General features: G+C 44.6%; 7 protein-coding genes and 1 pseudogene across 13 annotated transcripts; 6 read left to right on the top strand and 2 right to left on the bottom strand.

Annotated features, from left to right (window-relative positions):
* Nucleotides 1-9,302: 9,302 nt before the first annotated feature.
* sri (sorcin) lies at nt 9,303-14,469 on the top strand. 2 transcript variants are annotated; one of them, XM_076736577.1, is made up of 8 exons: nt 9,303-9,656; nt 10,703-10,744; nt 10,857-10,926; nt 11,975-12,018; nt 12,490-12,637; nt 12,869-12,982; nt 13,189-13,247; nt 14,158-14,469. In XM_076736577.1, the coding sequence occupies exons 1-8, from the start codon at nt 9,609-9,611 to the stop codon at nt 14,182-14,184; spliced, it is 552 nt and encodes a 183-aa protein (XP_076592692.1). In that variant the 5' UTR covers nt 9,303-9,608; the 3' UTR covers nt 14,185-14,469. The 2 variants fall into 2 exon arrangements, with proteins under 2 accessions (XP_076592692.1, XP_076592693.1); XM_076736578.1 differs by having other exon boundaries at nt 9,471-9,656; nt 10,706-10,744.
* A 7,442-nt stretch (nt 14,470-21,911) lies between these two features.
* On the top strand, nt 21,912-32,633 carry LOC143324235 (protein NLRC3-like). Of its 2 annotated transcripts, none has more exons than XM_076736565.1 (13): nt 21,912-22,135; nt 23,890-23,992; nt 24,129-24,322; nt 24,659-24,766; nt 25,157-25,258; nt 25,908-26,015; nt 26,209-26,272; nt 27,374-27,602; nt 28,068-29,865; nt 29,967-30,140; nt 30,315-30,488; nt 30,726-30,772; nt 31,245-32,633. In XM_076736565.1, the coding sequence occupies exons 3-13, from the start codon at nt 24,312-24,314 to the stop codon at nt 31,781-31,783; spliced, it is 3,354 nt and encodes a 1,117-aa protein (XP_076592680.1). In that variant the 5' UTR covers nt 21,912-22,135; nt 23,890-23,992; nt 24,129-24,311; the 3' UTR covers nt 31,784-32,633. The 2 variants fall into 2 exon arrangements, with proteins under 2 accessions (XP_076592680.1, XP_076592679.1); XM_076736564.1 differs by having other exon boundaries at nt 22,007-22,135; nt 24,129-24,236.
* A 94-nt stretch (nt 32,634-32,727) lies between these two features.
* On the bottom strand, nt 32,728-50,283 carry mettl25b (methyltransferase like 25B). 3 transcript variants are annotated; one of them, XM_076736567.1, is made up of 17 exons: nt 49,907-50,283; nt 49,386-49,504; nt 48,786-49,002; nt 48,637-48,699; nt 48,238-48,375; nt 47,033-47,847; nt 46,045-46,229; nt 45,829-45,957; nt 40,246-40,390; nt 39,241-39,606; nt 38,741-39,106; nt 37,427-37,792; nt 36,398-36,751; nt 36,272-36,289; nt 35,933-35,996; nt 35,795-35,838; nt 35,432-35,582 (listed from the first exon to the last, which is right to left on the bottom strand). In XM_076736567.1, exons 1-8 carry the CDS (start codon nt 50,042-50,044, stop codon nt 45,845-45,847), a joined length of 1,788 nt encoding a protein of 595 aa, XP_076592682.1. In that variant the 5' UTR covers nt 50,045-50,283; the 3' UTR covers nt 35,432-35,582; nt 35,795-35,838; nt 35,933-35,996; nt 36,272-36,289; nt 36,398-36,751; nt 37,427-37,792; nt 38,741-39,106; nt 39,241-39,606; nt 40,246-40,390; nt 45,829-45,844. The 3 variants fall into 3 exon arrangements, with proteins under 3 accessions (XP_076592681.1, XP_076592682.1, XP_076592683.1); XM_076736568.1 differs by having other exon boundaries at nt 47,033-47,844; nt 49,907-50,271; XM_076736566.1 differs by lacking the exons at nt 45,829-45,957; nt 46,045-46,229; nt 47,033-47,847; ... (3 more) ...; nt 49,386-49,504; nt 49,907-50,283 and adding exons at nt 32,728-33,645; nt 34,759-34,826; nt 35,184-35,297 and having other exon boundaries at nt 40,246-40,694.
* LOC143324278 (protein S100-A1 pseudogene) lies at nt 43,230-43,995 on the top strand (annotated as a pseudogene). Its single transcript, XR_013077453.1, has 3 exons — nt 43,230-43,355; nt 43,534-43,690; nt 43,801-43,995. The product of XR_013077453.1 is annotated as a protein S100-A1 pseudogene (transcript).
* Nucleotides 50,284-50,522: 239 nt separating the features above from the next.
* isg20l2 (interferon stimulated exonuclease gene 20-like 2) lies at nt 50,523-55,336 on the top strand. Its single transcript, XM_076738296.1, has 4 exons — nt 50,523-50,567; nt 51,430-52,222; nt 52,404-52,604; nt 53,136-55,336. The coding sequence occupies exons 2-4, from the start codon at nt 51,578-51,580 to the stop codon at nt 53,247-53,249; spliced, it is 960 nt and encodes a 319-aa protein (XP_076594411.1). The 5' UTR covers nt 50,523-50,567; nt 51,430-51,577; the 3' UTR covers nt 53,250-55,336.
* A 2,539-nt stretch (nt 55,337-57,875) lies between these two features.
* Nucleotides 57,876-79,753, top strand: bcan (brevican). 2 transcript variants are annotated; one of them, XM_076737301.1, is made up of 15 exons: nt 57,876-58,131; nt 65,990-66,072; nt 66,665-67,057; nt 68,445-68,619; nt 69,108-69,235; nt 69,465-69,758; nt 70,741-71,712; nt 72,234-73,019; nt 73,208-73,450; nt 74,424-74,534; nt 74,621-74,779; nt 75,992-76,074; nt 76,184-76,328; nt 76,437-76,619; nt 77,443-79,753. In XM_076737301.1, exons 1-15 carry the CDS (start codon nt 58,115-58,117, stop codon nt 77,583-77,585), a joined length of 3,915 nt encoding a protein of 1,304 aa, XP_076593416.1. In that variant the 5' UTR covers nt 57,876-58,114; the 3' UTR covers nt 77,586-79,753. The 2 variants fall into 2 exon arrangements, with proteins under 2 accessions (XP_076593416.1, XP_076593415.1); XM_076737300.1 differs by having other exon boundaries at nt 57,994-58,131; nt 66,650-67,057.
* Nucleotides 79,754-80,350: 597 nt separating this feature from the next.
* On the bottom strand, nt 80,351-84,934 carry hapln2 (hyaluronan and proteoglycan link protein 2). Its single transcript, XM_076736288.1, has 6 exons — nt 84,597-84,934; nt 84,287-84,391; nt 82,985-83,341; nt 82,699-82,815; nt 82,428-82,610; nt 80,351-81,422 (listed from the first exon to the last, which is right to left on the bottom strand). Exons 2-6 carry the CDS (start codon nt 84,363-84,365, stop codon nt 81,145-81,147), a joined length of 1,014 nt encoding a protein of 337 aa, XP_076592403.1. The 5' UTR covers nt 84,366-84,391; nt 84,597-84,934; the 3' UTR covers nt 80,351-81,144.
* A 10,616-nt stretch (nt 84,935-95,550) lies between these two features.
* rhbg (Rh family B glycoprotein) lies at nt 95,551-108,547 on the top strand. The gene is made up of 10 exons (XM_076737439.1): nt 95,551-95,963; nt 100,608-100,794; nt 101,083-101,233; nt 101,354-101,501; nt 101,965-102,131; nt 103,678-103,815; nt 104,233-104,366; nt 104,908-105,029; nt 106,178-106,251; nt 107,690-108,547. The coding sequence occupies exons 1-10, from the start codon at nt 95,786-95,788 to the stop codon at nt 107,765-107,767; spliced, it is 1,377 nt and encodes a 458-aa protein (XP_076593554.1). The 5' UTR covers nt 95,551-95,785; the 3' UTR covers nt 107,768-108,547.
* The last annotated feature ends 10,979 nt before the right edge of the window (nt 108,548-119,526 follow it).

Here is a 119,526-nt window from a genome sequence, read left to right as displayed (position 1 = left end):
CTTTGCATAAGCATTCATCGTTAGGTGAAGCATTACCATGAAACAGCAGCACAGCTTTGCTGTCACTTACTGTGTGTTCACAAAAATGAAAAATGTAGTACTGGACTGCACTTTATTGAAAAGGTGTCTCCAATGTGTCCTCAACCTAATTTAAATAGAGTATGCGGAGGAGCAAAATAATACCGAAGTTAAGTCAGCAACTCTCAAAAACTATTCAAAGTTTCCAGAGTTAGGATTCAATATATTGTGCAACTTCTGTAAAATAATTAGATGAATAAAAAGCCAACCAATCACGATTTAATGATACTGATGCACAGGTGGTGTAAAACAATTGTTCCTTCGTCCTTTTGTTTTCACTTTCACTTGTCATTCTCTCTGCTGTGATTCAGTTTCTGTGAAGTTTCAAATGTTTGTGTGACGTGTCTCACACACCTCTGTTGGCTAACATGTCCTATAACCTGCACAGTGTTCCATATGGAGGCTGTTACAGTAAATCTGAAGCTACAGTGAAGCTTCGATACAACACTGAAGCTCCTGGCGGACGCTGTCCGTGGGGCTGATGTCTCTTTCTACCCCTCCTGGTGACATCATATTCTGCATACACCCCTGTCCTCTGGGTCAGAAGGACCCGCCTTCACTAAACCCCCAAAATGAAGCAGCTTCATTGAATTTTAAACACCAAATCTATTTTGCCTGAAGAAGCAACTTGTCATTCATCTCAAATTGTGTGAATACCTGAGTTTTACCTCTTCACATGGCAGAAGGACTGCATGGTTCTTATTGTTCTTCTCATCCTAGACTGCGGCTGCACGTTGCAGCTGCAGTCTAGGATGATGGCCGGCTTCCTGTCCTCACCATCGCTAATGTCAGCCAATAAAAACAATAAATAATAAAATCAATAAAACAAACAAAAAAAAAACCCTGGGAACGTCTATGACAAAAACAAAAAATGCTTTGGACGCTGTGACGTCACTCCATGACGCAGCATGCCTGTGACCTGTGCGTCGGGAACATCAAAGGCATCAAAGGCAGGCGCGCGCAGCCAGCAACTCTCAGTCCACACTGTGATGTATTTAAGGACTGATCGAAGGACTTCACGCATTCACAGTATTTTGGACTCGAGGAAGAATTTGACAAACGATATTTGCATTATTGTCACTTTGTTGACAAACGATATTTGCATTATTGTCACTTTATTGAACTCCAACAACAAAAGCAATGTCAATGTTTACTCTTGCTTGGACTCGGGCCCGTTTGGTCTCCAAAGGTGCGACTCACCTGCTCAAATTTGAACCGGGACCTGATCACACTCGTTCACCGAGTGCTCACCCGGCAGAAAGCCACGAACCATCTCCAGATGTGCCGTCACCAGTCCGGACAGACTACAGTCAGCTCCGCTTGCTGCATCAGAATAACGGCACTCGCTCTCTAACCATGGGACCTCTGGCTAATGAACAAAGGGAGGAATACACCCCTGCATCCATTGACTTTGGTGTCTGGAGCTCAATGGATGACGAAGCGTTGGAAAACAACGCAACACCTGAGTCACAGACACCACCTACACCTGAGCCACCGACACTACAGACACCTGAGCCACAGACACCACCTACACCTGAGCCACCGACACTACAGACACCTGAGCCACCGACACTACAGACACCTGAGCCACAGACACCACCTACACCTGAGCCGCAGACACCACTGACACCTGAGCCACAGACACCACCTACACCTGAGCCACAGACACCACCTACACCTGAGCCGCAGGCACCGCCTACACCTGAGCCACAGACACCACCTACACCTGAGCTGCAGACACCACCGACACTACAGACACCTGAGCCACAGACACCACCTACACCTGAGCCACCGACACTACAGACACCTGAGCCACCGACACTACAGACACCTGAGCCACAGACACCACCTACACCTGAGCCGCAGACACCACCTACACCTGAGCCACAGACACCACCTGCACCTGAGCCACAGACACCACCACCTGTTGGCAATGAGACCGCAGTGTTTTCCAGAGCACGTGCGAAGATTGCAGCCTGTAGTTGTGGCACCAGAGCAGCAGTTTCAGCAGCTCTAACCAGGCTCAGCAGAGTGACTTCCACCGTTAGATCGGCAGGAAATACGGGCTGGCGTGTCGTGTCTCAGTCAAGAATCGCAAACTTTGCCATCATGCTTCGAAACAGGACAGCAGCAATTGTGCGTCCAGTTTTATCGCAGCCTGGTATGGTTGGGTTGCTTTCCGTCCTGCTCTTCACTCTTTCCGTTAACTGCCTTGTGTATTCGTGGCGGACCATGTGCAGTTCACCCTGCCCGTTGATCCAAGTTACAGTACATGTACATGGACATGGACATGGACTGGGAGACGTTTGAGTGGTGGATTTTGAACACGTCGGGTCATACAGAGCCACCGACACCTGAGCCACAGACACTTTCTGACCCTGACCCTCGGAATAATTGCTGCTTTTACTTCAACTGTAGATGAGCAGCTTGACGATGTTATCCACTGGCTTTTTTTTTCCAGCCAAAACACCCCCCAGCTCTGCACTGACATCGTGATAGGGGTTTACTCCGGGTGCTCCGGTTTTTCCCGCGTATTAAATTTGGCAAAACCCAGCCAAAAAACAAACAAAAAAAAAAAAAAATCACCCCCCATGTTAAATAAAAAAAAAAATCTACACACACACACACACACACACACACACACACACACACACACATCTACTACTACTACTACTACTACTACTACTACTAATAATAATAATAATAATAATAATAAAATAGTAAAAAAGAAAAAAAAAATTAAAAAAACATTTTTTTTTTTATTTTACTCATGTCTCAATAAGACCAGCTCGAGCTCGGTCTTCAGCGCCCTCCTCGTCTCCCTTTCAGCTCTGCCGCTGAAACCAAAGATGGAGCATCAGATGGGTTTTCTCTGGACCGGAGGTGGACGCAGCAGGACCGCAGGAGTCACTCAATCTGATTGGCCAGCTCGTGTCCGCTACTGATGTAACGCATTCCTTTACCAGATCATGCCTGTGTTTTGCATGCATTCAAGTCTTTACAGCACACAATGAATGTGTCTCATGATATTTCAGAACAGGCTCGACTGTTACAGGTTTATGAATGTGGTGTGCTCGCTTCATTTTATAGCTGCATCGTTATCTTAAGGGAAGGACGTGTTTCACTCACAAAATACGTCTGGGTTTCTATATTATTGTCTAAAGCTTGAAATCTGGAATAAGTAAGTTTTTGCGCTGGTTTCATTCTGCTGTTATGGTTTTAAACTTATTTGAAAACTACTATCTATAACATTTATGAAGCAGTACAGTACAGTACAGTTTCACAACGTTATGGCAATTGTTGGAACAACAACGGAGACTAAAAAAATGAAATTTGCTCGTATTTCTCATCTACTGGAACTGGGAAAATATCCGACTTTTTCAACAGTCCGTCAAATTATTGTAAACAAACTCGTAGCAGCATCACGTTATTAATAATTTGTGTGAAAGAATTGTTTACCCTCACATTTACATTCGCGTCATACATTGTGCAATATTGTGTGATTTGTATTCTGTGTGTGAGTCATTAATAGCCAGACATGCATTTGGTGAGTCACTCAGTCTGACAGCTGATTTTGAGAGCCACAGGCTGCTGGCATCAGCAGGGCTTTCCCTGATCGCCACACCTGGAGACGCAGAGATGTCTCCGTCAAGAATCGCAGACTTTTCCAGCATGCTGGGAAACACTATTGCGAGTATTGGGGACTCCTTTTTACATTTGAGAGCATTTGTTATCAGAAGGACAGCAGCGATAGTACATCCAGTTTTACTGTATCTTTATTTTGCTCGGTTTATTTGTGTTTCTGACCCTGATCCTCGGAATAACTGCGGCTGCTTTTACTTCAGCTTCAGATGAGCAGTTTGAGGACGTTATCCACTGGACTTCTTCCCTTGAGTCGGAGACGAGGCCGCCTCTAGTACAGGTGTTTGGCTTAATAAAAAAATAAAAGAAAATTAAAAAAAATAAATAAAAAAGCTGAAAAATACAAGTGTTTATTTACATGTCATTTTAAAAATATTTCAGATGTGAAACGAGCGTGTTTTGGACCCAAATGCAGTACAACGGAGTGCAGGTATAGTTGGTAATGACCTTTATTTATTACCACAGGAAGCAAGGTATGGATCAGAGTAAGTAACTCGGAATAAAGTTCGTTCTCCGGGCTGAGCGTTCTCACAATGTCTCTTGGGCTCAAGCGAGGGAAAGAGAAGTGGCTTACCAAAGCCGCTGATGACGAGGAGGAAGCTCCGCAGCCGAAGAAACAGCTGATCGTGCAGCGGTGCCGGCGGGCAGCGGAGTAGTCGGAGGCAGGCAGGGGGGTCGAAGCCAGGTGAGCAGTCCACGGGGGCAGAAGTACCGATGGGGAGCAGGCAAGAGGAACGCCGAAGCCAGGCGGATGAATCGTCTCCAGCAGAGCAGTCAGACACCAGAAACGCTGAGGCAGAGCACGAGGTCAGGGACGGAAGGCAGGTAAGTTTACCGGGAGGCAGACGAGGAGAGCAAGTCGGGAACAGGCAAAGTCGGCAACGGGTGATCAGTGTCGGCAGGTGAGCAGAGCAGCACTGATGAGGTGGGCGCGGCTGGCAGGTAGAGTGGAGCAGAGGGAGTGAGAGACCGAGATTGTGACAAGATGAATTGTTGATTAGCGCCACACACACTTAGGCTTTGCATAAGCATTCATCGTTAGGTGAAGCATTACCATTAAACAGCAGCACAGCTTTGCTGTCACTTACTGTGTGTTCACAAAAATGAAAAATGTAGTACTGGACTGCACTTTATTGAAAAGGTGTCTCCAATGTGTCCTCAACCTAATTTAAATAGAGTATGCGGAGGAGCAAAATAATACCGAAGTTAAGTCAGCAACTCTCAAAAACTATTCAAAGTTTCCAGAGTTAGGATTCAATATATTGTGCAACTTCTGTAAAACAATTAGATGAATAAAAAGCCAACCAATGACGATTTAATGATACTGATGCACAGGTGGTGTAAAACAATTGTTCCTTCGTCCTTTTGTTTTCACTTTCACTTGTCATTCTCTCTGCTGTGATTCAGTTTCTGTGAAGTTTCAAATGTTTGTGTGACGTGTCTCACACACCTCTGTTGGCTAACATGTCCTATAACCTGCACAGTGTTCCATATGGAGGCTGTTACAGTAAATCTGAAGCTACAGTGAAGCTTCGATACAACACTGAAGCTCCTGGCGGACGCTGTCCGTGGGGCTGATGTCTCTTTCTACCCCTCCTGGTGACATCATATTCTGCATACACCCCTGTCCTCTGGGTCAGAAGGACCCGCCTTCACTAAACCCCCAAAATGAAGCAGCTTCATTGAATTTTAAACACCAAATCTATTTTGCCTGAAGAAGCAACTTGTCATTCAACTCAAATTGTGTGAATACCTGAGTTTTACCTCTTCACATGGCAGAAGGACTGCATGGTTCTTATTGTTCTTCTCATCCTAGACTGCGGCTGCAACGTGGTCCTGTCCTCACCATCGCTAATGTCAGCCAATAAAAACAATAAACAATAAAACAAACAAACAAAACCACTGGGAACGTCTATGACAAAAACAAAAAATGCTTTGGACGCTGTGACGTCACTCCATGACGCAGCATGCCTGTGATCTGTGCGTCGGGAACATCAAAGGCATCAAAGGCAGGCGCGCGCAGCCAGCAACTCTCAGTCCACACTGTGATGTATTTAAGGACTGATCGAAGGACTTCACGCATTCACAGTATTTTGGACTCGAGGAAGAATTTGACAAACGATATTTGCATTATTGTCACTTTGTTGACAAACGATATTTGCATTATTGTCACTTTATTGAACTCCAACAACAGAAGCAATGCCGATCTTTACTCTTGGTTTGGTTGTGGTCCCCTGGGTCGCCAAAGCTGCGACTCACCTGTTCAAATCTGAACCGGGACCTGATCACACTCGTTCACCGAGTGCTCACCCGGCAGGAAGCCACGAACCATCTCCAGATGTGCCGTCACCAGTCCGGACAGACTACAGTCAGCTCCGCTTGCTGCATCAGAATAACGGCACTCGCTCTCTAGTCATGGGACCTCTGGCTAACGAACAGGGGGAGGACAGCACATCTGTGATTCACAGAGTTCAAAGTGACAGGGGTCTTAGTCCTCTGCCTCCCCCTTCCCATCCGTCTCCACCTGTGTCCCCTGGTGTCTCGAGCTCAATGGACGACGCAGCGTTGGAAAACAACGCAACACCTGAGCCACAGACACCACCTACACCTGAGCCACAGACACCACCTACACCTGAGCCACAGACACAGCCTACACCTGAGCCACAGACACAGCCTACACCTGAGCCACAGACACCACCTACACCTGAGCCACAGACACAGCCTACACCTGAGCCACAGACACCACCTACACCTGAGCCACAGACACAGCCTACACCTGAGCCACAGACACCACCTACACCTGAGCCACAGACACCACCTACACCTGAGCCACAGACACCGCCACCTGTTGGCAATGAGACCGCAGTGTTTTCCAGAGCACGTGCGGAGATTTCAGCCTTTAATTGTGGCACCAGCGCAGCAGTTTCAGCAGCTCTAACCAGGCTCAGCAGAGTGACTTCCACCGTTAGATCGGCAGGAAATACGGGCTGGCGTGTCGTGTCTCAGTCAAGAATCGCAGTTTGTGTCATCATGCTTCGAAACAGGACAGCAGCAATTGTGCGTCCAGTTTTATCGCAGCCTGGTATGGTTGGGTTGCTTTCCGTCCTGCTCTTCACTCTTTCCGTTAACTGCCTTGTGTATTCGTGGCGGACCATGTGCAGTTCACCCTGCCCGTTGATCCAAGTTACAGTACATGTACATGGACATGGACATGGACTGGGAGACGTTTGAGTGGTGGATTTTGAACACATTGGGTCATACAGAGCCACCGACACCTGAGCCACAGACACTTTCTGACCCTGACCCTCGGAATAATTGCTGCTTTTACTTCAACTGTAGATGAGCAGCTTGACGATGTTATCCACTGGCTTTTTTTTTCCAGCCAAAACACCCCCCAGCTCTGCACTGACATCGTGATAGGGGTTTACTCCGGGTGCTCCGGTTTTTTTCCCGTGTATTAAATTTGGCAAAACCCAGCCAAAAAACAAAACAAAAAAAAAAGCACCCCCCCATGTTAAATAAAAAAAAATACACACGCACACACACACACACACACACACACACACACACACATACTACAACTACTACTCATAATAATAATAATAAAAAAATAAAATAATAATAATTTAAAAAACTGTTGTTTTTTTTATTTCACTCATGTCTCAATAAAGAGGAAAATGTTTCCATTCCAGCTTTTGATGTCTTTTTAGACATTAACAAAGGGCTATGTGGGAACATAGGCATGCTCCTGCGCTAACAGGCCATCCGAGAACTTACTGTTTGATTTCACGTTTACAGCCATTACACACGTTTGAAAGCTAATATTGACGAAAATGGATTGACGGTAACCATTTCAAGATATTATCACAACAACAGGCACAATAAACACCAACAGCTGACACAACTGTTTTTACTGCTGCAAAAGTATTTAGTTCAAAACATGAAAATAATCCACAGAAAAATCAGATATCCTCCTCTTCGTTTGTCTCTTGGACACATAAAGTGAAGGGCGCCATTTTGTCTGCAGGTGCTCTGTTGATTCTCATATTTCAAATGGACCAATCACGATCACCACTAGAGGCCGAGCAAGCAGTAACCAATAACAATCTGAGTTGAACAGAAGGGCCTCTATGCCAATATGAAGGTTATTTGTGTTGTAGAATAATTACTATTGGCTCCATCAATGTACTGTATGACTGTATCAGTCTGTCAATCCCAGTGCTGGTCAGGTTGTATATACGCTCGCAGTTTTCCCCTGTTTCCCGTCATTATTCTAAGCTATGATAAGCACCTGCGTGCACTAGTTAACATAAAAGTGAGTGGTATCAAGGTTGTCCTCCTGCAAGAAAGCAAATAAGTGTATTTACACAAATTCCCACCTGATCCTTTAAAACTGAAAGGTCTCTAGTCAGTTACAGGTACAGCCATTTGGAGGACATGAGTAAACTCAGCAAAGAAATCAAATGATCAACTTTGATTCCTGCTTCAGTATGCTTTCATTCTGCTGGAGTGACGTTTTAAAACAAGAGGAACTCTGTAGAATATTTAAAGGTTGAGATCTTTTGAAGCAATTTGTTTTCCTGCGTTACTTAAAATGAACAGCGCAGATGTCCTCTACTGTCAATAATTTGACAGCTGATGAACCATGAACCTGAAAGATGAAGCTGCCTGGAGTGGAGCATCAGGGATGGAAGCATTCAGAGGTGATGGTTGCTCAAGTCTGAGCCTGCAGAACGTCTTGTTGTTTTCCTTCATATTTTTCTTTTTACTTTAAGGAAAACTCTGCATCTAGTGTGTGTGCCAGCGTGCCAGCACATAAAATCTTCACTGAACCATCTCATCTCAAAAAACTCAGTTTTTCTTCCTGCGCTCCAGTTGATGGAGGCAGCTGGTCCTCTGCATACAGATGTGAGTCACACTCATTCACAGATCTGATCTTAGCTGTAGAGTCGTGAATCTCAGTGACTAATGGGGACAACAATTTTTGGAACAGGTCCAATCTGGAGCGAGAAGCTGCAGCCCTGAAAATGGCCACAGTGTAATTCCTGCAGACAGTTGTGTACCATCAATAGTACTTCCACTAAAATTGCTTGTTAGAGTTCTTAGAGCCTCAGAGACAATAATAATAATATATTCCCTCAAAGACAATATGTTTATGCACTTCACTGCACAGTTCCTCAGTTATTTAAGAACACCAGTGGTAAAACACTCACATTCAAGTTTCTTACGTACACTTAGCCAAGCCTGATGCAGTGTAATACAACAGCAATAAATCTCACGTCATGAAGTTTTATGATGTTCAGTTTTTATTAAAACTGTTGCTGCAACACTACAAATTGCTTTCAGCAAAAACGTAGTATTACCATGATGAAGGCATGTTTTACTGCAGATATGTTGGACTGTACTAGTTTCTGAGTGTGTGTGTGTGTGTGTGTTATTGTACTGTTTGTTACTGTTGCTAAAAGCTTTTAGCCTGACTGCCTGCGCTGTGATCCAATTGGTCGATTCGAGGCCATGTGGTCACTCGCGGCCAATCAGGACGCAGCAGGGTGAGGCAACAGGAGGTGGAGCAACCATCTCAAAGGTTAAACTGGCTGTCTGGAGCATACTGAGGAGGGCGGGCCGTGAAGGCGCTGAGAGTCCGCGGATAGTCAGACATTCCTGCCTCCTCCTGGCATCTTGTCCGTCCGCTCCGGCATCCGTTTACGTTTAGACCCGCCTCGGTGCTTCAGGCTAATTCACAATACTTTACATTCTAACTTTCCGTCGTCTGTTAGCTTTCGTGGAGCTATACCGACAGACATCCTCTGGAGCTCAGGAGGCAGAACCGCGGTGTAAATTTCGACCAAAATTCCTCGTTTCATTGATTTTACAATAGATTTTTAGAAATGGCATATCCAGGATACGGCGCCGCCCCCGGTGGATACCCAGGAGCGGTAAGAAAAACGTTAAAATGTGATGAAACATCGAGTCCGCCCACCGCCGTCCCAGGACGGGCATCCCGGGCGGAGACAGTGCGGAAGTGACCGCAAGAAGGACAATTACCAAAAAAACCCGAAATACACAAGGCTGGAACGTTTTGTGTATTCTCTGTTAAATGTGTAGAACATTTGATGACTTCAGCTCATCATGGGGATCTTCAGATGCTTCCGCACACACGCTAACGCGCTTTAAAGGAGAAGAAGTTCTTTAGTCTTTACTACAATAAACTCAAAACAGCAGCACAACAGTGTAGCTCAGAGTATCCTCGTCCATTACAGGAAGTGGTGGAAAGTAACTAATTACAAGGAATGTACGGTTTTGAGGTACTTGTACTTGAGTATTGTACTTTTTACCGCACGACAGATGTGTTTCGTAACCAGATTTTTAAGCACTGAGGCAATCTATGCTGTGTGTGTGTGTGTGTGTGTGTGTGTGTGTGTGTGTGTGTGTGTGTGTTCCTCGAGTGTTGTAAAGGGAAAAGCCCACCCTTCCTCACACACGCGCACACACACGGCGCTCCCATTGTTCCTGAATGTGCCTGAGTGGGAGTTTTGTGCTGCTGAGACGTTCCTCAGGTTTATTTGAGATCAGTGAAATGACTCGATTGCTGCACAGAGACCCGGTTGAGACACGCATGCTCGTCACCTGCTTCCAGTTAGTGAACAGGGAAGATGTGGAAACCTGAGGGCAGCAAGGCGTCCTGAACGCGGTCTCGTCCGAGTGTCCTCTGAAAACCTGTTGGACGCTTTGCACCGAGCCTGAAGGCACGACTGATTTCCCGTCCTGTTTTGTCTGTTCTGACTGCCTTTTGGTGACCTTTAAGTAGTGCACCTTCACCGCTACGGCAGCTGATTTAATGTGACATTCTCACTGGCTGCAAAGTAAACTGTACGTCTAATCTGCATTTAGGTGTGTCGTCTTTGCAGCTCAGATCGTTATCTGCTGGACAAAAGAAACCAACTCATGTGGACTTTCTTGTTCTCTGTTTGTGTGTCTGCAGCAGGATCCTCTGTACGGATATTTTTCAGCTGTAGCTGGACAGGTAACCCCGCCCCACAAAGGTTAAAGCAGCCCTCGCCTCAGTCTGAGCTTCTGGTGTTTCTCAGGTGTTTGTGCTGAATTTCCCTTCCCTGTGTTTTTGTGAACTCTGACAGGATGGACAGATCTCAGCAGACGAGCTGCAGCGCTGCCTCACACAGTCCGGCATCGCTGGCTCGTACAAACGTAAGAGCACATTCGCTGTGAGAGGGAGACACATTTTCACCTGATGCTGCTGTGTGCAGCGTCAGTGTTTTTCCTCAACCCGATTTGAAACGACACTTCTCGTGCATAGTCTCTTATTAAACTTAACTTTTAATGATGACTATCCCGATTAGACACCTGCAGACTTCCAGCTCTTAATGACATCCACAACCCCAGTTCCAAAGAAGTCGTGACTCTGTGTAAAACGTAAATAAACCATAAATTAAACAACTTCCTGTCCGACTGATTACATTGTCTCCAAGATAAGACAGGGCTTCGCTTTTTCAGGGTCTGCACATGCTCCATGTCGTGGGGTCACTTGTTCCGTCATGCCTGACTGTGCAGTCATGTGGTCAAAATATCTGAACAGCTTCAAAGTGTATGGAAGAGAACAACCAGATTAGCTCTTCATAATAATATACTTCAGAATCAGTAATAAAGAATAAATCAGCTCAAAGTCAACATACTTCATGTTTGTCCTTATCAGCCTCATTGATTTCTGTAAATATCTGACACAGCAACACATTTCACAGACTGAAAGATGTGGAACGCTCCAAAAACACCTGTTTGAACATTCCACAGGTAAACAGGCTGATTGGTGACAGGTGAGAGGATCATGGTTGGGTATGAAAGGGGCGTCCTGGAAAGACTCAGTCGATCACAGACGATGGAGCGAGTTCACCACTTTGTGAACACATGAAGGATGAAGCAGATGAACACATGAACTCAGAGACAGAGATGACAGAGATGACATTTACATTTGACGCAGAGTCTCGACTTTTTTGGATTTGGGGTTTTAAGAGAAAAGCACCGCTTCAGTCGGTTTGCAAGATAATTTCTAAGTAGACTCATAAATGCAGCCATGGAAAACACAGAGACATAAAAAACCCAGTTTGTGGATCCTGCAGTCAGCAGCTGAAAGTTTATCAGCACTGAGAAAGTTAAAAAGTCTCCAGGAGAAAAAACAGTTACACATTAAACACAGCGTGACATCGTGGCTTCACTCTTTTCTTTTGTTTCCCTTGTCCAGCGTTCAACCTGGAGACCTGCAGACTGATGATCAGCATGCTGGATGTATCCTTGACCCGTCAGCCAATCAGAGAGCTTTAGTGGTTTTACTGACAGGTGGAAGGTGTTAGTAACAGGACAAAGACCAGTGTTACTGCTCTGTGGTTGTTTCTGCATTTTCTCACCAGCAGAACTTCAAGCATGATGATTGTTATTGGAACAAAGGAGCCTAAAACACCTAAACACATAAAACCATCCGTCCATATACTTTTGGCCATATGTTGTAATTCTGGCAGCCTGCACATTAAGTGCTCAGAAGGGTTTAGTATCCAAGCTGTTGATGGTCAAAACAGTAAAATAAAGTCATTTCTTCAGTACTAAATACCTACAGAAACTGTGTACTATGAAGTTTTGGGGTGTGGTGTAGCTGCAGAGTGTTTTCACATCACTCCCATCTGGACTTGCAGTGAGTATAAAGACACTCTCAAAAAGTACAAAGCTAAAGAATGTGGTGGCTCCTTGACTGACGTGTCTCAGAGGGACATGTCCGGCACCATGGGCTTCAATGAGTTCAAGGAGCTGTGGCAAATTCTGAACGGCTGGAAGACCACCTTCGCATCCTACGACCGCGACCGCAGTGGAACCATAGAGGGCCCTGAGCTGCAGCAGGCCATCTCCGCCATGGGTACGAGCAAAGTGACGGGACGAGCTGTCGGACATCTCTGCTGTCTGCAGTTCTGTGTTTATTTAAGCGTGTCCTCTTAAATCTGACAGGAAACACGTTTCATTTGAACAAACTGAGCTGGTTTCCAGAGTGAATTTGGCTCTTCGGCAGGCTGGACGTCACTCTGGAGCACCTGTGAGATGCAGTCATTTCATTTGATTTAAATGAAATAATGATTGTGTGTCTTTGCAGGTTTTAATCTGAGCCCTCAGACCATGAACGTCATCATGAAGCGCAGCAGCACGAACGGCAGAATCGCCTTCGATGACTTCATGAGCTGCTGCATGAGACTCCGTGGCCTGACTGGTGAGCTGAGGGTCACCGGACGCTCACTGAGAGCTTTGTTCTGCACACTAATCAGCTGATTCAGCTTGTTTGAGCTCCGCGCTGCCGTCACCAAGCCGAAGATCTGCATTTTCATCAAAGTTTATCTCACAGGCTGTTTTAACGTGTGTGTGTGTGTGTGTGTGTGTGTGTGTGTGTGTGTGTGTGTTTGTTTGTTTGTTTTCCAGATCATTTCCGAAGGAGAGACGCAAGCCAAACTGGACAAGCCATGTTTCAGTACGATGATGTAAGTTTCCGCCTCGTGATGTCACTTCTGTCATTTCCTGAAGCTGCTGCTGCTGTCGGGCTCGTCTGAGCCGTCATCATACCTGCACAGGAGAGCAGTTTGAGCTCCAGACTCAGCAAATGTTCAGCCAGGTTACCGTCAGCAGGCTCAGTCAGCAGGCGCCAATCTGCCATCATCAGGCCGCGATGTGTCCAAAATATGGACGTCTGTGTGGGTATATTTAAACCACAGTGATGTCTCTAACGCAGTATGGCCACATAGTATAAAAACACTCTATTTTATGATCCATATCTCAGTCATGAGGGTGAAACTGAGCCATCCGTCTCAAGGCAGCACTAGTTTTATACTCCTTTTGTATATCATGTACACATATGGAGTTGGTTTTAACTGGATCCTTTTTTATTGGCTTTTTTTGTCTTCATTCTTGCTGACTGTGGGATCAATAAAGTTTTATCTTATCTTATAGAGTGCAGCATCCATCAGTGCACTGTTGACTGTGGAAACATGAACTGGCAGACGTGGCCGCCGAGGTCAAATATGCAAACTCCCTGCGGTCACATATATCTGCACAATGACTGACTAACAGGTTTAACTGTTGGTCTTTCTCCATCTCATGCAATGAATCCTTGAAATCTGCAGTTTCTGATTTTTTTGGCCACTCTTGGGCAGCAGAAGCGCGCTGTGCACACAGCCCTGACACAGTATCGTCCTTGAAGCTGATTTGTTAAACCTTACAGATATGGATAAAGAAATCTCTTGGTGCAGCTTTAAGCAGCACAGCAGCACCTTTGACCTGGTGGTGAATTCCCTCCTCTCATAAACGTTGTGACAGATGACTTGATGAGGCTGAAAGAGGTCTGCTGAACGGCTGAGCTGTGCGATAACACTGGAAATGTTTCTCTGTGTCTAGTTCATCCAGGTCACCATGAGTTTATGAAGAGGAGCAGAGGAGACGCTCCGGCCTTTTACGACCTTCTCTGACTAACAGCGTGTACCTTCACTGTGTTTAGTACTAATCATTGTTGTAGAAACAGTTAAATGTCGCTGCCACATTCCATTTTACCAGGAACTTTTTAATGACTTTAAAAAGGAATAGAGTGTAACAAACTATTAAGACCTAATTAACCTCAAGCTGCACCAATGACAAGCCTCTGTGTCCGACGTTCGCCGGCGTGAGTGTGAACGTGTATGAAATGAATAAACCTGCGAAGAACAAACACAAGCTGCTGTTTGGCTCCTGTTTGCTTCCTTTCATGAGGTTTGCTCCATTGTTGTTGTTGTTTCTTCTCTTTTTATTCTCTGAAAAAAATTCACTTTTGGCTTGTACAGACACTGAACGTTTGACAGAACAGGTGTGTTATTTCTCGGTTAGTTTTTGGGTGAATTCATCTTGTGAATATGCTTGTTGATTTAATTTCTTTTTATTTTAACTGTTTTTGCTATTCACTGCTAATGGTTGACTGATCTGGGTTTTTCAATAACCAGTGCTGATATTTAGAGAGCAGGACAGTCCATGACAGTAATACATACGACGAAAGACTCACAGTTGTAACTCATTGGTTTTTATTTCAAACAAGACCTCATGTCATGTGAGGAGAGCCCAAAGACGAGACAGAGGGACAGGACGGGCTGGCAGGAGACTACTGGTGATAGATTTCACACTGACATCCAGCATCCTTCATTTCTTCCAGTTTGCTTGAATCTCCCTCCCTGACCTTTGCAAATTTGGCCTGTATTTCTTTAAGTTTACTTGAATCCAGACTTCTCTTGAAAATACATCCAGCAGCTGTACCTTTCTGTGAAAACAAAGCAAAATGATCAACACATTAAACTCTGACGGGTGAACAGAAACCTCACACTTCTCATCATTATCTGAAATATGAAAATTTCTTTTCCAACAGTTATAATTGACCAAGTGCATCAACGCATCCTTCAGTGTTCAGCGTTGTACCAGCTCCAGAAAGCACTGGGGGTCACAGCAGGTGCAGATTCATTCATTCCGCATCCACACAATGTGCATGTCTCTGTCACACACTGAATGTGGTTTGGACTGTATGTATGTGCAACCTTGTGCACATGGATAAAACAAATTGCTCTCACTAGTAATGAAGAAAGTGCACAGGTTACCTTTAAGCTTTGGATATAAGACCTAAAACCAGTGAAGTGATTGTAATGATGGGCTGTAGACCGTTGAATCTGCCACATACCTGCAGTGTCAGGCTTACTCCATATCGCACATAGGTGGCAAGATGTTCACAGTTGTTGGAGAAGACTTTATATTTTCCACAGTTTTTGATGACATCTTTGATCCGTTGAATTACGTTGGCTGGGGTTCTCTCTGCTGATGCTATATACTCATCGAGGTAATTCTCCTTCTGGGGGCTGATTTTTTTTTGTGTGTCCTTCAGTTTTCCAAATACACAGTCAGACTCCTTCCCTTTTCTCTTACCTGTTTATGAGAATAAACATTTAGAAATGCTGCATATAAACTTGTTTTATATGTTTTCCTGTTGCACAAACAGGATATTGTAACAGAACAACAGTTAGAGCAGCCTGCAACTACAGAAAAGATGAAGGAAGGCTTTCATCAGCTCTAAATAACTGATTAACAGGATCAGGAGTCCTGGAACCCAGACACTAGTTTTTGTCTTTCGGCTGTCGCTCACAGACTCATCTGTATGTACACATAATGAAGGAATATCTTTCATTTTGTACGGTGGCCGTGTGAGCTCAATGCAGCACATGCAAACAGACAAAACACAAGCAAAGATCAATTTGACAGCACGTGCTGCAAATACTCAGGACACAAACAAACAGCTGTAAACTGCGTTGACACATTCATTCATTCATTCATTCATTCATCTTCTATACCGACTGTCCCTTTCGGGGTTGCGGGGGGCTGGAGCCTATCCCAGCTAGCAATGGGCGAGAGGCGGGGTACACCTGAACCGGTCGCCAGCCGATAGCAGGGCAACATAGACAGACAGACAACCACTCACAGTCACACCTACGGACAATTTAGAGTCACCAATTAACCTAATGAGCATGTTTTTGGTCTGTGGGAGGAAGCCGGAGTGTCTTTCCTGAAGCTGCAGTGCTCTGAGCTCTCATGGCCATCGTACCTGTGCCATCCTGCTGCTGCCCTGTTTCACTAATAATTTCAGGTTTTGTAGTTTTTATTAACTTAGAGTAATGATATATTTAATGCTGCATACTTTCATTTTTCAGTTTACTGCACGTACCCACACGGTGAAATATGTCATTGTCGCCTTGGTTTACGTCTCCTCCTGACTTTGGGACATAAACAGCATAGTGCTTGTAGGCAGGAAGGCAGGAACATACCCTTGGAAACGCAATTATATCTCCAAATTGGTACTGTAAACAGAGGAAATCAGGGATGCATTTTTATAGCAAAGAGGATATCCCGTGGAAAACCAAAAAATTCTCTACGATGAAAATCAAAATTCTCTTCTAAAACACACACAACAGTTTCAAAACAGATTCATATGTCTGTATTCTCAATGATCATCTTCAGGTTTACTTTAAGCACAAAAACTCCCTGGTGAAGTTTGAGGAGCAAACTATTTTTCTCTTGTCAAAGTCACACATTTATCTGCAGCAGCAGTGGGAGCTCAGCCATTACTGGGTGTTTATTAGGAGAATACTTGCAATAATGGTAGTAACAGCATAACTCATGATAATTAAGCAATAATGTTGTATATTAAAGCAACTTACATCTCCATTGATCTCTTTAATTGTGATCAGCAGCTGAAGGAGCGCAGCAAGCAAGATCAGGGTCTTCATGTTTCCAGCAGTGGAGAGCTGACGTGGTGAAAATAGACGCATATGACAATTAATCGTGCTGACATTTTGCAAAATTGAATGAATAAGAACATTACATCTGTTTTTAAACAGATGCAATGTGCAATGAAGAAAACAGAAGGACGAAAAGCAGGACAACTCTGGTCATGACTTACCACTGATGTGCTTAGAAGAGAGAGACTGTGTCGCAGAAATTCGCCTCTTTGCACCCTGAAATACAAACACACACAGAGAGGAGGTTACCAATAAACTCTAGGTGTTTGGTTTATTATTGGATTTAGCATCATTACCTCACACAGAAGACAAAGGCAGCTTTTTCTTCTAACATTTTTAAAGTGATTTTTAATCATTTCAGAGGTCAAGAGCAAGCAAATACCTTCCAGTCGTATATGTTATACCTACAGCAGTATTATATTTGTGACAGTCGCTGGAAAAGATAATAGTTGCAGAGGTCTTACCTTCTCCAGAGAAACGGTGGAAGCCTGTGGAGGCAGATGAAGAGTTCCCTTTTTATACAGTAAAGAACAGTACATCTCATATCTCCGTGGCCTGTTGTCAGACTCATTTGAATGCTTCATCTCACAGCAAAACGATATCAGCTATCAAAACATTTACATGTAGAGTACACGTGTTTTACCTTGTTTCACATTTAGACAGTTCCACACTCATATCCATATATTTGTATGTTAGTGGCTCGTATAAGGGTGCTAAATAAGCATTAGGTCAGTGACATGAAACTTTGAGGTAAAGATCTCCCCAAACGGCTCAGTGATCCTGAGGTCAGCACACTGTGACGGCCACTCCAGAAGCTTCATTTGTTTCTCCTGTAGCCAATGAAGGTGCCGCTTGGCCTTGTGTTTTGGATCACTGTCATGTTGAAAAGGCAAAGTGTGCCCTCCTGGGCTTATGAATACAAACTGAAGCATGTTATCAGAAGATCATGAAGGACATTCATCTTTCCATCAGTTCTGAATAAAGTCCCTGTGCTGCTGTAGCTCACTCACTCCAGATACATCAGAGATCCACCTCACGCCTCACAGCAGGGGTGCTTAACTGTTCATCATGAGCCTTGTTGACTTGAGGCTCGTCCGGCTGCTGGTTCACATACCGTCAGCAGCCTGTTTTGTGTGGTTGGTGCAGAAATGGCTTCTTTCTGGCAGCTCGACTGTGCAGCCCATTTTTGTTCGAGTGCCTCTTTATTGTGCATCTTGAAGCAGCCGCAGCACTCTTCTGCTGAGGAGCCTGTACTTCAGCTGAGGTGGTTTCTGGGGGTTTCTTTGCATGCTGATCAGTTTTCCTGACAGTTGTGGCTGAAATCTTTTGCTGACCATGTCTCGGTATCAACAGAACCCCTAATTTTCCACTTCTGTATCAGAGTTTGAACAGGACTGGTTGGTATCTTCAAATCTCTGGATCTTTTCCCGATTAATTCATTTGAAGTAGCTTTTCTCGCAGGTCTTTGGCAGTTCTGTTTCTTTCCTCACGGCTCAGTATTCAGACAGTCAGTGCGGCTCTGGATGAAGTCTGCAGGAGCCTGAAGAGCTCAGAAACTCCACGACTTTTTACACACAGACACTGATTACAATCAAACAAGTCACAGGTGTGGAAACTTACCTTGACGACCATTTACACCTGTGTGTGTCAACAGGTGTGTGTTCAGGCAAAACATTCGAATGTAAACTTTTGATCAGGGCCATGATTATGATCATGTGACACAATTATGTAGTAATAAATGGCTTCATCTGACCACTATCCCTCAATTAAAGAAGATTTCTGCATGATCAGACATATTTTCCAGAAACATGGCCAGAGTTATGTAAATTTCTGGGTGAAATATATATCACGTATTACACACACACACACATGCACACACGCGCGCACACACACGCGCACACACGCACACACACACACACACACACACACACACACACACACAGACGTGCATATTGTATCAACAATTAAGAACAATCAAACCAAAACTCACTGCCATTTTTAGCCGTCTTTGAAATGATGCTGAAGTTGGAGCAGATATCATGCAGACTGGCAGAAGCTACTGTACATTTTATTTTAGCCCTTGGAACAACTGGAGGGCCTGTGACGTCCGATGGTTTCATATCTGTTGATCATCAAAGAAAACCCATTGAGGCCTTTATAGATAAGATTTTTATTTTTTAATTTAATTTAATTCAATTCTAAAAACAACAGGAAGCCAAGGGAAGACTCGGATGATCATTCACTATGAATACATGTGAAAGAAAAAGCTTTCTAAAGGACACGACAGCGTTCACCCTGATCACAGTGTAATGGTCAGTTATAGCTGGTAGACATTTTACTGAGGCCTGTTTTAAATGTCTTTGATATGGAAGTTTTAATAAGAACTGAGAGGACAAAAGCAGGCTTCTCTTTAGAGAGCAGTTAAAAGATAAGAGGCTAATTTGTATTAGCTATCCGTTGAAAAAGAACTCGTTGGAATAAAGCTATACAAAAGCCTTGTTCTCTGCCAAGCAGGTACACTGGCACACCACTCAGATAAAGCCTTTTGTTCTTTTAGTGCTAAAATGAGAACTGCAGATATGGAGAGCTGCTCTGTCCTTTGGTACCATTCACGCCCAGCAATCAAACTGTGAAGAACTTCAATAAAAATATAACGACAGTGCTGCAGATGAGCTCAGCAAACGCTGTAAAAAAGATGGAACCATGGGAAATTCACCTGTACTACATTAACTGAGCTCTGCAAGACTGTCACTGAGTTCAACTCGCCCGCCTGATGTGTTGACTCTGCACATGCTGCATGTTTAAAGCAGGTCTTTGACAGGTTCAAGTCAGTTTCTGAAGATTAGAAATACATCTCTGCAAACAGGCTCCTTCCCCGATGACAGACGGCTGCAGTGCAAATTAACACCTTTCTTAATGAAAACAACATTCTGGACAGCACTGAAACTGCTCTGACTAAAATAATCAGCGCCCTCTGATGAATTGTGATGAAAACAAACTCTCACTTCTTGTCCTCTTGGACCAGTTAAGAGGTCAGGCTGGTCAGCTTTGGCTTGGCTGTAAATCAGCTCAACCGGCAGACTTAAACATGCCTGCAGTGCAGCTCTGATCACAGATTTTGGACAGAAGGGAGAAGAGGATCCAGACGATGAGGACAACCTGAGGACAAAAAAGTGCTGATCATCAGTGAAATGACAGAACAAGAATAAGTCACAACAACCCCTGGATGATCAACAACCAGTGAAAGTGTCTGTCTGGAGCTGAAAGGTAGGGCTGCTCGTTTAGAGCTCAGTGTGTGATTAACATCAGTCATGTTATGACCTTCACTGACAGATATCAGGTATTTCCTGCACAAACACACGATGCATGACCTGAATAACTCTGTGCATCACAAACTTCAGCGAGGCTGAGCGAGAACCTACAGGTCGAGCCGCATGTCCTGACTACATGGGTGAAAATGAGCCAATCCATACCAAGCACTGCAAAACCTAAACGTTTGTTTAAAATGTTGTGTTTCACTTGATTTCACGCATTCTATCTGATCTACTTTAAACTAAATTTCAATACTAGTATTCAGTGGTTTATTTCCATCTCATGATCTGCATTGTCAGTATTTTTACACTTATTCTACCTTATTTTTATTATTATTATCAGGTGTGTTTTCTTCTTCTTCTTCTTCTTCTTCTTCTTCTTCTTCTTCTTGTCTCATGTTGTTTTCCCCCAAATTGTGAATTATATCGCAATTGTAATATCTGTCAAAATTGCAATATGATTTTTTTTTCTTTTTTTTTTTTTATTTACTATATCAACCATCTCTAGCTGCCTGCACATCCACCTGAGCACCCTTTGATTCCGCAGCAGCCTGCAGTGCATCGATTCCAGCCTACAGCTCATCGTCTGAGGCTGGAGTTGATCTGCACGCTGCAGATGAAGACATGCTAAATGTGATCAGTTAAGAATATGTAGGTGTATTATATATATTATGATATGTGATGAATTTCCACATTTTAAGTATTTGTTGTGCTTTCGTCATTTAAACAGTTTCCCCTCAGGGATCAATAAAGTTTTTCTGATTCTGATTCTGATTTGTTCTAATGAAATCTTTCATTGTTTCAGTGCTATGAACAAACCAACCTGTGTGCAGTAAATGTGAAGTGGGTGTTTTTAGTGACAGTCTGGGTAAAATAGCACAGCAATAATAATAGTAGCAGTAATAATGATATTGACTACATTCACTAACAGTAAAAACATGTTTAATGGAGTCATTTTCAGTTCTGCTAAATGCTGGAAGTGGTTTCAGGAAGAGGAGCAGAGTTGTTATTCAGGTCACGTGATGAACTCTTCAGCGGACATTACAGTTTTGAGGACAGTTTTCATTCTCTTAAATGAGAAGTATATGTATATCACACTGTTTTTCAAAGAGGAAAATATTTGCATTGGTACCAGATGTCCGACAATTGTGGCGTGCAGCTTAAAGCCTTCTGAAAGGTGAAGGGAAGAACAGGTAATTACTAGGTCGCATCTCTCATTATTAACAGTCCAAGCTTTGGCCGTGACAGTAGCCCAGCTTTATAACTGCGGAACTCAAACTGCGACATCTACGTCCCAATAAGGACGTTACACAGCACGTAGACAGACGTGACTCCCCTCGACGGGGATCTGCGAAGAGACCGAGCAAATTGTTCTGGTAGCCGGTTCGAAACCCGCCCTCGGCGAGTCCAGAGCGTTTCAAAACATCAGAAGTTTCCTGTTTGTGGCTGAGACAGCTAGAAGCCACAGATCCCCCCTTTCCTGTCCGCCCCCCCTTTCTTTTCCGCTTCCTCCTTCTTTCCCAGACAGATGTTCCCCAGTTTGAGCGCCTGTTGTTGAGCCTTTAACCCACCATGACCTGCTTCTTGTGTGGTTTTTGGTCCTTTTTGGTCAGTTTCAATGATGTTCCTGAAGCAACACTAATTACGGCGTAGGGACAAACCGACGGGCTCCACCCTGTGAGCACCACCATTTCCTGATCAACTGCATACCTACTTTCACTTTCTTCGTTGTTGTCGAGGCGTCGTACTTTTGCAGGAAAGGTAAAGTAACAAACGCGTGACAGTGTTTCATACTTTAATGTTTCAGTGTTGATGATGTTACCGGTGCTGAACCACATCTGGTACCGAGTCTCTGACGGGTCTCTCAGTCCGGCACTAATTGAGCTGCGCTGCTGCGCCACGTTCAGCAGATGTGGAAAGCTGATGTGGAAGCGCTTTGGTTCAGATAATGGGCCTCTGAGCGCGCTCTGACCGCTCTTTGTTTTAAATCTTTGTCTGTTAAATGTTGTGTTTAACGCTTCCTTTGTCGGACACAACATCTGCAGAAGAAACATGAATTGAAAGTTGGTGACGAAGCCAGCGTTCATGTAGAAGCGATGATGAAGGATGGTCTTTGTTACGCGCTGAAAGACTCATTTTCCACCATTGTTGCGTCGTTTGGCAGAGTGACACATGTGTGCAGGGATAATAATGATGATAATTACGGTTAACTGCAATCCCGGATTTATTATGATTATGATATGATAAAGTCAACACGGTACATGAGGCAGATATCACATTCATGTGGGAAGTAAACAAGGTCATAAAAACAATTATAGTGTCAGGAGGCGGAACAGGAAGGATACTGTAAGAAACGATGAGTCAGACAGACCAACAGAGAGGACAGCAATGAAGAGGAACATCGTGGGGAGAGCTGAGGAGGGTCAGCAGTCCTGAGACAAATCTGACATTGATGGAGATGGTTCACTCCAGCACGTGGGGACGGCGGAGGTTTAACGCCTGCAGCAGGGAGACCCCACGCAGAGCACAACGTGAAGGCGGAGCTCCCTCTGCTGGATCAGATCGGACTGTTAGCCGACACGCTGATCTGTCGACGTGTGGTGAAATGACTCGTGTGATTTACAGGAATAAGTGAACCATGTTTCCTGATGGAGGCAGCACTTCTTGAAGTCAGTGAAGTCACCACCAGCTCTTAGTTTTGAGTGAAATCTGAATAAAAGGTGTTTTCTGTTTATCAACTTGATTTGTCAATGGGGCGAGAATAAACGGCAGTAAAAAGAAAGCGCAGCAGTTGAAGCAAAGTCCAGTTTTGATTTTATTTAAAGTCATAAAATCAGCTCGACCAGCTCAAACATTGACCTCCTAGGACCTGCCGTCCACATATGTGGACATCACATTTTGGGTTGTCTAGACCTAGTATTGTGGTCCAGAAAACAATTACAGTTTTGCTCTACAAGGGCCTGGTGTCCACATACGAGGACATTATACTGCTAATATATCCAGCCAAATGTCCAGAAGTCAAAGGTGTTGAATTTACAATCACACAAAACACTTAAAAGCAACAAACCCTCTTTGGAGAAGCTGAAGCAAGAACATTTTTGGCCTTCTGTCACTATTTTTGAAGTCATTGTTCGAATATTTCTGCCTTAAAATTTAGTTTTACACTCAGATGATGCAAACTTTAAGACTTGTGTGCATTGGTGGAACAGTGACTAATATAGCTGCCTCCACACAGCTGACCTGGGATCAGCTGCTGAATGATGACAAAGTTAACATCCTTCAATTTGGACTCATCAGTAGCAGGAAGAGTGAGTGGTGCCGTCAGTTTACAGCAGAATGACAGTGATCAGATTTTACACTGCAACTGAAAATGAGTTTTTCCAGTAATCTTTGTATGTAACATCACAAATCTTTGTTTGAAACTTTATCCACAAGTTTCACCACAGTCCTAAATACAACCGTGATTTAATGAAGAAGCCCATTGAACGTGGCATGCTGGCTGTGTTTGTGTGAAGGTGTATCTTCTACCATGAGTCAGCCTGAGGAGGAAGATGAGGGAGTCCCGCCCTCTAGCATCCCTCTGACTGCAGAACATGACGACCAGAGCGAGCCTGAGAGGTAAGATGAAGACCTGTGTACAGGTACTGAGTACAGTGTCGAGAGGAAGTAACTGGTAATATACAACGTCTGAGTTCTCCGTCACTGAGCTCGTATCCTTCCACCTGTCTGCTGTCATTGCACTGCTTTCTTTCAGGACAAAGCAGGAAAGAGAAGATTCCCCTTCACCAAGCTTAATATCCATGAGGAGCGACAGGTCCAAGGGCTTCCCTCTTAATTTCAGTGAGGAAGAATCAGATTCTAAGTAAGTCAGCAGACCTTTTCGAGAACAGATTCTCTTCATCATGTTTAACACGTCATCACAATGTAACCAAGACTGATGGTGCAAAAGTAGAAAACAATGCAACTGAAAATGATCAGAATTGGTTTGTTAAGTCTTGTAACTTGAGCCCCATCACTGAGCTCCTCATATTTGGATATGTATGGCCAAAAACCTGGAGCAGGACCAGCTGCCAGAAATGGATGCATGGATGTGTAACACACCTGTCTTATCCGGTCTGAACTAGCTGGGCTCCAGCTCATCCAGAGCTCAGCAGCATCACAGGACGTAGCTTCTCTTTTCATTGGCTGCTTATCACCTTCAGGCGTGTTTTCAAACATTTTATTTAACAGAGAAGGCATTAAACTGCAAAGCTCCTCTGCTGTCATTGCACTGCTTTCTTTCAGGACAAAGCAGGAAAGAGCCGATCCCTCTTCACCAAGCATAATATCCATGAAGAGCGACAGGTCCAAGGGCTTTCCTCTTAATTTCAAAGAGGAAGAATCAGATTCTAAGTAAGTCAGCAGACCTTTTCAAGAACAGATTCTCTGTAAATTCTCTGTCTTTTAATCCCGTCGTCATCATGAATGTCTTAACGCGTCATCACAAAGTACAGCAAAGTCAAACAGCCATAAAGCTAATTTTCAGTGTGTGTCCAGATACGTTTGCACTGCAGTGTAACTGTGAACTAAGACTCTGAAGACCTTTGGTCCAAAGATGGTGCAGAGATAGAAAACGATGCAAGTGAAGATGATCAGATTTGCTTTGTTAAGTCTTGTAGCTTCTTTTCCATCACCAACCTCAATCACACTCATTATGTGGTGACTTGTAACACAGAACAGCTTTGTTCTGTATCACTGAGCTCATGTCCTTCCACCTGTCCTCTGTCTTTTGTTTTCTTTCAGGACAAAGCAGGAAAGAGCCGATCCCTCTTCACCAAGCATAATATCCATGAAGAGCGACAGGTCCAAGGGCTTTCCTCTTAATTTCAAAGGGGGAGATTCAAAGTAAGTCAAGAGAACTTTTCGAACACAAAGCACGTTTATTTACATCTGCCTGTGTCATTTTTTGTGATAATCACAGCTCTACCTCGTCCTTCTGTTGTCCTGGTTTGGGACAATCTTGAATCATTCCTAAATGTGATGCACCAGGTAACTTTTTTTTTCAGATGAAGTTTCTTTCTTTCTTCTACCTGATGGACGGCAAACACTATAAGGCCACCTCTTTTTATTATTGTTAATCTGTAATATCTGCCAGTCTTTCTAATCATGAACATCTGTCCTGTCATCTCAAAGTACAGTTCAGCCAAACAGCCGTGAAGCTTTCTGTGGTGGAGCTGAGCGTCAAAACACAACAAACATTTCATGTTACGGAAAGGGAAGGGCGTCACCTTGTCTGGTCCCTGGTGACGGTTCAAAGCGGTTTCCTGTTTCGAATGTGGACCACTCCCAGCAGCTTCTATCGTTTTCACAACCCAGATGAAACCACACCCATTTTTTATATGGTGGCTGCGTTCTGATTGAAACTGCTCTCACACCAAATAGTGGCAGCTTTATTTTCTTTTGTTTTCCTATATGTGCTAACACATAGTAGCTTTGTTCTCCGTCACTGAGCTCATGTCCTTCCACCTGTCCTCTGTCTTTTGTTTTCTTTCAGGACAAAGCAGGAAAGAGCCGATCCCCCTTCACCAAGCATAATATCCATGAAGAGCGACAGGTCCAAGGGCTTTCCTCTTAATTTCAAAGGGGAAGATTCAGATCCTAAGTAAGTCAACAGACCTTTTCAAGAACAGATTCTCAATCAATCATGCTTTAATCAATCAAAATATTTACTGCACTGTACTTCCAATTTCTACATGGGATTCCATCTTTGTCAAAGCCTCAGTTATGTGCATGAGGTGTTATGTTTCTACTTCCATTATCCAGTGTTTCACTGATGGATCACTCTTCCTCCACAGAGTTCACCAGAAGGGGCCAGATGTTTCCACTGATTTGCAGACAGACTTGGACACAATATTTATGGTGTGTACTGTACGAGCCCACCTTCTGACTGCAGCAGCCACAAATGAAAGCAAGACTGGTGCTGTTAGCCTAGTTTCTTCAAAGTCACCTTCCAATGTCTCCAAAGCTGATGTGTTCACATATTGTATCTTGTGCATTGAACACACTTAGAAACAGGAAAACTGCAGTTTGTGTAGCAGTTAGCTTCCACATTAGAGCTTTCAGGTGGGCTGCTGACAGGTCTGAGAGAACGTTTATGAGTGGGCCAGGAAATATAGTCTTGCTCATTTCTGCCATTTGCAGCTTTAAATTAGGGAAAACAACTCTTTTTTGTCATATTAAGTGCTCTAAATATTGTGAACACAGTAGCATCTCACTGTTTGTTTCAAGTTTGCACGAGGACAGCATTTTTCCTTCATTGCAAATGTGGAATGTGACAACCACTTAATACTTTATGAGGGGAGAGTGGGTGTGTGGGCTTGAACTATTGGTCTTGGGTGCAGCTGTCTGCATAACCCAAGTCTCTTAACACAGATACAGAGTATAATGAAGCAGGGATGACAGAATGTTCAGCACAGGTCTGTTAAAACTGGATTGATACCTTTGAACCATCCCAACACTGAGGACCTCGGAAAGCTCCTCACCAGCCTGATCCCCCCTCTATGTCGTCATCCTCAGAGAAACCATCTGGAGAACCAAGAGATATGTCTGTGTCTGTCGTCAGGCAGCACACCTGGCTGTGCACTGTCGATAAATGCATCTTGAAACCTTCCTCTGTACTTAAACATTCTGCAGTAAGGAGCATATCATCCACCTTTTGGCCAGCAGGTGCAGCTTAGCAGTTCTGTTAGTATCCATCAGTATCCATCACCCTGGTAAAAAGGGAATGCACCTAATTAGCAAGATAAGCAAGTGCAGTGCAGAAAGAAGCCTTGATAGCGACACTTTGGAGAGAGACCTACATCTCCTCCAGTCATACAGTTAAATCAGTAGTAAGGACTGTAGAGGAGTCAGGCCATAGAGGCGAGGTACAACCAGGCTGAGGAGAAGACACTGTGCAGGGTCTCTTTGTAGCTCTGCCTGTTACAGCCACAAAAGTTTAGTGAATGTTGTTTGTTCCAGCTTCTTCAGGAGAACATCTTTACGTTTGTGAAGACCGAGCTTAAGGCGTTCCAGAAGATTCTGAGTCAAAATTACCCAGAATGCACAGGGGACCAATGTGAGATGAAGCAGGTGGTTGATGGTGAAGAGGAAGAGCAGAGGAAGAGCAACAGAGAGGCATTTCTGAAACTCACACTGCAGTTCATGAGGGGAATGAAGCAGGAGGACCTGGCCGACTGTCTGCAGAACAGTAAGAGGCTCTTCATAGACGTAGCAGATAAAAGTTGTTAAAATTGTACATGTGCATGTGAAAAGTCTGCTGTAAACATGCTGTGCGATACCTGCATCAGATTTAAGTTGTCTACGCTGAGCTCACCATCCAAAAATAAGTATGTAACGCTAACCATCTCTTTCCCATGATATAAAACCAACCTTGACGATCATGAGTAGCTATTCTGGCAGATACGTGTTTGGACCTCAGCTGGCAAAAGCTTTGTTTCCATTTCCAAACAACGTGGTTGAGTAATTTATTCATTTTGCCCTCATCCCCCAGCCTCTAACAACACATGAAAAGGAAGTGTGGGTGGACGCCAAGAGTCCTCTCCAGCTCCGAATCTCGTAACATCTTTACATTGCAATGATTGTATTAGACTCGTAAGATAGACCTGTCCAGTCTAGAGTAATCCAATGGAGAATTTGTCATTTTTCCTTGTAGGAGCTCTTGCTCCAGTGTGCCGCTGTACACTCAAATCTAATCTGAGGGAGAAGTACCAGTGCTTGTTTGAAGGGGTTTCTAAAACAGGAAGTCCAACCCTTCTGAATCAGATCTACACAGAGCTCCGCATCACAGAGGAGGGGGCTGCAGAGGACAATGATGAACATGAGGTCAGACAGATTGAAACAGCATCCAGGAAACCAGACAGACCAGAAACAACAATCAGATATGAAGACATCTTTAAGGCCTCATATGAAACAGATCAACCAATCAGAACAGTGATGACAAAGGGAGTGGCTGGCATCGGGAAAACCGTCCTAACACAGAAGTTCACTCTGGACTGGGCTGAGGACAAAGGCGCCCAAGACATACAGTTCACATTCCCATTCACTTTCAGAGAGCTGAATGTGCTGAAAGAGAAAAGGTTTAGTTTGGTGGAACTTGTTCAGCACTTCTTTACTGAAACCAAAGACACAGGAATCTGCAGGTTTGAAGAGTTCAGGGTTTTGTTCATCTTTGACGGTCTGGACGAGTGTCGACTTCCTCTGGACTTCCATGGGAATGAGACCCTGACTGATGTTACAGAGACCACCTCAGTGGATGTGCTGCTGACGAACCTCATCCGGGGGACACTGCTGCCCTCTGCTCGCATCTGGATAACCACACGACCTGCAGCAGCCAATCAGATCCCTCGTGAGTATGTTGACATGGTGACTGAGATCAGAGGGTTCACGGACCCACAGAAGGAGGAGTACTTCAGGAAGAGGTTCACAGATGAGGAGCAGGCCAAAAGAATCATCTCCCACATCAAGACATCACGAAGCCTCCACATCATGTGCCACATTCCAGTCTTCTGCTGGATCACTGCCACAGTCCTGGAGGATGTGATGAAGACCAGAGCCGGAGGAGAGCTGCCCAAGACCCTGACTGAGATGTACATCCACTTCCTGGTGGTTCAGTCTAAACTGAAGAACATCAAGTACGATGGAGGAGCTGACTCAGATCCACACTGGACTCCAGAGAGCAGGAAGATGATTGAGTCTCTGGGCAAACTGGGTTTTGAGCAACTGCAGAAAGGACACCTGATCTTCTACGAATCAGACCTGACAGATAGTGGCATCGATATCAGAGCAGCCTCAGTGTGCTCAGGTGTGTTCACACAGATCTTTAAAGAGGAAAGAGGACTGTACCAGGACAAGGTGTTCTGCTTCGTCCACCTGAGCCTTCAGGAGTTTCTGGCTGCTCTTCATGTCCATCTGACCTTCATCAAGTCTGGAGTCAATCTGTTGTCAGAAAAAAGATCATCTTCTGTGTGGTCTAGATTTTTTGGAATCAAATCTGAAGACTTCTACCAGAGTGCTGTGGACACAGCCTTACAGAGTCCAAATGGACACCTGGACTTGTTCCTTCGCTTCCTTGTGGGTCTTTCACTGCCAACCAATCAGAGTCTCTTACAAGGCCTGGTGACACAGACAGGACACAGCTCACTTACCAATGAGAGAACAGTCCAGCACATCAAGAAAAAGATCAGTGAGAGTCTGTCTGTGGAGAGAAGCATCAATCTGTTCCACTGCCTGAATGAACTGAAGGACGCCTCTCTGGTGGAGGACATCCAACAGTCCCTGAGTTCCGGAAGACTCTCCACAGGTGAACTGTCTCCTGCTCAGTGGTTAGCTCTGGTCTTCATCATACTCTCATCAGAAAAAGATCTGGATGTGTTTGACCTGAAGGAATACTGTGCTTCAGAGGAGGCTCTTCTGCGGCTGCTGCCAGTGGTCAAAGCCTCCAACAAAGCTGTGTAGGTTCACAAATAACTACATCACAAATATTTAACTACATAAAATCTATAAGGATTGAGACTATCCTTACAGTCTCTTTGTTGCTTTGTCGCTCCTTCAGGCTGAGTTGCTGTAATCTGTCAGAGAGAAGCTGTGAAGCTCTGGCTGCAGTTCTCAGCTCCCCGTCCTCCAGTCTGAGAGAGCTGGACCTGAGTAACAACGACCTGGGGGATGCAGGAGTGAAGCTGCTCTGTGCTGGACTGGAGAGTCCACATTGTGCACTGGAGGTTCTCAGGTCAGGATTCATTAGTGGGGTTGACAGATGATGGACAGCAAACACCTGCTGGAACACATGTTACATGTCCAGACAATAGTTTGCTAATAGTTAGACTTCAGTATTAAAAGATTCAGTCACCAAAACGACTCTAAACAGCTTCTCTCTCACTTGTGTGTGTGTGTTTGTTTGCAGGCTGGCAGGCTGTCTGATCACAAAGAAAGGCTGTGCCTCTCTGGCCACAGCTCTGAAATCCAACCCCTCCCATCTGAGAGAGCTGGACCTGGACTACAATCATCCAGGAGAATCAGGAGTGAATCTGCTTTCTCGTGGGCGGCATGTTCCAGGCTGGAGACTGGACACTCTCAGGTTTGGACGAACAGGAGGTTGAGTTTGTTTGATTCAGGGGGTCAAATAAGCATTAAATCAAAAATGTCTTCCCACCTACTTCTAGTTCAGTTCTAGCCTTGCAGAAAGTGAGATCTTCATCTTGTTTGTGATGATCACAGCTTAAAAAAGCACACAGTAAATTTTCAAAGGCAGCGTCTGCAGCTTCCAGACACTTAGCAGTTTCCATTGAAGTTGATCTGACTGTTTTTGCACCAGGGTGGACCATGGTGGATCACGGTGGATGAAATCTGGTCTGAGGAAGTGTAAGTGTGTGTTTTTTCTTTAGCTAATGACAAGTTTTGATTGACAGATTGTTTAGGGCACAGGTGGCCAATCATTCACCACAGAGAGCCAATGATCTGCAGGTTTTTATTCCATACGTTTACCTCAGCAGTTTTACCTTAAAGAGGGCTGAACCCCTCAAACATCAGGAAAACCCTCTAAGTTATCAGTTTTGTTTTTTTGCTGAAATATCTTGACAGCTGTTGAATGTGTTATCATGAAATTTGGGAAATATATTTTGGACAAACCCTAATGACTCTGGTGATCATGTGACTTCATCTAGCAGCATCATAATGTCATCGTTCTAATTTGTCTGATACCTTTATTTATGACCAGCTACCTGAAAAACTAACGCCACCCCCCTCAGCCTCAAAATCTAAACTATGTACTAAATGTGAAAGTCGTAAATCAATAAACATGACAAACTTATGTTAAAAATGTCGTCTCCATCAGACGCCCGTGAACTCTCAGTGGACCTAAACACGGCACACAAGAAGCTCGTACTGTTGGACCACAACAGAAAGGTGATTGCAGCGAAAGAGACGCAGCCATACCCTGATGATCCAGACAGATTTGACTACTGGAAACAGCTGCTGTGCTCAGATGGTTTGTCTGGTCATTGTTACTGGGAGGTTGAGTGGAATGGGCATGTTTATATAGCGGTGGCTTACAGAGGAATCAGACGGCGAGGAGAAAGCGACGACTGCTGTCTTGGAAGGAATGACCAGTCCTGGAGTCTGAGCTGCTCTGATGAAGGTTACTCAGTCCTACACGATAACAACAGAGTGCCCATCCAGAGCCCCTCACCCACAAACAGAGTGGGAGTGTACCTGGACTGGCCTGCTGGCACTCTGTCCTTCTACAGAGTGTCCTCTGACAAGCTGACCCACATCTATACCTTCCACACCAGGTTCACAGAGGAGGTCTACCCTGCATTCAGGATCAGGATGGACCCATGTAACTCATCAGTGTCTTTCTGTGATATAGTATAGATCAGTCTCTGGGTAGACAAGAAAAAAATTATTGGAAAATTATATATGTCCCCTCAGCTGATTCATCAGATCATCACATGTCCAGAAACAAAAAGGACTTTGCTGTGAGAGGCAGCTACATCCCCACAGTTCAGGCCAGGGGCCACCTGAATGACATGGAAGATTTATTTTCCAGTCTCTGAACTCGGTGGCTTTTTCTCTTATATTTGTACAGACTGAGTGCAGCAGTACAAAAAAGTCAGACCCAAAGTAAAATGAGAGCTGTTCTTGAACCATTTGGAGCACATTCACGGTTTTGGTTTCTTTTGGAATGTAAAACATTGATTATTTTCTTATATACCTGAATATTTTTTTGTTAATAGATGCCTGCAGATGACTATATCTGGGCCTTATTAGCTGGAAAACACAATGGGACCACAGCATGTTTTCTCTATACCTATATTTTTGACTATATATATTTTTACTGAGGCCAGTTACTATGTCTGGAACTGTAAACAATTCACTGAAGTGGCAGATTGGCGTGTTCAGAATTTCAATGGCTATTCAAAATGTCAGTCATCTGCAAAATTAGCTGTGGCTAGATTTTCACACGGAAGAATGGGCGGAGGCCCTTCTGTTCAGCTCAGGCTATTATTGGCTTATCTGGTCACCAGGCTTCATATGGCAGTTTATGATGGTGAAGTGAAACCTGAGACTCGACAGAGTAACTGAAGACAAGATGGTGCCTTGTCTGTTTATGTTTCTGGAAGTTTCTACTGGGAAAACGCAAAAGAGAAGCAGAAGACGAACATGTCGCCTGCTAATTTAAAAGGAGAGAGCATCTTTCTGTGGAATATTATTATTATTATTTGGACGAAATATTTTTACTGCAGTGGATATTCTGGACCTTTGTGGATGTTTCCAGTGTGTTTTTGTTGGAGTGTTATCGATCTGTGGATTATTAAGCAACATTATCAGTGAGTTGCCTTAATGTTGCCTTTTTTAAGATATTTGTTTGTCTGCTGTCGCCGTTTATGATGCCTCCTGTTGTGATCATATTTTAAAGTGCTTTCCATTAATTGATACATGAGCTTTCTAATGGTTTATAATGAGTGTAAATGTGTCAATCGACAGGAAGAAAAATAAGGAATGCTCGTAGGGCCACCGGTGGTCCGTTGGAACGGTAAAGTGATTAGGGGCTGGATGTGCAAATATACAATATGTTTTTATGTATTTGTGATTAACCTACCAAAACTACACTACTTTCCAGTCAGTCATCTGTTGACATGAGGTTTCTTGGAACTTTTCCTGTTTTCTGTGCTCGATTTACTGAAAAAAACTGAAAAACTGAAAAAAAAATGCAAAAAAATAAAATAAAATAAATAAAAATAGCTAATGCAGTACACTGGCTTATTTTTAATGAAATCTACCATCATGTTCACATTTTAGCAGATGTTTATTGGCCAAAGAAAAAGAAATAGAAATGTGTAGAGAAAGCTGAATGATTACTGCAGCTGAGTATTTTTAATGTAATTAACAATTTTACAAAATGACGGTTGAAATGTGATCTGACAACGCAAACACGTGAGAAACACTCTGCATCGGAAAGGCTGGCAACAGTCAGAAAGACATAGCTCAGAGTCACAATTGCTTATTTTCAGGGGTGAAAGTTCTTGAAATGTTTCTGTACTTTTAAGATGGAAAATGTGTTAATGAAGCTGGTGAATGGATTCAGACCCACATGTATGTATGTATGTATGTATGTATATATATATACTGTATATATGGACCCTACAGCCCCGTGCTACAGCTCTCGAAAAGATGCTCCTCCTGTGGTTCATTCAGCTCCTGTTTGGTCCTCAGATTATGGCTGATTTCATGAACTGAAAAGAGAGAAAAGAGGAAAAAAAGTGGTGTAACAACACAATGAGCTGTTTACATGCAGCAATAAGATAAGAAATCAATAATTAACTGTGTCATTGTCTTTATAATATAACAGAATGAATGTTATATCAAGGGCTGACCAGCTGATAGAGATGTTTTTAAGATTTTAAGTGATACTGTTGTGTACACCAGACATATTATAGTATTAGAATAGTATAATATCAATATGGTGAATACCATATTCATAGTATTTTTATTATATATTATAGTATGCTCATTCTATGCTTACTATTATACATACACACACACATGCACACATATATATATTTTATATTATACACTGTAATACTTTCTATATTTTCTATTCTATGATACATAGCTGTGTTATACTATATATTAGGTTATATATACAGCTATATGATGATGATAATGATGATTATTATTTATTATGTTATAATCTTGTATTACATAATTTGCCAAATCATATGTCTATGTTAATACACATAATGCTCAGTGTATAATGTATATAATGTGTGTATTATACATATGATCTACATCTGCTGACACCTTCAAAGGACAGCTTAAGACGCATCATTTTATATCACTGTCTCTCTTTACCTGACGGGTGTTTTATCTTGTGTTATCCTGCCGTTTTTATGCTTTTAGTGATTTATCACGTCGTTATTTACTTTTATGTTAAGCACATTGTGCATTTTATGCTTGTGCTATCTGTGTGCTATACATGATTATGATATTATTCTCATGAATGCTGATATATATATGATGATATTAATCACACTGCTCTTGATTGATGTATTATTGATTGACTTGTGGATTATCAGTTGTCACTATGTCACTTTTCTTGAGACTGTGCTGCAGTATGACTTTAAACACTGGCCATGGCTACTATGTGTACTTATTGCCTTGTAATTTTGAGTTTAGTTATGCTCATATTGTTTTTATTTTTACTTATAGAGTTCCTCTCTGACGCTTTACTCACCTTGTTCTGCTGCAGCACCTGAATTAGCCCTCTGAACATCAACAAAGGATTAGCTTCCTGCTACATTAAGTCTGTTACTTTTTACAGTATCAATCAAAACATTTAAACTCACCTGCTTGAAAGAGAAGCTGGCGACTTGGCAGTCACACGGCAAACTCAGCAGATGGGCCTGGAAACGATCTGAGACAGGAAGCAGAGATTCAGAACCTAAACTGATTTTACCCAAAATATACTAGAATGGAAAAAAAAAAAAAAAGTCTGTATATGTGCAAAATCTGTTGCACAGCAATTCCTGAACGATTGAGTGCGTCATTACTTATTAAGGAGTCTCAATGTCTTAAACTGTCTGTTATTATAATGGAATTTATGATGGAATGAAATAAAATACATGTATGCCAAAAACAGTAATAAACACATGAAAGCCTCCTGTTTTCTGTGCTAATATGAATAAATTCATCATGTTTGATAAAGAGAAAAAACAGTAAAAGTATTTGGTATGTGTGTAGTGTGGAACTGGTGCACGGTGGTTTCCGTTACTGCTGAGGATCTGAAGTTTTGTCACGAGCGCCACAAACTGGTCGTAGTCGATCCCGCCTGCTGAGTGGTACTCGTGCCACAGAGTTCTGAACGTTTCATCGTCTAAATGCAGCTCTGTGTGATAAAGACAGTCGTGGGTGAGACGCAGCACACAAAGAACGTTAGACTGCTTGACTTGACACTCGGTCAGTTCATGTTTTCTTCCATCTGTGTGTCGCTCCTGCGCTGGTAAAGATGAAATGTTTTACCTCGGGCAGACAGAGTCTTTTTCATTTGGGTTTGAGTGATGGCGGGTGGATTCCTCCTCTCGTAGCTCTCCACATACTCCCTCCTGGCTACAGCCACGTAGTGCTCCAGTTTGAAGACCTCCACCACGTCCAGGTCTCCAGACTTGTCTGCCTGAAAAAGCTGGTTAAAGAAAATCAATTGAAAGCATACAACCCAACACCTTATTACATAATGCCTGCAGCCAAATCAGTGATACTTGAAACTTCGTACCCCCTGTTGAGACCCCATTGATCCTGGCACAAGCAGATTTGATGACTAACTTTGTCTGTAATTAGTGAACTGATTAACCGAACCAGCGGTGAAGTGCGAGTCACGAAGGATACATCCATGAGAACCAGCAGGAGACGGGCTGTCCTGAGGCTCAGGGCTACATCGCAGAGAAGAAATTCATTCATGAGTGTGAACACTTCTCATTCAGATGATTAGATAGTGTTGTTAAAGTTAGTGGAAAAAAAACGAACATTTGCCACGAACAGAATAACCGCCGGCAATCAGCTTAGCCAGAAGACCTTCAGCATTCAGCATCTGTTTGAAAAAAAAAAAAAAAGATGTAGATGAATGCAGTTTCATGCTTCACACAACATGTAATAACCTGAAAACTATCTTTGAGGTCAAATACAGTAAGTACAATATATATGTGTTCAGCTTCCTGTACATCCTTACACTGATCCTGAGTACTGAAGCAATGCACATTTTTACAATTTTGATCAACACAAATATAAACTCGAAATACTGAACAATTACAAAACTTAAAAGACTGAAAAGATCATTAAATGTTTGGAAACATTCAGCTGAAATACCTCCGGCCTGCTGTCTTCCTGTGAAGGAGAAGGAAAAGGAAGAAGTCAGAAAATGTTCTGAATCATTAACAATCCCAAACTGAACTCTTCACGTTCCCTGTTCGTCCGCTTTGCAGTGTTACTTACTGATACACACATTTCTTCTGGGAATCGGTCACACTGCAGCTCATTTGGCCAGGAAACTCCAAAACTGGTCATCAAACCCTCACAGCCCTTTTTGGCTCTCTCGCAGAATGACCTGCAGGGCCGCTGCACTTCCCCAGCCACACACTGGGGGGCGTACACCATACACACAAAGAGGCGTATGTCCACCGAACACACGGTTTGCACGATCGAGTTGAAAAAGGACATCTGCACCACCGCTTCTCTCTGACTTGTGTGCCCCAGAAGATTCGGAGTGATGGTCTGGTTGTAGGACAGGCCCTGGCACATCGGGATGGTGATCGGCTCACAGATGCCGCCGCCGCTGCCCACGCCGTACTGGAACAAGACACAAGAGCGCACTTTTTTCACTGTGGCGACCCCTTCGGAGACATACTGTCATTGCACGAAGTTTGAACTCATAGCCACTGGCCTTCAGTAGAGCAGAGTGAGTCCTTGAGCACATTTCTGACTTTGTGCTCAAGGACCTTTGATGGTTGTGATGTTTCAGGGTTTTTGAAAAACTTATTATTTTAGCTGCTCCGTCTCCACCGTTGACTGCTGGCTCCTCCTAACCTGCCGGAAGGAGGAGCCACAAGTGATCAGCAGCTGTTTCATCCACATGGCCCAGAGACACCTGGAGGACATCCACACTCCGCTGAGTGCACTCTTCTAGCTTCTTCTCTGTCTTGTGTTCTGCACTTGGCTGGATAATATTATGAGAGAAGTTTGTTCCACAGTGTTGGAGGTTAAACAGTGAAACTGTTGTCTTAAGCCTGGCTTATGGAATCTGATCTTAATGTGTCCTTTTGGCTGCTTCAGAAGCTTTTCTGGTGTGACCGTTGGCCTTTTGCTATTCCTGGTTTTTATTACAGTGTGCAGGACTCTCTTGAAATGTACTTTACAAGCGTAGATATTGTTATTAAAAACTCTGCACCTAGTGGTTTCTGAGACACAAACATCCTTGAAAACATCTGATCATCTTGATGTTGGAGTCAAAAAGAGCAGACTTACGTGTTCACAGGACTCCGTGGTAAATGCTTCACACCTGAGGGATTCTGGCCACTGGAAGCCAAACTTGTTCATCAGAGACTCACAGCCGGACTTTGCATGCTCACAGAGCGTTCTGCAGGGAGGTCGAGGTCTTCCTGACACACACTCTGGAGTGTAGACGGAGCACAAGAAAGGCTTCAGATGAGTGGAGCACTCCACTTTGACGAGTGGATAAAACTGATGTACTTCCAGGGCTGCATCTTCCTGAGTTTTGTGGCCTAAAACGTTGGGCATGACGGTCTCAGTGTAACGCAGGTCGTTGCAGAGAGGGACAGTGATAGCCTGACATGCTGCAGGGGGTGTTTGAGTTACACTGAAGTCTTGAACCTAGAAGAGCAGAAACATTAATCAGTGAATTCTTCTCTTTATGTATTTTCACTCTTGTAGTTTTCATCATCAGCTCATCTGCACCTGTCCTGTTTACTCATCGTATCAAAGTGCCTTTTAAAAAAAAGTCCCTTTATTTCAGTGATGTTCAGGATTTGTTTGTGGGAATCTTGAAATTAATTTTTGTCTGACCTAATGTCACATGAGTGGGCATGAGAGGCAATCAGGTGCTTGTAGGTTGACCTAAGTGCCTGCAAGTGTCACCATGGATTCCAGCCGACTGGTGGGGAGTCCAGGTATTTAACGTCTGGGGATTCATTATCAAAGTCATTGAAAGCACCTGTCAGTGTCTTTAATGGCAGTCATTAGAGTGGTTGGAATCACCTGATGTCAGGTGTAAATAACAGTCATTGAAGTTGTCTGAAGGCCATTTGTGAAAAGTTGTTAAATCCCTGTGAAGGGATGAAGGGACAGTATTGTCGGTGGGAGATAAGTGGTGTCGTAGACCTCCTCCTCCTCTGTTGACAGATTGTTTCTCTGTTTTTAGATAAACATCCTCCTTCACTCCTCTTTCAAACCATCTGTCCTCTCTGTCCTCCAGTGAGTGTCCCTTATCTATCAGGTGCAGGTAAACTGCTGAGTCTTGACCCGAGGGCTTGGCCCTCCTGTGTCGAGCATCACTACATCCCTACTGTTTGACTGTTCAACAAGCAGTTGTGATGGAGTATATTGGTGCTTTAATGTGTCAGAAGTGTTTCTCATGTGACCAATTGGCTTTTTGCTGTCTGTTTTTTATTGCCTTGTTCAAGACACTTTGTAAATTGGTGCTTGAAATGTAAAAATATGGATATTGTTATTAAAAACTCTGCACCCTGCAGCTTCTGAGACATAAAAATCCTCGTAAACATCTGATCATCTTAATGTTGGGGTCAAAAAGAGCAGACGTACGCGTTCACAGGACTCCGTGGTAAATGCTTCACACCTGAGGGATTCTGGCCACTGGAAGCCAAACTTGTTCATCAGAGACTCACAGCCGGACCTCGCTTGCTCACAGAGCGTTCTGCAGGGAGGTCGAGGTCTTCCCGACACACACTCAGGAGTGTAGACGGAGCACAAGAAAGGCTTCAGATGAGGGGAGCACTCCACTTTGACCAGTGGATAAAACTGATGTACTTCCAGGCCTGCATCTTCCTGAGTACTGTGGCCTAAGATGTTGGGCATGACGGTCTCAGTGTAACGCAGGTTGTTGCAGAGAGGGACAGTGATAGCCTGACATGCTGCAGTGGATGTTTGAGTTGAACTGAAGTCTTGGCCCTGGAAGAGCAGAAACATAAATCAGTGAATTCTTCTCTCTGAATAGTTTTGCTCTGGTAGTTTTCATCAGGCACATCTGCAACGGGCCGATTTGCTCATAGTGGCAATGTTGAAGTCAAAAAGAGCAGACTTACCTGTTCACAGGACTCTGTGGTAAAAGCTTCACACCTGAGGGCTTCTGGCCACGGGAAGCCAAATCTGGTCAGAACTGATTCGCAGCTGGACCTTACATGCTCACAGAGTGCTCTGCAGGGAGGTTGAGGTTTTCCTGACACACACTTGGGGGTGTAGACGGAGCACAAGAAAGACTTCAGATGAGGGGAGCACTGCGCTTGTAAAAGTGGTGTAAACGTACTCAAGGTCAGAGCTGCATCGCTCTGAGTTGTGTGGCCTACAGCGTTGGGCAGGGCAGTCTCAGTGTAAGGCAGGCCTTTGCAGAGAGGGACAGTGATTGTCTGACATGTTGCAGGGGATGCTGGAGCAGCAGGACTGCCTGGACCCTGAACGAACAGAAAAATAAATCAGTGTTTTCTTTAACAACCAATACTCTTGCTATTGTAGATTTCACCAACCACACCTGCACCTGTCCCCTTTTGGCCTGTGGTTAGCCCAGATATCCACAGGACCACTTCAGATGCTTCTGTGGTGCAACCTTACACCAAAAATGAACCCAAACTGTGACCCTGTGCACTGCGGTGATGGTGCCCCTTTTAGCATTTTCACCCCCGTCTTGTAAAGGAACAGTGTGACATTTTAGGTAAGACAGTGGAAAAGCAGTCAAAACAGCTGGTCTGGCTCTTTCCAAAGGTAACAGAATCAGGTATCGGCACCTCTAAAACTCAGTGATTAACATCTGGAAAGTGTAAAAACAACATTTGTGGTTTTATGGAGTTTTATGTGCTGGACTTTTTCCCGGCCGGGTGCAGTGACTTCCTGCAGTCAGTCGTTTTGGCACTAATCCAAACAAACCATCGTTTTGCTGTAGCTTCATATTTAATGTACAGAAATGGGAGTGGAATCCATCTCAGGTAGAAAGTTAGTAAATGTTGAACTAGTTCTTGAAGGCCACTGATTCAATTCTGTATTGTGGAAACAACAATTTCAGAAAGGACAGCTGATCCTCATCATTGCATACTAACCTGCACACAGTTAGACTCCGGTAGAGATTCACATCGGAGCCTCGATGGCCAGAAGAGCCGCTTCGCTCTGAGGGCGGACTCGCAGTCCGTCTTGACCTTCTCGCACAGAGCTCGGCACGGCTTCAACCGGCTGTCGTCCTCTGAACTACATTCAGGCACAACAACACGACACATGAGCGTGGCGACGTTTGGTGAACAAGCGGTCTCCACAATCTGACCAATCTGCTGCAGGCTGTAGCCTAGAACTCCAGTTGGATTGAGGGTAGTGGTGTATCCCAAACCTTGACAAAAGCTGGCCGTTACTGGCTTGCAGTTGGCCCTGTCATCTCTCCTGCTGTGGGCCTGCTGAAGAGACAGCAGCAACCCCAAAACCACCAAGACCAAACCCTTCATGGCTCTCAGTAATCTCCAAAACTGCTCCGTGCTGTTTAACAAAGCTTCTGGAGGTTTGAGACCAGTGTGTCTCTGCACTGTTCAGGAGGTGGAGCAGGAGTCCACGAATGGAGTTTCTACAAACAGAGCACTGATTTAGGACCACTGCAAAGGTCACATATCAATAAGATGCTCAACATAAAATGAGAGCCAAACTGGTCCCAGAGCAGCAGTCCTGCTCGGAGAAATTCAATTCCAAGTGCGTTGTGAGAAACACATCTGGTTGTGATTGTGTGTATTCTGCGTAACCTGGGGGGTCAGAATTTGTTGCATAAAAGCTGGCACCATAAAGCCGACTTCTGGATGGAAAGTATTTCACCACTGATGGGAGTGACAGAACAAAGTGTTAACATGTCGGGATTTTCCAAAACAACTGTGTCTCTGGAGCTTCGAGTTCTGTAAATAAAGACTTGAGTTCCAGGATTACACATCCACCATGTGGTGTGTTGTTTGTGGAGGATTAATTGGTTCTCTTACGCAGGCTGACCTAAAAAGACCGCAGTGAAAGAGTGCCGACTGTCCTCCTGAAGCTTTATTGTCTCCCTTTGTAAAGACCCTTGAAGGTCGACGCTTAGAGTCCTCTGTCAGGACGCCTGATGTCGAACATCAGTTCTCAGTTGAAGCATGTTTTTCGAATTTGAAGTAAACCACTAATTGGTACGCACCAGATTTTATGACAAACATGAAACTTTGTCACTGTACTCCCATTGAAGTACCAGCAGGTACCGGTGAGTATTTCATTGGTACCTGATTCATACAGTGAAAGACACCATGGGCTATTTTATGACGTGGTTATCAAAGCAAACTCTGACAAATGATGTCTTCCTGTTCGTGATCTGATGGCATCAGGTCAGGTCAATGAGTGTGTTCACATGCGCTCTAGTATCCTGGTTTTGAGTCTTATCCTGTGTTTGCACATATTTGGGACATGACGTTTACACAGAACATGAAAAACCCAGTCATTCATATTCCCATGTACTTCATATCTCAGTCAGTATGTTCTGCCAACAACGTTCACAGTTAGGTCAAGGTGTTTACATGCTGTGGTAACCTGCTTTCTGCTCCAGGTTTCTCAAAACCGGGTGAAGGCCTTATTTGTATTTTTCTATATATGTTTAATCTGGAAGATGTTGAAAAGTTGTGGCGTCTCTGTCTGTGAGTTTTTCCACTACATGGAGTAAAATCCTCAATCATCATTTTAAGGCAAATGAAAGCGACTGAAGTGAAGTTATATTCCACTGATTATCTTTATGATCGTGTGGAAGAAGGTGAACTTATTCCAGCTTTAACCTCCGGCTGCGGCAGATGATGATGAAAACAGGAATTAACATGAATCAAATCATAAACGCATTAATATGTGAACTGTGAGCACTGTTTGCATGTCATGCTGACGTTCCAGCATGTTTCAGATTATCTGTAATACAGATTACGGTCAACACTGCGTCTTAAACTGATTTAGAGGATATTTTGTCGTAACCCTCTCACGCCATGTCTCCCTGTCACCTCAGATATCGCAGGTAGATGAACATCAGCAGCCTGAGAATGTGATCGGGCTGCTGATGTTCATCTCTGTGTGTCATCTGAAGTGACAACGAGGCATTTTGTGAGAATTACATGGACGTACACCTGAAACTCAGAAAGTTCCATAACAGAGTGAAAGTGTGTGGAAAAGGAAAAGGAGCTCGCTGGCTGTGTCACATGTGTGTCTGTTCCCAGCTGACCTCCATTGTTTACGCTATTTTCATTTCAGTCCATCATGCTTCTCCCTTTGCTGTGCAGTTCTCTGCTCTTTGAATTTAGTTGTGGGAATTTGATGAAATGGAAATTTGTTTCATCATATTTCCACAGTATCAGCTGAAGCTGTAGCTTTAAAAGGAAAAGTTTGACATTTTGGGAAATATTTGCTTTCTTACTCATGTCTGTCTGTTGAATATGAAGCTAGAGTTAGCTTAGCATAAAGACTGGACAGCTAGCCTTGTGCTATCCGAAAGTAATAACAAAAACTTATCAGTAACTCCAAAACTCACAAATTAACACATCGTTTGCTCAATATGCACAAAAACCAAAGAATGAAAATAACTGTGGTTTTTGTTTTTTTTAAGCCAAAATGATGAATTATGTCTGAAAGAGAGGTCCAGCATTGGCTCTGAGGCCTTTAGTCTGGGCTCTGGGTTCTGGTGTCGGTGGATACATGTAATTCTGTGAATATCTTGGAATATGACGGGTTGACAGGATCATTTTCCACACTCATATTAATCAAGTTTTCATGCAAATGTTTTAATCCGATTTTCAGAACATCAGCAGATAAAATTGCAGATGAGTGTGTTTCCATCTGTGACAGGTGAGTATTAGGAGTTTCTGCTCCTTAAGCAAAGAAATTCAGCAAAATCAAACTGCAAGTTCAGGCTGTCAGCATTAAGAAGCACCCGTCAATCAGATTCCTCCAGTCTTGGAATGATCATGTGATACAGATAAAAAAAAACAGTATCTATCAAACATTGAAATCAGACCCTCAGGTGCACCGATGTGATCTTTCAGTTCATAGCTGCTGCAACACCTGGAGGGAGGGACCTGATTTTATCTCCACAGGCGGCTGATAAATGTGAGGAGACGGAGGCGAGACTCGTCAGATCGTCAGATCGTCAGATCGTCAGATTCTCCTCGACAGCTTCGTGCAGGTGAGTAGATCCTTCGCAGGTAAAAGTTTGAATAATGGTCAGCAATGCAAGACTTTTACTTCTATTACTTTTAAGTATTTTTACATTGTGGTATTAGTACACTTACTGCTCAGCTTTTCTATTGATTATTAATAACATTCAGTCTGATCTGACCTTCTTTGGCCTTTTACTCCCTCAGACGCTCAGCAGACACAAAAATGAGCAAACTGGAGTCAGCCATGAACACCCTGATCGATGTGTTTCAATACTATTCTTCAAAAGAGGGCGACAAGTACAAGCTGAACCGAGCCGAGCTGAAGAATCTGCTGCAGGGAGAGCTGCGCCAGTACCTGGAGGTACGACTGCACTGCGTCTGCGATCAGTCTGTCACTGTGAATTCAGATCTGAGTGGATGTAAAATCACACCATCTCTTCCCGTGTTCACTCCTCCGTGTTTGTCTTCCAGGACAGCTGGGACCGTAGGAGGGTGGAGGAGATCATGTTCGACCTGGACACGAACATGGACGGCAGCGTGAGCTTCAAGGAGTTTGTTGCTTTGGTGACCCAGCTGACTGTGTGCAGCACCTCCTTCTTCCAGGGCTACACCCCAGTGATCATCAAGTGTGGTCAAATGAGCGACGGGCAATTTTACGCTCTGTGAATGTGGAGGAGTCCCAGCTTTGAGCTTCAGTTAATCTGAGTAGCTGTGCTTTTAATTCACTCCTCTGCACTTATTCATACCTGTTTTACACTGAATATTAAAGATGAAGATATCGCATCATTTTTGCTTCATTTGTTATCAATACACCTGCACGTGTCTGATCTCCAGCAGTGCTTGCCTACAGGAGGTTAACAAACACCTCTGAAGCATTGAACACAGAGCAACGAGAGGGTTCAAGTCCAACGTTCACCCTCTGTTCAGCTCTTCGATGAGAGTGCTGAGATTGAACGTTATATAGACACAGGCATGCAAAAACTTGGTCAAGATTTGTGATACTTGCTCACTAAGCAAGTGAAAGATCCAAACAGTACTTAGTAACACCCTCTTTGAAGCCAGCTCAGAGTCTTTCAGTTCTTGTTTAGGGGATTTTTGCTCATTCTTCCTGAAAAAAGCTTCTTCTTCTGTGAGACTGTTGTGCTGTCTTGCATGCGTTGCTCTTTTGAAGCCCATCCACAGATTTTTGATTAGGTCAGGGGCTGTGAAGGCCATGGCCAAACGTCTACTGTGGATTTTGAGGTGTGTTTAAGGTGATTGGTCTGTTGTAGAAGCCATCCAGACAGGTGGTGTAATGTCTGCCTCCACAATTTGCTGATATTTAATCTTTTTCTCTACCAGCTGAATGTTCTGTGACACAAGCTGAAAGCAGCTTCTGCTTTCCGAGCTCAGCTTGACCTCCACTGTTCCTGCTAACTGTCACTTCTTAACTGCAGGACAAACCTTCTCCTGCTTTGTGGACATCAGTTACTTTGACTTTCAGAGTGCAGGCAGCTGCTCAGAGGAGCTCATGGCTGCTCTCAGAGTATTTCTTTCTCTCTATCTTAATTTGCATCACCTGTCCTTCCTAATGAGGCCTGTGAACAAGCCAGAGCACATCAAGCTGATTAAAGTCTGGTAAAAGTTACCTGAGAGCTCAAATCTGTCAGGATGCACAAACTTCTGTTCGTCACTCCTGATGTTTTTACCACAGAACAAAAAAAAAAAAAACCCCATTAATCTCACTTAAAACGAAGATGTTTCATCTTTAACTTTAATCTTCTACTCACTGAACTACTGACAGTAACAGAAAGTTTGACCAAACCTTTCCGCTGTATGTCTGTGTGTATTTATACTTGTACTCTACTACATTTGGGACTTAGTGTACTTTTTACTGCATTATGTTTTGCAGTCTGCAAGTTACTTTGCAGATTAAGAGAAACCTATGATAAAACATAAGATATAATATTATTAAAATCGCCTTTAACTACCAATATATAAAACCACCATATTAAATACGATCCACAGGAGAAGGTGTGAGTACGTGTTTGTCTGTCGGCTTTCTGTGGAGCTCTGCTGCCCTCAAGCGCCATCATCAAATATTACAACTCCAATCTTCTGGGATATTGACATAAGAACATAATCTTTGCTCTTCATCAGTCCTGCTGTGCTGAAAAACATGACAACCTTTGGACAGTTTTACAGTTAAACAAAATAAGTTGGCATGCTTCTGCAGCTTAAATGAAACTGTTTTTATTTATTAACAGATGCAGTAAAGCTGAGAACACGAGTGCTTAAAAGACTAAATAACTTTAAAAACATGCAAAACCACAAACGCACACTGTGTGATACACAGAAACCAGCGTGTGCCATGAAAGCAAAAGAAGAACACGACTGCAGCTGGAGATCAGACTGCAGGACGGACGTGTCCTCCGTCTGGCTGAAACGCGTCCAGCAAAAGACTTTTCTCTTAAAGTTCATAACTTAATATCTTTAAAAACAGGCTAAGATCAAAATAACCTGAAGACTTTGGGTTCTAGCGTAGCTCCACTTCTCCTCCTCCCTGTCCACGAGCCTTCACAGCCACCAGCACAAAGTTTCTTGGGGACAGGTTTGGGTCGAAGAGAGGGACGAGTTGACTGTCCACACCTGCAGAAACACGAGGCTTTAGCACAGACGGTGGAAATGCAGGTTATTAAAGTTATTAAAGTGTCTCAGCAGCCTCCAGCGGCTCACCGTTCTCCTGCAGGTAGATCATCCTGTCCAGCAGCACCAGCGTCTCCACCACAGGGGCCAGCAGCAGGGCCAGGCTGAAGTACACCACCACCCTGACCTGCTGCTTCAACATGGCCTCCACCTGCTCAGGGTCCAGAGGCAAGCCGGGAGGCAGGCCGACCCGAGCCAGACCCAGACGAGCGTACCTGGGAGGGAACAGTAACACTAATTCAAATGGTGGCCTGTAGCTCATCTGAGGAGAAAACCACGTGCATTTATTAGAAACAGGCCTTTATTCTGAATTTCTCCTGTTTCATAAGGAGTATAAAGTCCTCCAGTGGCTCAGGGGGCTTCATTTCTGCCAATCCTCTGAAATATTTTCACATTTTCAGAAGCAGAGCAGCACACTGGGATCACATAACTCTGGTATAGTACTGAATTACTGCTGTAGGAATATACATAATACAGGAGTATTTTAGAGTATCTCCAGGTAATCTCACCTGTCTTTGATGTTTTTTACTTTATTAGGAACTGCCTTTTTTGTTCATCACGCCCTGATCTGACAGTTGACCATTATTCAAATACCATATTAATTTTTGAGAATTTACAGTTTCTGCTGACCCAAAATCCAACATTTGAATTCAGCGCCCCCCAGTGGTAATATCAAAAAAGGCATCGTGCTGTGCAGTGAGATGGATGGAAGACACCGGTCTTCACCAGGACTGTCTCATTCTTCTAAAAACACACACAATCACCACCAGAAAACTTTTTCAGATGCTGAAAACTGACACACGGCGGCTTTAAATGTTCAACCAGGCCTTTTCTTTCATCAGCTGCTTCAACAGGATTTAAGAGTCGCCCAGTCGACCAAACGTTTCCAGTTTGATTCAAATAAATTAATCAATGCGTCAACGTGAAAGTGCATTTAAATACAAACATTTCATCTTTAACTACATCCACTAATCAATTAATAAATATCAGTTACCTAATTGTTTCATTGGTCACTCACTCTGTAAACGGCAGTAAGTGGGCTTTCTTTATGGTCTGGATTCCGGCCCTGCGCAGATCCGGTCTTGTATCCCTGATGAAGGTCTCCAGCATCGCCCGGTAACAGTGTGTCCTCAGCAGCTCGCTCTCCTCCCGAAGCCTCCGGATGTAGTCCTCCACAGCGTGACACGCCCCCTCCCGCGCCTTATAGGACAGCCGATGTCCCGGCAACCCCCGCACCCAGGTGCTCATGGGGTAGCCGAACTCTGAGGGAAGCGATTCCTGGTCTGGCGTCGGAGGGGCGGGACGCTCCACCAGTCCTGGAGGGGTGGGATTTTCTCTGGTGGTGATTTTCATGTAGCAGCACGCCACAGACGTGATGCCGCGTACATGCGGGCAGTTGACAAAGTGGCGGAGGAGCGTGGCACTGAGGTCGCCGCAGGCGTGGAGACCAGTCAGGACGAAGTCTGGACAGCCTCGCTGGGTGGTCTCCTCAGGACGGACCCCCTCCTGGACACGCGAGCAGCAGGCGTCCGATGACTCCTCCTCAGACTCGTTCTTGTTTGACGGGGGTCGTGATGTCAAATCAAAGTCCTGTGAGAGAGGGTCTGTGGAACCAGGAGATGATGAGGTCTGGACCTCGTGAGAGCGATCCTCATGAGCAGACCCCCGCAGCCTCTTTTTGCTGGGTCCAGATGGAGTTGGGGGAGCCTCGGTGAGATGACAATCTGCAGTCCTCAGCTGCTCTATGAAGGCCTCCCACGGTGCCTTGGGGTTCACCCAACCGGCCACATGGCGAGGGGAGGACTGTGATACTGGACCCAGAGAGGAGCACTTCTACCAGGAAGAAAGACGTTTATGATTTTGGTGCTAACAGCTTGATGACGGACCTGCATTCACCAGGCGGAAACAAACACGACTCCAGATTAACGTCGCAACATATTTGGAATTTAAAAAGACGACGTTGTGTTTACAGCTCGTTTCCACTGACAGCCAAGAATCAGTTCAAAGGCCAGTTTCAGTCACAGATAAACATGGATTCAAGGTTGAAAACTTTCAAGAAGACAGGATGCTTTCCAGAAAAGTACTAACTGCATCTGGTTCACCATCACAGAACAGGAGAGAAAACTGTAAACATTAATAAACAGGAAAGACAAAGAGCACAGACTGAAAGGCTCCAACAAGCTCCGACAAATATGATTTGGACAGTTTACTTTTGTCACCGACCTGCTTCTGCTTCTCCTTCTCTAAGGCCCGCAGCAACTGTCCGTCAAACCTGGACGCCACGGCAACCAGGGTGTGATCGGCCTCAATCGCGGTAACGGACAGTCTGAGCCCGAAGGACAGGAAACGAGTCAGGTGACCCTGTTGAGAGGTCAGAAACTCAGTCAGTCAGTCTCTCACACACACACACACACACACACACACACACACACACACACACACACACACACAACATCCTGCTGCCACAAACACTCACTACAGCACCAAATGTGGATTCATCCGCTGAAAGTAGTCCCAACAAATGCTCTATCTCCTACTATTTGAGTAACAAACCACAGTGTCCTGCGTTTCATAGAATCATCCAAAATGAACCTTCTGCCGGCTGATACAGTTGGAACGAACCTGTCCGGAGCCCACATCCACCACTCTGCTGCAGTCCGTCTGGTCACAAAGTTGTTTCACCAGCTGGGATTCAAACAAAAGAAACAGATCAAAACGAGTCCACGTCCTTAGATTCAAATAAAAAGCAGGGACGGACAGCAGTCCTGTACCATGCCCAGCTTGCGGATCTCGTGCTGTTTCTTGGGTTTGACGTGTTTCCTGAATATGTGTCCCAGCAGTGAGCTCTGACTTTGGTTTTCCACGAACTCCTCGGGCTTCGCCGAGCCGCCTGCTCTGCCTCGCTCCCGCCTGCAGTCTCTGGGAAACGCCAGAGCGTGAGCTGTGGCCCGGAACGCCAAGAGTGACAGAGGCCAAACCGAGGGATATCTGTAAGGACAGGATGGCTGTTACCTACATCATACGGCTGGCGGCATTTAGTTTATTTAGTTTTTGTAGCACTTGCTGGCTGTAACGACTTAATTTCCCCACTGTGGGATCAATAAAGTCTTATCTTATCCTACACCCCTCATTCAACAGTCCTTTCAGAACTAGTGTTTTCTGACTCAATACGAACTCAATGACAGCCTGAGACCTCCTCCTAAATATAACTCTGGTACTTTGAAGTAACCCGTTGCTGTTCTGTGCTTCACCTCCTTCTTATGTTGATGTTTCCTTACTGACTGACTTTAGTTGTGGATTTCTTACTTTTTCCACTCTCTTGTTCTTTGCATTAAGGATTTGTGATGGGCCTGATTACAGTCCAGCAGTACCTTCTGTCTCCATGTTTAGCATCCAGCAGCAGGTCTGCGATCTGAGGATAGGACAGGTCCTGCAGCACAGGCTGCCAGCTGCTGGGTAACGTGTGCCAGAGATCTTCAGTGAAGAACTCCTGCAGGGGAATTACAAACGGACAGTTATTAGAGAAACTGTAGAGGATGGGATGTGAATCCAGCTGTCAGAGGTCCGACTTCATGTAAAGAACCGCATGAATAGTTCTTAAAGCACAGACAGCCCATACAGGAACATACAGGATTTTATTTCAGTGAATCACTGCTGCAGCTGATGGAGCTCAAGATGAGGAGGCAGATAGCTGTGATGAAAATCTGCATTCAAAGTCTCATAAAGGCACATTATTAGTGTGCAAATGTACACAATCAGCTAACGTCAGTGTGTAATAACGCTGTGGTGTCATGGAGACTTAAGTTTGCAGGCAGCGTTTGTTTCCAAAGTCAACCAAATTCACGCCTGGTAAGACTGCAAACTGTGACAAGAGTCAGCTATGTGTACGCACAATTATATAGGAGTCGGACAAGCGGCTGTACTGAGACAGGAAAGTGGTGAGTCCTTTGGCCAGCTCTCTCTGTTGATCTGCTGAAAGGCTCGAAGTACTCATGTCCACATCCTGTGCTGCTGACAAATCAACTGACATGAGACTTGAAGGCGAGCTAATGCTAACATAAGTTAGCTTGTAAACGCAACGTTATATTTACAGTTAAGGCGAAGTGTGTCCAAAATACATAGACAGCTACCACTCACAGAGTCTTAACAATTAGCATTTATAACGCAAATTACGTGCTTTTCATTTCACAAATGCTTGTTGGGGTTTAGCTACTAGCTAGCCAGCGAGCTGTAAACTTTCACATGGAGAGTGCCGATGCGTTAAAGTACGTCGCGGAAATTAAGTAGTCGCAGGTCGGCCCACGTACGTTGCATTAGAATATATCGGAAAATGCTCAAAAGATATTTTACGCAGCTTATTTACAAGTATGTCAATTTTCAGATTCACTGCAACGTTAAAATACATACATCTAATGCGTATAATAGTTGGCGGTAGAACTAACATTACTTTCGTTGATTTGTCCAACTTTGTGGCTGTCTTCGAAGGCAGCATGACCCGGATATTGATGGTTTGTTGTCAGCAGGAAGACGCGCGTGGTGACAGTGTGCAGCAGGTCTGGCTTTGTATTTCAGAAAGTTATTTTCAGAGATTTCTAAATAGGGAATCTATGGATATGAACCCACCTACGTTCACAAACACGCGTGACCGATTTTTCCCTTGAGAAATGATCATATCCAGCCATCGATAATCACGGAATTAGCATAGTTCGCCTCAGATAGCGTTAGCCGGCTAACGATCGAAGGCTGCTAACGTCAACAGCGATGGCTAATGTCAACAGTGAAAATTAGCTCTTTCAGCGTGACTTTCCATTTGTTTAAGTTTTATATAAGTCAAGTAATTAAGACTTTAGCTGCGTTTCACTTGTTTGTACATCGTCTTCTGCTCGTAGCTCGTAAATCACTTGTACAGTACTGTGGAAGATGAGGAGAATGTAACCTGAGATATCATGCAGTAGATGAATGCTGAGAAGTACTTTTACTTAAGTAACATTAATAATTACAGATTCGAGGTACATTTACTGAATTGGGTATTTCCATTTAATGTAGCTTTATACTTCTACTCCACTAAATCTCGAGACAAATACTGTACTTTTTACAATTTCTCATGAGAAAAGCACGTATCTCCAGATATGTTGATGTTGAATGAAGCGGATATAACTGTACAACACTGACAGGGAACATTTACTGCCCTTACTGTACTTTCACTTTGCATGCTTCAAGTATGTTTTGCTCTTAATACTTGTACTTATTAATGAGTGCAAAACTTGAAATTCACCTAAAAATGAATGATAATTTTTAGTCAGGTTCCCATAAATTTTTGCTTTAGCAAGCAGGTTTTGCACATCGGTCATATCGAAGTGATGCATTAAACTGCAAATCCAGACAGGGTCTGACAGTGATGTGTTTGTCTTGCAGGATGATGTGTTTAAACTGGCTTCAGTTGGACTGCAAAGGCTGAAGACCTGTTGAAGGGCTCAAAGGAAGGAGATCTACACAACCGTTTTGTGTAGAAGTGTGCGACAGAAACATTAATTTTAACTTGTGCTGGACTGCAACCGCAACCATGTCGCACACGGACATAATGATCAACACGTGCAGTTCTAATGACGCTGCACAGAGACCTCCAGCAGGAAACCGAAAGAGGAAAGAGAGATGTTTTCGGAGAAAGATTCAGTTTTTAGAGAAAACTGGGGACCTGGAAGGTAAATACAAGCACAACCACAGAATGGGACAGTCCAAACATTACCAAGCTCCGCCACGCCAGAATGGAGCATCCACAAAGAACCCATCGTTTCCCACTGCCACACACAACACAAGTGTACCTCATCCAGGCAGCGCCGCCAGCGCTTTCCACTCGAGCTCCAAGCCTTCAGCATCCACACACAGCCTGCCTTCATCGACTGCCACTGTGAGCAGAAGCAGCACCAGCCGGCCCTCGGCGTCGAGCAGCCTTCAGCCCGCTGCCACCCAAACGTCAGCGAGAGTCCCCACAAAGTACCTCGCTCTTGACTGTGAGATGGTGGGTTCAGGACCAAAGGGGAGCATCAGCCAGCTGGCACGCTGCAGCATGGTGTCCTATGACGGAGACGTGATTTACGATAAATTCATCAACCCCTCTGTGCCGGTCACTGACTACCGCACCCGATGGAGCGGCATACGGCACCGTGACCTCGTCAATGCCATGCCGTACTCTGAGGCCAGGAAGGAGGTAAGGTTATGAAAGTGTGTTTCGTGTTTAGTAGTTTTCAGTCCTTTAAAGGTTGAACTCTTCAACACGTTTTCACTCAACACAAAGCGTTCATGTACGTTTCCAGTCTGTTTACATGTTACACAGTTTGAACTGTATGGGCTGAGTGAGGTCAGAGAGCGAATGTCTCCTCTGTCTGCAGATCCTGAGGCTGCTCATGGGGAAGGTGGTGATTGGACACGCCATCCACAACGACTTTAAGGTCCTCGGCTACTCTCACCCCGCCGCCTTGACCAGAGACACGTCTCGAATCCCTCTGCTCAACCTGAAGGCCGGCTTCGCTGTGAGCGAGTGTGCCTCGCTGAAGAGGCTCACCAAGGCCATCTTACGCCGCGACATCCAGGTAGGAGAAGTTCTACAACAGCCAAACATCACAGCAGCAGATTTCAGTGAGTAGGAACAGATCTACATGACCTGGTTTAGACGTGCATGTGCCTCATTACGCAAACTGTGATGACAGTTTAACATGTTGGTCTCATGTCTCATGTTCAGAGCTCAAGTGATTCTGTTAATTGGCAGAGCCGCCCACCAATGACCATCAGGGCGATCTTACAGTGACCATTAAATTAGATTTCAGTTGCAAAAAAAGTCACTGCTGCAGCTTGTGAGGACCGCTCACAGCACCAGTGTGTGAGCTTTAGTGCCATCGAGTGGTGAGGCTGCAGACTGCAACCAGCGAACACCCCTCACCTCGCCCTGCCCTCCTTAGAGCCAGTGTTTAGTTTGTCTGTTCTGGGCCACTGTAGGAACTGTTAAGGCTTTAGGTTGATGTGAAAACCTGCGGGCCATAAAGGTGATATTCGTTTTATACATAACTGATCTGCAGCTTAAAGGAGACAGCATGTGTCAGACTGGTCCTCTCTTGTGTCCTCAGACTGGGAGGAAGGGTCACTCTTCGGTGGAGGACGCCAGAGCCACTATGGAGCTTTACAAAGTGGTGGAGGAGGAGTGGGAGAGGGAGCTGGCCTCCAGGTCACAGACCCGTTAGTGCCGGATTTGAAGAGGCAACGTGGAAATAAAGCGAGTGTGAACTGACGTTCGGTGCGTTCGACCAGCCTGCACCCCCTCAATCAGCCAGTCAGTAACTTTTTTTGTGCTCGGCGGCAGCAGATTCAGTCGGCTGGATGAGCTTCGATCAGCTGCCGGTGTTCGGACGCTTTGCTTTGACCTTCAGTTTCAGCAGTCAGGATCTTTCTCAGGGTGTCGAGAAGGTGCTCGAGCCACTGGGGGGCAGTCAGGATTCATTCCAGCAATAACAGCTCGTCACCGAAACACCGGCTGTGCTGCCACACACCAGTCGTTTTCAATGTGATCTGCAGGTCAGCTGATGCAGGATGACATGCAGCCCAGAGGCATGCCTACGCCGCTGCGTGTGTGTGTCATCCATCCATTCATTCATTCATTCATTCATTCATTGTCACCATTTGAACATGGTGGATTTTAAGTCTGACCAAAGTGCTGCTGAAAGAGCTCCGTCACTGGTCTGCTTTCATTTTTAACATTTTAATTATCTTGAAGTGAAAAGTTCAGATGAAATATTGTGATTTCGACCAGTGAGGTTCTTCAGGGGGTCGACGCTGAGGTCATCACTCCTGCATGTGGCTTTTATGGAGGAGACGTAATTTTGACTGAGCTGCAGCCTCACGGTGACGCTGTCCATCACTTCCAGACATGTTTAAAATGTGACATGTTTTATTCTTTTAATTTAAATGTTTGAAAGCATAAACGCACTGTAGAAAGAAAAGCACGGGCCTAAATTTTAAAGTAAATGTCGGTGTAGTCACTGATTACTATGCTGAACGCCTGACATGAGCTGACAGGACGTCACCGCCTCTGTCCGCCTCCTGTCACGGACTTCACGTCTTCAGAAAACTTGGCTGTGTTCATTTGACCTGTTTCCAGTCTTACTGTCACACAGCTTCAGTTATCTGCTGTCCGCTCAGCTCAGTGCTTCACTTCAGTCATTCCCACCATCATTCAGCCCTCCTCGCTTCATTCATGCATTAATGCATGTCATCGTCTTCATGTCAGCTCAGAGCACTCAGGTGGCAGCTCACTGTACCGACAGGTGTTTCTAATACTGTATCCTCCCTCTTTATATGCAGCATCACTGAGGACAGTACTGACTACATGCACACCTCTCAGTATGACACAATCAACAGCAGCACAACCTGCAGCCTCAGACATGATCAGTCGAATCAGCTCTAGAACTGAGCATTAGTTTGAGCAAGGTGTACCTAATAAACTGGCAACTGATACTGCACAGTCATGATGTGAGACCAGAAATGGTCTGGGATTTTTGCTCCGTCTGTGCTGAGGCTGGGGGATGTGGGTGGACCTGTAGCTCCTGCTGGGACGGACTGGGATGAGGTTTGATTTGACAGACTTGCAGCAGGACCTCCTCTCTCCTCAGAGCTCCTCAGAGCTCCTCCACAGCTCCACCCAGCTCCGGTGTGCTCTCCTCAGACCTGGAACCAGCCCGTCTTGAGCTGTGCTGTGAACATACAGCTCTTCCACGTCGCTCCACTTCCTGTGTCCTCTGACAAGCGTTTGTCCTTGAAGGTGAGCGATCAGCCTCGTTTCCCTGCTGTGAATTCAACACCAGCACATTAATTATACAGCGTGCCATCCTCCCTGAAAAACAGCCACAACCAGACGCCGCTGCTGGCACGGAGCAGCTCAGCACACACTAAACCTGAGAGGCTGCACGACGAGCAGCGATTCACCAGCACTTTCATTTCCAATCTGGTACAACAGGAAGTGTCAAGGACGTCTCAGTGTCAGTTCGAGTGAGATTAGAGTGAAGCAGCGAGACGTGTCCTGAGGTAAAGACCAGTCCTGTGTCTTTCTCTGCTGAGCCAACGGCAGCTGAAAACCGCTCAGTATCACCACAGAGGAAGCCAGAGCTTCAGATGGTCACAGTTTCAGCAGCTCTTCAGCCGTGAACACGGTGTTTCAGTCACTCAGCACAAGACAAGAAAAAACTGCAACCACAGTCCGAAAGCAGAGTCTGCTTCAGATCATCTGAAGCTTTTGTTAACATGGAAGGAGCTCGTTAATAAAAGCTTTGAACCGAGCGTGTCTGCAGCTTCTTCCCTCTGTTTAAGGCTTGTGTGGTCTGGGTCCTGAATGCATCACTGTGGTACTAAAAGCCGTTTGACTGAACATGAAGAACATTTTCTCATTAAACTCAAAAAGCATTTTCCACACAGACGAACGTCATGAGAGGAAACCTCGAGCTGCAAACCAGTTCAGTTATTCATCTTTGCACCGGATCATGAATTCTTACACCATGAATATTTAATATTTGTAAAACTCCCAGAGCCTTTGAAACTAACATTTATGTGCGTGGTTGTCACATTGTCGCTTTCAGAAAGGCGTTTGTGGCGCCGAAGCCTGCAGTGAACATGTGAAACCCTTCACTCGCCAAGTAACCCCAGACTTCTTCAGCTTTCAGAAATATTGCAAAGCACATGTGATTTAATCCGTTCCCTATAGTCTAGATTATCCCATACCGCTTATCCCTCCTAAATCTCCTTGTGCACGGGCAATAATGTGAATAGTTTGATTTTTTGCCCTGTTATTAGCTCCATAAGTGAAAACCAGGGCTTTAAAACCAAAAGAGGCTTTGGATTTTCTTCTGTGGCCGTGTTGGGTTTAAGACGTTAAAAACAAGATTTTCTCCTTCATATGTGAATAACAAATGAAAACAAGAAACATCTCTCAGCTCGAGGATCCGTTTTGTCGCTCGGGCCTTTGTTCGGCGTGCTTCCACGTTATTGATTTCTTCTCGACATTTGAAATGAAAGAAGATTAAGTGTCCACCTGCTGTATTAATAACGCTGCCAGAGACATGAAAGAGCACCGTTAGTCTCATTAGGCAGCACAATATGGATTTTATGGATTTTATTACCCCCTGGGTCAAGTTATTGGGGGCTAGACTCTGCAGATTACCCTTTCCACGCACACACATCACACACCACACATATTAGTCATGGCCCGGCATCAGCCACATGTGCATAATTCGGTTTTTATTACCCGCTGCCAAGCCATCAGGAATTTGTCCATTTTGCACATTACCAGTTTGCCTTCCACATACAGCTGACAGAGCGAGCGGCGTGCGGCTCAGCCGTCATGTAAGGAAGCAGCCGAGGAGGCTAAAGAAGCCTCTGCGACAGATGATGTCTTTCCAGGACGCCTCTTAGCTCAGAGACGGTCCACCATCGATTAGAAATAACTCTCTGCTGTCTCAGTCTGAGTTGACGCTGCTCTGTTTCTGTCCCACTAAAAAGATTCACGAGGCTCTTGGAATAATTTAAAGCTCTTGAGGCTCCACGGATCAATATTTCTATATTAAACATCGAGGTTTAGTGTGAAAGATGTCGCTTGAGCTGACGGATCCTCAGAGAGTCACTGAGTCTGCAGGTGGGACCTGAGTGAGCCACTGAGGTTTCCTTCACATGGAGGTGATCTGAAACAGCTGCTGCTGATTTACAAAGATGAAGGCGAGATGATCGAGGCCGCTGTGTGCGGTTCAGGCTGTCAAACCCCTGGAGGAAGGCGTGTGGTTTGTGATATTGGGCTATTTAAATAAAACAAGTTACTGTTGCTGTTGTACCTCGTTCTTATTCCTGTGTGACGCTGCAGAAAACCACCTCCTGCTCTGTAGCTCTTTAGCTTTTAGCCTCTTTTAGTGACTTGCTTTGGTTTGATGGCACGTTACTGCACAGTTCCACTGTCATCAAAGCCCTGATAGACCCTCTGTACAGCAGCACACAGCAGCTGGTGAACACAGTGCAGCATTTAGCAGCTAAAGACCAGATGTTTCCCTCTGGAGCTGGTGGAGACCAAAAACAGAGCTAAAAGAGCAAATACTGTGAGACCCCTCGCTAAAGGAACAATTAATGCTCTCATATGTTTCATATTTTACTCAGATGATTTAATTTCCCCTGCATTAGATTAATAATATTTCATGTTCTAACTTATTTCACAGTTATGATGTTGCATACATCTCCTGTCTAATCAGTGTAGGAACTGATGATAAATTGGCTGTTTTAGCTTTAAATGCATTAGTGAGCAGTGAAAAAGAGAATGAGGACTAACCACACTAAAGACCTCCCCGCTGTTATTTTGACATTCACGCAAACACGTTCAATTCTAAAATGAGATACTGATTCTTAAGAGATGTTAGAATCTCCATCCGTTTCTTTGGGGAATTAGCCTCATTAGCATTGTTTCTGTTTTTCCAGTGGACGGATGCTAATGTTGTAGGTTTGTTTATACAGTATTAGCCTTTAGCCACAGCTCTGAGGGCAGTGTGTCTGTCAGCTTGTTGTGGGGCTCTTCTGCCCCCTAGTGGCCGTGAAAAAGTCACTTATTGCACCTTTAATGCTGATGTGTCTGAATGAGGGCAGCTGAAGGACAAACCACAGCACCCCCAGGGTTTCTGACTCTCAGTCTGGGACCTCTGCAGACCTTTAGACTCACTCAGACCTTTAGACTCACTCAGATCTGCATTCGCTGACAGAAAACTGAAAAATGAATGGTAAGCGCCCTTAGATTCATGTGTTCACCTCTCAGCCTCTACCTCAGCGGGGATTAGGATTGTCCAGGCAGGAGGAGGAGGAGGAGGAGGAGGAGGAGGGTCCGTGTGGGTCCCTTAACACTGCCCTCATCCCGAGTCCTCCTCTCTTCACCTCCTCTCCTCTCCTCCTCTCCTCTCCTCCGTCTCGGTCGCTCGCTGCAGCTCTGAGCGGCTGCTGAAGGACTTCTGGTCGGGAATCAGACCTGCGGCTGTCTGGAGGCTCCGCGAGGACGCGAAGAACCGCTTCTGCAAGTCTGCACCGACGACTGATGCTGAAGAAAATGAAGTAAGTCTGCTACGTCTGAGCCACATAATCAGTCCGACAGTTAGACTTTTCACTTGTTCCATCTGTTTGCCTTTTACTCTGAACCGTGCACGCGCAGCTTCAGAGACAAGCCACTGAAAACAACCTTTAAACGAAGAGATGCGTGATGATCAGGCTGCGCGCGAGTAACAGTGAAAGCATCAGCTGTCAGCAGCTGCTGAGGAGAAGTCAGTAAAAGTACCAACATCAGACTGTAGCCTGATATCATCATCATCATCATCATCATCATCATCATCATCAGCAGCAGCAGCAGCAGCAGCAAAGCAGAAAAGCGCGCGTTGTGGTCTGATAATGACTTCTTTCAGACTGTTACTATGCACTGTGTTAGTCATCATGAAAGCATGAACCTGTGGGTATTTTAATGTTGTGGCTGGTCGAGGTGGAGCTACTTCAAACTGCTCAGATAGAATAACGCATCGTATTTTAAAGGTGATCAATGCTCAGAATCTGGAACAGATCTACAGAAGTACAATATTTCTGTCTGACGTGGTGAAGTAGAACTTAAAAACAGCATTAAATGGAAACACTCGTGCATCAAAAATGACTGTTTATTGAGAAAATGAGGTGAAGCTCAAGGTCTGTTAAAGTTTGATCATAATTAACTTCATTTTGAGCACCAAGTTAAGACTGAAGGTGTCTCTGGGAGAGTTTAGTGAAATAATAATATATGTTAGTTTTGGCCAAATCATGCTGTCATGAAACACGTTGATAGAAGGAACCTGAGTTTGAGCTCTTTAAGCTTTTAGAAATATGCAGCCTTCCATACGGAGCAGTTAGCTCATTTCAACTCAGTGTGGCTTCAATTATTCAAGACATGAAAACAAACCACCACAAAGCCTGGCAGATGATTTTTACCGTAAACTGAACAGTGAATGTTATGAGCATGAACTGAATATGATGGCAAGATGTTTTACTGTGGACACACACCTGGAGAGGATCCTAACATGAGATGAAATAAATATTATTTATTTTTAGAAAAATCTACTTTTTAAACTGAACTATTACAGAAGCAAGATGACGCCTGCAGCCATAAATACAATGAATTGATTCATCCAACCAATAAACTTCAAGCTCAGACTTTGACTTCTGAATCATTTGGTTTGTTTAAAGCCGGACACAGTAAACAATATAAAGAGTGAATATCACTGTCAGAATGAGTCATAACGATCAGATCCAGACTGTGAGGACACAGTCTGCAGAGGTTCAGGACTCACACACATATACGCTGCAAAATCTGACAGTCAGCACATTAAACTTAAATAAGTAAAATAAAACCACAGCGGGATGAAGGTGAAGTGCTTCGTTCAGGTTTAATTTGAGGATGTTTGCGTCCATATTTAGCGAGCAGCGGGGATTATTGACCTGCACTGTCCAAACACGGGGTGACTCTGTACGTAAAGGTGACCCTGAAACCTTAAAAGAGAAAGTGAGAGTTTTAACCTCACTGCAAATGTTTGATTATAGAGAGCAGAGCTGAAGCAGAGGAGAACGTGTCGACGTACAGAGAGCTCTGTGCCCAACAGGCTGAATGTTTTCATGATGGAAGGCTGAATGAATGAGTGTGAAGATGATCCTTTCAGAAATCCTGAAGTCCTAAACACGATCCCCCAAAGAGGAAAGTGAAGTGCAGCAGAGAAACTAATGGATGAAAAGAGAGTTTGACGATGTGTCTCTGAGTTCATGTGTTCATCTCCTTCATCCTTCATGTTCAAACACACCTTTCACACAAAGTGGTGAACTCGCTCCATCCTCCATGATCGACTGAGTCTTTCCAGGACGCCCCTTTCATACCCAATCACGATCCTCTCACCTGTTACCAACGAGCCCGTTTACCTGTGGAATGTTTTAAACAGGTGTTTTTGGAGCGTTCCACATCTTTTAGTCTGTGAAAGTGTTGCTGCGTCATTGGTGTGAGATGATAAGATGCTGGTTTCGTTTTCGTCTTGTTGTGGCTGCAGAGGCTCAGATCTGAGTCTGCATTATGCTAACGCTGAGCAACAACTTCTGTCCTGTAGAATAATATTAAAGAGACTGAGTGAGACCTGCCACATGTGTGACAGGTGTGTTTAAACTGTAGGTGGTCTCTCAGTCGGCTCTGTGGGTGCAGCAGGTCGTGCAGGTTGCTCTGTTTGTGCGTAGCTTCTGCAGGTGCAGCTTCTCAGTGAGTTTCCCTCTGCACCTCTGAAATGTGACTCCAGCTAAATGAGTGCAGACCAGTGCTGTGTTTGCTGTTGTTTTTTTTTTTCACCCTGTCTGAAGTATAAGCCCTTAAATCTCAAAGCACTTCCACCTAATCAGCTTGTGGCACGCAGACACACACACACACACAGAGTCTTGTAGCTTATGGCTTTTGTCACTTCTTTAAAAGTTTTGCCTCCTGCACACACAGTCAGCAGCTAACGGCTAACTGCTAACGGCTGCTGCTGGAGGCCGACTGGTGAGCTGAGCTCCTTCCTGTGAGCTCGACGTCTCTCTCTCTGAACCTCTTTATTCCTCTCTGCCACTCTTTTCTCTGAGAGGCCTCCGTGGCTTCCAGCCCTCCCCGGCCGCTCCTCGCTTCCTGTCAGACTCCGTCTGTCAGGGGGGTTTGGGTTGCCCCTGGAGATGGGCAGACCGAGTCATTCGAGGTGACGTGATGTGGGACTGGTGGGCCGGCGTGATGGAGGAGCTGCCCGGGGGCAGCAGTGCAGTGGTGGTGGTCCTTGCCAGGGGTGTAGCACACAAGTCTGGACCCTGTATACAGGCTTTCTCTGTGGGCCCCTCCCCAAATCAGCAGCTATTCATTCCAGCCTCTTTGTGGGCCCTCCTCACATGAGGGACCTGTACTGTATACTCAGTGCCCCCCCGTCCGACACCTCGGGTCCTTGCCATGAGAAAGCGGAGGGGTACAGTTGATCCAAGTGCACCCAAACTCAAATCTGAAAGGCAGGAGATGGAAGCTGTGTGCGGCTCTGCGGATGTGTGTGAAAGAGTCCCAGTGCAGATCACCAGTCTGCACTTATTGACTTAGAGTCTCACAGAGAATCTGGTGATCAAATCAAACCCTGTCAGATAATATTCACTGTGGACCGTCATCGTTTAAATGAGTGAGTTATGTAGAGATTCACCGCCGCACCGCTGTCATCGAGGGAGTGAGCTGTAGGGACCAAAACCTACTTTTTTACATCTTTGAGTAGATGATGATGATGATGATGATGATGATGATGATGACACTGAGATGAACACGTCCACCTGGGTGTCATGTTTCTGTCACAGCCAATTGGAGCTGGAGCTGATTGCTACCTGTGACTAATGCAGAGTCATGTGACCCTTTCCCACTGAAGACAAAGCCAGATGTTAGTGTGTTTTTGTCCAGTGTGAAAGGTGTATAAGTACTTTGAATGCTGCATTTCCGTGTTTTAATGCAGTACTGTATTCTGAACCTGAATGGAACCCTCCCCTGAGTGTGCTGGGTGTCCAGATATCATCACATGACAGAGGATTCATGGTTCATCATGACAGCTGAGCAAACATCTACCAAAATTAAGAGGTCAAGATCGAACTTTCATCCTCAGCTTTTCACTCCTTCAGTCCTTCCTCCAGCAGAAAAGCTGATCGAGGTCTTGATCAGACTGATCGGTTTTGTCGTTCAGGTACGAGGACGCGTTGTGCTGGATGCTAAAGCGTGCTGCATCGGGCTATTTGCTGGAGCACCAGCAGTCTCATCACACGCTGGCTAAAGTGACAAATGGGCCAAACCTACCCACAAAGCTGCTGCAGTCCTTTAAGAATGTAGTTCACCCCCTCCTCCTCCTCCTCCTCCTCACCCCCCCCCCCCCCCCCCCCCAACCTCAAATGACCTTTTCTGGCAAACTCGGTCAAACATCCTCTCCGCTGGCCCCGCCGCCGTTTCCCTCAAGGTGAAGTCATTGACTATTCAGCCACTTGTGATGCCTTTCTTTGCACTTCTGGTGTTGCCTGGGATGCATCTCTGCCTGCTCTGCTGCCCCATAGGAAAACCTGTATGTGTGTGTGTGCCTGTTAGAGAGTGAAAGGGTGAGTCACACACATACTCGATGAGTTTGAGATGAAAGGATCGGTAGATTTGAAAAGTCAGACATCAGTGGAGGCTGTTGGCTGTTTCAGGCTCCTGGATCAGTCTGACTTTAGGAAACGGGCCGCTAACAAACAGACAAACACTCAGGTGCAGGGTTCGTTTTGCTCTGTCACACCGCTGTGAGCCGCAAACACAGCAGTCTTTTTCCTTTGAAAGCAGCCGGTCCATGAACGCAGCGTGCTGGTGCCCTCCCGCATGCAACAGGTGTCCTTTTTATTTTCTCTGCCCCTGAGGATGCACCGCTGTGAGCTGCGATCATGAACAGCACCAGAGGAAAAGCAGCGACTGTGGATGAGACCGCTGAAGCTTAATAAATAAAAAGAAAAATAAAATATGAGCTCTCTAAACGCAGCGATACCCAGAGGCCTCAGCTGTGGAGGAGAAGCCGCTGAGACTGTCAGAGATGGTCATCTTCACGTCAGTTTGCTGCTAGAAATTTGTGACTGGATGTTTCTCACCAAGATGCGTCTTCAGAGTCGTACTTGACTTCTTCTCGCCTTCGGTTCACTTTTCATCGAAGAATCAGAAACGTTCTGACACAGTTGCTCAATCGGTTTTGGTTCAGCTGATAAAACAAACCTGGATGTCTGAAATCATTTCTCCTACGTTTGAATGGAACCACCAACATTTGTTGTTGTTGTTGTTTACAGTAAAACCTGAAGAATTCATCAGAGTGACTCGATCCTCACAAATATCGTATCAGTAGAAGAAGAAATGTCAAAGATGTGTTTGAGGTCATTTAGAAACTGTGTCTGTGTGACACAGTTAGTCCACCAGAGAGCGCTGACGAGGCGGTTTTACAGCTGTCCCGCTCGCCTCATCCATGTCTTAGTTCCTCTTCTTCTTCTTTAAAACCAAACTTTATGTAAAGGCTGATGTGATTTATGTGAACATGAATATTGATCCGACTCTCAATCATTAATATCTGTACGAGCCTCAGACATCCAGTCGGGATCTAACTGGCCGTTATGACTGATAGTCCTTGTGTTGTGTTGTATTGATTATCGTATGACAGCGACAGAAAAGACATTTAGTAGCATCACGTTCACGTTTGATGGATCTGGGCGGGCTGCGTCTCTGCTCTGTGAAGTGATTTGAACAGGCAGCTTTATCCCCGGTGATTTCTTCAAAGCTTTCATTTTGAAATGACAGAGCATTAAAATCCCTCTGAGTGATTATTTATTAATCCTGTTTTGATTAGAAATGTGTCTCTGCTGAGACCCACAGAGCAAACTTTCATTTCCTCGTCGTTTCAGTTTAACGCTCCCTTCAGTCAAAGGGAAGGACTCTGACAGTCCCTGTAACGTCTCTGATTGGTCCTCAGTCCGTCTCTGCTCTCCACAGGCTTCTTGTAAAAGAGCATCTATCAAAGATTACAGAGTCTGGATTTGCTTCCTCCGGGTGGTTTCAGGCCTCTGACGGTGTCGTCCTTGTTTTTAAGGAGTCTGCAGGCGTCGGAGGCCAGCAGCTGTTTTCTCTTTGCTTTGACTTCAACTGACAAAAAGTGTTCTGTCATCTGCAAACACACAAACGCCTTTACTTGCAGGTTGCGGCTCGATTGTTATTTATTTTTCATTTGTCTTGTTCACTTCTGCCTGTTCTGCAGAAATGCAGACTTGGGACCAGCAGAGCGTCACGTAAACGGTGTGTGATGCTCTAAAATAGTTTGAGGCAGTGGTGGCTCGCGTGGTGCCCCCACATATGATAAATATGATAGCGTCCTCCACAGTTCCCCTCCAGTGGAGAAAACACAATGCAGATCCATCCATCATGACTTTTGGCCCGCTGGTGCCCTCTGCCCCTCACACAGCCTGAGTCCACCTCCAGTTTGAGGAAAACTCAGTCGCTGCAAACATCAGCTTCACTCAGACGTTGAGTTCGTTCGATATGAAGTTCATGACGCCTCCTGCAGGAGGATCCTCCCGTCGGTCTGCACGCTCAGTGTGGGTGGAGTTGGAGAAAATAAATGAATCCAGATTTAAAGAAAGTGGAGGAAGACTGTGGAGCTCAACTATCAACGACACATGATAGGTTGATACGCCTGTCAATCAAGCAAACATGCACGAAGAATACTTTTCTTTTAAGCCTTAAGAAAACAGAAGTGTACAGTATTACTCCCAAAACCACCACAGTAGAAATGAGCTGATGTCTTGTTGGACAAACTTGTGTGGACTCAGAGATTTCCTGGCAGCGTTCAGTAAAGATTTTACTCTTCACTGCCGTTGAGAGCCGTCCTGCAGCTTTCTGCTGATAGAAAGTCTTTCTCTTGTCAGATCTTTCTAAAGGCAGTCTGAGGCGGTCGCTCAGCGTGTTTGTCAGCTGCTGTTGTGAGAAGACGAGAAAGCTGAAGGAGCAGCGCTGAAATACAGAGGAAGCAGGATTACGATAAAACAAAGAAAAACAGGACAGAGAGCAGCGAGCGGCTGGAGGAGAGAAGGAGCCGCGATGACGGTAAATCTGCTTAAGTTGGAGGCTGAGCTTCAGTCCGACCCTCCGGGGAGTTTGGAGGGAATCAGAATTCAGATCACACTCTGCAGCTCCTGAAGTCTGAATCACAGCAGAGAGATCCAAGGACACACAGGCGCGCACACACACACACACGCACGCACGCACGCACGCACGCACGCACGCACGCACGCACGCACGCACGCACACACACACACACACACACAAAGGTTAGGTTTTCATCACTTGTGGGGACATTACATAGACTTCCATTCATTTCCTGGAGACTTACTTTAACCATAACCTCTACTTGCCTAACTGCCTGGCTGTGTGAGCAGATTTATGTCCCCACAACGTGAGTAATACATGGGCACACACACACACACACACACACACACACACACATGTACACACTTAAAAGTCATCGTTTCACGTCATCAAACAAAATCATCAGCGTTATTTATTTCTTTTGATCACATGTCAGAATCACAGCATGTAAATGAAAAGAGGTGAACAGTCTGACAGCTGCTGGAACGAAGGATTATTACTCATTAATCTGATTAATGAAGTTTTACTTTATCTGCATTAATTTGAAAATGCAAAATCACTGATTCATTTCAAGCAAAAACAGAAATCCACAGCATCAGTTATTGGGATGGTGGATAGTTCGTCACTGAGTTTGATGAATGACGGACTGGAGTTTAATATCTGTTTTCTTTTTTTGTCTCTGTAGTCAGTGAGCGTCTGAATTCACGTCTGCAGTCAAAACTAAACTAATAAATCAGCGTCTCGATCTGCAGATTTCTGCCGTTTGTGCTGAGCCGAAGGATGAAGAGTTCCTTCATGTCTTCTTCAGCTCAATGAAGTCTTTAAAAAGCCTCTTGGATCAGCTGAAAATCATCGTCACAAAGCTGAAAACAGCCTGTTTTTCTGAGAGTCATGGTTCTCACAGGACGCCGCGCTGCAAACACATGATGATCTTATAGAATCTGATGCATTGATGAAGATTAAAGCACCAACAGGATATAAAGGAAGTAGATCTAAGTTGTCCAAAATGTGATGTGCGCCTGGAATGAGATCTACGTTCACTCAGAACAAAGTTTAGAAATGGCGTGAAGCGGCAAAAATATAATAATAAGAAAATATTAAATATCTGCAGTTTCACCAAGTTAACAGCACTTGCACATGAGCAGTGATGTCAAGTAACCAATGAGATGCTTTAAAAAGCCTTTCTTGTCATTTCAAGTTCAAACCCTTTGTCCCCCCTTTGTCTTTTAGACTGGATGTGCTTCCGCCCGTGCTGCTGTGTGCCATCTGTCTCCTCGCCCTGCCGTCGTCCTCCACCCCCCACCACGAGTCAGGTACGCACCCTGCCTCTCTGTCCCCGTCTCTTTCACCGCTACCATCCACCACCGACGTCCATTAAATCATACACGACCTCTGACTTTTAAGGGCAGCGGGGTGCTCTTTAATCATTTCCTGTTGTTCCTTGTTTTTGCTGACATGTGCTCTTGAGGCCGTTTGAGTCCCTGCAGAAAATCAAGGTTAACTGATGGCTGAAGGATGCAGCTGAATATCTTTTCCTGTAGTTGTGTCAACAGACAGATGTCACAAGCTCACGACATTATCACATATGTGCCTTTAGCTCCATTCATGAGGAATTAATCAGTAGTTTTGGTGCAAAAGTTGCTGCAAAAGCTTTAAAGGACCAGTTGCACATTGCAACCAACTGAAACCACGAAGCACACTCTTTGGAGTCAGTGTTTGGTTTGTCCTTTCTGGGCTCCTGTGAGTTCTTTTTGGAGAATCTGGGACCCCTTCATCGATATGATTGATTGAGTGTGGATCTTCACACACAGAGATGACAGTGGCTTCAATCTTCACTCCACAGCGAACAGTATCAGCACATGTCTCAAAGTCTTACCTCTTACTTTAAAGCTTGCCTCTCCTCAGATGATTCGAAGCTTCTCCACGTGACCATCCCCACCACCCCGCCCGTGTTCGCCGTGCTGGGCAGCTCTCTGACGTTACCCTGCCTGGTGTCTCTGGCCCATCCGCCGCCCTCTCCGTCCACCAACGGACGCCACGCCGTGCTGTCTCTGCCCCGGGTCAAATGGAGCGTTCTGACTCACGGCCGAGAGACGGAGATCCTGGTGGCCCGAGGCGACAGGGTGAGAGTCAGCGAGGCCTACAAAGACCGAGCTTCGCTGCTTAACTACGCCTACTCCCCCGCCGACCTCACCCTGCGGCTGGAGAGCCTGAGGCAGAACGACACCGGCTTCTACCGCTGCGAGGTGCAGCAGGGCCTGGAGGACGCCGACGACGTGGCTCAGGTCAAGGTCAAAGGTGAGACTGATACAGCCGAGTGAATAAAAATAAAACTGGAAATAATCGCCTGATGCCTCATGCACTGGATTTAAAAATGTCTGGCTTTGATACAGAAAGCAGTGAGACTTGACCCAACATAAACGAGTTGCTTTCTACAAGAAATAACCTCTGCTGTCAGAAAATTATAACTAAAATGGTTTGACAGCATTGACAGAACAGACATGTGTGTTCGTGTCAGCTCTGAGTCACTGACATTCAGTGGACGTCACGAAAAGAATCAAGGTCAGACTAACTGACTTGTTGTGCTGAAGTCGAGGACAGAGTCGTGCTGGCTCAGAAAAAGTACACTGCAGAAGAGTTACTCATCCTGGGGCTAATGGTGGGGACATCTGGCAGCTGCAGGGATGAGATGATCCACTGAGGTTTAAGTAATGATCAGGTGAAGAATCCATGAAGAGCTGAGGTTGATAAACTGCAGGTAGATGAGCTGATAGGCGGCGTGTGAGCAGGTGAGGGCGAGGAGGGGAACCACACTGATGTCAACACTCAGAGACAGACAGGAGACGAGGGGGGAGCACAGAGGGGTCTGCTGGGGTACATTGACAGCTGTAACACCTCTGGACGAGAGACAACGCTGCTGTCTCTCATATTTCTGCACCGTTACAACACAATACACACTCAGCATCTGTGATGAACAGTCGTCTCACTCAGTGTCCTCACTCAGTAACAGATTATGGATCCTCTGACCACAGTCATTTGTGAGTTAATGAATCAGGCTCTGAACGGTGCTTCCAGTATGTCTGTTAAATATGAACAGTAGAAGCTGCAGTTTGGTGACCACAGACTTGTTTATTGTTTATCCAATAAACGATGCTTTTATACGACGTGGTTTGTGTTTTTAGGTTGAGTAAATCAGGTCTCCACACTCACGTAAACAGTGATGGTTTTTAAGGCTTAACTGATCACAGGGCACTGCACATTTCCCCGTGGGCGGCAGTTAGAGAGGAGCCGTGCAGGACTCTGCTCATGTGACAAGAAAGCTTTTGATTGCGTGCAGTTGCGGCACTGCTGTTGAAGCTGCTGTAATTTCAAAGATTTTCCCCAACAGTTTGGCAGGAAATTTGGTTTCTGAGTACATTTTTCAAGAGAGAAAATAACACAGAAGCCAGAATTATCTGTACTTGTTGGTGCTTAGTTATGTAATATTGTCCTCCTCGATGGAAACATGCACTGATGCAAAGTTTTAGAATTTTACCTCAAACTTTTGTAATATTTCAATAAAAAACAAAGCCACGGACACCTACTCTCTGCATGTCACCTTGCCTCTAGTGCATCTTTGCAGAATGATCACATAAAACATGACAGGACCCAGAATTCATAAATCTGTTGTTTGGGGTTTTTGCAGGGGTGGTGTTCCATTATCGAGATGCATCCAGTCGGTACGCCTTTACCTTTGAGCGGGCCAGAGAGGCCTGCGAGGAGATCGGGGCTGAAATTGCCACTCCAGAGCAGCTATTGGCCGCCTACCAGAGTGGATACGAGCAGTGCGATGCAGGCTGGCTCTCAGACGGCTCGGTGAGGTGAGCGTCGAGGAGAACGTGGTCCAATGTCAAACAGGACACATCACTCAGCGCTGGATCAAGTGGCCTCTTAGCTTAAAAACTGTGCATTTCATGTTATGTAGAATTATGATTAGAGGCTCTCAGGTGTTCAGTGTACATTTGGCAACAGTCCAGATCCTTCATGCAGTTCAACAAAAACAACAACACTAAATTGGCGTCGACATGTCGCCGTCCACGTGGCTGAGGGGGCATCCAGCATGGGGGCCGGTCGGTTTGGAGGGCTGATACTGGACCACTCAGCCAGCTAACATTTGATATCCTCTCTGCATCCGCACATCACGACATCAAGTAGCTGAGAGGCACTCACCTGAGCTGAAACCAAACATTTCTCCCCACTTCAACACTCACTCAAAGAAGAGCTCAGACAAGTGTGATGTTTGGAGTGCTGCCATTACGGAGGAAGAGGTACTCAGAGTTTCAGTGCTCTGCAATATTTCCTTCCACAGATATCCCATTCAGATGCCAAGAGAGGGCTGTTTTGGGGACATGGATGGATTGCCGGGAGTGAGGAACTATGGACTGTTAGAGTCTGATGAGCTGTATGACGTCTACTGTTATGTGGAGAATATCGATGGTAAGAAATGTACTTTTATAACTTTAATTGTGGGAATTGGTACAAGCAACATCAGTGTTATTGGGCATTTGTTTACAACCTAAAACTGCATCCCCTTAACTTAATGACAACAGTAAAGCTCAGTAAATAGAACTGAGGAGAAAACTTCTAATATGAGGTTGTAAAGAAGAATAATATCATCTACTATTCTACTTTGACTGCTCAGTGATACCTGTCCCCTTGCATAAAGGTGAAGTGTTCCATGGCTCCGCCCCCCAGCGTTTCACCTTCTGGGAGGCCAAGGCCTACTGTCTGAGTCATGGTGCCGAGCTGACCTCCACAGCTCAGCTGTACGCAGCCTGGAATGATGGACTGAACCACTGCAGTCCGGGGTGGCTGGCGGACGGGAGCGTGCGCTACCCCATCGTCACCCCCAGAGAGCGCTGTGGAGGTGGCGAACCCGGGGTCAGAACTGTCTATCGCTACAGCAACCAGACGGGCTTCCCAGAGGTTCACACTCGACATGACGTCTACTGCTTCAGAAGTAAGAGCTCACCTGTAATCCTGCCTAGTTCTCTGAGACCGGAGCTGGTCTCACAAGATAAAACGTCAGGGGTTTTGTTGGGAAATACTGGATGGTTGTGCCTCATTTAAGAAATATCCAACTTACACATTCTGAGAAGGTTAGAAGAACTTAGAACAGTCTTAGAACTGTTCTCGACTTAAAATGCCTTTCTCAGTCTGTGTTCTTGTCTGTATTTGTGTCTGAAGCACCATCAGTCACGGTACAAGGACTGCTCCAACTGAAAGACCACATTTAGCCAAGAATGGTCCAACTGAGCCTTCACTAAACCCCTCCTCCAAACAGCAGCTGTCAAATCATAGCGTAGTAACAGTCTCTCAAAAACCTAAAGCACAAGAGCAAACGTGAGGAATAAAGTATACTTTTATCTGCTCCAACGTGAGCTGCAAATGTTAGCAAGTCTGGCTAACTAGCTTACTGCCTACAGTAGTGCCCAAGACGGCTTTATCTGAAAGCAGTCAGCATGTTATTAGCTTTCTACATTATTTGTTGGGGTTTCAATGCCCAGTCCTGCTCTTTGTTTTGGGGATTTTCACACTCAAGCAATTTCAGCTAAACTTGATACCATTACATTTGCACCCATGTAGACATTACATGGATCGCCAACTGGTGAGGGTGTTGATGCTGTTCTTCTAACCTTCTCAGACCCTTTTATTTGGGTTATTCTCTTAAAATGTGTCACATGGAAACATCAACACGACACATACTTCTCAGCTGACTCACAGAGTTTGAGCATTAGCATTAGCTTACATTAGCTTTCTACACATATTTAGCTGCCAAAATCGACTGTGCTCAGCAGGAAAGGAGAAGCCTGCTTTTCTTTTCTGCTGTGAGGAACTGAAGTGTTTTAAAAAGGCAGTTTTTCCTTGGTGGCATTAGGAATAGATCCAAGCAAATCCTGGACCTTAAACATAACATTTTTTAACTCTGCTCTTTATTCTAGGCAATAATGGCCCTTACACAGAATCCCCTCTGGATTTTCTTGCCACTGAGCCAGAGGACATTGGCCAGGACATTGTTTTCTTAACTAATCCCTCAGAGGAGCAGTTGAGCCTGAGCGAGGTGACGGCAAAGGGGGGCGACGAAGTCCACCATGCTCAGACAGCCAATCCTGTGAAGCAAGGCCCGGTGGAGGCTCAGTCCCCAACATTGGGTTATGACAAGGAACCAGTGCTGACGGTAGACCCTCACCAGTCTGTCACTCCTCCATCTGAGCATCAAGAGCACTTACCCACAGAAGACACCTTGGAGCTAATAGAGAAGGCCAGCTATCCAGAGTCCTACCAGCCAGCACCTGACGAAAATCCAGACGCAGATCACGAGTCTCACATACCTCCAACAGGTTCTCCAAAGGCTGATGGTGTACTAACTGTTGGTGAAGACTCCACTCTACCCACAACTGATGCAACATCATCTGCGGAGAGCGAGGAGACCACAGAGCATCACATTTCTGTGACTGAAAGCCTGGATACACCAGGTCAAATTGCAACATCTGGAGCTGATGCAAATGAGCTCCTCAGCAGCTCTCCAGAGGTTCCTCAGGAGGGCGACCTTCCCGTTTTACAAGAGGACCACACTCCAGATGTCCACCCGGAACACGCCTCTGAAACTGAGCTCGACCACTCGAGCACCTCTCATGTCGATTCAGGACAGCCAGAAGAGGCCAGCGCTGGTACTGTTGAGGAGATATCGGCGCTGACTGTCTCACCCCACACTGAGGGAGCAGGTGTTCACTCCACCACCCTGTTGCCATCATTTGACAACAGTACGCCTGAGAGCCATCCAACAGGAGAGGAGTCTGGAGAGGAGACTGCAAATCCTCTTTTAGATGAGGAAACACAAAACTCAGTCACTCAAAGTTTGGTTGGTGTGGACCCCTCCGTCACCTCTGAACTGGTCTATACGTCTGATGCAGGTAAGCATACAGTGAGTATTGAAGTCAGGACGTTATAGTTACCTAATATTTGGCTTTCATCAGTTTTCTGGACATCTGGGCCATTTTAGAAGTTACTCCATTGCTAGTGAAATTGAACGCGTCTTATATTGTAAGCACTGTTCGCAAAAATAAATAAATCTAAATCAGCATATTAGCTGACTGGCTAACATGCTAAATAGTCAACACACAATGATTTATTCATCAATGATAACATGCTAATTTTTGCTTTGGCACAGTAAACATGTTAACATGCTAATGTTTAGCATGTAACCTTTAGTAGCATGGTAACATAAAGCATGATGGTGTAACATGCTAATTGCTATTATTAGCATATTTGAGTGCTGTTCTAGTGTTAATCTCAAACTAAAGGTTGGTAAGTATAGATGACGGTGTAGATTTACACTTTGCTTTGCAAGTGGAAAATCTAATGAGTTGGTGGTGCTTTACAAAAGGATATATATTTTTAAGATATATTTTCAGACAATCCCTGTTCTTGACAGGTTATGATCCTACTCAAGACCACCTCGGTGTAACTGTGAGTTCTTCCATCCCGGTTGATCATGATGATGAGGAGCCACATAGCACCTCAGAGGAGGCAGAGCCAGATGATCTGACGGAGCAGAGTGGACACATCCATCCTGCTGAAATCCCAACAGCAGAGGTCATCACAGTCACTCATGAATCAAGCTCCAGTTTGGAAGTTCCTATCCTAAACAGTGATTCAGTCACTTTGTTGACATCCCCTGTATCTGTAACCCCGTCTGTGGAGGTTGAAGCCAGCTCCCCAGAGATTATAACCTTCCTACCTGAAAGCAATGCTTCATCTGGGGCCGAACCTCTGGAGGACATCCAGGACAAATTTGAGCAGGAGGGATTAGGAGGAAGCCCTGAAGTTTTCCTCAGCACAACCCAAAATATCACAGACACTGAAGCGGAGGGGAGGGAACAACATGCCACAGAGGGATCAGGTGAATCGTCTGGAGGAGGTCCAGAGGTGAAAGCAGAACTCCTGCTAACAAATCCACCTCTTTCAACAGAGCACACTTCTGAGGGAACTGACCATGAGGCTGGCACTGATACGCCTCCTCCATCTGATGTGAAAATCACTCTGATCCCTCGTCATCTGACCCTCACACCCAGCTGGGAACCAGAACCCTCGTCCTCTGCACCGCAGGAGTCTCGCTCCGATCGGGAATACAGTGCCGAGCCTCCCGTCACCGACGAATCAGATGACGTCCTGAAGGAGCGAGAGGTCGTGGCTGAGATCACCAGCAGCAGAATCCATGGTGAGTTTAACCTATTTCAGGTATTAAACACTTACCCTGAGCTTTCAAAGTGTCTCTGAAAAGTTTTGTGTTGTGTTGCATCAAGCATGACCTGAAATTGTCAATATGGTCACATGCTTCTCTCACATGAAATGTAGTTATCTGCATTTAGAAATAACCTGTGATCATACGATAAACTGTCTGAACAGAAGCTGGATCAGAGGGAGGTGAAGAGGAGACCAGCACTGATGAGCCAGTTAAAATCTGCACGTGGCATCCGGAAGAGGAGGAAACCACCGGTCCAACGCTCGCCACCGGCACCAGTGATGTGACAATCACTGCTCCCACCGTGGTCCCAGAGCATTTTCAGAAAGGTGGCGAGGAGCAGACCGCCATGGCCGCCTCGCTGCCTGCTGCCAAAGTGTCCGCTGCAAGGCAAGGAGGCATTCCAGGTAGCTGTACTCCATAACAAGGCGCTGCATGTCGGATAACACGAAGGTCAGCTGGTGTTAGCTTGCTTACTGGACAGCAAGCGACCAAGATTCTTTTAGACTCTTCAAGTCAAAAAGGCCAGAGACAAAAACGACTTGCTGCAAATTAAAAAATGTCTTGCTTTGATTTGTTCAAGCTCTCTTTTCTGCACATTGTTCCTCTTTTATGGAGAATAGTATGTAAAATCCAGTTTCTCAGTCTCAGCACTAACACTGATTAAAGTTATCGTTGACATTCAGAGACCTGATAGTCTTCGACTCTGCTGCAGTGCGAACTTGATCTGTAGTTAAAAAGACATGCAGGATACCCAGGCACTTTATTCTGTTCAGTATTTCTTTTAAAAAGTATTTTATGTTGTTATATATTTAGGTGTTAAAATGATGATTAAAAAGTGTTTTCTTTACTTTAAATGAACTGAAGAATGCTGAGAGGAAAACTGGATCTGTGATTCCATTTATCTCTAGAGGCTGTTTAAACTTCCACACTTTCTGTATTGTTGCATAAATAACATGATTTTTTTTTTCAGTTATTAAAAGATTATTCATTTCTTAAAACATTGTAAAATCATATAAATTGTTTTTTGACAATGAAACTGGAACATGTAGTCACCCAGCAGTAGATCCCATACCTGATGTAACAGCTCCCTCTGCTGGTGACTCCTGTTAAGGCAGTTTCATTTGGAAAGTGGACCTTTAAAAAATGGATAGAAATCAGTCAGAAAAAATTTATTTGATCTTTTTGAGACTCCTGAATTTGTTTATGGGAGTTCAAAACTCAAAATTAATAAATAAATCAAGTCTGATGGATTGACTGCAGTCCTGGAAGTGAAACTCAGGAATATTTGTACACACGGTCCCTTACAAATACATTTCATGAAATGAACAATAATAAAAAATATTGATTTGCTTTGTTGGTTCCTTTGTCTTCACGCAGCTGCAGACTCCTGCCTTGAGAACCCTTGTTTGAATGGAGGCACTTGTGTCGACGGTGAACCAACAAGGTGCCTTTGCTTGCCTGGTTATGGAGGAGACTTGTGCCACACAGGTTCAGTATCAGCGTTCTGGTAAACATATGGAGCCAAAATCTTGATTGATTGATGATTTCATTCTCTCTGTGTCCGTCCTGTGCAGACCTGGAGGCGTGCGAGCCCGGCTGGGAGAAGTTTCAGGGCTTTTGTTATCGTCACTTTACCAAGAGGCAGAGCTGGGAGGCGGCCGAGCAGCACTGTCGCATGTGTGGTGGACACCTCCTGTCTGTCATGACCCCCGAGGAGCAGGACTACATCAACGGTAACACTCAAACGTTTCATGAGTTAAATGGAATTTCTCTGAGCTCAGGAAACACAGCTGGTCAGCAAGTAGATGTGGAGAAAATGAGCTTCTCCACTGAATGATTTCAGGCGTAAGAGAGCAGCTCTTAGGTTCAGCCCACTGAGGTTTAACTCAACCAATGACAGTTCCCATTTATCGGTGGCGTTCGCACGTTTCAGAGCGTTTGATTATTGATGAAGACTGTACAAATAGCACACCACACCACAGACTGAGGCTTGCATTGTCCTCCTGTTTCAGCGTGCTGTTGAAAATCAGCTTGCAGAGCCATAAAATATTTTAATCCATCAGGGAAAATGAATCGTTTTGTGCTTCAAGCTTCAAGTTTTACTGTCAGACACTCGTGACAGACGCCGGCACAGTCTATGAACTGTTTCCACTGTGGAATATAAAGTTATTTCAAAACGCAACAGAACATAATAATGAACCGAATCATTCACCTTTACAATATCGTGAAATAAAAACATATAAAAGGGTGTGAAAGAGCTGTGTGACTTTGGTTGTTTCTTCCAGCTGATTGGCTGCTGCTCAGCAGGTAACTGTCAACTGGGACCAACATATTTCTCGCAGCAGGTATCAAAGTAGAGATCTCGTCTCAACATTCCTCCGGTTGAGACTCTTGAGAAGTTCAGTGTGTGATGAGTTTGTTTTAACAACGAGGCCAAAAGACACAACAAGCTTTCATGTCTTCGCTCTTATGGAATCTGGATTTTCCTGGAAAAAGTCACGGTTTTGAAGTCGCTGTTGGTATTTAGTCTGGTAACAAGGCGATGAGATAGTGATCTGACATTCCTCTGCTGGCTGTTTTTCGCTGTGTGGCAGCTGCCATGGATCGTGTACACTGATGCTGATCTCTTTACTCAGGCTTCTCATCCAATTCAGGATCCTTAATTCTTGGATTTGGGATTTAATTTTTATAGTCATGCATCTGCAGTGGAGATCTGCTGCCTTTGAAGTCAAGACTTAGCTTTGGAGCCGTCTCCCATCTGTGGACGGTCACACTTGAGGTCTTGTATTTAGCGTGCGAACATTAATCAACGATTGTCAGTAAAAACTTCATGTGAGGACATATTTTATATATTTTATATTACCTTACATACTTAAAATACTTACATACTGTATGTACACTGTTCTGTCTGTAGCTACGATGCAGTGACCACTTTCCCTTTACAGACAAATACAAAGAATATCAGTGGATTGGACTAAATGACAGAACCATTGAGGGAGACTTCCGCTGGTCTGATGGGAACCCTCTGGTGAGTCCAGAACCTGGTTTGTTCGCCTGCTGACAGAACCACTAAACTTGTGTTCCATCCAGCCTTTTCCTTCGGTGACTCTGTTCCAATCTTCTCTGCTCTCCCTCAGCTCTACGAGAACTGGTACAGAGGCCAGCCGGACAGCTACTTCCTGTCCGGTGAGGACTGTGCAGTGATGGTTTGGCACGACGGCGGCCGCTGGAGCGATGTGCCGTGCAACTACCACCTGTCCTACACCTGCAAGAAGGGCTTCTGTGAGTTCGCTGTATTAGAAATACATCTTTCCTAACATTTTATTCTTAAAACCGCCTTCATGGTAAAGATCTGAGAAGTCGTTTCTCCATTTTTCTCCCCTCTCACAGCATCCTGTGGCGAACCCCCCAAGGTTCCAAACACGAAGGTGTTTGGGAAGAAGCGGTTGCGCTATGAGACCAACACCAAGGTGCGGTACTACTGTGAGGAGGGTTTTGTGCAGAAACTGAACCCTGTAATCACATGTCTGCCCGGCGGCCAATGGGAGGAGCCGCTGATCACCTGCATGCCAAGTAAGAGCTTCACCTGACTTCTCCGCCAACCTGACCGTTGCCAGGTATCATTACACAATCAAGCACAAGCTGAAGCTCATGAGGGAATGTGGTCTGAATGACTTCATGCTTTCTCAAAGGAAGACCTTATGATAGACACAGAATGCATTTAAGGACTTCTCTGTGGCAAAATCACAAAAACTGGAGCAAGATCTCATCAATCTTTGTGAAATTGGAACAAAAATCGCTGTAAATATCAAACACAACATGATGTTCCTGCAGTGCAAAGTGAAATACTGTGAGAATAACTTGAATTGACCGTGTGACTGAGTGGATGCAACTGCAATTACATCCATTTTAAAGTTTAAGGTCAGATGTTTTGCTAAAGTTAGAGAAGTGAAACATTGACAGCAGGGTTTGCTTCAGGTCCAGTGAAGGTTTTAGTTCATGTTAAATAAGAAACATATCAGCAAAAACACAAACTAAACTTGAAAGTAAAATCTTTAAATGCTGTCGGAGTGCAGCCGTTCATCCATCATCTGTCAAGCTTGGAGATTTTAAAGGGAAACTCAATTTTACACATTAAAGTGTGCTTACACTTTAATTATGACAGATTGCCTCAACTGAGGTCAGTGTTGACTTTGAAAATGTAAAATATCTGAGGGTGTGAAGAAGAAAGAACGAAGCTACAGACCTCTGACGCCTGCTCGAGGCTACGCTAGCTGCGGCTAGCATAACACACCTAAATTGAACTGTTGGTGGTCGAGTTGCATTGTGGGTAAAGTATAAGAAAACATGGAATAATCCTTCATCCTGTACTTTTCTGTTTGTTTCCCTCCTCCAGCCCATTTGATGGAAGCAGACCCAGTCACCTCTCTGCCTGACCAGCCTGAGCCGGTGATGGAGGTGATGGAGGTGATGGAGGTCGTGGGCGCAGCCACAGAGAAAGCAGCTCCACAGTTCTGGGACATTAAGTGGAACGTCTAAAGCCATCCTGCCTTTTCTTTGTTCTGAACAATATTCCACCTCTTCTGTCTTCCAGTCTGTTTTCTGCCTTTAGTTAAACTGTAGAAATCAAATCCGTCACATTAAAGCTGAAGCTTCCGGTGAATTTGGCCATCGAGCCAACTGAAACAAAGAAAGAAAGAAAGACATCCGAACCTGAAAGCTTCTCCATCTGTATCTCTGTCATAAGAGAAAAGAGAGGATCCTCCACACTGTCCAGAACAACAACCCTTTAATTCAACACCCGTCTCTGTTTCTGGATTAAAAAGCTTTCTGTTTGCTCATAAAACGTTCTAGTTTTTCGCTCCGGACCTCTCTTATCTTTTCACTTCCACACAGTTCATGTGAATAGAAAAAACCTGGAATCTGATTAACAAAATGCAAATGAACCCTGAGCTCTCTTATTTCTTTGCAGAGTCTCATTTCTATCAACATCAGAATATGTTAATATTTCTGAGCCAGTTCTGATCATCTTTAAAATGAGGTAATCGTGTACGTTTGATCAGCTGTGTTACCCTAAATAAACCAAATTAAATGCAGATTATTATGTAAACCAAGTAGAATAATGTCCCGGACAGAATGTGAGGGGTTAGTATTGAAAACATACAGAGTTCTGTCTCTTACAGCGTACTCACTTCACTTACTCACTCAAACAAAGTAACGCTAACTGTGCTGCGCTTCACTTTCATAATCAGCAGCCATTTTCTGTCTAAACGTAACCGTTCTTCAGGACCGCTCAAGTGAAAATCACCCTGTTCAATGACAAAGTTGAATTCTTGAATTTGACTGCTGCAGCTGCACACGCTGTGTTTTAGTACTTTAACATGTTTCTGTTCCTGATTGTTTGCAGTTAATTAATCCTCAGCCTCAGCTGGTCTGACTCTCACTAAAGCCCGGCCCCTTAAGGTCTGGAAGATTCCTTCTTTTTGCTCTCGTAGGGTTTTGTGTCGATGTGACGAGCTGCTCCGGTCTGACACTCTTGAAAAAGACGTGTTCATTTAATGTGCATCAAGCTTCAGAGGACAGAAGGAAAAGCACTGCTGCACGTGGAAACATCACACCTCGACGCAAACACAGTTTTTTTGGCACAAACGTCTCAGATCCTGTTTCCAGCTGGTGTTAACATGTGATCTGTAGGAAGCGTCGTCATCTGGATGTAAATTAAGTAGATGGGTTTTGCAGACTTTGCTGCACTGTGCATTTTTGGAGGGGCTCCATTGAAATGAATGAGCGGGCGGTGTCGTTTCATGCAGGGCTGGAATCACTGTGCACATGTGTCAGACAGTAAGCCAGTGGAGACGCCTGCTAGCATTAGTGCTAGCTCAGCCACCTCCGTCAGTCATGTGACCCTGGTCTGCACAGCGTAGCGGCCCTTAAAGAGTCTCCTGTTGTCAGAAACAGATCATATTTTAATAGCAGGTGGAAACGAGGTGTATTTATGGAGCTGGTGCTGTGTCAAGCTCACTCACTGTTTCCATGAGACACCTAATTAGTCACCTGTAGGAGGTGGAGTCCTGCCACTGATCACAGCTGAGGTTAATTTGGTTAATCAGACTGAGCCTCGGCTGAAAGAGTCTGCACCCTCACCTTCAGTTTTATAATGATTATTATTTCTGCGGATGAAGAGAAAGCACGAACAGGAGCAGATTTCAGCCTCACGTGACATCTTTTTGAAGAGTGCAGATCGCTGACTCTGCTCGTCCTCTGGTGCTTTTTATTCAGGTGTCGCTCTCTGTTGAACTGTACTGTACTGTAGCGTCTGTACTTCAGTGTATTAGAACACAGTATGCTAATCAGAAATGTGCGTGCGTTGCTGTTCTGCGCTGAGATGACAGCAGATATTTTCTCATCGACTGTGTCTTTTCTAGTTTTTAAGGAAGTACTGTGATAGACCCTGACAGTAACAATGCAGGTGATGTTAACTGCTGATCTAATGAACTCGTACTAAATAAATGTACAAGTAGAAATAATATAGTAAAAATGGATCCAATGAAAAAGGAGAAATAAAATGCATTTTTTAAATACAGTCTGATTTTTTACTGTTGTTCCATGTTGCCTGTGTAGAAATGAATACACACAAATTGTTTGTAAAAATACGTTTGTAAAATACGCCATGATCACATGACTAACAGTAAAACGTCCGATCATAATGACTGTACTGGCTCTGCATTGTTCTTAAGCAGTTTGAAATCTCAGAATAAGTTTGCAGTTATCATCGTTTGGTTTCAGATTTTTACCTCCTCTGATTCAGTTTCTGCTTGAATTCTGGTTCAAGGTAAAACAATTCTTGACCGAGTGCGTTAACTGTCAACCAAACCGTCTTATTTGATGCTACCACAAGAGGTCGCCAGAGCAATAAAGTTTCAAATCTGACGCAGAGGTGCTTTAATATTTTCTCAGGCAAACGCGTCTTCACGGCTGCAAACTTCTTTTGAAGCTCTTTTGTGTTCGGTTGCTGAATTACATGCTGTTAATATTAATGATGCACCACAAGTGAAGTTAGTCCGTATTCATGAAGTTGAAAATTAACATGTGGACGAGCTACGCGATGCAGAAACGTGAAGACATTTAATGCAGGTGTTGTCACACCTTTTTGTTTTCATGTAAAATCCCACAGGTTGGTGGCGTCTGCACAGGTGAGCATATGTTCAGGATACACATCACCTCTCCAGAAAAGCAGTTTTATCACATTTGCTGCCTGGATCGACACAGCCGAACGCACAAATAATATACAGTCAAATCAATCCGCTGATATGTGGATATATCTTTATTGAACACACTGAATAACATGTGATTAATGTACGCAGATAAACCAGCACATCCTCCAGTGAAACCATGTTATTTACATTCCAGAGTGAAGCAGCTCAGTCTGGTGTTAATGGACACGCTGGCAGCCGCAGCGATCGACCCCGAATTAACCAAACGTGCAGAAATGTCAGCCATGATTACAGGTTTAGTGCAAGAGACAGGGTGTGTGTGACGTTTTATACCATTTACCTCCATTCAGCCGATTCTTCCTTGTGGAACATAAAGTCACATTCTGTTTTACTGACCAGTAAGTCTGAGACACTGAGACTGGAGATGATTTTACCAGCATCTGGACAGTAGCCACAAGCCCCATGGAAAAAAGTACTTTTCTCTTTATATCTGAGGAAATCAGAGTTTACAGCTGCTGCGTGACGCTCTATGAATCGAAATTATTTCTGAGCTGGAGAAGCTTCTGCCACCAGCTAATATGGAAATGGGGCCTTTAAACTTGTAATTAATCTCAAAAATCCCTCTTTTCAATAAATAACACTTGCCGGCACAGTGACTAAACCAAAGAGCGAGTTCACTTTTGAAAATACAGTCAATCAAATAGAACCAGGAATCCCACTGTCGGTAATGTCCGTAGCCTCAGAAGTGAGGTCTCTTGCTCAGGATTATCCTCTGGTGGATCTCGCCGTCTGTGCTGTGCAGTGAATTCTGGGCCTCTCAGGCTTCCTTACTCACACTCACAGCTCTGCTGAGACTCTGATGTACCTGTGTTTTGTGTTTCTGGCTACCTATAGCAGTAGGCGCCGTAAAGATGCATCATCTTGTCGGGGAATCCAAATGAGCGCACCCCCGCCTCAGGGATGCCGCCGCAGCGCTCTCTGGGGCTGCTGATGGGAAAACGTACGCTGCCGTCTTTCAGCCATCCGCCGTCACACTGGTCGTACTTCTGGAAGCGCCAGGCGGAGTAAAGCTGGCCGACCAACGCCAACTCGGCGCCCTGACGTTTACACGCATGTTCTGCCTGCTCGAAGGAGAAAGAGCCCGATATGTAGGAGAGGGAGCCTGTGAGAGGAGAGATTTATAGACACACATGGAGAACTTCAACCCAGCGGCTTGTTATCAGCAGGATGTTCTGACAGTTCTGTCCAAAATGGGAAAAACTGCTCTAAAATCCTTCATTTTTAACTCATTTAGTCACATTGTTCTGGCCAGAGAGGAACTTTCCAGGGACTCAAACAGCCAAGTATTTTCCCACAGATGAACTTCTTCGGCTTGTCTCACCAACAGATTTTATTGTCCTCCGTCAGCCTACCATCAGTCCCACTCTCACACTGTAGCTGCTAAAGGTCAGCTCGTATCTGCACGGCTAACACTCGTCTCTTCATGCAACACTACACAGTGCTGCTCTGTTGGCATTAACAGGAAAATCCACATTGTGTGACGACGGTAAGATGAGTGGTTGGAAAGAGTGCCATGTGGGCGCTGAGGGTGAAGCAAACGGCTCATGAAATTACTAAAAATAAACACCAGCAGCGTCAGTCAAATGATTCTCAGCACATTTGTACGTATAAATCTGTGTTACGGTGCATCAATCGAGTTTAAGAAAATCTTTAAAGATCAATGCAGCACCTCCATAAATCTTGTCTTTGTTGACCTCCAGTGGTTTAACTGACGTACAGGTGTACTCCAGGACACTGTGACATCACTGCTGGGCGTGGCTAATACAGCAGCACACACTTCTGACCACGCCCATCCACAGTTTATGATCTAACTCTCTTGACCTCATGGTGGCACAAGACTTTTCATCGTCATGATTGTAATGTTTCTGATATAAACTGGAGAAATTAGAGTTCATCACATATGATCATTTATTAACTGCTGTAGCGAAGCTCCGTTAACGTCCACGTCCAGCATCATGTGGGTCTTTATCAGATCATATTGTCTAACCGAGTCAATGGAAGTGTAGCTTACAGGGGGGAACAATAGCTGGTGATGCCCTCTGGTGGTCAGGAGTCTAAATCACTCCTATCATTCCCGCTGACCCAATCCAAGCTGCTCAAAGCTTACCAGACGCCTGCGAGGTGAAGCAGAAAGCGTCGAACCGGTCGTGCTTCTTATCTTTTGGTCCGTAACTGCGGATGCCAGGTAGCAGCTCTCCTCCACAGGCAGGTCGAGGATGAATAATGGGGTAATGAACGGTCCCATCGTGGAGCCAGCCTGCATTACACCAGTCCAGACCCTCCGTCCACGCTGCAGGAGGAGACATGCTCATGTAAGACAGCTGATAGAGACAGCATGCTAAAGGCTGGAAGTACACACTCTGCACAGCATGTGGTACCTCTGTACAGCTGCTTGTATGAAGCCAATGTGCCATCTTGCTCAGCACAAGCCTCCTCAGCCTCATGGAAAGTGAATTTGTAGCGGCCATTTTTACTCTGATATGGGAACACCACACCTGAAATAGAAGCCATTTGTCAATGTTTGGTTGTGTACTTGTGTTACATGCTGTCCTATCAAATCATCAAAGACACCCAACTGAAGGTGTGGGAACACTTCAGACATGTTTCACGTCATTTAACAGTCGTTGGATTTAACACACCTTGTTGGTTTGTCGCTTCACTTACCTTCAATCCTCAAAGTAATGACCACACTCTCATCCTCGATGCCATTGACGAGCTCGCAGCGATACGTGCCGCCATCTTCCAGCTCAAGCAGGCTGAGCTGCAGGGAGGCGTCCATGGTGTGAGCCTTCCGTAGAGACGCCCGCGGTCCAAGATGGCCGTATGGCTTGAAGGCATGTACATTTGAAATCATGATAATGTTCTCCGGCCCAGCGCGCTGCGGCTCCAGCTTCGTCCATTTCACTTTGTAATGGTTTGGTTTGGTTCTCAGGATGCACGGCAAGGTGACGTTTTCTCCCCTCCGGCCAACGACCTCAGCGTACACAGGCGGCTCGAGGAGGTACTTTAACTTCTTGGATGCTGCAGGTGAAACAGGATAATTTTTTCCTGAACATGATGACATTTATGTAAGGCTATTCAAAGCCATTATTACCAGACATAATTTAAAACTATATATAAAAAAGAATGGATCTATTCATACCATTAACACGTGCAAATTTAGAGACAAACTTAATATATGGAAACAAGAACATCTAGAATCAAAGGTGATTCCAGCACAAAGGATTTATTAAAGGATAAATTCAACCCAAATGACACAAAGCAGTAAACTCGTGCTGGACTTCTCTGTGCAGGTATGAGGCTGAACTGATGTCAGCTGATAACCAAACAGCTGCAGGTCGAGGAGACGCTCTTACTTTTCACAGCTTCTGACAGACAGCAGTAAAGAACCGTTTTCCATTTGGGTTCAGACACAACAAGCTGCATCTGTGTTGTTCAAAGTGCTGAATGACACACGTTGTACTTTTGAACTGAACTGGAGTGAGACCACACCCAGCCGACGATGCATGGAGAGCAACGCTTCGCTGCCTTGTGTAATTCACCTTAGAAGTTACCTTTTAAGGTGTTTATTCCTTTATTTCAGCCATGAGACTGACTTAAAGCATCAGCAGGAGTGTGGCTCTACATGTGAGCGCTGCCTGATCTCTCTCCAAGAATTCTGCATCTTTTGCAACATTTTAGTCTTGACATTATAAATCAGCAAATGGGAATAACAGTACACACTGACAGCCTCTCTGCGAAGGCCTTCATAGAGCTGCACTCACGGGAGGCTCACACATAAAAAAATGACGAGTGAAGAATGAAAACAGAGAATTTGAGTAAGAAGTTCAAACCCTGCATATCAGAAAGTGACATACGTTTGGATATGCTCGGACAACAGGTTTCAGAGGCAGTTAGATGGTCCCTTCCTGAGCCATCATTCATTCATTAGCAGCAGACAAGCATCCATCACATTCACTGCTGTACCTGCTCTGTCGGGGGTGTATACAGCTGAGGACCAGGTGAAGCAGCTCGATGTTAAGATGAGAATCACAGCACAGTTCATTATGAAGGGAGTCGCTCCTCCGGCTCCTGCAGTTCGTCAGAAAACAGTGCAGAGTTCTTACTGAGATTCATCTTTGGTGTAAGCTGCGGTAAATTGTGGTCGTACTATAATAAATTTGACAATAATCCAAGGATGTTTACACTTGGTAGATTCCTGGTCAGCAAGCGATTTACAAACTGTTCTTTAGTCTGAGTTCAGCTGTGGTGAAAGAAGAAAACCAGCAGTTCAAACCTGTGAAGCTGAGAAGATGCAGATGTCCGGTCAGCCTCCTGCGTTCTCCCACATGTTTCAAAGCGTCCGAATTCTTGGATGATTCATAACTTCGGGCGGTGGAAGCTACAGTTGATCCCTGTTGGTCGTCTGTCCCAGACCTGAATGTTGAGCTGTCATAGCCAGTTCATCTCTCTCTCACCCTCACCCCCCCCCCCCTCTGCTCACTCTGGTCATATGGTCCAGTCTGTTGTCAACAGTGTGTAAACAGGATTGTTGTCCTCTCCGCTCCAGATGTTACTGACCATATGAACGTCTGACATGCTGTCTTTGTCTCTAGTTTCCTCTCATTTCCTCTCCGTAAGTCAGACAAAATCAAAAGAGAAGTTTATCAGTTTCTACTCTTATTGTTGAAATGTGGACCAATCTTTATTTAGAAAACTTTGAGAACAGCAGCTGCACTGCTTTTGATGGCTCAAACGTTTTAATCTCGTCAGCCTTTTGAGCAATAAGTGACTCCACAGTTAGAGAGGAAGACCTGAACCCAGCCTGGACCTGCATCATTACCACCTGACTCTGAACATGAGACCCAACCTCAGACCCGAGTCTTTCTTTTTGCTTTTTTAAATCATCACTGCCTGTTAGCTTGACTAAGGCAACAAACTGACCACACTATTGTGTCGTTGTCTCACTGGGTGTCATATATTTGATTGTGAATCAGAAAAATAGACCCAAACCTGAAGTTTGGTTCCATTAATCCACTCTGCTGACATGTCACTGTCTCCTCTGATTGGTGCTTTTATATGTTAGCGTGCAACTGTTTACGTTCAGTCCTCCGTTCAGCATCCCCAAACTTGTTAACTGTGTCCTGCTTTCTGTCAATAAAGTTGTGATTTAGGTTGTCCAGAGGATGTGAGGATGGGTGTCATGAACCGCACATAAGACAAGACAGGAAGACAGGGAGTCTTGCATTGTGCTAATAATGTTCACTTTTGATTGACACTGCCGGAGAATTTAACCGTCCATCCCATTAATATACATATATGAGAGAGGCAAAATATTAGAAACCCCACCAACCACTACGACCTCGGTGATAAACATAAAGAAATGTTATTATTTGTTAGAATCATAAATAAACAAAAAGAATCTTTATAAAGGTAAGGTCACAGCGGAGTTGTTGTACTGGATCATATTGGATTGTACAAGTGTACAATTAAAAGGTGTTTTTTAAACACATTTGACTAATTAAAAAGTCAAATTAGCATGTTGGCTGCTGCTGTGGAGCAGCATATTGTGGCATACAGTGCATACGACGATGAGCCATCACTGAACCCTGCGGACAACAAGCCTTCCTGTGTCCTCTAACCTTTCCCAGAGCGCTGCTGCCAAAGAGGACTATAGTGTGCATTCAGCCATCTTTGTTATTGCCCACACGGCTCTGGGGGCAGTGGGAGAGGAAGCTGTGTCGGCTCTAGTTTCCTCTGCCGCCGTGGCCCCCGGGCACAAGGGCCGCATTGTGACGGTCACGGTCTCCACGCAGTGACAGCAGGCGGCGGTCACACAAACACCGGCCAATGTGGAAAGAAGATGAAATAATGGGATTCTTCTGTTTTTGCTTGTGTTGCTGCTCCATTGTGCTCCGTCATCAATGGGACTCTTTCTTACCCTCCAATTAGTATTCACCCAAACACCTCTAGGTGAAAACAGCCAACTGTCTCTGCAGCACTGCATCTGTCTGTCCAAAGCATCCAAAGCTGATCAACATGCACGTTATGCTTACTGTCAGCTCATTTTCCAGCACTGACTCACACGTCTTGGCGTGTTTTGTCTGTTTTCACGTGTTTTCTTACGTTGCAGTTTTTCATCTCTCTCGTCTCGTTATGTTTTGTAACAGTTGGTCAATTTGTGGGTCCAGAGCATCATATTATATCTCAACAACGTCCTGTGACATTAGCGGACCCATTACGTCCCCCAGAGGGCGACTCCTCGTGGTGACCCTGCTGACCTTTTCTCTACTGCCACCATCAGGCCAAACATCAGACAGCTCGTATCAATATATCGTCTTTAGAGCTGCGGTACAACACTTTTGTTTTCTGTTCAGTCTCTTTTCATATTCTCAGCTGACAGCCGTCACATTTCTTTGTGCCTCCAGTCATTTATCAACACCTTTCCATCTTTTCCTTTTGCTTCGTTCTTCTCTCTTCATCATCAGCACCAGTAATCTTAGTGAAAAGCAGAACAAACATTGCCCTCTGCTGTGTGTGGACTGTATAAATATGCTGAGAACTGCCAATGAACCTCAGGCCTTCATACTTGTTTTATTCTAACACTGGCTCTAATCTTAACAAGTGGGGTCAGAGGTCAAACATGAGCTGAACAGACCAGGGTGAAAATCTCATATTATGATTCCATCAACTCTTTTAAATGAAGTTAAACAGGCTCAGCTGTATGTTGAGAACCACACAGTTTATTTTGAACACACTAAGTTCTCATCATGGCATCGTGTGGAAGCTTTAACACAAATTCTGTGGTGCAAAATGTTCACTGTATTCTTTCATAATGAACTGAAGTCAGTTGGACTTGAGCTTGAGCGATGGGGACGATGAAAGCCTTGACAGATTCTGTTCTCTCTCAGAGAAAATGAGGATCAGTCACTTCTGAGGTTCTTGTCTCTCAGGTCTCACTTTGACTGATTTCCTTCTCCTCTGCAGCTGCTGAAGGCTCTCACTAACTCATCCAGCCTGCAGGTGAGCTCTGACACTTCATTTCCATTTGATTGATGGATTTGTTCTCGCTGCCCTGCGAGTTGTTTTTGAGGTAACGCTCCTGAAGCAGTGAGCGGAGCTCTGACTCATTTATTCCAGTCACTAATTCTGAATCACTAATTCATCCTGTTCAGGTTTGTGTCACACTAATTTGAAAAGAACAGAAATTTAAGATCTGCCTCTCTTATTTTCAGCAGATTCATGCTGCCATAACCGGCCGTTTGTCTGAAACTGAAGTGCTAAACGACTGAATGTTTCTCACATTCATGTACAGTAGATGAGTGAGGCTGATACGAGGCAGGTCGGCTCCGCCTGCAGCCCAGATGCCGTTGCGTGGTGCGGCGGTGCGTGACTCCTGACGAAAGACGTGACAGGCGGCGGGGTCATGAAGGCGGCCTCGTGGGTGAAAGTATGCACCTCTCTGAAAGGTTCCCTCTTCCCCCTGTAACGACACGCTACCCCTCGAACATTGTTCACATTCCTACAGATGCCCCGTCTCCTGAAGCCCCCGCTGAGAGTGACAGCGCCTGAGCGTCGTGACAGATTTGCCCTCTCTCGGTTTAGAAAAGCAAATGTTCCTGACAGCTCGGAGAGGCCCCCCGTCTGAGCGAGGGTTACCTGTATCCCCTGCTATTCATGCAGGTGAGTGCGGGTACCTTTTGTTGGACCCGGATTTGACCTTTGACCCCTCGCTGTAAAGCAAACAATGAACATTTTCAAATAAGCAGGATGGGACTGAAAACAGTTTTGCACTCTTTTCCTCAGAAGCGTGAAAGATGTCGTGTGACCGTCATGAAAATTCAATCAGTGTGTGATGCAGATCTTTGTGTTTCCAGAAGAACTTCAACAAAAGGAGTCCAGGAGAACTCCTTCCTTCCCTCACTGTTCTCTCCTTTGTGGGTCTTTCACCAGCTGCATTCAGGAGTCCTTTCACGCTATGAATGCTGGGTAAGTGAACCCTGACATACCTTGTTCTCTAAAAATGACGCTTATATAATAATAATTCATATCAGCAGATACTCTAGAACACAGCAAAGTCTTGAACACAACACTGAAATTGGTAATTGGTGAGAGAGAAGTTTTTTGCTTTAACGAATCATTATGTAAACGTTCAAATGTTCGGGTGGGGTGGGGGGGGTGGCACGGTGTGCTGATGATCATGTGAGACGTGTGGCACGTGACTGTCGCCAGTCTCCCAGCGGGCATGCAGGCTCGTCACTGATTGGCCGCTCTGCCTGCCAGGTGTTATGAATTTCATCAGTGACTTTATTTCAACTTTATTTTTCTTGTTTTGGTGAAAAACATATTATTAATGCAGATGAACTTATTATGTCTTTTAACAAAAACAGGAGAGCCAACATGTTGACCTGAAGCTCGTCAACCAATCACCTACTAGTTGAGTTAGTTTTGTAACGTGGCGACGCCCCACGTGTCACACAGGTAGATAGAGATCTGAGACGGGAACGAGATAAGTCAACATTCACATACCTGTCCTACTCTGTTTAGCCTGGAGCTGCTCGGGCTGTTTTTCTCTGCACACAAAACCTCCAGACAATACAAGAGTGTGTGTGTGTGTGTGTGTGTGTGTGTGTGTGTGTGTGTGTGTGTGTGTGTGTGAATATTTACAGTATCTACAAGTCTCCTAGAACAAGGACACTTTTTTATATCCTCCTGGGAAAAAAGTGATAAGATACACCTGCAGGTACACTGATCTCCACAGAAAAATGACATTCATGCCTTAAATCTTAATTATAACTTATTTTAGTCCATTTAATAATCAGTTTTATTTAGTTTTAGTGTGACCATCATGAAATCCCTCCGTTTGGGCACATATCTTTAGAAACGAGAGGCTCCTATGACCCCGTGGATGACATGTCTTTGCATTGCTCAGATACTCTCTCTGAAATGAGCGTGCAGACCCCCCCCCCCATCGCAGCATAATAGCTCCACTGTACATTAGCAAGTTCAGTGTGAAATACCTGTGCAGCGTCCTAATGTATGTTATCTCTGTGTTACATAACAGGCAGGTTTGGTCTTGCTCGTATCTCATGTCATCTGGTGCCAGGCCTCTTGTAGCCTCCATGGTGTTACTACTGATGCCCTGCCACCTCTGATTGGGAGATTGTGTTATCACAGGGGCCCAGGAGCCAGCCTGCTGCACTGATGGACTGACAAGAAGCTTCCATGTCCACGGCAGAAAAAAATCAGTGGCACGCACACTTGGACCTGTGGAGTCCCAGATGAGAGTCACAAGACACAACCAACAAGTCCTCAAGAACTCAGTGGGGGAAGAACCTGAATACTTCATCCACGACTGTGACCGAGCAAAAGCACGCTGACACGGTACTTCATTTCTAGTCCTGCAAGTAAAGTGTTAACAGGATGTCGTCATAGTTTTTTTTTTATTATATACATTACATTGTATTTCTGTATTATTTTTCCTTTAAGGTGTAATTAAGTGGAATGAGGGTGCAGGAAGCACTTTAATGTTGTGGCTGCTGGAGGTGGAGCTAATGTTTTTTAACTGCCTTGTATGAGCACTCCAACGTGGAACAATGTCATATTTTAGAAGGTCAACCTCCAACATTTTGGTTCAATATCTCTGCGGTGACGGCAGTGATCTCCTGACTTTTCCTCTAGCGCCACCAGCAGGTTGAAATATGTGGGTTTTTAAGAAATATCTCAGTGAATCATCGTCCTGTTCACACATTCATGTTCCAGTCAGGGTGAAAAGCTCTGGTTCTCCCTGATTCTTCTCCGAGCGCCATCATCATGTCTACTAATAACCAAGTGTTAGCTTGCTAACATGCTAATAGTGAACATGGTAAGCATTAGGCTACCTGCCAAACGTCAGCGTGTTAGCTTCGTCTTGATGTCACCGTCCCAGTCTTGACATCTGTCCGTGTTTTTTGATGCATGTCTGATCGTGGACGTTGTTCCGGCGACGCTGATCAGCTCCTTCACTGCTGTCAGCTTGCTGCTTAATCCAGGGGAGAAATAAACAGTGAAAGTTGTTCGGCCATGGACAATTGAATCTAACTGAGCAGCTCGATTTAATACAGTTTTGTTTTGATTTTGGACGGAGATATGTGGATGTACTTCAGCTGCGGTGCAGCTTTGCCTGCTGTGTCATCTCTGCATGAAGCTGTTCAAAGAAGTGTTTGATGACATGTTCGCGTTTTTGTACACACATTAATAACTGGAATTATTCATTCTGTGCACACACATCCTGCTTTACTTTTGATTTTCCACACTTGTTATGTTTTTATATAGCACTTTCTGATCTACCAACCACTGGCACAGGACTAGCTGCGTTGCGACATTCCCGCTGTAATTGAAAGTATTTTAGGAATTGTTAGTTTTATCTACATCTGTCAAGAATGACTGGGGCGCTTTGTATTTTTACTACCACGAGACTCGTGCATGTTTCTCCTGCTGAGTGAACTCTGGAATGACGTTCAACAGAAAATAAACAAATGAACTACAATCCCTGTAATCCAACCAGTCCATCAAAAATCAGCCCGACAAAGGAATGAATGATCGTATCTGATAAGCTGCGAAGAGGAAAAGGATAAAAAAATGAGCGTATGGATGAACGACAGAGCTGATATTTGGTATTTAAATCATCATTTTTTTTACATCTGTGGGCATATTTTCAGCTATTTTTGTTGGTTTTAACGACACTTAACTCTCCTGTCTGAATGGAAAATTAAACTATGAAGGAGCTCGCTTGTATCAAAACACCCAAACTAGAAAAATAATAAAGATAATTTACTTTAAAGAAATTTTTATCTACAAACTGATTTAGAAATCCCAATATTGAGGCATCAACAGTCCTCTGTGTTAAGAAAGGGCTGATTTTTGGATTCCTGTCACAATTTACGAAAAAGTTTGCGTCAAAAGATTTTATCTCTTCTTCTCAGAGTCATGAGGCAAATCAGACATGAATCATTCAAATACTGCTGCAAATATCGAGACTAATTAAAAAGAGCTGCAGGATAAGTCAGAAGAAAACAGACGTGTCTTAAGTATCAAAAGTAATCCAGACATGACAAGACATGCAGTTACTTTGCCAAAAGTCTGGAAGCAAACAATTAAGGAATATTTCATTAACTCAAAGTTAAGAACACTAAACTGAATGCGAAACATGGGGTGTGTAAATCAGTGAAACCAGTGATGTGATGAGTGAAGGGTGCGAGGTGCAAAACAGAGCATGAGACTAAAACAAGGCAGCACGAAGAGAAAGAAGAGGAGAGCCTGAGGTGAGGAGGCGCAGACAGAGTCAACGACATCCAGCTGCACCGACTTACTGCAATCAGTCCCAGAGGACGCCGCAGCGACGTGACGCTCTGCAGAGCTTCCACTGAACTCGATCTGCTTCCTCATGGAAATGCTGGATTTAAACATAAAGTTGTATTTGAACTGGTGTTGGGTTATTTTGATCACTTTAAATGTTTCTCATTTCTTATTGTTAATTTCAATCATGTAATCTGTTTGATATCAGCTGCGTTTAGATTAGAACAAATCCCTCTTTTTGGTGCCTAATGAGTACAGTTTGCTTCATCAGACAAACTGACTTCATCAGATCGTTCATTTGATCTCAGAGCTTCAGTTTATTGATCCACAACAGCATCACAATGTTTTAATCTTTTTCTGTTTGGTTTGTCCATGATGGCATCGCTCTGATGTTTGATTTCTGACAAAGCCTCTGTTTCTAACAACAACGCCCTCGTTTCATTGACTTCAGAGCATCAGTCATCGCACCAGCATTCGATTTGACAGGACTTTTAAATTAAGCTCAGTCTAAACTGTAAATGGTTTGATGTCACATTTCAGTCGTAGTTAAACATTAGTCAGTGTTTCAGTAATATATTTCTCCTGGCTGTAAAAAGCTCATCATCCTTGCGTGGCGGCCTGTGAAGGGCTCCTCTATCAATGTGCCCTGTGATGGATTATAGGACAGGTCACACTCTGCTTTCTGTTTATTACTTGACAAAATGCACTTTTTATATATTATTCAGGTCTTCTGCCAAACTCAACATCATGTTTTACTCAGCAAGACTCCAGCTTGATAAATCAGCAGTTGAGAAAATGTGTAAACTGCATCATGAAGGCAGACGAGCATTTTCTTTATTCACTTCACATGCAGCTAAAATCAGCAGTGAATTATGTTCAGTGTTTGCCAGATGAGTTAATGTTGGTTTATAAGCTGTAAGACATCACAAATGATCATTTAGGAGGAGACGTTGACTGTAAGCCCACAACGAACTTTAGGCTACGCTGACATTAAATGTTTTCCTCAGAGGGAACGAACATAGATGTGATAGAATCACTTAACAAACATAACTGAAACTGGAACATAACTAAACACAACGCTTTGAGATCTGCTGAGGCCACACAGGTACATCACCTGTGGTGTCATTTACACAGTGAGCAGCAGCAGTTGAATCTGCACCTGTTGACTTTCACCTGGCCGGAGTTTGTGTGTGAACCTGAGCTGGCTTGACGGTTTGTTGACTTAAGTGAAACCTGTAACTCTAACTGCTGAGATGAAGCAATGAGGAACGCGAGCAGACCAGTGGAAAAGACAAGATGAGACCTGTTGGCGTGAATGAGGAAAGACGTCCTCATGGCATGAAGTCTCACCTTCCTGTAAGTTATCAATCCAGAGATGTGACATAAGCTAATGGGTTTCTCCCAAAAACAAGACAGCACCTGTACGAACCAGCTCCTGTCCTGAGCTGTACAAGAGATGAATTCATGAGTTCACGTGATGAAATGAGAAGAATCCATATTTTTCATGAGCTTTTCAAGCATTTCTCTCTCAGGATTAGAACGAATGGCAACCTGTTTGTGATACTAAACGTGTTTAAAACATGTCGATGATGCAGAAAAATGAACAGTAAAATGTTTAGAATTTTTGCAGCCGACCACAGTTTGACCTCTTTTAGCTTCAGGTTGTCGCTGTAGTACGTGCACGACGAGTGACCCCTGATAAATCAATAACGTGACTTCAAAGGAGATGATGCAGTAAAAAAAAAAAAAAAAAAAAAAAAAAATTGCACCACTGATGACATAAAAACTTTTATTACATCACTGGTCAACATTATGACATCATTAATGGACAGTAAAACTGATTCTGAAGACCATAAACCGCAATATCTGAGTCCGGCCTGGGACTTCAGTCGTAATACAAATAGAAAAGGAATATAAGTAAAATATATATATACATAAATAATAATGCAAATCTGACAGTTTGCTGCACTGACAGACTTTGTCTATTTTCTTGTTCTCGTGTTGCGATCGTTGGTCTCAATGCTTGTGGCTTCTCTCCTCTGTCTGTGGCTCTCAGCCCATTGGTCCTCATTAAAGTCCTTTAAAAACAACTCCCCAAAATAAAAAAGACAAGGGATTGAAGTTAGAAAACAGCTGCTCACTGTAGTTTTTATCAAATCTCTCTCAAACAGGAGGAAATAGTGCATTTATTGGGGACTACTTTCAGCGGCGGATGAATCCACATTTAGCGCTGTAGTGAGCAGCAGGACGGTGTGTGTGTTCATGGTGATGAAGGAACAACCGAGAGGCTCACTGATGAGTTTTAATGGAGCTCAGAGGAAGAAGATCAGGCAGATACACAGTGTACCTGTTAGTTTGTGGTTTAATAAAAAGTATGCGCTCAGGGGTTGCTGCGAAGCGTAATGAGGCCGATGTGCAGACGAACAGTCTGAAGCGCTCAGTGCTGAGTTTCTGTTTGACGGCTGCGGTCTCCACAGATAATACTTCAAATTCCCTGAAATCATAACAACATTCCTCCCAGTTCTTTCACCTTTCTGAAGAAAACCGTGTCTCTGCAGATGGAGGACGCAGATACAGGCGTGAGTGACACCTCTTATCAAACGTTACGGGAGGAAGAGGAGGAGGCACCACAGTGTCACTTGGTCTAACGCCGCCATCGTGCCTGCATCCTCCCTCTGCTGTGACGGTGACAGATGCAGTAAATGGTTCATGCTGCTGTGCTAACAAAGACTCATGAAGAATATTAACATCACAGGATATTTCCCAAGAGAGACTTTCTAGACCCACTGAGCTCGAAACGTCAGATCTCTCTTGAAGCGGCTGTAAAACCACTAATACCTGTTGATCAAAGGTACACACTAAAAACACTGTGTTACAAACAGACCCAATGTGGAGTCAATATATAGTCCTGTTAGCTAACCATGCTAGCACTGCGAGCGTAGTACTGCTCTCGAGTTTATCAAACCTGGTTGTTTGTTGCACAGAACCACCTCGGAAGTCGTCCATGGAAACTGGACAACGGGAGACACTTTCAAAAGACTGTTTGGTCTGATTTGGACTGATTGGATGCACCGTTTATTTATCGACATTCATCATGTGCTAACTTCCACCAATCAGATCAGCAAACCATGTGACATAGAAGTGCAAAACTCTTGCTGAAGCCAGCGAAAAGTCTCTTCCATGGAGAAAAGCCTTCAGTGCTGTTCATTTCTCTTCTTTCAGTGAAGAAAGTCTCCAGTTCTGATGCTACAGCAGCATTGACGCCAACCTCTCCCGCCTTCTTTCACTGTCAACACACCTAAACCACACCTGTAGCTGTCAGTGCTTCCTCATAAGATGCTGATTGGTTCAATCCACTGTTGTTTGGCCACGGTTGCTAACTGAAGCCTCTCATGACGAACTCTCGGCTCGCGTGATCTTGTGAGATCTTGTGAATCCGGCTACCTTGAAAGATAAGCATTTATCATGAAACAAGCAGAAACGTTTGATTTAGCATCTGCAGAATCAACATCAGCTCACTGCAGGTCAGTAACAGAGAGAAGAGAAACCATTTCCAGACTTTCCAGACAGAATGACAGCTGTCAGTCAATAGCTAGGTTACCATCCAAAGGTTACCATATTAGCATAAATGGTGCTGCTGGCAACAGTCATTTTTTCCAAGATGAACTGATCTCAGAACAGCCCACCGCCTGGTGAGACCCTCAACACATGTTACCAAAGACAGTTCCTATCACATAGTAATGGATGATTACCTGTTACTGACTCATCAGGTGAGCTCCGGCTCTTCAGACCACCTTAAAAAGTACAGTAGCAGGGGGGCGGAGCCAAAAGTTTCCCTGCATTATTCATGGAGGAGGCAGATCTGGTAGGTGTGACCCAGCAGAACAAAAACACACATGAAAGAGCAGCTCTGTGTCTGTCTGTGAGCTTCTTCCTCCAGCCTCTCACACACACACACACACACACACCCACACACACACACAGATCAGCCTCCTGCCTCTGCACTGAGGACACCTCCGGGTGTGTGTGAGAGGGACAGAGTGAGAGAGTGGGTCTAACTTTGTGTGCTGGATCTTTAATCCCTTTCATCCCCGACTCTGAGATCGAGCCTCATTGATCGTCTCCTCCTCGTCTCACCGGGAAGAAAACATGACAGACGCGGCAACCAACATGCGGCTGAAGCTGCCGGTCACCTGCTTCATCCTGGAGATCATCCTCATCATCCTCTTCGGCACGCTGGTGCAGTACGACTATGAGACGGATGCAAAGAAGTGGCATAACACAACTCACCATGACTATGAGAACGACTTCTACTACCGCTACCCAAGTGAGTGTCCTGTGGAGGTCTGGAGGTTGAGGGTCAGAGGTTACAGTGAGGTGCAGGTTCAGAGGATGAAGCTCATTACTCATACTGCAAACTTGATAGGGATGGGCGCTTTAATATACCAAAATACTGCAAATTTTGTATGTAACATTGTGCAGGTCAGATATTATCATGCTTTGATTATGTTGCAGTTAATTAATCACAATACCACTAATCTGTCTAATTTACCCTTATTTTACAATCGATTGCATGTTTATTGAAGATAGACACTGACTACAAGCCCCATGATGCAGTTCTTCTTCTACCTTCTTCTTTAGGACATGCGGTTAATGTCAGATTGAGGAATAGAGGAACAAAATCAAGCCAGCAAATGTTTAAATGCAACTTGCAAAGTCAGATGTTCCTTTAAATAAAGGTCGCCAAAAATAAATAAATACTTTGATTTTGTCTGTATTTAGAAAAGTTATGTGTGGAAAATGCAGAACACACTGATTTTTGAGTCGAGTGTAAAAGCTAAAGAAAGTCAGTGAACTTTAACCCCTTGCATGCTAACATATGAGATAAACAGCTGCTGATTTCTATGTTGTTCCAACACTCACTGGTCTCAAATGATAAACCATTGCAGATTGTTAAGCAACCAATAACTGTCTTTAAATTACTAGCTGTTAATGAAGATTAGGATAAAAAAAAGAAGGTTAACAAAGTTGTGAAATTGGAGGGTTTCATCCTCTTCACACCTGAAGCTTGAACTCACAGGTGAACCAAACGGCGCCTGTTGTTTTCTGGCTGTGGACTCTTTCATGTGATTTCTAACACCAGAACTCTGCCTCTCTTTCATGCTCTCTCAGAGGTCTTTACATACCTGTAAGTATGCCATTCTTGCATGTTACCCCCAGATCACCTCCATATTGTGGACATTAACTGTCAGCACTGTTGTGCCGTGAGGGAAACGCTGTGTTCTGTGCAGAGCGATGATGATGCTGAGCTCCAGTCCCTAATTGGACAGGTCTCATTCTTTCTCTTCCACTCCGCTGCCGTCCCATCGAGGCAGACCCGTTGATCGTTAATTTCCCGATGTGTATGGATTGATGGTGTAGAATAAAAGCCTTCGTCCTTCCCAGGCAGGAGGGGAAACACAGGCTGTAAAATGCTCATTACTGCTCCCTGAACATTTACTGCACACAAAACTTAACTAATCACTACAATGAACTGATGCAGCGGAGTAGTGTTAATATGTGATTTGTTTGACAAATTTGTGTCTGATTTCAGACTTCAAATGTTGGGAATTATGTTTTTATCAATAAATAATGAGCAGTCAAAACTTTACATTTTGTTTTCTAATTCACTGAGCCACTCATATCCTCACAGTTCCACCTTAACAAATCAACCTTAAGCAACATGACTGAGGCTGGTGGGTGCATCCTAACAAGTCAGACACTTTGAGCGGTTTACCTGGGCCTCTGGCTCTCAGGTGTGTGGGGTCGTGCCCCCGGGGGATGGCAGAGAATGATGGGAACGTAGAGGACGAATGCTTAAGTCTGCAGTATTTAACCTTCCTCCCGCCCGCAGGCGGCTAACTGTACTGGTGACCCAGCCCTCTTCCTGTCAGCGCTGAACTGTTATGTAAAATAATAGCATCTCACCTGAGGCTCAGCCAACCTGCAGGATTCTGCAGGCTGAAACAAACACCCGCACAGGTAGACTGGAGCTGCTAACAGACACATGTTTAACTTTGACTCTTTTCTTTATTGACTGTTTCACCCAATTAGTTTCTGCTCAGGCTGACATTTCTGTAGTCCACCGTGTGGGGCGGAGATGAGAAATGTGGGAAAGGAAAGAGAAAATAATATCTAAAACAATCTAAATCGAATCACGAAGTGCAAAAATGCATCCGAATGCTTTCTTTCTTTCTTTCTTTCTTTCTTTCTTTCTTTCTTTCTTTTGGCACACAGAGACAAGTTATAGTATTTCTAACACTTACTGACACAGTTTCAGGATGTGATTGTGTGTGTTAAGCTTTTGACATGACAGTTAATAATGCTATAAAAGGTGGGAGGAGCCCTGAAACACGAAATTCAGGATCACATCAAAGCTTCCAGAGTGACCTGATTTGTTGGAGTCATTTGAATGACTTTAACATCCAAAATGAAAATGAGCTTTTCCCTTTGGGTTTAGTTGTTATTCTAGTAACTACTTGAGAAATATGTGCGTCACCTTTTCACACAGTGCAAATCCAGTTTTGGGATCCTCAGGTAGGCAGGTAAACACCAGCATGGAATGTTAGCATGCTGATGCTAGCATTTACGCCAAACATGCAAAAGCACAGTTTGAAGCTGCTAGCGTGGCTGCAGACTGTCAGGACTCCTGCTGAAAATCACTGCAGTCACTCAACTTAAACAACAAATTGTGCAACAACAAGAAAAAGGGTTGTTTGATTGAACACGAGCTCATGATTCTGAAGTTTTTTCCACAACCGGTTTGGGCTCAGGTTTGGTTTAGTCAGTTCAGACTTCTTGGTCAACGTTAGAGAAACATGGTTAAAAGAAACCTGTGCTGTCAGCTCATAGAAGAAAAGACGTGACCGGCAGTCGCTTGTGTTAAAGTCTGATATCTGACCAAACTGTCCACCTTTACTGCAGCTACGTTATGCTACTGCTGCCTTGACTCCTGACAGACTGTCTGAGGTTAGAACAATAAGAGCAGAGAGTAAAGGTCCATTAGATTTAATGACTTCAGATAATCTTTAACCATCACGGGAGCTGAAACAGAAGTTCACCTTCATGTTTCAGTGCTGTGTGTGTGTGTGTGTGTGTGTGTGTGTGTACACCCCTGGAAACAAATGCTGCAGTGAGCAGACAGCTTCACACTCTGCAGGTCATCTATAGGACGAGTAAGAGACATGCAAACACGCCTGACGGGCTTCTTCTTCTGTGTGTAAAGCAGCGTCATGTGCAGCCTGTAAATCCACCGTGTCGGTGGTCGCACAGTCAGTGCATTGTTGTCCTGTGAGTTGTGAGATAAGGATGGCGTGTCAGCTGTCTGTTGTGCAACAGATCACCTGAAGGTGAACAGGGCATGTGATGAAAGAGGCCATCTGACAGGTCACAGGTTTGATCCCTGCAGCAGGAAATCTTTGCCGCTGACGTGTCCCTGATGAGAAATTGGACTAGTTGTGTCTTTTAGGAGCATCAAAATGGCTTTGATGAAAAAAGAACCAGCTGCCTGTGAATTATTATTATCATTATTATTTTTTAGCATCAATGTCGGACGTTTTGAGGAATTCAAAATTTGAAGCAAACATCAGCAGAAAATTTGACTTTACGTCGAACAGATGACAGCGAGGTGCTAATTCAACCCAGCAGACTCTGTCCCTGCTGTGATTCCATGGTGTCCTCCTGATGTCTCTGCATGTATCTGGGCCAAAATGCCAACGGGGACGCTGGCAGCACCTCCGGCCCGCCATGCCAATGGATGGTCGCCATGGCGACAGCAGCCGCAGCACAGTGCGATATTGTGTGTGTCAGTTTGGGACAAATAAGGAGAGTGAGACACACACTGTGTGAACCGGGACGATGAGGCTGAGGGACACATCAGGTTGCGAGTTGAGGGAGTTTGTGATCTTTGTTTTTAGAGCGCCGAGTTTCTAAACATGAATATCATGAATTTGAAGAGCGAAGCGACAAATTTTCCAGAGTCACTTCAGAGTCACGGCTGAACCTAAAGGCCCCGTTAACCAAAGCTTATGTAACTGTGCTCATTCACACGCCGCTTTCAATGACAAAGCCCTCGAGTGCCTCCGCTGTGATTGGACGGTTTTATTGAGGAGCAAATATGAGGTTGATTGAAGTGACGGGTATCCTCGCTGAAGTGCTCGAGTCGCTCCACCACAAGGTTTTTCATTGTGGAGGCATAAAAGGATTTAATGTCGTCCAACAGGCTGGTGAACATTTGAAGCTCATTTTTAATAACTCTGATATATTAACTCCTCGTCTTGAAGTTTAAAAACAGATCAGAAAAGTTTACTAAAAACAAACAATTTGAAGACACGTGCTCTGCAGAAGTTAAATGGCCATTCTTCACAATTGTCTGCCAATTTCTATACATCATAATCAATGATTAAAGAAAGTAATTGGCAGATTGATTGATAATCTAAATAATTGTTAGTTGCAGCCCTGGAGTCAAGTTCTGAGGTGTAATTTAAATTTTGAGTCACCCTCAAATTGGTTTTAGTGATGCTTTTTCTAAGGTCATAGATTGGCCTGAGGTCACCTGTCACTCATCTGACAGGTGACACCTGCACAGCAAAGACAATAGTTGTATTGAAAGCAGTTATAGCTGAAACAGTGGACCCAGAACTGAGCCTTGTGGGACTCCACATTTAATGTTTTTCCAACCCACTAATATGAGAAGCTGCACTGAAGTACTGGGTGCTCAGAAGACCCACAGCTTCTCAAACCAGGTGTTTCTTTACATAATCAGTCTATAAATCTACTTTTTCTGCCGTGTTTGGGTCGATATGCTGTGAACCCTCCAGCCGTCAGTTCATTTTGCATCTCCACACATAAAACAAAGAAAAGAAGCAAAAAGCATTGATCTCCCAGGGTCACGATCTCCATAATCTTACTCACTGTTTTCTACGTCGTGCAGGTTTCCAGGATGTGCACGTGATGATCTTCATCGGTTTCGGCTTCCTCATGACCTTCCTGCAGCGCTACGGCTTCAGCAGCGTGGGCTTCAACTTCCTGATCGCAGCCTTCGCCCTGCAGTGGGCCACGCTCATGCAGGGCTTCTTCCACGGTATGCATGGAGGCACGATCCACATCGGGGTGGAGAGGTAACGCAAACACACTGTACACGTACGACTGCACGCACACATAAACAATATGTTAAACATGCAAAATCTGTACACTTGCTAATATTAACTATAGATCAGTGCAGCTTTAAATCTTCTATCTTAAATCTTAAACTATGCAATGTCACAAAGACCAAACACAGGATACCTGCATTAACAACACACGCATGAACATATTTGCTGAACAACACTACAAACCACAACACTCCGACAGAGCATTTTTATGAAGCTCCTGCAGTAATGTGTTTTATTAAACTCTGTTTCTTTCAGCATGATCAACGCTGACTTCTGCACCGGCTCTGTGCTCATCTCATTCGGAGCCGTTCTGGGTAAAACCAGCCCCGTCCAGCTGCTCATCATGGCCATGTTCGAGGTCACGCTGTTTGCTGTCAATGAGTTCATCCTGCTGAGTCTTCTGGGGGTGAGTTGACCTGAAGACCTCCATGTGACGTACTTCATGTGATAAACGCAGCGCGAAACAGCGATGACTCATCACATATATCTAAGCTTTTAAACCAGGTTGTGGCTTGCTTTGTTTCAGGCGAAGGACGCCGGAGGCTCCATGACCATCCACACGTTTGGAGCCTACTTTGGCCTCATGGTGACCCGGATCCTCTACCGGCCGACGCTGGATAAGAGCAAACACAGGAACTGCTCAGTGTACCACTCTGACCTGTTCGCCATGATCGGTAAACGCTGCAGCTTTGCTGATAATGACTCGACTTGACTTTAACACCTGTGACTCCTGACTTCACATTTAATGTCGTCTACGATCCCAAACATTAAAATGGTGTTTTTAAAGGGTGTGCAATCAATCAGCCAGCAGCCAGTCAGGTTGCTCTGGCTGAAGGGACATTTGATGAAGTGCACATAAAGACTCGTCCCGGACTTGAAACACAAAGTTTAGCACTTGGGACTTGTAGGTCTTCTCAAATCTGATCAAATACAGAAACAGTAAATGTGTTGCAACAAATCTGATTCCCTTTAACTGGGATTTACCAAAATAAGTCCTGACTTCATGGCTGGCTGGTAAACGTGCGCGTGCTGCATGTTGTTCGTGTTCACACTCTTTGGAGCTACCACCCAGGGCAGCTTTTACCTCGTTTGTAGTAACAAACCAATCGAATGCTGTCCTGCTGTCCTGCTCTTCAGGTACCATCTACCTGTGGATGTTCTGGCCCAGCTTCAACTCTGCCATCACGGCTCACGGAGACGACCAGCACCGCACAGCCATGAACACCTACTACTCCCTGGCAGCCTGCACTCTGTCCACCTACGGCATGTCCGCCCTCACGGCACACGACGGCAAGCTGGACATGGTGAGGACGCTGGACTGAACGGTGGTCTCCAAAGTCAAAACAGATCAAGAACAAAAAGTTATAAGAGCTCGGGAATTAGACCCTAAACTTCCAGCTTCCACTTCCTCAAAGTCTTCTAGTTCACAATCAGATTGAACGCTGCAGAGGTTAAAGGTACAACAAAAACACCCACACAGCAGGTCGTGCTCAAGTGAAGACATGAATCCAAGCAAACATGCAACATCTTCCTGTCAGCAGGTTGGATCAGAGTTTGAAACCCATGACAGAGTCACTCCAGAGATAAAAGCTGATGAATGTGTCACCTGACAATACGCACACCCCCCCAAAAAATGTGAGTTGTAGCTGATTCACACGGATTCGAGCAGCGTATCATCGCTCAGCTGTCAGCGGTAAATCACCCTGATAGGAAGATGAGACATTCCTGAGCTGATAGCGATCAAACCTACGATCAAGTTCAGTGCAGTAAGCTGACATGGGAGTGGACATACCGCGTGGCCTGTTGATAGTAAGCTAATCAGCTGATGGAGTCAGCTTGTCTCTGATGCATTCCACCTGTTTGCTGCTTCACCTGCATGCGTGAGCGAGGCTGCAGCAGGTGAGAGACTCACTGTTTGTCTTTTGCACATTTAGAGATTTCAAGTTTTACAACTGGAGTCATACATGTGCCTCTTTCTCTCTTTTTTTTTAAAAAAATACTGATAGTAGTAATTTGAGAAAATGATGATTTATTCTCAATAAATTAGTGCAGTAAGTGTCAGAGCGGCTGAACACTCACGAGCAAAAGGAATGCTGACAGACCTGAAAGCCCTCAGAGGCCAAATGAGGAAACCTGAGTGAGAGTTCTTATTGTCTGCTCCTGTGCAAAGAAGCAAAGACCTGCTGAGCACAGAACAGACTTTTCTTTGCTCAAATTAAAATATTCTTTGTCTTATATAATAATAATTTCTCGTCCAATCAGCGTTCACGTGTGAGCAGCAAACACTTTTCTGTGCACGACCAGAAATACAAATATATCAACACATGCTAACTAGCTAGCTTAGCTAACTCAGCTACATTGCAGCAGCTCTTTAGCTTCCTTTTCTTTTACCTCATGTTATTCACACTGCCCCCAGAGGTTTGAGCAGTAACTACACCCTGACTCATAGTCCTGCCTGCTCTGCTGCTGAGGGGCCGCTTCATGCTCTGTTGCCTCTGTGTCGCTGTACAAAGCCACATGACGTGGTTTATTCTACCTGTGACCACACCTGACCACACCCATCTCACATCACACTCATGTGCAGCATGAAACATGAAAGAGCTGATTGTTAAATATGTGAAGCTCATCATCGTTTCAATGAGCTAATTTGTCTTTAACTGAAGTCTGCACATTTATTTTATTTGGATTTTAGTCAGTAAACTGTTCATTATACATTCAGTACATTGAATTATGTTTCAGAGTCTCTTGTTAAATTCTGAATCATGTGTACGACATCATTAAACTCAAAATGCTAAAAAATTCATTACAAACGTGGCAGATGAAATCTCAACCTTCTCCTCCTCTTTGCAGGTCCACATCCAAAATGCTGCTCTGGCCGGTGGAGTCGCAGCGGGAACAGCTGGTGAAATGATGCTGACACCTTTCGGCTCCATGATTGTCGGTTTCTTGGCCGGCATCATCTCTGTTCTGGGCTTCAAGTACCTCTCAGTAAGGATGACTCAGCACTTTCTCTTTTATGATTAAGGCAGGGAGGACACTGTGCAAATTAGATGCTTCAAACATTTTCAGCTCATCAGAGAAGTAAATTTAGATGACTGTAAGTATTTTCTATTGCTTCTGCTGTCAAATAGTTTTAAAATCATCAAATCTAATGATGCTTTAATATAAAAAGAGGCAGCAGTGCACCTGGAAAGCCCGTTCACGTGAATGCATGTGGGGATATTTTAGAGAGAAATGTCATCATGCATCATCTTCATGACAGAACAAAGCCACAGTGAGTTCAGTGTGGGATCTGTTTCCACCTGTTAGTGTTCATGAGGCTGTAAAGAGCCGTAGATGAAATGTGCAGTTCTCCTCCAGCTGTCGAAACCACATGATCGTCTCTTCATCTTTTCCTCCTTTCAGCCCATCCTGGAGGAGAAACTGAAGATCCAGGACACCTGCGGCGTTCACAACCTGCACGGCATGCCCGGCATCCTGGGCGCTATTGTGGGAGCGGTGACTGCTGCAGTGGCAACCAAAGACGTTTATGGAGACGGGTAAACATCTCGTTTGTGCTGGCGTAGCTACAAACACCTCAGGCATGCAGCGCTATGAAAAAGATGAGGGTTAGAAGGACTGGCTGGGAACATCTTTGGTGTAAATAATAAAAAAAAGTGGCTGCAAGCAAGACTTGAATCCTCTGAACAGGCAGAATAAGAAGTTTATAACACCAAGCTGTGAAACTTTGGCTCTGCTTTCTAAACTACATGCTGTATGTATTTGTTAATGGGGATTATGACTGATATTAGCATGTGTGCAGTGAGAGTGAAGTGAAGCTTTGGCTCGACTGCTTTCAGCTGACGGACCGAAAACAGCAGCGGCGGCTCGTCCTGAATTTCCACATTTTTCTCTTTGACTAAGATCATGTGTGAGGTGACAGCATCTTTCTGACCACCGACGGATCTCAGCTTTCTTCAGGCTGCTAACCCTAACCTAACCCTAACCCTAACCAAACCTAACCCACTCATCAGGTGAAAAGTCAGCACGCAGGTCTAAGCCTAACCGTGTCCACACGTCTCTGCAAAATGTGTGTTTCAGAATGAATGACGTGTTCCCGGATGTGGCAAGCGGAAGCATTGCAGCGTCTTACCAGGGCGGTCTTCAGGCCATTTCCCTCGCTGTGACCCTCGGCATCGCCCTGCTGGGAGGGCTTATTGTCGGTAGGTGTCTCATCTCCTCAGTTACTCTCATATCTCTTAAACTGGACTGTCGTTTGAGTCAAAGAAGCACAGTCAGCACTGATGTGGAGGTCAGAAGACGTCCACATTTCTGGCTTCAAACTGGGATAAAAGTTCAAATTTATTTGATCAGCATCTCGATAACTGTGCCAATTCAGCCTGTAATTAAATCAGACATCCAGACAAATCAGGACTGTCCGGGATTTACTGCCCTTGATCCTGCGCTGACCATGCAGGTGCTGTTGGCAAACACCAATGACTCACTCAACAGTTACCTTCCTCAGCTGGTTGGATTTCTAGAGTCTCAAAACAACACGTCCTCGTACACTGATTGATTGCCAGTGACTCCCAAAACGACACATATGACTGCCGAGGAGGACCAGCGACGAACGAGGGCGAACCTTCATTAAAACCTCAGCTTTATTTATGCCTGAATGGCCACATTTAACTGAGCGCAACACTTTCAGGCGCTTCCTTCAGAGGGTTTCATTTACAGCTGAGGAAAATCTGTCGTCACATGACCCAAATCAGCAGGCGTGCTTCATCCTCACATCGCTAACGCTGGCGTCACCTAATGCCCACAGTTCCACTGGGATGATCGTAGAGTTGGACCCAAACTAATGACTAATGTTGTTTCTATGAGCAGATGTTTAAGGCAGAGCGAGCTGTCCCTCTTCACATGCCTGCAGGTTTCCCATAGTCTTCATCAGTGCGTGTTTGTCCTCCTCATCCACTGAAACAGTCGTTTCTTTTGTCCCCCAAGTTGAACCCGGTTCAGTTCTGGCCTGTGTGCAGCTGACGTAGCTTCTCCATCTGAGCTTCAGTATCAGAAGACGAGATCGTGCTGTACGAGACTCTTTTTTTCCAGTCCGAAATGATCACCATCACGCTGTTTATCATCATGTTTGTTAGCTTTACTGACTCACGACTAATGAGTTGAGGAAGGACCTGCAAACATCAGGCGTCTTCATGCTTCATTATCCCTGTTTTTACACTTTAACATCGAGCTTATCCAGATTTCTGAAACCAGGATATGATGTTTACATGTGCAACACATATCCCAAAGTACTTTTTTTTTTATTTTAAACACTGATGAGTGTACAGTAACAGGCTCTCTTCTCTTGCATAAGGTTTCATTTTGAAGCTGCCGATCTTCGGTGCTCCTCCTGACACCATCTGCTTTGAGGACAGCATCTACTGGGAGGTGAGTTTGACCAAACAGGAAGGTGACACGAAGTTTCCAGGGAAGAATCCTGTTATCTGGCCCTGATGACAGGGACGATGGAGACAAGGTTCTGACTGAACGTGCAGAAATGTGACGTTAATGTACAGACAAGCAGACAATACAGCGTACTGTAAAGAGGTTTCTGTTGATAAGTGAATATTTTTCTTTGTTTAGATATCAAAGAAATTTGATTTTTTCCTATAATGCCGTAGTTCTTCTCTTTGAAACATACTAGGAAATTATAATGAAATTATTATGAAATTGGCAACCTATATGATACAGCGCTGTAATCTCATCGGCTTCACTTTATCTTAAACGGTCATATTTTCCTAATAGTTTCCCAGGAGGAGGAGCCAAATCATTTTGGTTTCCCATTAATTGCAGTAAAACTTTAGATAATGTTTAATGTGCTCAGTCACAGCAGGTCAGCTGATGTCAGCATGGTATTTTCTCCAGTCATTACTGTTTCCTCCTGAAAAAGAGAGCAGAATTAAATCTTACGACCACAAGATGGCGCCGCCACACTGACGGTCAGATCATCAGCCGCTGTGACGCTGCTGATCTCTGTCAGAGGAGACAGTAACGCCGTTTGACCACCAGGTGGAGCAAATGCACCACGGCACCATGTTATCAGCCAGGTGGATTACAGGAACACAACCTCTCCCGCATGATGTCACACCTTTTCACTTCAGGCTGACGTCATTCGCATTTCCCCACAATGCAACATGTCCGTGGCTCGCCGTGCGTTGGTTTCTGTGTGTGAAGGTTTACCTGCACACGACGCTTCATATCGCACCCTGTGCACTCTGCAGAGTGACACATTTATGCCTGTTTTTGTGATTTATTTGATCATTTTACAGAAAGAAAAGGAAAGTTTTCTCATTTTTGTGATGAAGGAATTAAATAAAACATTTCTTTACATTATACTGAAGGGTTCTTTAAATGTTAATTCATAAATAGTGTGATTCTCAGTTTTAGACATTTAAGGTAAAAATAAAGAAGATTCACATCCCCTGAAATGGTTTTTGTTCCCCTTTTACTGTTAGCCTTATTGATTAATATTCGATTGATTATCTGTCCCCTTTGTGCGTAAATGACATGGAAATAATAATTAACTCAGTGCTGCTGTTTTCCATCCTGAGCTCCATCTTCATCTTTTTCCATTTTATCATGTTCATAAACATCTGAAAGGGGAACCAAAGACAAAAGCACTCTGCGTGCAGCGCCTCAGATCTGGAGCATGTTGACATTTAGAGACAAATTAATGACATAAAACCAGGAAGAGGCTGCGAACGTGCGCCTGGAGAAGCCACAGACTGCATTTAGTGTGGAAAGTGGAAGCGTGTTTGAGGCCAGATGAGGTCGAAGAAGTCCAGAAACTCAATTATCTCGCTCTCTTTCTTCCTGTGTGTCCCAGGTGCCCGGAGACGAGGCGGGTCATGAGGGTCAGCTGACCACTGTGAGGACAGAGGAGTCAGAGAAGCTCAACAGTTAGACACACACACACACACACACACACACTGAGGTTTTAACATCCTAGCACTTGAGTATTACGTCCTTTAGGTTGTAAAAAGTGAACCTGCATCACGCCCATGTCAACTGCCAAATGTCTGTTTTTGTGTGTAAAAACTCATTTTTTCCCATTTTAAAGTCCCTTTTAGAGGTCGTTACGAGCTTTTGCCACTAGAGGCCGATCTAGAGCTGCGTCACGCTGTGCTTCAGGCCTGTGAGAGGACTGCATTGGGAAATGATGTGTCTATTTGATGGGAGATGATGTCTAATTGTTCCCGAAACCAGGTTAGAGAATTGAACATCAGCAGCCGCTTCAAGCCAAAGACAAACAGACTCAGAGCCAGAAACCTCCACTCAACACACAGAGTCTCTGGAAATATGAAAATAAAAAATGGATCACATTTTCACAGCAAACCAGTTTTGTTTTTACTATTTTCTATATTTTAAATTAAGGTTTTTCATGCTAAATAATGCAGAGGCATAATGATGTTTTTTACGTGTGTATTATCTCCTGATACTTTAGGTTTGGGATTTTCTGTGATCTTATTTTTCATATTAAACTGTATTTGATTAGTTAGAATAGAAACGTCACTATTCTGTACCTTTATGTTGATTATATGTTGGACCTTTTTCAGATTGGCCTGAATCATTTGCTCAAAGGTGAATTCACTGTTTAATTTTCTGTGAATTGAAAGTATTGTGAAACACGACACTGGATTAGGTTTTGGCTAAATAAATTCAAGTGTGTTTGTCTCGTTTAATACGTGATATTGAAGTGTTTGTGTTGTGCTGTGACGAGGGGGAAAGTGGAATAAAAATCGAAGACATAAACCACATTTCACGTCAGTATCGACAGTAACAAACGTCATTTTCAGGAAATAATTGATCAGTTTCATTCTTCTCCCCCTGAGGAGTCAGTTACTGTTATTACAGTGATTCAGTAATTTTACAGAATGTGGGAGAGAGGCTGTGCAATCAAGTCTCCGCTTGTTATGATGAAGACCAGTCATCATTAGTCCTTTTTTTCCTGAAGGCTTAATGACTGTGTAGCAATCACGGCTGAAGGGGTTAATGCCTGTAATCCAGATGGGGTTTGTTTCTCACTGCGTAATTTACACAGTTTTACTTTCAGGGATCAAACAGCAGAAGAAAGCGGGTGTCCTTGTAAGATTCGCTCTCCTCAGGGCCTCAGTATGAGGGGTGATTAATGCCACTGAGGAGGAGGAGGAGGAGGAGGAAGCACCATCAACAACTAACCATTCATTTAGATTGAAGGAATCACGAGTAAAGTCGGACTTTCCTTCAGCATCCAGGGTGACGTTTGGTTCCAATGTGACAGTGCAAACAGGAAGTGCAGGCAGTTAATGCAGCACATCAAGCAAAACATTTCAGGACCTGTGGTGCCAAAACTCAAACTTAAATCCTAAAAATGTATATTTAAAAAAGGAAATAAAAATAAGAAAAAGACAAACGAACGAGGAACAAAAATCCACGACAGTTAGTTTGGATTTTTGTTTCTTTCCGACACGTTTGTTGACAGAATAAATCTCAGGATGTCCCACCAACATGTCCTTACATCCCTGCAGCTGTGACCCTCCAGCCGTCCCTTTACAAGCAGATATTTTCCCGGGTTGAAACCCTTCAGACACACAGGCAAACTGAGCACAAAGTAACCTGGAACATTCATGTTATCACGTGTTAAGTGAGGGCAGTTCTTATACACTCAATGATCGTCACGTCTGTTACACAAAGAAAACAAATCACACACATATTCCTCCTCAAACCTTCATGTTTTTGCAGTTTCTCATCACACATCATTCGTCTGTCTTCTATCAATTCCTTTATCAAGTTTTTACACTGGTGAGCGAGCAGTGAGCCTACCTTAATGATGTCCTTCCTGTTTGGCTGCCTCTCTGTGGCATTAATCGCCCCTCATACCGAGGGCCCCTTGCAGGCTGCAGGGGCCTCGTCTGACCCCCCGCCCGGTTCAGTGATGGTACCTCGGCGTGAACAGGCGCCGCAGCCTTTTCCCAGGAAGGAGAAGACAGGTGGACAGCTGTTTACTGAATAGGCGCTCATACTGAAGAGCTTAATTGAGCTTCATAGGGCTAATTAAAATGCAGAGAAAAATAATCATGATTATGGTAATTATTCTTTTGTCTCATACGTCTTCCGGAGATGTGCTTGTTTGGCATCATACCTGCAATATGTTGAAGGCTCAGGAAAATAAAAATAGAAGTCTTTCTGTGGCCTTGGAGCTTGTACCACAGCTGTAATTACACTGCATGAAATGTTAATTGTTTTAATTTCTATTGTTTAAGATATAGAGTGAGCGAGTGAAATAATAACATGTAATTAAAAGCTGCAGAGGAAACTGTCTTTGAATTTGACCTAAATTATCCTTCAGGGTAGAGCTGTTAGAATAAGTGTATGAAAAGTACAAAAATCTGCGTGTTTGGTTGATGTTTATTATTCTGAGCTGCGGACGCTGACGTCACGTCCTCGTTACTGTCTGCATAAGGATGCTGCAGTCTGTCACTATGTGCATCTCTCAGTTTTGGGGGATGTTCAGTGTGGAAGTGATCTGCTGGGACGCTGACTTTTATTTTGAAATTTAGGCTCAGGCTCCAGTGTGTCATATCTTTTGTAATATCTCACCATTACTGCATTTGTCTATTTTTTAGGTGTGGCTGAAAGAAAACGGTCGAACAGTGTCTTATATCCAGTACTTCAGCTCGGTTTAAGGGGCCTGTTTCCTCTGAGTAACATTTACGGTACATTAACATAATAAGAGCCTTTCACTTAAGGAATATGTCTGGAAATGAACGCAGTAACATTACTGCAAACCGACACTTCTTATAAATATTTTGTAACATCCCGGCCGTGACCCTGCTTGATCATGCTGTAATTATACATGATTTCCCACTTAAATGGAAAATGACATGTAAATCTAAGAGGCTGTATTACACTCATGAGCTTATCGCCTCGCCGCTCTATGTGGCCCTTGAGCAAGGCACGACATGGGAATGGTGCTGATCGGCGCCTCAGGCTACACGGCGGCGTTCTAAGCAGCTGTAGCCTCCTGCGGCTCAGCCTCCAGCTTGTATGTGATTGTTGTGCGTAACACTGCTCTGGAGGTGAACATAATGGGTTAATAGGCTCCCTCAGGACCTCCTGGTCCCCTGTGGGACCCCTCAGCCGGCTCACAGCCCAGTGGAGGCCGTAATGGGCCGAAGCTAAAACCACCGTGGGGATCTGACACGCTGACAGGACGTCAGAGTCTGATAAGATTCATACTCGTTTGTACAAAAGTTCATCTTTTCATTGCTGAATATGGAGATAAATGTGATCCACGCTGACTCCACCAGGGGGATTTATTACCCTTAGGTCTGACCCCAAGAGCCGTAACATCATGAGTGTGATGACATTCGTGAAGCTCCCAGTATTTCTTCTGTAAGATATTATATCAAACAGTGTTTTTTGTTGCAGTAAATGCGTTGATATAAATATAAATACAGTGGAAGAAAGTGTAAAAACCCCACAGAGTTGAATAAAAGTACCTCCTCTCTGTACTTACACGCTGTAACTTTACAGATCTGCATTCTTTATACATAAGTGATAATCTTTTGATTGCATAATTATTCCATGTGCTTATGTTTTTGCTGAGATCCCTCACAGAAAAAATCACTCAGAGTATAAATATCAACACTTTGGCGGTGCATCTGCAAGTGCACACTCATCAGAGTTAATTTAACACTCATTATAGTCTGAACAGTCGTCCCAAAAGCTGCATCGACTCTCCAATCAACTCTGTGAACCGTCATCACTGAAGAATCTGCAGATCTGGAAACGTCTTGTTTGAGCTGCTCAGGTAGCAGCTATGCACACAATGCGCCGGCGGATCACCAGCTCCGGCTGTGGTGTTCAGAGTTTTGCATTTAGTTCCACATCGTATCAGGAACCATAGCTGTGGTCACAACCTCGTCACCAGTGTTCTAGACGGAGCCGCGACCCCGCTGAGAGGTTGTGACTGATGCCAGCTGAGCGGGGCGAGGATGCAGCAGGGGTGTCGGTGGGGGACGCTGGCTAAATGCAGGAAGTTGTTCAGCTGGAGAGGGTTTCAGCCACTTGACTGAGGGGAAATTGCCTTCAGTGCTCCATGAGTGCTTGGGAGTGCTTCACTTGAATTTCCTCCTGAAAAACGGCGAGCCGTGTGAATGCCAAATCAACAAAAGTAGTAGCAGTGTTCATTTTCGGCCCCTCAAATGTTCGCCTCATTTCTCGCCCCTGGTCGACAAACTCTTGGTGTGAAAGCAGAGAGCGACCGGCCACGCCTGGACCTCCCCTCAGGTCCAGAGTGGACAAATATGGGTACAGATACGAGGACGCTATCAAAATATATCCTCTCCTAAACACAAATTATACCTTGTTGAACACATGGTGCCCCAAATTATGCAGAAATGTTTAGAAAATGATCATTTCAGAAGGTTTTTTTTTCCTACAGTGGGAAAAACAAATATAAGATTTGAAGTATGATTTTTAAGATGGCCTCTATCCTTGTATGTATTTTTCTTTTTCGCTATAGGAAGGGTCATCTGAAATTTCTCTCACCTCAGATTTCACTCAAGCATCAAAGATCTTATTATTGTTAAGATTAAATAAGTTGAGTCAAATCAACGCTGTTGTCTTCTGAGACATCAGGACGGACCCTCCTCTAAATCAAAGGAGGGTCATTTAAAAATCTTAATATATTTTCATGCAACCCTCTTTTTCTACTAAATTAGGTGCAAAAATGTGCTGAAAGTCACTCGTCCTTTTAACACTGAGCTACATGTTTTGCCTAAATGAAACCTTAAAGATTAAAGATTAAACATATCCAACATCTTATCACAAATCCAAAGAAACATTAAGTCAAGTTCTGCCACTTTCTTCCTTAATAAGCAGCTTTCCTCAGACTTCACTGTAAGGGTGTCTTTAATTCCTTGAGGTCAGAATATCATTGATGTGCCTCTCTGTAATTCAGCCTTGTTTTTATCCTTCCTCAAACTGCATACTGGGCCTTTAATGCTGCCTTAGATGACTAAGCAAACCCAAATTTAAGACCCTTACATAGAACAAAAAAGCTTTGCAATTAGGAAGATCTGAAGAAATCATATTCATCCGCTGGCTGAATGACCATTGTGACAGGGAAGGATCACATTTAGGGCAGAATGGGGCAGACTCTAATCCCAGAGTTCCTGCGAGGTCCCCTGGTTTAGCACCCCGTGCGCTAACAAGGCCTCCCACCGGACCCATTACAAGAGGAAAAACCAACAAAGGCAGTTATTACACACTCCTTATGAAAGACACCAGGGGTGAATGGGGGCGAGCTGGACAGCACCGGAACAAAAGAGCACTGACCGACCTCCCCCCGTCACCACCGCGCGTCCCCTCACACCCTCACCTCCACCCCGAATCCCCCCACCGACCCAAACCACACGCATGCCTCCGAGGTGCGTGAGTCGAGGGGGTCGGCGGAGGTCGGGAGAGGTCGGGGCCTTCGTGGCCTCTTAATTGAGCGAACCCATTGAGGGAGCATGTGGCTCAGCGGGGCCTCACCGGAGGCCGAGGCGGCGCTGCGAACGGAGGGGAGCAGCAGAAGTCACGCTAGGCTAGCAGGGAGGACGCAGAGAGAGCCGACGGCCTGAATGTTCCTCCACGCTCCGAGATGAGATGAAATGCAGGCTCTAAAAGTGCTGCTGCACACAGAAAACTGAACAGAGCACAGCAGCACTCAGGCCTGTTCTCCGTCTGCTAACCGGCAAAGACCAGCAAAGAACAGCAAAGAACAGCAAAGAGCAGCAAAGAGCAGCAAAGAACAGCAAAGAACAGCAAAGACCAGCAAAGAACAGCAAAGACCAGCAAAGACCAGCAAAGAACAGCAAAGACCAGCAAAGACCAGCAAAGAACAGCAAAGAACAGCAAAGACCAGCAAAGACCAGCAAAGAACAGCAAAGAGCAGCAAAGAGCAGCAAAGAGCAGCAAAGACCAGCAAAGAACAGCATTTACTCAAAATCTGCAACTAAAGTGTTATTCTAAATCTGTATTTCATTTATTAATTTACTGTTTTGTTGGAAATGAATTCCTCACACACGACTTTAAAAACTGTAGTTTTAAGTTTTACTGTACTGTATATTTTTAGATACTTGAACTTTATTGCCTCCACTGTAAGAAAACGATTGTTTGTACTCAGTTTTCAGAATTTCCAGCTTTTACTCTGATCGTGATTTTCAAAGGTTTTATAGAATTACTGACAACAGTATTTTTATTTTCAGTCAAGTAAAATGTCAGGAAGATGACTCCTCACTGAGTACTTTTCCCATTCAACTAATAGTCTGTTTCTGATGAAAGGATGGCAGCAGGGGAAGACACATGAGGAGAAACAGGAAGCAGTTTGGCTGTAAAGTGATGTGAAGGTTCGGACTTTGATTTAGCTTCATCTCCAGTGACGTGCGTTTAGGCTCCAGCTCACTGGAAGAGCCTTTCTCTCAATACTTCATCCCAATCTTTCAACCCAAGATGTTTTATTTGTATAAAGACAACGTTGACCTTCCAAAAACAGACTCACGTAATCTTCATATAATCATGGCAGCGCACAGTCTACATGTCATACATCGTGCGCTTGTCACCAGAACACGTGCGTAACACATTTATCTTAAAATGTTGAAAAATGAACGAAATTTCTCGACAGATTGTGGGATAATAACAGTTCTGATGCTGTGTCAAATACGTCTGTGTATTGAGTTGCAGAGATATCTACTGAAGTTAGCATGCTAACCAGTTAGCCCAGCCCGTCCTGTCTGTAATACCAGTTTATACCACAGGGGGCGATAGTCTGCAGCTCACTGTACTTTCTGCTAAGAGACAAGTTTGCTACACTTCACAAGCTCTCAACTGTTTTATTCTAACAAATAAACAAAATAAACTCACAAAATGTACAGAAAGGAAATATTCTTACACCCATTTTCCAAGTCTCAAGTTTCTCTCTTTTATGAACTCAGATGAGCTTAATGGCTGAGTTAGCTCATCGTAAAACACATTTCCTTCAAACGCACAACACAAAAACACAAAACACTCACCAAAACCACCTCAGTTTGTTTTTCTGCTGTTCCAACAATCATCAACTCTGGTTTTTGTTGAAACAAACCCTTAATTCATTTATTTGTGAGAATATTCTGGCTCTGCACGCTGCTGATGCTTCACTCCTGTTCTGTCCCGGCTAGCTGCACGGCTAACTGAGCTAACTAGCTAACAGCAGTTAGCAGAGTGACCTTCGACGGCTGACCAGTTCTTACACATAAGCCGCTGATTTGCAGAAATCATCCAGTGAGGAGCCTGATCCACGTCAGAGATGACACTGGATCGTACAGCAGCGCTGAGACTGGAGCTACTGAACTTCACTGCACCGGACGTCTTCGTATTAGACGAGTTCTTCCTCAACATTCAACCAAACCATAAACAAATAGCACAGACAGGAATCATTTCCAGGCCTGCAAAGGATTGAAACTGATATTCTCCAGAAACCGCAAGAACTAAACGGATCTGGAATCAGCCCGAGGTTGTTTGGAAGCGATCTACAGAGCAGTGCTGAATCCAGATCTTCACTGAGCACGTGGCGTAAAATGATGAATCCGCCGTCAACCGTTCAGAGCGTCATATTCAGCCGTTAAGCCCTCACTATCTGTGTTTGAAAAGGTCCCCGAGGGACCCGAGGGGGACCCACCCAATCCTCCTCTCTGACTCCCTTCACTCTGCACATTACCTCATTCTCATCAGCGTAAAAGACAGAAAAGAAGGCTACTGATAAAAGGCCGAGGAGAAAATACCCAGAATCCGATACAATCGAAAGAGAAAGAGACGGCAAGAGGAAAAGATGGGGGGCATGCGTTAATTAACGAGCGACTAATCTCGACCAAATTAATAACCGGGTCATGGATGTGAGGAAGAGAGGGATGAAAAGAGGGGAGGGAAAAAAGGAGAAAAGAGGAATGAAACATGATGGCTGCGGGTACGCCGATGGGAATTTTGTCCCTGTCTTTTCCCCATAACCCCTCCTAACCTCTCCCATTCTCCCCAGCTCTCCGATCACAAACCCTCTTTGTGGCTCTCCCAAAAAACCTTTATCGGATGCCAATTTGCATAAAGGCAACAAGCAACAACACTTTTCTCTCTCTCCGGTGGGATAGGACAGCAGCAGCTCCTCCCCTCGCAATGGCATCGCAATTCTTCTTGTTTTAGGACTCACACACACACGCACGCACACACACATGCACACACACACACACACACATGCACAAGAGCATATGTGCAGGATGACATGACGATGAATGTGCTTGTTTTATGATTCCCTCAGTGCACATATCATACATTTACGTACACACAGACACACACACACAGTCATTGCTCATGCATTCATAAATGCAGCACACACACACACACACACACACACACACACACACACACACAGAAACCCCTCACACGGCTCCCTTTTGAGCGTAATTAAAACAGGAGGTGCTCACACAATACGCTTTTGTCTTAGGGCATGGCGAGGAGAGGCGGGGCGAGGGGCCTCTGCATATTAATTAGGGGCTATGGTGTGAAAGCCAATCAGGCGTGTTAAACAGATGACATACTGGGACAAATATGGCACTACTTTCTTGCTGCTCTCCCACGGTGGCGCATGGATACAGGCGGTGCACGCTGCAACTTCCGGCCATGGCACGCTGCCAGCGGTTGGAAATTAGCAGCAGTAGCTGCTGGGATGAGTTAGCGGGCCGAACAATGCAGGAGGCTGCGTGCTACGCAGCAGGGAGACGAGGGGCGGCTGACGGCTTCAATGTCAAACCAGTAGGTGGCGACGTTGAGACGAGCAAGCTCAGGGCTGTACAACAACTCCTTTTGTTTTTTCTTCCCATAAGCCTCAGAACGGGCATTGAAACCTGAGGTGTAATTCAATGAATGTAATCAGAAAGGTGTGTTTTGGAGTTCTGATGAAGCCTTTTCACGGCCGACAATGACGAGAAGAAGGGATGTCACCTGGAAAGCATGGCGCCAGGAAGCGGACTTTTTATTTAGGGTGAATGAAAACAACGTCACACACAAAAAGCCCACGTCTCTATTGAGCGCCCGGCTGCCAGCGTACAGTATTTCCCTGACAACAAAAACCGTTAGGCCAGATTTAGCGTCAGATGTTCATTCCAAACTGGACACATCTGTTTGGTTATCAATAACGACGGGACTGTTTGGCATGCCGGCAGCTCCCCTCTTCTTCTCCCATTCACAACTCTGTTAAAAGAGAACAATTCAGGTGTTATAAATCACCGAAAGGGGAGAGAGCCAGCGAGAGGCTGACAGGCTGTACAGTGGCAGAGGGAGACCTCCAGCACCCTGCCACCATTTTTTTATCCTCCAGGGCCACCCAGCGTCATTGACGTGGGCGATCCCAACCTCCGTTCCTTTGTTTTTCCTGCTCAATTTCCCTTTTCTCCGGGGTTCCTTTTCTCTGGCGCTCAGTGTTTGGTTGCGAGGTTTGTACCCCATTTCCTTCACATCCCTTTTTTTATTTGTTCCTCCTATGCGCCAATTGAATTTGTCTTATTCGGTTAATCTCTTCTGCTCCTTCTCTGCCTTTCTTTTCGCCGTGGCCTATCTCCACCTATCCCTTCCTCTTTGCTTTCCCCTCTTTGCCAACTCGCCCCTCTGTCGTTTTCACCCTCCCTTTCTCATTCTCACCGACCCTCCCCCTCCCTCGGCTCTACCCATCCCTCTCTGCCATTTCCCCGGTAAGGGGGCACTTTGCTGCTCCTGTCTTTCGATCTCCGCTGTTGGCACTCAGTTCTGAGCGGCCGGCCCAGTGTGTGCGGAGGGGAAGCTGTGTGTGAGCAAACGGGTGCCCACGCCTGCCCCCGGCGCCACAAAGGAGCCTTTCTTCGCCCATCAATGGCTTCCATTAACGCCGGGCCCTCTGCCTCTGGAGGGGATGTCAGGCTTCCCGAGATGGCACACAGAGACGGCCATTAGAGGCAGGAAGCCGGGGGCAGGGGCATCATGGGAGAGCTGCCAGGGCAGAGGAGGGGGGGCAGAGAGGGCATGAGGTGGCGTTTTGTGTTTCTGCCCTGCGCACATACAGACACAAACTCCCAAAAGGACACATTTATTCTCTCACGCACTCAAAGTGATGCATGCACGCACGTGAGCGTGTGCACGCCAGCGCTCAGCTGCTGCACGCTTTCCAAAGCTGGTGAAATTACTTCAACTCCAACTTACAGTTATTTTCTACCGATAACTGTCGAGTTGTTGTTCTGCAGTTACAAAATTCTGTTTGAATTTTTCTTCAACCGTCGCCGACGATGAGCCCATCGACAGGAAGTACATCAGCTGGTTGCCTCAATACAGTGTTGACTTACGGAAAATGTCGTGAGGCCACAAGTGCATCAATTAAACAAGACACACACACATTCTGCAGTATTTTTACAGATCATATAGATTCACTCCGTGTCCCAAAATGATCAAACACATTCACACATATTAAAGGATAAAGATGATGATATTCTATTTTTTTTTAAATCAACAAAACGTCTTTCTCTCTGAACTTTCCCACTTCCCTTCCATGTCCATGATTTACATATTTAAATGTGGGCGACACATAAATACACTTTTTAAAAAGGCTAAATAATTTCTTCAAACAGCAGGGATCTGTGTTTTTTTGCAGACGTTACTCAAAGCGGAGGAAGCCGTGCGTTTGTTCTCCACATCGTGTGTGTTCATGTTAATGAAGGAACGCGTCACCCAGTAAAACTGACGTCTCACATCACTGGTGTTTATCGTCTCCCCTTCAATCCACGACTCGCATACGTCCACGGACACACAGCCCGCCCTGCGCTCCCTGTTCTCCACCCACATTCCCACAAACACACCTGGTGGAGATCCACACTCTTGTCAGTAGGATCAGTTTATTGTTGGTTTTGGTCTTTTTGTCAGATTTGCTGACGATTAAGAAAAAGATGTGTGTGAGAGAATCTGAAAATAATTTAGACCCCACACGAGGCGCCGAAGTTCTTTCTTTAATGAAATTCTTTGTTTGTTGTTGGCAGGATTTACAGGCTGAATCTGCTCCAGCTCCGTCTTTCCTGTGGACAACACGGCCTCTGCTGCATTTCCCTGCTTATGATAACACTAACGGTGATGTACACAGAAGAATATAACAGAAGAAAACAAGGAGAAGCCCTCGCTGGCATGAACATACAGTACATGTGTTTACATGCACCAAAGCCTCACATGCACATGCACACGGTCACCGAGCCTGTTGGCAGTCAGTGCTGTTGAGCTTCGGCTCCCGTTGGCCCTCCTGCCCTCTGACTGCCTGCGTTTCATTATTTTCTACGGATTTCAGGGGAGTTTGTCTTCATCTTGGACCCATTTGAGAACCGATGTGGTTGTGTGTTGACCCTTTTAGAGAAAAGGGTCCAAACTAAAAACAAAATCTCCTCAGCTTGTTGAACAGGTGAACATCTTCCACCGCAGTGAGATGATTTCCATCTGTTTCCAAATAACCTTGATTCAAGTTTTGTAGAGAAGCACGACAGGATGAGGCCAATTGCTGCACCGGAATCAAGCAAAATGACACTCCAGAAAATTGTTGAAACAAGTTGATTTACGTGGGAAACTGACATTTCCTCACTGCACTGGCAGAGGATTTGACTC

Source organism: Chaetodon auriga, chromosome 8, assembly GCF_051107435.1.
Source record: "Chaetodon auriga isolate fChaAug3 chromosome 8, fChaAug3.hap1, whole genome shotgun sequence".
Lineage (NCBI taxonomy): Eukaryota > Metazoa > Chordata > Actinopteri > Chaetodontiformes > Chaetodontidae > Chaetodon > Chaetodon auriga.
Note: the sequence above shows the minus strand (reverse complement) of the source record. Positions and strands in the feature narration are given on the sequence as shown.

Bases quoted from the DNA above. Each gene is read 5' to 3' on its own strand.
- sri (XM_076736577.1), top strand. From the start codon at position 9,609: ATGGCATATCCAGGATACGGCGCCGCCCCCGGTGGATACCCAGGAGCG. The intron at 9,657-10,702 runs GTAAGAAAAACG...GTGTGTCTGCAG, and splicing joins CCGGTGGATACCCAGGAGCG to CAGGATCCTCTGTACGGATA. The intron at 10,927-11,974 runs GTAAGAGCACAT...TCCCTTGTCCAG, and splicing joins CATCGCTGGCTCGTACAAAC to CGTTCAACCTGGAGACCTGC.
- isg20l2 (XM_076738296.1), top strand. From the start codon at position 51,578: ATGTCGCACACGGACATAATGATCAACACGTGCAGTTCTAATGACGCT. The intron at 52,223-52,403 runs GTAAGGTTATGA...CTCTGTCTGCAG, and splicing joins ACTCTGAGGCCAGGAAGGAG to ATCCTGAGGCTGCTCATGGG. The intron at 52,605-53,135 runs GTAGGAGAAGTT...TTGTGTCCTCAG, and splicing joins TCTTACGCCGCGACATCCAG to ACTGGGAGGAAGGGTCACTC.
- hapln2 (XM_076736288.1), bottom strand. From the start codon at position 84,365: ATGAACTGTGCTGTGATTCTCATCTTAACATCGAGCTGCTTCACCTGG. The intron at 83,342-84,286 runs GTACAGCAGTGA...TTTCACCTGCAG, and splicing joins ATACACCCCCGACAGAGCAG to CATCCAAGAAGTTAAAGTAC. The intron at 82,611-82,698 runs GTACCACATGCT...CTCCTCCTGCAG, and splicing joins ATACAAGCAGCTGTACAGAG to CGTGGACGGAGGGTCTGGAC.
- rhbg (XM_076737439.1), top strand. From the start codon at position 95,786: ATGACAGACGCGGCAACCAACATGCGGCTGAAGCTGCCGGTCACCTGC. The intron at 103,816-104,232 runs GTAAGGATGACT...TCCTCCTTTCAG, and splicing joins TGGGCTTCAAGTACCTCTCA to CCCATCCTGGAGGAGAAACT. The intron at 104,367-104,907 runs GTAAACATCTCG...TGTGTGTTTCAG, and splicing joins AAAGACGTTTATGGAGACGG to AATGAATGACGTGTTCCCGG.
- mettl25b (XM_076736566.1), bottom strand. From the start codon at position 40,638: ATGAAGGGTTTGGTCTTGGTGGTTTTGGGGTTGCTGCTGTCTCTTCAG. The intron at 39,607-40,245 runs GTTAGTATGCAA...CTGTTCGTTCAG, and splicing joins CGGAGTCTAACTGTGTGCAG to GGTCCAGGCAGTCCTGCTGC. The intron at 34,827-35,183 runs GTAACGGAAACC...TTCCTGTCTCAG, and splicing joins AAAACTTCAGATCCTCAGCA to ATCGTTTCCAGGCCCATCTG.
- LOC143324235 (XM_076736564.1), top strand. From the start codon at position 23,904: ATGAGTCAGCCTGAGGAGGAAGATGAGGGAGTCCCGCCCTCTAGCATC. The intron at 27,603-28,067 runs GTAAGAGGCTCT...TTTTCCTTGTAG, and splicing joins GGCCGACTGTCTGCAGAACA to GAGCTCTTGCTCCAGTGTGC. The intron at 29,866-29,966 runs GTAGGTTCACAA...TCGCTCCTTCAG, and splicing joins AAAGCCTCCAACAAAGCTGT to GCTGAGTTGCTGTAATCTGT.
- bcan (XM_076737300.1), top strand. The intron at 68,620-69,107 runs GTGAGCGTCGAG...TTCCTTCCACAG, and splicing joins CTCTCAGACGGCTCGGTGAG to ATATCCCATTCAGATGCCAA. The intron at 73,451-74,423 runs GTAGCTGTACTC...GTCTTCACGCAG, and splicing joins AAGGCAAGGAGGCATTCCAG to CTGCAGACTCCTGCCTTGAG.